The following is a 114,580-nucleotide window of genomic DNA, read 5'->3' on the forward strand; positions in this document are numbered from 1 at the left end:
ACCAATTGACTTGCTAACAGGGAATGTGCCACCCAAGTGTCGTAGTCGCTGCCAGCAATGAGCAGTTCGTTTTAGATCTTTAGATGAAATACGTCCGCTAGCTTAGCAATTTAGTTATGGTTTTATGGTGTTGTGTAGTAAAGGTGAAAATCGGGGAAACTATAACGTCTAGTCAGACCCTAAATAACTGCTTTTCACTCGCACAACTTTTTCGTAGGCAGTCCTAATATGTCTTTCTATTATTGCGATGTCAATCACCGTTTATGTCCACATTGCACCAATGTGTGTTCTGGGCTCACGTAAGGTGTTAACCATTGGTGTCCTTTCAGCCAAGTGCATGGCTGAAAGGACGCCAATGCGTTGGATGAAGAACTTTCATCCAATGCATGGTACACGGGCGTCCTGGCGTTTTAACTTCGTCGAAATGCGACCTCCGCAGCCGGGATTTGATCCCGTGACCTCGTGACCTCAGCACAGCAATGCCTATTTATGTTACGTGTTCAGCTAGTCCTCAGGATTATCACCATTTTCATTGTTAAATATTTGCTTCCGCGTTCGTGCAGGTCGATATTGTTTTTCCATTTTTTACCCAAGGAAACGTTCAGAAGTCGCGTGCCGTAAATCGCAGTTTTCTACACTATGGATATATCGTTCAAGAAGATGTACATAATTTACATAATAAAGTAGAATAAATAAAAAATAATAAGCAAAATGTTCTCTTTTTTATATAATGACATTACAAGCGCATGTTGCGTTCGATGAACTGGAGCTAGTGAGTTTTTTGGCCCGTACACTTTGATCGAAGCTTCGAATTAACACCACGGTAGAGTAATAAAACTTGTTGCTGTGCTAGTCGGTTCATGATATAGATTAGACCAGATGGTCGCTTAGCGCAAACAATGAAGGATGGACGGGGTCAAGGGGACCACCAAACTTTCGACTGTTTATTCATTTCTTTGTTAACAAATTATATATGCACTGACATGCTTACCATACAGGAAAAAAGAACATACGCGCATCGCTCAAATCACAACCATTTATCAAAAAATATTTTTTCCGCTTGCAAGAGAGAAACTGACGTATCACTTATACATGATGGCCCGCGTGTCTTAATATAAGAGGCCTGTCTAACAACTCATGTGCCGGCACGTGAGTTGTTAGTGCGGTTGAAATGTGGGTGCCGGCACGGGAGATGTGCCTGAACTTTTTTTACGCAGCTCTCCGACGACGGCAGGCAGACAATTCAGTTCGTTCTCGCGAAAACGACGGAAAGAGATTTCGCGCGAACACCCTCTAGTGCGTGCTGCCGAAAATGGAGGTCATATGGAGCCGCTCCACGAGCTTACGCTGTGACTGTGCTGCGTGTGCCACGCAGGCCTGTGACTTTTTCTGCCCAAGGGTAGATGCCCGGTCTGTCAAATCGGCGAGATTGTGTTTTTCGCCCCCAGGGAAGCGAGCGCTGGAGGAGGAAGGAGCCTGGAAGTTGAGATGAGAATCACCGCCTTCGCGTCCTTTCCGTTTGTGCTTCGACGCCGCGGTGCTCGCTCTGCATGTTCGCGGCGTCTATACTTCTGCGCGTAGCCCGCGTTCACCAAGCGAAACGTCCCCGTAACTTTTTTGACGCGCAAGCGTATATGGCCCGCCAGTGAAATCGGCGATGGGATGTTTCAAGCCCCGAAAGAAGCGGAGGAGGAAGGAGCCTGCATGTGAAGAAAATCGCGCGCAGAGGAAAGTACGAAGGAGCACGCTGAGCGCGTGCAAAGCAACGTCCCCTAATGAAAAAGTATTGGTGGCGTAGAGCAAAGCGGGTGTTGGAGGGACGTGACGGCGGCTGTACGAGCCGTGCCGTCGTCCCTGCTCAGAAGGTGAAGGCGGCTAGCGGAGCGGCGGCTGCGATGACCAGCGTGGCTGGCTTTTAGAACGACCCTGCGCGTGCCGAGCTTGCGCCCCGAGCACGCGCTGCGCTTCTTTATTTTTCACTTCGACAGCCGGCGCCAAGGCACCGGCTGAGAGCGCCGACCAAAGCGCTCCGCGCTGCGGCGTTGGTGGGCGCTACACGGGAAAGAGTTGCTACGCGTGCTGTGTGCTGTATGTAAAGAATTCATAGTACGTAAATGTATCCGCAATTTTAAACGTCAGAGTGCTGCCAAACGAGCATAAACAACTATGTGCCAACACCAGTTTCCTCGAACGCTACACCTATTCCGCACGTTATCTTCCCGGCATTTGCAGATTTTAACACAGCTAGAATGAACTCACTATAACAGACGTGACATCGTCTAAAGAGAAGCACAATTTTCTCCCAAAGCTGAAAAGTATAAAGGTCTTCTTCAATTTTCCACTGATTTCCTCGCTGATGCCTATAACGCAGGTGAGAAAAGTTCGTTTTTGGGGGTCATGGTGACACGAAGAGTCGTAACTACTACATATTGTCGTTTATTACTGTCAAATGGCTCGAAAATGTAGTCAGCTACAGGAGCTCACCCATTTTGGCTGAGCTCCTCTACATCATTCTGCCTACGTTAGTGGGCTTCAGCAGACGGGAAGCGCTCTTGAAGAGTCACAACATCTTGCTCAGCAGTTGCATTTGAAGCTTACTCACTCAAAAAATTTGGCGTGCCTGAACAATGAATATTCATTCATTTCCTCAGGGCTACGTGAGTTTTACCGCGCAAATAAAATCAATAGGGAAAGCGGTGCACCAAACGCGATATCAGTTCGTCGTAACAGAGCTTGTTCTGCCGACTCTGCAGAGTGCTGAATGCAAAACAATTATAAATATGGTGCTGGGAATGAATACTTATTTACCTTGTATTGTTTTATTGCGATAACAATTATATGGGCACTGCAAGGAGACTTCCGGCGTTCGCCATCGCCAATGGCGTCCCTATTGCCGTGAGGTACCACGCAAATTTCGGTATATGTCTATGCCACGCCATGCCATATGCTACGCAGGTTATATTGCCAAACAATTCTACTGACTAATTAATTATGGGGTTTTACGTGCCAAAACCACGATCTGATTATGAGGCACGCCGTAGTGGGAGACTCCGGAAGTTTGGACCACCTGGGATTCTTTAACGTGGACCTAAATCTAATACACGGGTGTTTTCGCATTTCGCCCCCATCGAAATGCGTCTGCCACGGCCGGGATTCGATCCCGCGAAACAATTCTATCACTAAAGTGCATGCCAGGCCTTACATTACTGGCAAAGTTGTTGCTCAGAATTCTGACAACGGCATTCCACAAACAAATTTCATGAAACAAAACAGCGACACTCTTCTCAGACATAAATATTGACATTACGATACAATAAAAGAAATAAACCTCAAATGATGTAATTTTATTGGAAGGGTTATGCAATACCTCCATGAGATCGGCACGCGAAATAGGTTTGAAGCATGTCAGATAAAGAAAAGTGATGGTAAAGTCGCTAAGGAAGACGCTGGCTTTATTCAATAAACAAAAACGAAATTGTCACCTAACACAACAGCTACAGCTATGTATCCCTAACAAAACAGCTACAGCTACGAGTATTACACTTCCTGTAATATTCTAACATGTTGAAAACACATTCGTTGCTTCGCCCCGTTGGCTAAACTTTAATGTTTCGAAATGTTTCTTTTACGAGTACCGCGCGTTTTTAGAGCGAAAGCTCTACTACGCCAAGACACGCTAGGTCATTCATCGCGTCGCAACAACCTTGAGCCGCTGGAGCGCGAGCCATCGGAGTGCAAGTGTGGCAGGTGTGACGTCACGCCACGTGATCCGCTCCGGAGAGGCGTCGCAGCTGTCATCGCTCGTAGCCTCGCCGCTGCGGTACTACGTGACTAGCCGAGTCTTTAGCGGCTGCTTCGCCGGCGTTGGGTCGCTCAGTCTCACCATGAATGGTGCGCCGGCTGGTCCGTCTGTGCGTGCGCCTCAGCGACAGGCTGAACCCAATCATTCAGTAGATATAGCTAGACGGCAGGCTGCGAAATGCCAAGCAAAGGCAAAGTTGGTTGCTGAAACAGCGGAGCTAAGGGAGGCCAGAATAGCACGTTACACAGAAGCACGGAAGCCTGCATTAGGGAAACAATGTGTGCATAATCTTTGCAAAACCAAGCCAAGCAGACTTTACACTCGTGATAACTAGTTCTAGAAGTTAAACCTTTGCAATTTTTTTTCGAACCTAGCTTTACTTACGTAGGAAAACTTTCATTCCTTTTTACATAAAAGCAACGCAACCGCAATAAAAATATTATTGGAAGGGGGGTTGTAATGCTGCTAAACTTGAGAAATACAATGTTAGAGGAAGGAGCGAGGCGGCACTGTGTGACAAAGCCGCTATACAAAAGCCTGAATTTAGTGCGACTGTACACGGTATGAACATGCTTGAATAAAGAGAAAAGAAAGCAGCGCAGAGACAATAAGATAGCGCGCTGCACTGGTGCCTATAGCAGGTGCTCGCTCATTGTCTCAAATGTTCCTTGCTGTATTCGATATATACGAAGGTTTAAAAGAGGAGCACTCCTTAAGTTGTTTTCACGATAACATTTTGGCTCGTTCTATGCAACTTCAGTCGAAGAAAAGTGAGCGACCTTCGTAATGTAAGAATAAGCTCCATTTTATTTAGTCCGTCACCTGATGTGCATTCCGTTCGTTCAAGAAAACTGTTCTAGAAATACAGCTATAAAACAGGGTACGATATTGCCTTCATAACTTGTTAATTCTTATTTCAAATAAGGCTAGTGTTAGGAACGTTGCTAGGCGAGCACAAGGACTCGCAATTGCAAGTAGCTGGAGGCATAAATGTTTCGCTTAACGTCTTGCAAATTCAAACTGGTGAAACTTGATAGAACTTCTGTACGTAACCATATTCTAAAAGTGGCCTAATCGCATTTAGTATCATTCTTAGGCAGTGATCATTATTGTCGTTTATCGCACAATATACCGTAGCTTTAGTTGCATGTGTATGCCCGTCAAAAAAGCAGTGATATTCAATACTGTTCGTTCCTCAACGCAACCATTTTATATTATTAAATTCTTTTTCCTCTCGTCAGCAATCAGAGTAGCTCTCAACCAAACTTATCGCCGGGATAAGCCAGTCGTGGCTTATCTCAAGCTTACATTACACCCACTCAAACTTTCATTCAAAAGGCGGTGAACAAGAGCCGCTACAACGCTTGAAAGCAAAGGAGGCGAAGGTATTTTTATTGTCTTTACTTCCAACACACATTGTTGTTCTCAAAAGTCTTATAACAAAAATTTCAAGGTTTCCTCCTAGTATATAAGGATCAGACGTATTGAAAGGTCCACATTGCAGTACCATTTACGAATTCCAAATTTATAGTTGACATAATATCTAAGACTGGAATTTTGACAGACATTGACAAGTCGAACAGTTTTCGATTTCTCATCAAATTGCATATTGAGTGCCGTCTTGCTGCCTCATGCTTTGCCGAATCACATCTTAAACCATCACGTTCTTCGCGCTAAAGGACTGGCTACATTGATGACATCCACTGCCATCACACAGAGGAGGCCTTTCCAAACTCTTTATTACAACTTCGCGCCATTATATAGCTCCTTTCATTTTCTGATGAGAAGGAAAGCATTAGCTCGATTTTGCAGTGATGGCTTTTGTTATTCAATTTCTTTACGCGCTTCTTCAGTGGTCAGAAAAACACTTAGCTTACTATATCAAAGGGATCAAGCGGCAGTGAATGCCGGATGATAACAGTGGCATAAAATTGACGGGAGAGCATCGCTACAACATCGCGGCCTAGTTTACATAGAGCTTAATGTCATTTTATTCGTTTAGTATATTGAAAGGTGGCGCTTCCGTACATTGCCTTTCAAGCGACACGTGAACACTGTACTTCACCTCATGCATTTGCTGCTATAAAAATGGCAGTAACTATCGCTGTTTTTTCGATGGCCGTAGACAAAATCCCTCTTAAAGTGCATCTTCCATATGCCTTTTTGGTATTATTGGCCTTAATACATAGGGTCCGTAGTTCCTTCAGCACAGCGAAAGTGACTCTTACTTCATGTAGTTTATCTATTTGGTACTGCTTCAACAATCAGTAAACATCTTTTGCACAGGTAAAGTTGCCGGTAAAATAGATAGCCGGAAGCGATAAGATGGTTTGGTTGCGCGCGCATACTTTATGCTTGTGAGCTTCCAATATCTATTGCAGATCTTTGGCGTACATAACCTGGCGCTTCTCTATTTAACGAACTTAGATTGAGAACATGCCAAACTCATATAATGCATGGACAGCCAAGCTTATGGCATAAATACCTGCAGATACAGTAAATTGAAATCTTCAGTTCAGAATATCGATAGTGTCTCCGGGGGACGAGCTGACCAGCAAAATGTAGCACACTTTCCGAGAACGAGCCGTATTTTCACCACAGCTTTGTCAAAAGTATAGGGATCGCTTATGCAGAAACTTAGATTATCAGAACGGATACATTACCAAAAATTTGCAGCGCATAAAAAGGTATGTATAACTGCATTGTAGGCACGTTAGACTATAAAATGTCAACTGTGGTTCAAAAACATTAATCAACAATATAAAAAGGAACCAAGGAGAGCAAGAAATAAATAAGAAACAGCACCAGGGGAACGTTGTGTCTAGAACGATAAGCTGTAATCAAGCATTATATTGTCAACAAGCATTTATGCAACAGATAACAGAGATCGCACAGTCTCCTAACTCCAGCATACCATAAGCAGCGGACTTGCCATAAAGACCCTTAAAGTGAGGGCCTGCCACAGATGCAGAAAGTTTGGCTAGTCAGAATTTTTTAAATTCTTTGCAGGGTTTTAATAGAGACGGGAGGTGAAACAAATTACAGGGCAGGAGAATTGATGAATTTCAGTGGAACATAATCTACTTGCATGTCAATGAGCGATGGTCATGTCAGTAGATGTTTCGCCACCAATAAATAAGCGTTCAGTTGCACAAAGAGCGCAAGCACATAAATGAGAAATCAGGGGCACTCAGAGGGACTAGACTGGGTTCACTGGTTGAAACAGTCAATAAGTGCATGATGTAGACCTATTTATATCCAGGGAGAAAATTTCTACGACGAAAGTTGTCTACAACGAAAGTGGAAGACGCAATTCACTTTTTTTTTTTTTTTTGCATGGCGCACCAACGTAAAATGGAGATTTGCGGCATCTATGTTGGTGGTTATCAACTTCCCAGAAAAAGGCAGTGCCATTGTCACGCATTGCTGTAACCACGCAAAAACTGCTTGTCTGGCTGCATGAACAAATCGAAACCGAAAGAACAATGCTACCTAAAATACCAAACTACTAGAATCGAGGTAACATTAGCTGTTGCTGAAGCACCTGTGGAAAAACATGTTTTTCTGAGATACGCTGCCTGTTGGACACTATGAGAAGCTATAGGTAAAATGAGAACAATGTCTTAACTGGGTAGTTTTTTTTTTTAATTATAGGACATCCTCACATGCCTTACACTATTCTCCCACGGATAATACAATGCATGAGTCAAGCGTAATTACTGAGTGTCACTCGCTGTGCCTTGCGACCACTTTAAAATCGGATGACTCCTCAAGCTATTTGCTCGGGGCTATAGTATATAAGCCTGGCAACGTTACACACACGAACCCTCTCGAGTGCGGCTAGCTTAGCAGGGCTGTTTAAGGAATTATCAGGCATTGCCTGGAATACGATTGACATATTATATTATTGGTTAAAAGAACTGGTGAGGCTTATTCAGTGCTGGCTAACTGCCACGTCCTCGACTGAGAAGGCCTACCAGATAAGAGACAATAGGTGGTAGGATTTCTAATCCGTAAGAAAATAGTGGCCACATTGATGAATTCCACAACATTATTCAGACGATAGCGGTCGTCATAAAAGTACTAGTACTACACTCCGTAGTAATAAGTACTAGCCTACGATCCAGCCTCCAGTAATGGAGGTTGGAGCGGAAAATGTTAACACTTCACGCGGAAGGTAGTTACCAAGTTATTAAAAGGGAGGTTACTGAGTTTTGGCATTTCATATCTGTTTTATCTGTTGACTTTTTCTCAAGCTCTGTTGAAAGAAATTGCTCACTTTTGAAATCGGAGATGTATAGGATTATCAACAAATATGTTCCAATGGTTCCCATAAAAGAACGTGCAACGTCACCCTGGTTTTGTCGCAATTTAAAGAGGCTCAAAAATAAAAAATAGGCATTTCCAGCAAGCGAAATTCTGTAGTGACTAGGGCGCGTGACAAAAATATTGCATTGCCAGCTACAGCATATGGCATTACTGTAGCCCAGACTAAACGCTTTTTCTTCATATTTACATCGCCCAAACTATCGCTTACTTAACCTAACAATTTTGGAAACTTATGAATACTAAACTAACTAAAACGTCTGTGTATCTCGAAGACAATATTGGTGACGCCAATCCCGATATCGCTGTACCGGAAACACTAAATTCTATGTTCTGTTTTTACCAAAGATACTCACAGTGGCCTCCCTCATATCCCAGTATTTGATCACCCAGTTATGCCAGACATCACATTTTGCGCCGAAGGTATTGCCAAAATAATTGATTCACTAAAGCTGACTTCGTCTGCAGGTCCCCACGCTATCAATTCGAAAATGTTGAAAAATACTAAATACATAAGAAGTGCTATAATGTCTCAGAGTTTTCAACAGTCATTGTCATGCAGCACCCTGCATCATGATTGGAAGTTGGGTAATATTGTTCCAGTTCCTAAGAAAGGACCCTCTAACTACCGCCCAATTTTTCTAGTTAGTGTCTGCTCGAAAACCACTGCAACACGTCTTTACACCCGCACAATAAACTTTCTAAATTCCGTTAAATTTTTCAATCCGAGTCAACATGGGTTTCGAAACTCTTTCTCGTGGGAAACTCAAGTGGCACTTTTTCTTCACGACATTAACAATAACATCGATCAAAACATACCCGTTGATTTCATCGATTTCGGAAAGGCATTTGACAAAGTCCCCATAAGCGTTTGCCATTAAAACTATCATGACTAAACGTACATTCCCTTATCCTAGACTGGATAAAAGATTTCCTTCCTAACCGACAACAATTCGTGCATGCAAATAATACTTTATCAAATTTGTCTCATGTTTTATCTGGCGAGCCACAAGGCACCGTGTTGGGTGCACTATTTTTCCTCATTTACATTAACGACCTGCCCTGTAACATTTCTTCAAAGTAACGCCTCTTCGCAGATGACTACGTCTTTTATCGCCTGATACGTGACATAACCGATAGCCAAACACTCCGAAGTCACTCACTAAAATTATATAACTGGTGTTATGACGGGATCAAGTATGTAAATACTAACAAAACGTCGTTGGTTTCCTTTCATAGGCGGAATGAATATCAAGTATTTAAATAATTTTTAACGGCAACATCAGTTCATAATCTAATGCAAAGTAGCAAGGCATTACTCTCTCCAACGACCTTACTTGTACAGCGCATATAACGAAGATTACAAACGACGCTAACCGTACCTTAGGTTACCTCATGCGAAATTTAATCATGCCTCCCCTTCTGTAAAACTACTAGCATACAAAACACTAATTCGACCAAAATTAGAATATGCTTGTGAATGAGCTCTAGCCGATCTCATTGAATCTATACAAAGCCGCGCCATTAGATTCGCGTATTCTGATAACTCTTACGCTACCAGCGTAAGTAACCTAAAAGAAAAATCATGTCTACCTAGTCTTCATGTTCGCCACAAAATCGCAAGGCTTTCACTGTCTCACATTTTTGTTTAATGGTTTGCCGCATTGCTCTCCCATCAATCTAGCTCTTCGCATCTCTCAACGCATTAAGCCATCTTAAAGCTCTATACCCCCCGCGTGACCTCACAGTCACGCACATTCAGTCCTTCTTGGTCAAGACAGCCATCGACTGGAACAATCTTCCCTGAAACATTGTCCTTCATGTCAACCCTGTTCAGTTCAAAGCCGCCGTTGAGTCACTCTTTGTAAATATCAACTTTTTTTCCGCCCACCCCTCATGTAAAACCCTGTGTACAGGGTCTTTGAGGCATTTTCAATAAACGAAAAGAAAGAATGATGAAAAAATAAAACAGTTTCTTGAAGATTTTGAATTAGTAGTTACAAAGGTAAAGCTCAGCATACTGTAGTGCTGGGCGACCTTAATGCAAAAGTGGGGAAAGTGCAGTCTGGGCAAGAAGCAATTCTCAATTACGGCAGGCTGGTGCTCGCAAACGAATATGCAGCTTTAGAACAGAAACATGACAGTAACATAGAGGTAATGAATGAAAGCGTAACTACGCTGATATCAGAAGCAGCAATTGAAGTGGGAGGTAAGGCACAAGACAACCAGTTGGTAAAGTCTCCCAAGTATCAAATTACCTAATAAAGAAACGACAAAGCATGAACGTGTCTAACTAAAGAAATGAGGTAGAATTCGCTGAACTGTCAAAACTGATCAACATGAACAAATTAAGGGATATTCGAAATGATGACGTGGCAAAGGTTGAGGAAGCAGTAAAAATGGCCGCAGCATGAAATGAGTGAGAATAAAACTTGGCATAGGACAAGGCAAGATGTATGCGCTGAAAGATAAGCAGAGTAATGTCGTCAGCAATTTCGATGATTTAGTAAAAGCAGCAGAAGAATTCTATACTGACCGGTACAGTATCCAGACCATCCCGGCTACCTTCATTAGCAGTAGTGGTCAACATGATACACAGGCTCCTTTCATATGTATCGATGAAGTCAGAATGGCCTTGCAAGGCATGTCATGGAGAAAAGTGGCAGGAGAATATGTAATAACAGTCAATTTAGTCAACAATGGAGGAGATGTTATGCTTTGAAAGATTACGGCGCTTTATACACAATGCCTCACGACTTCAAGTGTACCAGAGAGCGGGAAGATGCCAACCTTATACTAAGCCATAATAAAGGAGACGTTAAAGAATTGAAGAATTATAGGCTTAGTAAATTGGTTTCAGTATTCTATAATATATTTGCCAAAAAAGATAACTTCCAACAGAATGAGGGTAACACTTGACTTCAATAAACCAAGAGAACAACCTTGCTTTAGGAATGGATATGCAAGAATGGATCACATTCATATCATCACTCAGGTAATTGAGAAATCTGCGGAGTACAATCAACCTCTCTAAATAGCTTTTGAAGATTATGAAAAGGCATTTGATTCGGTAGCGTTACCAGCAGCCATGGATGCATTGCGCAATCAGAGTACAGGAGGAATACGTGAATTTCTCGGGAATATCTCCAAAGGTTACGCAGCTACCTTTGTTCTTTAAAAGAAAAGTAGGAAAATATTTATCGAGAATAGGGTAAGGCAAGCAGACACAATTTCTGCAATGCTATTCACTGCATGCGTAGAAAAATTACTCAGGCTATTAGACTGCGAAAGCTTAGGAGAGAGGATCAATAGTGAATATTTCAGCAACCTTCGATTTGCAGAAGACATTGTACTGTTCAGCTACACTGGCGATCAATTGAAACAAATGATTGATGACATTAACCGAGAAAGTGCAAGTGTGAGGTTAAAGATTAACATGCAGAAGACAAAGCTAAGGTTCCGTAGCCTGTTAAGGAAGCAAGAATTTATGAGCGCCAGTCAGCCTATGGAGTCTGTGCAGGAGTACGTTTCTCTCGGTCACTTACTCACAGAGGATCCTAACCATTTGAAGGAAATTTACCGAATAATAAAACTGTGTTGGAGTGCGTACGGCAGGCATTGCCAAATGCTGACGGGGAGCTTACCACTGTCGTTGAAAATAAAAGTGTACAATCATTGCCTTCTACCGGTGCTAACAAAGAAGCTCGAGATTACAAAGATTAACAAAGAAGCTCGAGAACAAGTTAAGGACCGCACAAAGAGCGATGGAAGGAAAAATGCTAGGCCTAACCTTAAGAGACAGGAAGTGAGCAGTGTAGGAAGTGACCGAATATTGTACTAAAACGCCACTAATGAGCGATGGATACACAATTCGGCGCTAGCAATGTAGAACTAACCACCAGCTTTACATATTTATGCCGCATGATACTTTTATCGCGGCGTTTCGAAGCTCTTTTTTGTGTACATTACATACCTCTTCTTAGAAAAGCAAGGCCTGAGCCCTGCAGGCACCCACTGCCCTCGAATTCAGGTACTGCCTGTATATTGACCGTATATGTGATGATAGCGAGGTAAGTGACCGAGTAAACCGCCAGAAGAAACTACTTGTGAGTGACACAGCAAACCCTATAACAAAGGTCGCCGTGCAGGTTCGCCAACAAAAACTGAGGGTGATTTGAAGAGTGTTCAGCAGAGTTAACTATTCGGGGAGGAGTGGCGCTTTGCTGCATCGGGTTAGGCAATGTTTCTGTTAATTCCTGGATCGCAGTTTTGACTTGGACGTGTTTGCAGTTGCGGCATATGCGAACAGATGCAATACAGACGCATTTCCACCATTCACTCAAGCAAATGCTTAGTGTAGCGTAATGGTATCGCCCCTCAATCAACCCGACGTGTCTAGGTGGCACGTCGAGAGGCGCCGAATGGAATGCGTTCGACTTTCTCTGAAAACGACAATATAGCTTCCGTTAGGCTACTGGCTCATTCTCGCAGGAAGCTACACCTACAACACCGCAAAGCTCAATGCTACACATACATTACTAGATGGAGCTCCATTTCTTTCGTTTTCTTTTTTTTCCAAATCACACTGCTGACCTAGCGTTTGAATTAGACTATGTGGCGCTAAGCATCGAAAAGTGTTGATGCAGCCGAGGTCTCTCTACACCGAACACAAGCAAATCGAGTAAGCCCTTCAATGGTTCTACAATTCAGAAACGCGCACGTTGTGTTTTTTTTTGTTTACCTTAGCATGCTTCATTAAAAGCAACAGGTTGTGGTCTCAGACAGAGGTATAAATGCTTCACATGGAGGCCGCAGAAGGAGGATTCCGTTGCTATACAAGACCCTCACTGTGCGTCGCCTTGAAACAGCGCATATGAAAATCTGATTTCAGCTCCACAAACTACTCGCTGCAAAGCAGTCTTCGTCCACTTTTCAACTTAATTACTCATGTTGAAATACTTTGCCACACAATATGATCTGATGCTGCAGGATTCATGAAGAACGCTACATGGCAGGCAAACTGGTATCAATTCGACAATTGTCACATTAAGCAGTCATCAATGTCATCGAAATGACATGCAAACAGGGCCTTTTCTTTCAGTGTCGAAGTGGTGCGGCTTTCAAGATGGCAAGTCACATGGTCATTTTCTTTGTTGTCGTAACCACTTGGATCGTCGCCGTGCACACTGAGGAAGCGAGTGCACCAACACCTCAATCTCAACCACTCGTGAATCTACCTGCGCAAGAGAAGCCCATCGACCAGGCTGAGGAAAAAGTGCGACAGCTGGAGCAATTACTACGCTTTATTAGAGGTGAGAGCAAACCGGGATAGCCAATATTCTAGTTGACATTAAGTGGAGAAAATGGAGCTGTGCAGGCCATGTAATGCGTAGGATGGATCAATGGTTGACCATTAGAGTTAAAGAGATGGATACCAAGAGAAGGGAAGCGCAGTTCGAGGACGGCATTAAACTAGGTGGAATGAAGAAGTTCGGAAATTTCTAGGGGCAAGTTGGAATCAGCTTACGCAAGACACGGGTAATTGGAGATCACAGACACAAGCCTTCGTCCTGCAGTGAACATAAATATAGGATGATAATGATGAGTAGAGGCAAGCGCAGTATTCTAATGGATGCTTTTATGTCCAGCTATTAAATGTATTTTACCGGCTTTAACTGCTCTAACTCTCTTTGCTAACGGAGGCGGCGCTCGTGTATGAGCTGCGAAGCGTTCTTCCGTTCAACTGGAGGCAGCTGTGTCATCTCCTTTAGTGCATATTGAAATTCAAGTTGCTTTGTATTGAAATTTTGGCATGAATCCTGCGCTATGGTGTTTCCTGTAACCTATATGCTTAGCGTTGTGAAGTTCATTGCTATACATTTACTTATTTAGTTATTATTTTGTAGAAGTGATTCAATGTCTAGAGTATCCCTATAAGAGCATCGGATTTATTTTACTTCAATGTCTCTAGAATGTTTCTGGAGTAAATATAAAGCATGGCCGCAATAAAATAATAAGGCAACGTTCAAAGGGGGAACGCAAGAATGAAATGGACGAATGTGATTAATTATGCTCGCTGTGTGGTCTTCGAACAGTGGTGCTGCACATGTTGTGTCCCGCTACGCTACATGTTAAAGTTACAGAAATCGTTACTTTTCAGCGTGCCTGGCAAAACGTCCGTGCGAGTGCAGGCTTCTCCCAAGCGAAATAAGCACTGTTTCTATTTTTGTTCCTAAGAACAGCATTAGTAGGCGGAAACACGATGAGCAGCTTGTTTATTATGCGAGCAGAAAACGCGGTGCCGTTACGTCACATGTGTTTTAAATTCGAGCCTTTCTTTTTGTTATACTTTTAACCTCTTCCAAGTCTTGGGCATACCTTCAGAAATTACAGAAGGAAAAACAATTTTCGCAGCAAGAAATCGCCCTCGGCAGTGCAGCGATCTTTTGCGAGCTGGTCAGCGGAATAATGGCGTGTACACAATATACCACAGCGCAGCTCATGAATCAGGACAGGACGTCTACTGCGACCTCACATCAGATGGTGGAGGCTGGACGGTGAGGACACTTTTTCTTGTAATGTGCTGTTTTTATGCATCGTTGAAAAGTAGCAATATAGCACGTACAACCGTTGTGTCGATTGGACATTCGCAAAGTCATATACTGAATGGCCAACTTCCAATGCAGTAGCAGGAACGTTCTGTTGTATTACGTGGAGAAATGCCGCACTGAAAGCAAAACATACAAAAAGAAAGCGGCAGGACATATTACCTCGCGGCCATCCTTTATTCCTTTATTTTCTGGCTGCGCTCTATAATGTCAGCACACGAATAGCCCGGCATTATTTCTCGCACTACTACCGCCACTGCCGTGCAGTGGCGGCGCATCGCACTTTCTGACGTTCATCTTATTCCCTTATTGAACTGTTATAAACTATTTCAGCGTCCACCTCGTCAACCTAATCTTGTCCGCCGATATTTCGCGCGCCAGTGAATGTTTGCTAATTCTTCCAAGAAAACCGTATCAAACTAGTGTCGTATCTCGCACAATCTTGAACAGCGAGGAGCATTTATCGCACGAAACCACCTGTTTGTCTGCTGATAACCTGATGAACAGATCAGGCTCAAAGTTCACCAATTCTGCCTCCGTATTTCATGCTCATCGTTTCATTGCACCTTTATTGCCTACTCCCTGATTTTCTTACTGACTCCTTCATGTCGTGGTGCTGTGTCCGTCATCTTATGCCGAAATTCTGGACTTGTACGCGGCAGCGTCAACTAGAGGCGACACGAAGGCAACTGTAAAAAAAATGCAGGTCAAAGTGCGAGGATAATCAATGAGGTGCTATGAATAGTAGTCTTGCAAGAGAGACGTTATTTGCTTCAGAGCATATACACCGTCGTTTTTTATAATTGACGCAGCTTTGCGGAACTGTTTCGAGGCCCCCCAATGGGACGAAACCATTGCAGTAGGTTACCTTAATGACAAAGCCAACTTGGTTGACACCCTGTGCATCATAGCTTTACAAGAATAAATTCCACAAGATGCCACTTAACTAGAATCAGAGCTTATCCTTTCGCCCCACTCTTCCCTATGGCAGACAGGAACGAGCTACAAAAGCTCTCAATTGCCCGGCGGCTCCGGTACAGCTGATATGGTAATTACGAGAAACGTGCACCCTAAAGGAGAAAGATTTACTGTGTGGTTGGAGTTGATAAATAATACTGAAACTAGATCTCCCTCGTCATCGCCATAATGACTTCTGGACTATTTGTAACCCCGCTACCCCCATTGAACAGCACGTCAAAAGCATCACATCACGCCCTAGTACCCACGTGCGACAGTTCCTTATTGATACAGGAGCTTGGCTCGGCCACCTATTTGAAGTGAATAAGTGCTAATAACCTCTATCAATGTTTCGTAGTTTGCTGCGTTATTGCAGGAACCAGTTAAATAATGGAGCAGCAACATAAGGCCTTCTCGAAAAGTTCACCCTCCTTACATATCCCCGAAAGTGCTTACCGTTGTTGTATACGTTAGTAGGTTCATTGCCTTGCTTGCAAGGAAGGACTTTATTAGTCCCGAGAGATGTATACGTGTAGCATTCGAAACGCAAAAAAATGGACATGTATGCATGCGTAAATGATTCGTCGGATATTGTTACGCGTAAAGACTTTTAATGAACGATGTCTTGTATACCCAGTATCGACCCTGTGAACTTTTCGGCTGCCTTTCAAGACTGTTCAATTTTCATGTTTCCAAGATAGGCGTTCGAATTTTCTAGAGCGCCATCAATAAAGCATTACATACCCCCCCCCCCCCCCCCCCCCTCAGCAGTTGTAGTAGTGGATTCGCAATAGCTTCGCCGGACATCCCCTTTCCCAGGCCCGGGATGGCAAGGCAATTTTTTTGCATTACATTTGTAAACGTGCCTCTTTGAGAACTACTCTTTGCACTTCATCTCACGCATTCTATTATGGGAATTTGGAACTCGAAAGGAGCTTCCAGAACCACTTCATAAACCAGCCTAATCAAGTTTTAAACCGTTATTCGATTTTCAGTGCTATTTTTTTCTTGGCAGGTAATCCAAAGGCGCGGACAATTCGGAAACAGGGTTTTCCACTTCTACCGAAACTGGAGTGAATACGCGCTAGGCTTCGGCAGCCCTGATAATGAGTACTGGATTGGTAAGTAGGCTGTACCCACGACTAAATATAAAAAAAACGAGGAGCTGTTGAACCAACTAATTATGGGTAAGACGGCAGTTGTTAAATGGCAACCCAAATACACCTTGGTTGACGATATTCCCTATCTCATCCATGCGCAACCCATAGAGTTCAATATTGCTCCCGGAGAGCCGTCTACTATTTTTCACGCGCAGACAGAGTGAGGTATAATGCAGGAAATGAACGGCCGGCTACCTTCAATTGTGATGTCTACACTTGAGATTATCTCTTTTTTTATATTTCATTTAGATGCGGTGTCTCCCACTACACATGAAGGAAGGCTTTTTTCATATTAGACATCCTCGTAGCCACATGATCGTAGGCACAGACATCCTCGTAACCTGCTGATGAAAGCATCGGGTGCTAGGTCATGTTCTAGCATTGACAATGAGTATAGCAGTATAGAGGTAATCAACCGCTATACTCATAGCTGTTGATTACCGGTACAAAAATTAGTACTGGGTCAATCCTGCACATCCTCCGGGACTACACTGTTTACGGTGCAGACACTTACACAGGCAGTAAAAAGAATGTTACTGATGTGCAAGGTAAAAATTTGTAACTTGAGCTCTCCCACGGTCGTTCTTCTCTATTAAAGTGAATTAGGCGTTCTGCGCCAGGTATATATATATATATATATATATATATATATATATATATATACGAAGCTTGTATCTACTCCCAATGCAATTGCCAGCAAATGGGGTTTACGTATACCATGTGCGTAAACCGCCTCAGTAATGCGAGTAAGCGCACTTCTGTTATCCCTATTAAAGTATTCTTATGTAATACCTGAAGACGTCACGTCGGTTCCTGTTTATCTTTAAATGACACTTACCTCCTAATTGAGACGCGCAATGTACAGCGGGTTCTAAGATAAACTTTTTCTTTCTAATATTTCTGCATTCGATATACGACATTGCGGTTTGTGCCTGTTCTTTGGTAACCCTCTACAATCGGTATCTGTAACTCTAGAAAGAGCATTGACAGTTCTGTCACCAGTAGTACAGAGGTAGTACGTATTTATATGTAACTGCCACTGGTGTACGAGGCATATAGAATTTGTGAAATTTTGCAGTGCATAAACATAAATGCTACAAGACATCATTCGTTTAAACAAGAAAGTAAACAGAGTTGCGCAAATAAGTGTTAGTTGTACAGCGTTTACTTCAAAGCTTCAATAAACCACCGATTTAGACAGTTGCCATAGCAATGGTCTCGCAGCTCGCCCACAAGAAAGCACTGCCGCAGATTCATTTGACTGTGTCTCCGCTATAGGCGTTTTGTCAATGACTTCTCTTCCATCAGCGCGCCTGTCATTCTTCTCACAAAAGCAGACGTCGAGTTCAACTGAGAAACACCATAGTTCAAAGCATTTCCGGTGAATAAACGCCACCTACATGCCTAAATCCGCAATGACGCAAGTAGCCCAGGCCTTGGTGCCATATTAGCCTAAAGAAAAGACGGCCTTGAAAGAGTCATAGCCTACGTTTGCTGATAGCTATAAAAAGGAGAAATTAATACTTCAACGAAGGTAAAAATGTGCCGTGCCATCATTTGAACTACTGCAAATTCCAGCCTTAAATATATGGCAGGCTCTTCAAAGTGGCGAGCGAACGTCACACTCTAAGGAGCGAAGCGACTGCGCGTCCCTCGGTTACGATTGCTCGGTGCGACTGCTTTAATGGAATCCCCAAGGTTTATCTACATAGGTCGCGAAGCTTCGGGCGGAAAGCGGTTCAGAACCAATTGTCACCGACATCAGCAAGGGCGGTTATGGGAGCAGCGATTGAAGCACGACTATGTTTGGAGGGAATAAACACTGGGAAATAAAAAACGCGGTTTTTAATTAAAGCGAGACGCAGCTAGATTCATTCAACGAAAATAAAATTCTTAATATATTTCATATACGCATGTCGAGAAAAGAAGATACAACTCTATTTTACTTGATCATTATCCATAAATACCTTTTCTCAGCGCCCACCGTGAGAGCACCCATCGATTGCGGCGGGCGCTGATGCCGCTATCACTTGCAATGCAACACAGCTCTTGGAGTGCGTCTAAAGGCGCGCTCGTAAAGTTCACCTGTTACAATACGCCCTCCTCACATTTTGTGTTGCTTTGCATGTCGACGTTTGTCTGAATTTGGTGACGCGGGTAGTTTTATTGTTTCTTAACCGGTGCAGTCAAAAGTAGTGAGTTGCGACCGTCAGATACTTGTTCACTGTAGTTTTTTTCGTGTGACAGCGCTGGCCGACGGTCTTGGCGTCCGCCGAAAGGACGAGCACCCTATACGCCATCTACTCCCAAAGCGTTCGTCGGCCTCCAAAGAAAGTATGTTCGGTGTAGCAATGTGATTCCGACACCCGTACGGCTGACCTTTTCCTGCATCGCTTTCCGCGCTGAAAGCTCGGAACGCTCATGAAGTCGAATGGCGGGGAATTCGAATATACACCTCTAATGGCAGGCCTCCGAAAACAAATTTCGCGCCGATGAGAACAAAATGACGGCACGTCTATTTTTAAGGGTTATGACGTCAAATTATTTTTTCTTCTGCCGGAAGTGTTCCCTCCTCACACAGATGGCGCTAAGCCCCATGAACCGCCGATAAGCCACGTTTTGAACTTATGGGCGTCTATGGAAGCTTCGCTACCAGGTGTATTTACCTTTATATCCCCTTTTCCGTGCCCACGCGCGTGGTGATGTCGCTCTTTTTAGTGGCACGATCATCGAGTGACACTCTTTGTTTTCTGCGCAGCGCTTCCGGTTCAACTCCTGAGAGGACCGGGGCCAAAATTCAATATAAATCAGAAAAAAATATTAAAAAGAATAGTACAGTGCAAAATCCATCGGTTTAATTATATATATGATATCAGAGCATAAGTTTAGTTACAAGTTGAGTGACTGAAGTCTCTGGAATAATTTGAATTAATTAGCTGAGACGAAAACAAAATAAATCAGAAAAAATAGAAAAACAATAGTACCGCACAAAATTCATGGGTTTCATTATAGATATGATATCAGAGCATAAGTTTAGTTACAAGTTTAGTTACTGAAGTGTCTGAAATGATTAGAACTATTTGCCGAGGTTCACCTCCTGAGACTATGGGGGATGAAATTCAAAATAAATGAGAAAAAATGGAAATAGAAAAAATAGTGCCACTAAGAGACACCTAAGTCAAAGATTAGGCTCACCTACCGTTTTCTATTCTTCCGTTCTTAACACATTGCCGCCCGCGAGAAACAGGCGAGATGAGTGATGCTGACAAGGCGTCACGTCGTATTCTAAACTCCTCCGGAGTCTCGCCTTTCTCGTTCGCGATGTTCTCCGGCTGGTGGCGGTTGATTTGCCTAAACTAGTAGCCACTCTCGTGGCAGCTTTCGTGTCAAAACCCTGCAGCGTTTGCGGCGACGGCGGTTGCTGCTGGCGTCCCACCAGGCTGGAACAGAAGCCCAGAATGCGCGTGACAGCACGCAGGTGACCAGAGGAGCCGTCAGAGGAGTCCCTTTTATTGTCTCCTTGGACCTTTTCGTGAAGACTAGGTCGTCCATGTTCCCATTGTTCTTGATGCAGGTGCCACGATGGGGCGTCGGCTGGTGTGTTGGCGCAGCGGTACGTGGTAGGTCAGGACATTACCGGTGTAGTTGCACGCTTTTCGTCGTTTTGGAGCGCAGCTATGTGGCTCCCATTTCTGCGGCGAGCGTCGGCGTCGGCGGTGTAACCAAGGAGAAGAGCACAAGGTGAAATGAAAGCGATCTCAAAACTCAGCCGGATATGAAAGAGGCGAGGAGGAAAGTGGAGAGGAGGGTGCAGTGGTGCCGTGAGGCGGAAAGCGGAGGAGGGTATGGCGAAAGCGTGGCAAGAAAAGCGTAGTGCGGCGACGATGGCTAGACGATGGCGCCAGAGTAGCGCGCGTCGTCTGGTAAAGGCCTGTCTGCGGCGGCTGCTGCAAATCGCACCCACGGGTCACCCACGCGCTGGCTCTGGCCATCTCCAGATTAGTGAGACAGTCGCGCCACGCTTCGCTCCGTCTGCAACGTGCCGCACAAAGGAGATTGTGCGCGCCATCCAATATATCCCGAAATAAAAACCCGTATAGAGCTGCACTCAAATTTCGCATTAGGGTGCATCGTAGTCGTCGGTGAATTTTTATAGCGAAGCTTTCTTTGTCTAGGCGAAATCGTATATGGCTAGGCGAAATCGCATGTGTACAGTTAACTATCATCAGCAGTGGCTCGAGCGTCGTCTTCTTCCGCAGCTGGCTCGTTGGTGCCCCTCGGGTTGCGCTCGTGGTCTGCACGCACTCGTGCCACGGCTCCCGCGTTCGTCGTCGTAGTCTGCTTCCACAGCTGGCTGCGTTGCCGCTAATTATTCCAGGGTAGAATTTCACTCCTCTTCTGTCGTCGTAATGGGCAGGCCGGGTTTACGGGGGTGTGAGCCATTGCGTAAGGGGGTATGAGATGTTCATTGCCTTACGTAACCGACAAATTTAACCTTGAAGCAATTTCATTTAAATCCATCCATAATAAACACGCTCGGGAAAGGGCTCGTCGTCCACGTGGCGATTCTAGCGTTAGGGCTTCTTAAGCCCAGTCGAACCGTCAGTGAAGAGCCGCGGACCCCGAGTTGAGGGACCGCGATGTTGAGGCCAATTACGTCAGCGAAAAGCCTCCGACTCCGAGTTGCGGGAGTGCGATGTTGAGGCCAAACATCAGTGACCTCTAGCCTTGCAGCAACCCGACAACAGTAGAGCATGCCTCGGTAACGCTAGCGCCAACTGCGCCGGTGTGACGGCCAGGTTTCAACGCGAGTTTCTCAACCGGAACTTCGGAGCCAGCTGCAGTGCGTGTGACCGGTTGTTGTTCCAGCACAACGTGGTACTCGTCATTGCAATTCGTTCGGAGGTACACCGAAAAAACACACGACAAGCTTTGTTTACCCCCATGAAATATCCTCGACAGGGGTAGGGCTAGTATTTTTTTTATGAAGTCAAACTTGTAGTCACCAGGCCTATCTGGTGGTGGCGGACTCTGTGGTGTAGTGGGCGTGAAATAGCTCTGCTGGTCGATGAAGGCGAGCCTTGTGGTCGAAGAAATCGGTTAAGTGGCATACGACGGACTAGTACCGCTCTCGTGGGCCTGTTCTAAACCGGAGTTGCTGCACGTAGCGCATTTTTTTTCAACGGTAATGTATTCATTCCTATGGCGGATATTGTGGAAGCTGTAGTATTTTTTGTCGCTGAAGACAAATGGTTTAGAAGACCTCGAAGATGTTGGTAAATTGTCCTCGGGGCTGAGGCTCCGAAAGCTGCTATGTCGGTCAGGGTCGGTCTCGACACTGCGGTGGCGGTCCTCAGAGTAGCAAGTTCGATGGCGATCTGTTTGTTTGTCTTGTATTTGACCTCCTTGCTCGAGGCTCTACAGCTTCCGCGTAATGGGGTCCTGTCCTTTGGGAGACTTCGTCAGGAGGTACAGTATGTATTTCTGCTTGTGCATTCGGTCGGGAGCGTTGGTGTCGGATGCTTCATGCTGACATTTGTACTGTCGTGTGACCTCTTTCTCGACCTCTCCAAGATTTTAACAGCGAAGTTGTCCTTAGTCGACCCTTCGCCGTCTGTACGGCGTCACGCAGGTCACCTGACCAGGGGAGGATGACAGCCGCGCCGGGGGAGGGCAACTAACGTACCAGCAGAGGAGGAGAGGCGTGCTAGTCGAGGAGGCGACCAATGAGAGGGTGTGCGCAGGGGGGAGGAGGCGACAGTTTTCATAGCATTTACCATAGCCAGAGCATAGTGTCCGTCGCTTACGGTTAATCGGTGCAACTGCATTAATGGAACCCCATTTTCCATGCCCGCACACATGACGATGTCTCGCTTCTTTTTCTTCTGTTTTTAATACACACTTTCTGTGGCTGGCACACATATAGGACCCTTGAAGCCGCCTCGGACGGTGGAGCCTCATATTGCAAGAATTCAACTTTACCTGTACGGACACACTCTGATTTTATTGTCTTGTCCGTGGCCAATATTTGCCGAGTACTGCAAGCGCAGAAATCCTCGCCGAACAGCACCGACCAGACCCGAAATTAAGAAGCGCTCCATTAGGCCTTAGACTGTAAAACAAGCTTTGTTTCTAGTTTGTTCAAGCAAGGATTACCGTCATTTTCCCAGAGCGACGGTGTTCTGGAAAAAAAGATTCTCCATAGTTTGCAAGAACTTCTTTTAGTGTCTTCAACACTGCTATCAGTAGTTCTGGCAGCCCTGCATGGCGATCCGACAGTTGGACATCTCTGGGTTTTTTTGTACACTCGCGAGGATACGGAAGTACTACTTACCGGACCAGGCCGTCAAAGTGATCCATTATATCAATACATCACCGATAAAACCTGCGGGACCCCTAACGCCTACCACACCCCTCTTACGCCTCCTCCAAAAGACTATATTTAGGTTGGACCTTCTGGTGTACCTTTCTACTTCCACAATAGAAAACACGTGCATTGTCATGGCAACTACTTCAGCCGCTTCTATGAAATTGAAGCAGAGACGCAAGGTGAAATAGAAGTTCTGACGAAAGTGTCATGTTTCCTCGTCGAGAACATCCTGCTAAAACATAATGTCACAGAGGTCCTCATCACATTTGATCTATCATCACAATGGAACTCAGCACGGCGAAACGTACTGAATCCATTTTGCATGGAAGCCAAATGACTGGAGATCAGTCGCAAATCCACCGTAGAAGAATGGTCTTGCGGAGTGCCTGAATAAATAACTTGCCACTATGTTAGTCATATAGGTGGACGTTGAGCACAAAATCCGAGATCCGATCATTTCGTACCCAGCCTTTGCTCACATAAAACACAGCAGTGCAAGAAACAACGCTAATGACTTCGTTCAAGCTGGTTTACGAAAGGAACCTGGTGAAAACAATGGACGACGCCATGTTGCTGAATATCAGCGCGTGGACAATTGCCCCGTCGCCAACGACCTCCAGTAGGTCAAAGAAATCAGACGGCACTTCTGGCAGCGTTTTAAAAACCAGAAAAATACCGGTAGTCGACACTAAAGTCTTCGGCGACGCAATGTGGGACACCAACCCGGCGGCCGTGCTTGGGCTTCCGCCCACATACGCCGACAGGGAATATTTCCGACTGTACAAGATAGTACGACGTCTTGTGCTCTGGAATATGAAGTGCCGCTATTTCGCATATTGCTTTTCGCCAGTGTTGGATGAATGCATCAACAGTGTCCTTTTTTCCTTCATGGTGGCTCTCCGACCTTCATAGCTCGAACTTAGAGGCTCCTTTTCAAGGCTCGTCCTGCTATCTTTAAAGGGCCCCTAAACCACCCAGAGGTCGAAATTTAGTTTCGAATTTTTCGAAATGGTGCCGTAATAGCGGAGTTCCACGCGTTTGATGATCGAAAAACGGCCCTCGCTCGTTTCGCTCTTTCCTTCGCTATTCTCATCGTCGGCTGGTCACTCCTCCTCGGCGAGTGCTGCTCCAAATGTCACGTGACATACGTCATCGCCAACGCGCTCCACAAGACACCTCCCACTTCCGGTTAAGGCACGTCCACGCTAGCGGCAAATATACCGACGGCGAACCGGCCTCCCTTGCCCTGGAACGTCTGCCCCGCGAGAGGTGTCCAAAGTAGACGGTAGTTCGGCCGGTGCACCGCCCGCAGCTCAATCAACGGGCCATTCGGCGACTCTGAAGCTGCGCGCCTCCACCACCGGCGACGAAAATATCAGCTGGAGCTTCTGTTCCAATCAAAATAATTCTTCCTAGATAATGTGATGCGTAAATTGTACATTTTATTAAGAACGATATCCACTGTCAAACGTTAAACATGAACTCGAGCGCTCCGACACTTTTCGAGCTCAGCTGCCGTGCACAGCTACCGACGGGAGACGACTGGCTCGGCTGTGCTCGCATCACAGCCGACAGCGCCGCTAATATAAGCGTGTTTTCTTCTTCGTGTACAATTATTGCGAAGGGCGATAACAACGGCAAGAAAAAATAGCGGCTTGTGAGCGTCGGCAATTCATTCCGAACCGCCGTCCGTTTTAGCTTTTAAGTGAACCGGAAAAAGGCCTAGCGACGATATCGACACGAACGATCGGCGGCGGTGGCGGACTGGCTACCGCACAAATGGGTCCTAGTCTCATCCTCTCTACGGCAAGGAAATCTCGCCGTTCGCGAGGAAAACCACCGTCGAACGGCGGCGCCAGAATGACAAACGGCATGCGACGAGTTACCGTGCCGGTAACAGGGACGTGGACTCAGCGCTTCTCGGCTATACCCGCTGTTGCTGCGGTGCCAGCCCGCGTTCATGCGAAGCGTGCCGCTATAGACCCTGTGTTGCGCGCTCGTCTAAAAATGTCAACACTGTCACCGTCTGTTCGCGTTGCGAACATACTGCGACAGTGTTGACCGCTGTGTTGACAGATTAGACCGCTAAGCACGACTGTGTTGGAACGCGAGCGATTTGGCACTTGCCTTGCGGGCTGTAATTACCGATTTAAAAGGGCACACAAGCGAGCAACACGACAAGGAAGAGCAGGGAGCGCACGTACTTGCCAGCAGACAAAGCGGAAGTCGTAGGTTCTTGTTCGGCCAATGGGCATCGTCGCAGACGCTGACATCACCAGATTCACCCTGCTGACATCGTGACGACCGCTGGGGATACCGAAAAGGCCAGGAGAGGAGGACGGCATTGTGTTTTTAAATGCGAAGCATTTCTTGCTGGCGGCTCTGTCCGTCCGTCCCGCGTCCCACATCGCCCCCTCCTCTCCTTCTCTCCCCCATTCTCTCCTCTAGAAATCATGTACGGAGCGGCGCTCGCGTGCCTCACCCCCACAGCGCATGCGCGTCCTCTCCCCCTCTCTCTCCTCTCCTACGCTCTCCCCTTTCTATCCTCTAGGAATCCTCTACGGAGCGGCGCCCGCCTGCCACACCACTCCCACTCTCTCTCCTCTCCTATGCTTCCCCTTTTCTCTCCTATAGGAATCCGGAGCGGGGCGCACGACAGGTGGTGTGAAAGCTGCATACTCCGCTGGGGGCGCCACGGTAGTTCCGCTGTATTAAAATGACGGAGCGCGCGCGCCTGAATCGCTCTCCTGTGCAGCGCCGCGATGAGCGCTCGGGCCGCTGCCGCGAAACCATCTCCCGCTCAAGCTAACTATCTCCCCCCGGCTTCGCATCCACACATGGTTCCCTTTAGCGGGAGATGGAGTAATAGTTTTTTTTTTCTGGCGCGCCCACGGCGCGTAGCGCTGCAGCGTTTGGCATCGTTATTCGTGACGGCATTCTGAACTGGATGCGCGTGTTTACTTGAAATGTTCTAAAGATATCTGAGGTGGTTTAGGGGCCCTTTAAATGACCTACTGCTCGGGCACATTTACGCATCGTGATACGCGAGATCAATCCTCTTATAAATATTTGCGTCTCTAGTTTCCTCTTGCACCAGACATTCTGCAACGACGCTTTGATGAAACAAGAGACTGCATGATGCCATTTGGTTGATCATTCTGGCAGCGAGATTACGCACCTTTTTGATGGCAATTAGCCATAATCATCACAGAAAAGACCTGCTCAAAAATGTTCGTTGCTTCATCAATGACCCAGTAGAAACTTTTTGACAGGTAAAATGCTTGTATAGACCGGGCTTTCACACGTTGGATGAAAATAGAGAGAGAGACAGAAGAAAGGGGAAAGGCATGGAGGTTAAACCACGGTGTAAGAATAAGGAGAGGTGCTGACACTCTCCCCCCAACGCGCGCGAAAGCGCCGCTCGCTCGCGTCCAGATTATGTTCGGCTTGGTTGCAGCTGGTTCGGCGCCGTCGTAGAGGGCGCTGCAGTATGCGGTCCCAGCCTCGGCGGCAAGGCGCGTGCTGCCGCTGCTTCGTCTGCCTGCTTGCATGTACGGTTGCGCTGTTTTGAAGGCACGATTTTTGTTCGCGTTCGTTTCATGAGCTTGTGCTTGGGTATTGTCGCCACGGGCCCTCGACGAAGGTGGCAGCGGCCTTCTGAGGGGCGTTTGAAATGGCTAGAAAGTGCTTCGTTCCGAACTGCAATTCTGGATACCTGACTTGTGCGGAGCGTGTGCCTTTATTCAAAGCGCCGTCCGACAGCGGTGTCTAGAGCAGTGGCGCCGTGCAAATCTGAGGGCAGACCGAACTCTAACGCCTACCGACCATGTCTGCACCAGCCATTTTTCAGAAGATACGATATCGATGGCATATTGTCACGACGTCGAAAGCTCGAGGGACAAACGAAACGCACTTGTCGGCAGAGGCAGTAACAAGAACGGATGGTTAATTTTAAAATGGCGCGCGCTAGTCACTGCTTCTTCTTCTTCTTGCTATGTTTTTCATAAGTGCCGATGTGTCTTATGCCGTCGTCATCACCGCGCTAGACACGTGGCAATATTACGCGGAGCGCTCGATAGAAGGATTCCCACCTTATTTCCAAACTGTCCAAAGAACCTCACACGGTCAAATAAACCTCGAAAGTCGCTGCGGAAGAGAGAACCTCCTGTGTGCCGCAGTAGTTTGTGCAAATTTTGCTGCATCTAAAAGATATATACTGGGTGGTTTACTATCATGCACCAAGATTGGAAAATATGTAAATGTCACGTAGCTGGGCAGAACCAAGGTAATGTTGTCTGCCGTCGCTTGGAGATACTCAGATTATTTTTTATTCCGCTTAATTACATAATTATTTTCATAATTGATTAATCAACTCTTTTAAAGCTATAATTGGATAAAAAAGTATGAACAAGAGAATTGTACAGCAGCGTGGCAAACTCCCAATATAACTTTCTGTTTCTCAATACGTGATAGATAAAAGTGTTTTCCGAGCGTGAACGAAACCCGCGAATACAGCAATATTGCCGCGCGACTGGCCGCTCGAGGCACTTAGCGTGTATTCGTGAGCTTCTTTCATGCTCGGAAAAACACTTCTACGTAGCGCGTATTGAGCAATACAAAGCTGTATCGGGAGTCTTTGATGCTGCTCTACAATTTTCTCATTGACACTTTTAATCTAATTATAATAATTGAGAAGTTGATCAATAAATACAACTAATTATCTAATTAGGCGAAATGTAAAAAATAACCGAGTATCTCCAAGGGACGGCAGCAACATTACTATGGTTCTATCCAGCTACGTGACATTTGCATATTTTGAAATATTTGTGCACCCTGTAATATACTGCTGTTTTCTGTGCAGATGTGTGCCTGATTTTCAAATTTGTTCCATCCTGGCTACTGAATTTTTTTTACAATGCGCGTGCGGTGTATATTACACGCTTGCATGTTTTTATTCAACATTTTTCCATTGTGGGAGTGTATGAGACCGCAAGCTTCTGGGATGGTTATCACCTATTAAAATTATCGAGCTGCTTCATGCACAAGTTTTTTCGTATTGTGTCTATGCAAAAAAAAAAAGGTCTATGGGATTATTGAGTGGTGGGTGTAAGTGTATTTGTGGACAGGCTGTAGCATGCATCGTCAAACACGCTTACATTGGCACATCCTCATATGCAATTTAAGAAAAAAGAAAGTTACCTCTTCTTTTTTTAGAACCCGCAAGAGTCACTCAGTCCTCAATGGACGAAAGCCCAATGAATAATATACACGGTCTATGTTAAGTGGAATTGGTATAAAAAAGGCATTTGCTCAGGTTTTCATCAGTAAACTGTGGTAGTGATGCTCTAATTCAAGATGGACACCTGCCCTCGTCCCGCCTAATAAATTCCCATTTGAAAGAGTTTTTACATAGCTGATGTGCATTCTCATCTTAAGTTCTAGCCATGAACAGCCACTTTGCTCTAGTGCATTGCATATCGGAAGCTTGCGCCGTTTCATTTCTTAATTTATATCGCGGCCACATTGAATTCACGCAACGATGATTGAACGGTTTTCTGAGTGTGAATGGAAGCAGCGATAAGCACGAAATACATTTTCTGGTGCGGTCACTATTTTCTTCTGATCGAGGGGTAGCACGTGGGCTAACACTTTCATTTTTAACACGAAAGTGTTTTATGCCGGGGTCCACCAAGACTTCACTGACGTATTTCCGTCACGGAAATACGTCATAGAACATAATGCAAAGAAAGAAACCAGAAGAAAAAGTTCCACAAACATGCAAAATTTGGGAATCGAACCCACGACCTCTCGGTTCGCGACGATAGATGGCCGAGCGTTTAACCCATTGCGCCACAAACGCATTTGCAGAGAGCTACACAGACGCGCCTTATATATCTAACACTCCTCCGTGTACCCGCGCTCTTGTTCGGGGCGGTGCCGCCGCCTACGAGCAGAAAAGAGAAGTACTGCATTATGACACTAACGCGCACCGACAGTGAACGCTTCGGTGGTCTCACCACTACGACGCCTCGATGCCAGCATTCGAAGGGACGCTGGCATCAAGAAGCACTACCAACGCCACCTAGGCGGCGTTGGTAGTGGCGTTCACCGTACTCAGCACAGCGGAGCGTGGCCTCCGCAATCAGCTCTGAAACTGTTTCTGAAGTTGATCGCGGAGGCTGCAATTACGACGCGCTGTACGCGCTGATTTGACTCGGTGACGATTCAGTTACGTGCTTTGTCTTGCGCGTTGTATTAGTGTGTCAGTTACGTGCTTCGTCTTTCGCGTTGTGCTAGCGTGTGCAGCGTAGTGCAGCTTCCATATGCACGACGGTTGCTCATGGTCATCGACGTTGGTAGTCGTGATGGAGGAGACGTGCCACCAGGCGTCAGCGTGGGTGCATCAACGCCTAAGGGCGCTTTAGCCACAAAACACCAATAGACATTATATATCAACGTGCAATAAACATTACACTACTTCTGTGAAGACACGTTTCACTTTCGTGTTCTATACCGATTCCTATATAAGAGGGATCAACCACATTTTTTTATGGTTGGATGAACGGCTAGACCGGATGAAACAAATTGCGCGCGCGAGGGTAACTTCAGTGGGCTTTGAGTGCTGCCCGATTGATCCGTGTTCACGTCATCCACGCCGTGCACAAGGAACCTTCATGTTAGCGAAGCCTGGTACACTTATCACTTTAATGTGAAATAACGATTTTTTTTTCGCGCTATGAGATTTACTCACTACACTACGAACGAAAATTTAGCGGAGGCAGAGGAATGCCAAGCCGCCGGCGCCGCTAAGCTGGGACCGCTGGCCGCGGCGCCCTCTATCTGCTCGCAGCAGAGCTACTCGGTGCGCCCGCGCGCGGCCGAACATAATCTGGACGCTCGCTCGCGCGCAGTGTCAACACCTAAATATTCTTCCACCGTGGGTTAAACAGAGGGGAAGATCCGGTTTGCTACTCTACGCCGGGAAGAGAGGGCAAAGCGAGATAAAGGGACAGGAAAGGGGGTGGAAAAACAGTTATTGAAAAAAAAAAGAACAGGTGTTGTGCTGGGAGGCGCCCTCAGTCCCGGGCTCCTGCGACTCTTGCTGTCTCCCGGGCCCGCCGCAGCAGTTGTTGATGGTAACGAGGGCCCGAGCTAGTCAAAATGGCCTCCCAATGGTAAGGTGTGAGGTTGGGTATTTGCGGGGCTACCTGTCTGTTGGGGAACGCCCATGTGGTGTGATATAGGGAAGCGTAGTGGTTACAAACGGGGCATTTCTACGAGTATATTGTAGGGTGTATTGCGTATAATCTGCATAAATAGTGGTATGTGTTGGTTTGGAATTGTCGCCATGGTACTGCGTATTCGCGTGAGAGCGTCTTGTGTGGGGGTGCGTATTGTCGTCTGTTCAATCTGTGGTTTTGAAAATATGGCACTGTATTGTAAAGATTGCTCCATAGATCCGGCTGTATCCCTCTCTTCTTGCGCTCGGGTGGCATCAACTCGGGCTACAGCGTGCGCACGCGGATTTCCACGGAGGGACTCGTGTCCTGGAGGCCATACTATTTCAACGTCCGGGAATTAGAATGCTTGTTTGAGGAGTCAGTGGGCGATGGAAGATAATCTACCTCTGGCATAGCAACGGCAAGCTGCTTGGGAATCGGTAATAACTGTGACGTGTTCTTTGGTTGGCTAGAGGTTATGGCTAAGGCTATGGCTGTCTCCGTTGCTTCGAGCGCGTTGGCAGTGCGGACCGTCATCGAGACCACCTCTTGAAGATTATGGTCGACAACGCTGGCCATCATGGCTGCGTTTCAGGGGTACTGCGCGGCATCTGTGCATGTATAGTGTCGTGAGGAGGTAGCCATATCTTGTCTGGAGGGTCCTTGCGCGAACTTGGCGACGACCGCCACGATGTTCCGGGTGCATGCTTCTGGGGATGGTGGCTACTTTGATATACTCGCGGATGTTGGGGCCACATAGATTCCTTGTTCGTGGCCTCGACCCTGCGGCGGGGGGGGGGGGGGGGGGGGGGTAGCCTAGGCGCTCTAGAACCTTTTTGCCTGTTGGTGTGAGGGCTAGGCGTTCTCGTTGGCGTGTGAGGAGGGTGTCTATGATTTCTCTTACTTTGTTATAGACTCCTAGGGCTTCGAGCTTGAGTGTGGCTGTTCCCGCTGGTAGGCCGAGCGCTTGCTTCTCTAGTTATCTTTCTCTTGGGTAGTGAGGGGCAGGTACGGGGCAGCGTAGGCGATGCGGCATGTTATCATGGCCTGGACGCGCTGGGTGATGTCTTCTTTCAGTCCGTATTGTTTGGTAGTGATGCGGCTGACCATTCGCATGACTTGGAAGGTGGTCTGCTTGAGACGTTGGATGGTGTTTGCGCCTCCGCCGTCCTGTTTTATGTGGATACCAATCTGCGGACGCGATTTACTGTGGGTATTTCTTTGCCGTCGGTGGTAAGTTTGATGTGGGGTACTTCATTGAGTTTTCTTCGGGATTTCTGCCGAACGACTAATAGTTAGAACTTCTCGGGGGAGCATAGGAGACCTCTGGCTTTTTCATATTGCTGGACGACGCCGGTCGCTTGTTGGAGTGCTAGAGAAAGAGATATAGAAATAAAGGGAGCACATATACGCAATCACACTCGGTCCCTGTCACCGCAGACTATCACCGCACAGCATAGTAGCACTTGTCGCACTGTAAACATTAGTTCAGACTACAGTCGCTTCTCCAAGTCTCTTTTTCTTAAAAACTGCAACAGAGCCCTAGTCGCCCACCGCATTATAAAATGCTTTCCTCTCTTCAAGTTCTTCAGTCAAATCCTGCTATGGCGATTCCAAGCGATTTAAATTTTATCGTAAATTTATCGTAAATTTTATCTCTGTAAGTTTATCGAGGACAGTGACAGGGGAGGATGTTGAAGAGACTCCTCGCGTCCACAGTCATCACGCGAGGCTACGTCGGCCCGTCCGTTTCGGAAAGCACACAACTTCGTAAAAGTAAAGTTGGGTGAAATTTTCTGGCAGGAAATGCAAGGGGGCGCGTTGAGTGTGAGCTGACGAGCGTATACCAAATGAAAAGAAAAACAAAGCAATTGGGCACAAATAATTCGGCCACAATTGTGTAAGGTAGACGAATGCTTCGTGGTATACGTATCCCTGGTGAAATGTTCAAATGCGTAGTGACAATTGCATAGCTTCGACAAAGACAAAACAACCATCGTGCTACAACGGCAGTACTACGAGGACTGAGTTGCTACAATGGTATGACGACAACGAAATGAAAACGACAGCATCGCGACGACGGAATGAGGACGAAGGTTTGATGGTGACGTAATGGCGATGATGGCACGATGACGACCTAAAGAAGCTGATAGAATAATGGCAACGGTGAGTACGATGGCACGACCATGACGGAGATGCCAATGACGTGACGACGAGGGCGGGGACGACGGGAGAGCGATGACTGCGTGACGTTGTTGCTCAGTTTCTCATGTTTGCCATACGCCAACCTGATTGTAGATATTGACAGCATGGAATGAGGTACACACGAAAGGAGATATGCTGCACACTTGGGAATAGAAGGCATTGATTCGATACGCACGGGCACTCCAAGGGTTCGACAAATTAGCGACGACTGGAGAGCTGGAAAGGGGTTCACGTAATGGCTGACTGCGGCTTAGAGATTTCAATATTTTGTGCCCTTAGATTAGCACGTGTCTTCCCAAAACTGGGCGCCAACAATGATAACTTGACATTCCAAAGACTGAGAAAAAAGCTACGGCACCAGCAGTGTAACAACTGCCGGCGAAATAATTGTTTGCTCGTACTGCACAGGGGCGGGAAGAGCTGAGTTTCACTTTTCCTAGGTGGAATAGACAGGACAATATGCAGATGACATTTCTAACCACAAATATTTATTTATTCATGCACGTATTTAGTTACTTATTCTCAGCCGTACTACCAGCTTCCGATAAGAGTCATTAGGTAGGAGTGGATGCAGGACATCTACACGAAATAACACAGTAGCAATACGTCGAATACAAGGTGAGATGCTGGACATAAAAGTAAATGGATATAAGGATTAAAACAAGACATGAAAGGCATGGTGCTTGCAAAGAAAGCATTTATAGCTGTGAGTAATCTGTTCGTGGCGCTCAGTTTGCGAAAAAAAAGCTGAATACCAGAAGAAATATTTGTATACAACATGTGCATACACGTGCCATGCAGCATTATCTCTTTAAGTTCCCGCAGTGAAATGGGTTTGTTTAAAAAGACGAATAATTGGAAGAGACATAAAAAAGCAGTTCCGCACGAAAGGCGAAGTATCGATTGTGATAGCAAATCGTTGGACAGCTATACGAAGTAAGGATAGTAATTTTATCGGCGGTATAAACTTGTAAACACGAGCATACTAACTAAATGATCAAGCGTGGCGCCACGCACGCACACGCAAATATCAACACATCTTGCTCCATGACCGCAGAAACTCGCTGTCGAAACGCTGAAGTGACGGAGCGCGGCAGGAGCAGCGCGCGAAGTGACCATCATAGTGCGTCTCGCTTCAACGCCAACTAAACCGCGAAAATAGCGCGTGGCGGACACTGTCCGCGTCGCAGATGGCTTTCATCATACAGCGGCCCGGGAGGGCGTGCGTGACCGCCTGGGCAGCTCGGAGTAGAACCCCCTTCCCCCTCCGCCCCCCCCCCCCTCCCACACCGGCGGCCGTCTTGTGTGCACAATATTGTGCCGCGAATTCCGGCTCACCCTCCCACGATTTCACTCGCACATACAGCATGCCGCGCTCAGGGATTTTATCGCTCTTGGACTTTATACGGAACCTGACGGCGACGCTGCCGGCGACGGCAGAAATGCGCCTTGAGTGTCCACATAACTGCTACCGCGATAAATATACATGCGTAGGGTCACGTGGAAAGAGAGGTTGAAAATTGAAGTCAGCGGCAACTTCGTCAATTTAACCCACACATATGTGTTATTATTGCGACAGCAATTATATGGACACTCAAAAGCAGATTTCTGCCGTCGGCGTGAGGTTTCGTATGACGTCAATGGAGATGAAATCGTCGCCGCGCGCCGAACGCTGTATGTGCGAGTGAAAGGTCGCGAGGGGCGCGCGCTTTCACGGGGAATGAACGCACGGCGGAGAACAAACGCGCGTTCTGCGCCGTGCTCCCTTTAGGGCTGCAGAAGTAGGCGTCTCTTTCCACCTTTACAATCACCATATGTGTAGAGCAAACGCACCTTCTTCCGACGCGCGAGAGGCCGTGGGGGAGGGGGGGGAGGGAAGGGAGGCGACGTTTTGCTGCGGCACCAAGTGCCTATTTATATCAGAGGCTCCGGCAACAGTCACCGACGCCGCACGCATTTTGAGCGAACGCGGGCAAAACGCTGACGGCGTCGACAACAGTTGTGCGTGCTGCCGGTGTTGCTGCATGTCCAAGTTTATACAGCTGATAAAGCTAATATCATTACTCCGTATAGCTCTCTACAAATTTGCTATCGCAATTGATGCTTCGCCTTTCAGGTGAAACTGCGACAACATTTTTTCTTAGGTAAAATGTAAAAAAAATTACTCGGCAGTGCCACGGGCAGCCGCCACGGCAGACAGTACATTCCATTCCCCAATAGCTCCAGGAAATAATTCCTATACGCTTCAATTTGGCAATGGCACTATGTGCGCTTTCTAGCGCAGCCGGACAGAGTGGATCGACAAGTGAAAGACTCGGTGTGGGTTTTCATACTAATGCCTACCTTTTGATGTGAAATGATATGCATGTACTTTTTGCCCACTTATATCGCGTTTTCTGTAGAGTATCTAATTCTGCTATTTGCAGCATCGCACTCAGTGATGCACATCGACTAAAGGAAATAAATACAAAGCTTATCGCCTATCTTATATTTTTTTAACACGAAAGTGTTTTATGCCGGGGTCCACCAAGACTTCACTGACGTATTTCCGTCACGGAAATACGTCAGCTTACAATGTACACGAACATAATACAAAGAAAGAAACCAGAAGAAAAAGTTCCACAAACATGCAAAATTTGGAAATCGAACCCACGACCTCTCGGTCCGCGACGATAGATCGCCGAGCGTTTAACCCATTGCGCCACAAACGCATTTGCAAAGAGCTACACAGACGCGCCTTATATATCTAACACTCCTCCGTGTACCCGCGCTCTTGCTCGGGGCGGTGCCGCCGCCTACGAGCAGAAAAGAGAAGTACTGCATTATGACAGAAACGCGCACCGACAGTGAACGCTTCGGTGGTCTCAGCACTACGACGCCTCGATGCCAGCATTCGAAGGGACGCTGGCATCAAGAAGCACTACCAACGCCACCTAGGTGGCGTTCACCGTACTCAGCACAGCAGAGCGTGGCCTGCGCAATAAGCTCTGAAAATGTTTCTGAAGTTGATCGCGGAGGCTGCAATTACTACGCGCTGTACGCGCTGATTTGACTCGGTGACGATTCAGTTACGTGCTTTGTCTTGCGCGTTGTATTAGTGTGTCATTTACGTGCTTCGTCTTTCGCGTTGTGCTAGCGTGTGCAGCGTAGTGCAGCTTCCATATGCACGACGGTTGCTCATGGTCATCGACGTTGGTAGTCGTGATGGAGGAGACGTGCCACCAGGCGTCAGCGTGGGTGCATCAACGCCTAAGGGCGCTTTAGCCACAAAACACCAATAGACATTATATATCAATGTGCAATAAACATTACACTACTTCTGTGAAGACACGTTTCACTTTCGTGTTCTATACCGATTCCTATATAAGAGGGATCAACCACATTTTTTTACACTATGTTATCATCATTATGTGTGTCACCGATGACCGACCCGTACTCAATAATCGAGCAGACTTATGTTGGGTGAGCTAGCTGCTCAATTTAGGACGGACTTAAGTTACGAAGCATGTGCCTGGAGTTGAGAAAACCGTGACGCTCTATCACAGTTATCACATGTTTAAAGGTAATGTGTTCAAGAACTTTAGGTGGGTCTATAAGGGTAAAACAATGATGCGTCTCCTGCTTTAGACGTGCGAATAAATTTATTTCGATAGCAATTACATGGATACTACAAGCGAATTTCTGCTGTCGCCGTGAGGTTCCGTATAAACTCTAAGAGCGATAAAATCGTTGCCGCGTGCTATATGCTGTATTTGCGAGTGAAAGTGCGCGAGGGACGCACGCTTTCACGGGGAGCGAAGGCACGGCGGCGAACAAACGCGATTTCTTCCGTCACAAGAAAGACCGTGGGGGGGTGGGAGGGAGGAATGGGGGTGGCGACGATGTGCTGCGACACCAACTGCGCATCTTGCGATAGGATGCCAAGGGAACTGGAGGCTTCATCCGGCACGCGAATGGAGGAAAACGGGTGGGAGAGGGTGCGGCTTCTACCCTGCCAGCAACTGCCTACATGTACTTTTCGTGGCTGCTGGGGGTCGCGCGGACAGTATCTTGATAGCGATCTGCACACGGCTCCAAAATTTGCGTGCGTTGTGCTTCAGCGGCTCAGTTTCTGGTGCAGCGACATACCGCACGAACCTTCGCTCACTGCTGCCACCGCGCTTGCTTACGCCAGCGTTTTGACAGCGGTTGTCTGCGGTCATCGAGTGTGATCTATTCAGGTTTGCTTGTGTGCGCTGACACCACGCATGTTATTTCAGTTGGTAAGTGAATGCGTCCAAGTCGCTAATGGCCGCAAAAACTACTATTCTTACTCCGTATAGCTCTTTACAAATTTGCTATCGCAAGTGATGCTTCGCCTTTCGGGCGAAACTGCAACTTTTTTTCGAAATTATCATTCCTTATAAGCAACACAGACTGGTGTAATGCCTTATTAAATAATTTGGAAGACGCTTAAGCGTCGCCTTTACGAGTGGAACGCGATAGCATTCACAATCCCTGGCTGCTTATCAGGCTTTTTTCTCCTATATTCAAAGTACAATCCAACGCTATCACGTCTGTTGGCTGTGGTTAAGTTGTACTTAAAGGTTTTTCTGACGGCTTCTACTTTGAGAAATTCAAATTTTCCTCACAAACGCCTTGCGCCACACCTAGGGCCTGCCCGGTCGGGGTGGTGCGGGATAATGTGGTTCGGCATGGTTATTTTCGCCAACGACGCCGGATTTTCTGCAACACGGGGCCCTTAACGCTATCGCGTTAAAATTACGCGCAAACATTTAGAGCACCACTCGGGATACTGGACAGGAAATGCATTGTATATGTCACCAACGCCAAAAGATATGTTAGTGTCACTGCTAACTAACAGTGATAGAACAACTTCTTCTGTTTTGTTAACATCACTGATTTCGAAAACAGTGATGTTATGAGTAGTGAAAGAGTGATAATGCTTTGTTTTTTGAAGAGTGCGCAAGGTTGAAAGCTTGCTGATGTTATCATCACAAGCGTACTGTCGGTGCCGCTTTCTATTCTTGGTGTTTCGATACAACTACACAATTTCTTTTGTTATTCACCGGGCGGGTCTTGCCGCCAACTATTACTTTTCTTGGTGCAAAGCGATTCACGCAATGCAACACAAGTCTTTAAAGAACTGTCAACCACCCTCCACATGCGAACTTGCACCTCACGTCTCATATACGCATAAACCGTGCGCACAACCTGAGAGGTGATTATCACCACTACCTCAGGATACCAGTTTTTCTTTCTTGTAGTTCTTTTTCCTTATGGTAAAGGCAAAAACCATCCAACATCAAACACGAACGCATTGTGAGCCAAAAAAAGATCTGTTAAACATTCACATTTGCTCTTTAATGAAAGCTGCTGTTCTTCATTGAACTGTATTTTCACTTGATGCAAAGACAAACTTTAATACAAATGTTTTTAAACATAAATGTCCATAAGTGGAGTTACAATGCCCCAATTTGAATATGCACAATATTTTAACACGAAAGTGTTTTATGCCGGGGTCCACCAAGACTTCACTGACGTATTTCCGTCACGGAAATACGTCAGCTTACAATGTACACGAACATAATACAAAGAAAGAAACCAGAAGAAAAAGTTCCACAAACATGCAAAATTTGGAAATCGAACCCACGACCTCTCGGTCCGCGACGATAGATCGCCGAGCGTTTAACCCATTGCGCCACAAACGCATTTGCAGAGAGCTACACAGACGCGCCTTATATATCTAACACTCCTCCGTGTACCCGCGCTCTTGCTCGGGGCGGTGCCGCCGCCTACGAGCAGAAAAGAGAAGTACTGCATTATGACACTAACGCGCACCGACAGTGAACGCTTCGGTGGTCTCAGCACTACGACGCCTCGATGCCAGCATTCGAAGGGACGCTGGCATCAAGAAGCACTACCAACGCCACCTAGGTGGCGTTCACCGTACTCAGCACAGCGGAGCGTGGCCTCCGCAATTAGCTCTGAAAATGTTTCTGAAGTTGATCGCGGAGGCTGCAATTACGACGCGCTGTACGCGCTGATTTGACTCGGTGACGATTCAGTTACGTGCTTTGTCTTGCGCGTTGTATTAGTGTGTCATTTACGTGCTTCGTCTTTCGCGTTGTGCTAGCGTGTGCAGCGTAGTGCAGCTTCCATATGCACGACGGTTGCTCATGGTCATCGACGTTGGTAGTCGTGATGGAGGAGACGTGCCACCAGGCGTCAGCGTGGGTGCATCAACGCCTAAGGGCGCTTTAGCCACAAAACACCAATAGACATTATATATCAATGTGCAATAAACATTACACTACTTCTGTGAAGACACGTTTCACTTTCGTGTTCTATACCGATCCTATATAAGAGGGATCAACCACATTTTTATCCATATAAACCTGCCGTATGGGTCAGAACGAACACTATGCAAGGCTAAATGTTGCAGGAACAAGGGCCAACCTGACTGAGGATAAAGAGATTTTGGCACTGTTTTCTGTAAAAGCTTCATTGACAAATGAATAGGCTTCGTTATCGCTTTTCGGCAAATATATTGAGTCAGTGTATCCACCCGTGCACACGGGTGGATACAGTTGGAGAGGCATCTACAAGCACGTGGTTACACGCTCTATAACATCTTTGGGCATGTAGTGCTTCAAATGATATCAATGATATCGTTATCTCTTCGTACGATAAGATACCACCAAGTCAGTTCCAACAGACAACCAGAGCTGTACTTGTTCTCTCTGCAGGAAACTACGCCCTCCACGCCCTGACGTCCGGCGCAGAAAACGTGACTCTTCGCGTAGTGCTGAAGAACTCCACGCAAGACAGCGCTTTTATCTACTACAACAATTTTCGTGTGGAGAATGAAGACAAATTGTTCCTTCTAAAAATGGGAGACTTGATTGGTCCTCAAGGTTGGTTCGTGCTTTAATGTGGCAAAAGCCTCTTCTACTTGAGACTTCTGTGTCAGCGCTATATCCTCAGAGAAATGTGATTGCGACCTCTCCTGCATTTGTGTCTTCATTAAACTGTAGGATGTATATAAAAATGCAAAAATTCTAAATTTGAAGTTTACGAATTATGAAAGCGTAACATAGAGTGTCGGATATCCTAATTACTTGAAATTTGCAACAATTAACATTCTTGCGTAGCATTACTAGATGCTCCCTGTGCGCATGTACAAAAATTGGTTCCGGTAACTGCTTTGCGGCTGAGCTAAGTAAGCTCCTAAGATGTTCATTAGACAAGAAGGCCGAGCGTCAGGTATACATTCATTTCATTTCGCACACTCTCCATATAAGATAGGAATATTTAGCAGGAAATGCGGGCGTTGTTTTCTTTCGTTATACAATGATCAATACAGGCTAGCTTCACGAACGAACAAATGGGTTTGCCAAACAAAAGTAACTTTCTCTATATAGTTCTAGTTTTATATGAACGCAAGCCTTTTAACCCATTCCTTTCGTACGTAAACATTTATCAATAAATCAATATGAACGGAAGTACAAGTGATGTGTGCGTGCCACGTAAATGGTACAATAGCACGGCGCACTAGCGACAAGAACAGTTTTATTGCTTAATATTGTTCATTACCAACGACAGCAGCTTCATTTTGACGAGAACCGAGATATTTTCAAACGAAAATGTCAACAACGATGACGCAGAAACTTGCTGCTGTCTACTTGCTCAAAACTAGAACAGATATTGGTTTCACTTCAAAGTGAATATCCCGAATACTGTGGCCTATCTGTGGACTTGTTTTTGTGGCAGGAACACGTTGTTCGTCTCATTAAGCGGCTTCACAAGACAGACACCTGGGGCGCTATAACGTAAAATGATTCCAAACTCTTTTGATTCCAATTTCTGCAATCAGCCTCAACAATTGGTCAAGACATTTTCGGGTCACTCCCAACTTCGCGTGTCTGTCACGCGACGTCACGAAAACCCCATCTGATATAACGTGTACACACTGATTATGCATGATTAAACTGCACAAAAGAAAAATAATCATTCCGGATTCGACGCCTTTACACCATTAGACCTCTGCTATTGGTCCAATGTTTTCAGGCTATATCCACTTCCCCTGTCTATCACACGACGTCACAAAACCGCGAAAACTCACACGTCAAAGTGACGTGTACGCGAAAAAAATGCATTAGTATGCCGAACAAAACTGAAATTTTTTTCTGAATAGCCACAGACTACCCCGGTTCGAAAGGAATAGAAGATGGCTGCCCGCCGATCGCTCAGGCCTTCGCTACTCACACCTGCCAGTGAGCATGTATTTATTTGCGCATGATAAACCTTTTTGCGTAGCAGTAAAACGTTATCGAGCCCTTTCGGCATGCATACGACATCGCTCTGCCAACTCTTCCTTGCTGAGGATCCGTTTTAGTGACATTCTTATCGTTACGTTGCACGCCGCTGCGATATTCGACCAGCCACCGCAAGCTAAGTAAGGCGAAGCGGACCAATCGGAGGAGCCGGCACCACCCTCTTCATGCGGTTATCTATTTTCACTGTGCTGGCTCGGCCCCATCGAAACCTTTTCCACTAGAGCGTGCTCCTCTGCGCTTGTCAGCCAATTAGATAAGAAAAACCGCTGATTGTAGACAACGTTATTGGTTTTGAAAGCGAAGAAAGGTTTGTTCCTATAAACGAGGAGAGTGTTTAATTCGGTTGTTCAGACAACGCTGCGTGTCACCGCCCGATGCTTGCGTCGGTGGTTACGTAAATTTGACGTGAGCAGTTTGGAATAAAAAAAGTTTGGAATCATTATACGTTGTAGCACCCCTGACACATGAAGACTTCTGTATGTTTCTTGTTCCGTTGTATGTTCCGTTCTTGTTCAGCAAGAACAAGAACGGAAAGCGAGAGTGGATGTGTTTTCTTAGTTCAAACAATGTGTACTGGTCAGGCAATGAAGTTAAGAAAACATAGGAACTTATTTGTGTTGTATTGGCCGAATCATTATGAACGTAGACCAAAAGATAACTTGACGCACTTGCGAGGCCGAACACACACCTTTCGCATTACGCGTGCGGTGCTCTGCAATTACGTTAATGTGAGGATCGTCCTTCTGTCAGAATTCTGAGGTATTTGTGTATGTGTGCAAAGTTAACCTTGGGAGTGTTAGCAAGTGCACCGCATGGCTTTGACTGCGGATGAAGGACACCGTTTTAACTGCAGGCTACACGTAGCACGTAAAATTAGGGGCAGGTGTTTTGTCCTAAGCTTTCCCTGTCATTATCGTCAAATGGGCTCTTGCGCAATAAAAATCTACTATTAACTATCGTCAAAGGGTTCAAACAAACAAAAAGTAATTATGCCGCCCAAAGCTGTTAGCTAAACTGGATAACACTCCCAGGACAAATACTGTACACACATCGAAACTTTTAAAAAGGGCGGCCCCCGCTTTCGGGTAACAGTAATCAAGCATAATGCACAAGATGCGAGCATGGCTCTTATACCAGCGGCAAATTGTCTCTCCACCGTTTTTTATTTATCTTTTGTTTACAATTTCAACGTTGCAATCAACCAGGAACAGGAAATATTTCCTTTATGTTCGTAGCTCCGTTTAGTAGTTTTATTTTATCTGAATAAACGACGAATTTCTTTTTCGCTCCTAAACCCACTATTTCTTCACAGGCTGGGACGCTATGAGGCATAGTGACGGTCAAAAGTTCTCCACTTTTGACCGCGACAACGATGCCGGGAATAACAACTGTGCAGCAGCATACCGAGGAGGATGGTGGTACGCCAACTGCCACGCATGCAATCCGAATGGTCTCAACCTTAACGGATTGCATGAGAGCTATGCCGATGGCATCGACTGGAGCGTGCGAAACAACGAAGGCCGCTTGTACCACTATTCATTCCCCGCTATGGAGATGATGATCAGGCCAGCTAGTTTGATGCAAGGCAAGGAGAGTGAGCTGCATTTTTTCCCGCCGTCGTAGTGTTGGGAAAAAAAGGTTACATGAAAATAAAGAAAATAAAGTACCGTAACATGTGGTCGCGGTTTGTTCGCGCGATTCTTCCCGGACCCATAGAAGTACAATTTATTATGTGATTTTTGAAAACGTTGAGAGAAACTTTTTACTAATAGTGTAGAAAGAAGCCTTGTAATTAGTAAGCCTTGTCGACAAGGTCTCTCGGAAAAGCCGCCGCAGGCTGACAAACTCACCTACTGTCAAACATACTGGACCCGCTACAAAAGCGCTAGTTACGTATAAAAATTCTGCAAACCGATAGTTATGCTAACAAATAAACGTCCCTTTTGACCCTCTTAAAGATAGTCGTGTTGCGCCGCATAATCGGGTATGCGCTGAACAGACGAGCAGCCCAATAAAAAAATATTTAATTTGTAAGGTGTAGCTGCTTGATACATAGACGCAAGAAAGAACACCAAGGCCAGCATTACCCACTGTGTCTATTGTATTAAAGGCCTAACTTTTCAAACCGTTCATCTTTGCCAACCTAATTACTTTTACTGGTCCTTCTAGGTTAAATGACGATATGCGCTACAGCTATTTTTCACCAGTGCTCGTCGCCTACAGAGTCCACTAGATACGTGCGATAAAACTAGCGAATTAGCACAATAATCTTTATATCTCAATTCTCATGCAGTTAGTGCACCCACATATGCAAGCTATTATGATATGTAGCTCGTTAGGTTTATTGTCAGCAAGATAGTTGTAGCTTAATTTAGTGGAACTAAACTGACACGAAAGGACGTCACAGGTATGCAGTGGAAATTTCTACCTCGTACAAGGCTGTCCAAGCACAACAGACGAGGATCCAGGACATTGTCAACGTAGGTTTCCCGTACTCCGAAAGGTAATTCAACACCGAGTACACGTATAACAATACGCAACCACGTCAAGACGCAGGTGTACAAGCGCTGCCCTTCCGAAAGCAACGCTGGCGCACAACGGTCCAGCGAAGACCAACACAAGCATAAACACACCTACTGCATAAATTCTACGTCGAGTCACAAGGGCATCTGCGATGTAAGGCCACTGCCGATGCAGCAACAAGTCGAACTGCGAATGACAAGCCATTATCACATACAATACGATGCCTAAGACATACCCTACAGCCGAAAGGGCTCGTATTTAGAACTCGCAGAACAAAGCCTACTACAGGCAACGTCAGGACCTGACGCTGGTCATTACCATTCTAGTCAACACAGACGTTGCTACTCAGATCATCACCTCGATCGATCATCAAGTTACCATCTGTATATCTGTACAGGTTGTCACTTGAATTGCTGCTGCCACCGGTTGAACTGCAGCTCAATGTGCTAGCTCAGCGATCCATGGCTGCCGTCCAGTGTTTGCACTTAGGCGTGCAATAATGTGCTTGCTACTTCTGCGCTCTGTACACGAGGCGACACCGGAGCTACCACCACGCTTCAAGTTGTAGACGTCATCCCAATGCACGGCGACGATTCGCCGCCTATCCTATGGAAACTGGCCCGGGTGACGGAAGCGCTTCCTGGTCGCGACAGCGTCGTTCTAGCGTGCTGCCTGAAGATGGCGTTCGGCTCCGTGATAAGGTAGGGTGCCTCGATGCCAGCGCCGCCGTTCAGGGTGGTGCCATCCTTTGACCGCCTCCGTGCCGCCGCTTTCTCGCTGCGACGCCATCCTGAATCACCGCGAGCGGTTCCGATTGCTTGGTGCCAGTGCTTAGTTCGAGGCACAGTGCGCGCGGATGCTTCACCGACGCTTCTACTTGCTGGACAGTGTTCAGCCGCATGACTGACAAGCTTGTCAAGTGCATCGAGTCGACATGACGGGCGGTTGTGTTCCCAAGTGCGCCGGATCAACACGTAAAGGGCTTCGTTGTTTTCGCTTCCCCTGGGACCCAGAGCGAAGGAAGAGATGAGAAGCCCAAGTAAAGCGGGATCACTGGAAGGCAACGGATAGCTCTTACATTTGCGAGGTAAGTGTCAAGAAAGTTTTGTCTACCGCACCGTGTTTTTCATTTAAATAACAAAGTATTCTCTGATCCTCGCTCACTTGCCTACGTTCGCTCACGAACTAAGCACTGCACATCGATGCTGTCTAAGTAGCGTACGGTTTGCAAGCACGCGTCGCATAGGTTTTTTGTTAGTCTTGATTGGCACAGTCTCTGCGAGTAGTACCCTGATTTTAAGGACTGACGAAGATGCTTAGCCGCGAAGTAGTCTTACATTAGCTACGAATCGTCACGTAGACGACCTATTTTACTTTTTAAAGGGAAGTACACATCGTGTGTGTCTCTTGTCTCTTGTTTTTTGTTTTGTTTTTTTTCGGTACTGGTTTTTTTGGGACTAAAGAACGCAGTGCTTCGTCTGGGGAGAGCGGCTGTTGTGTACGTGGCAAGCGAAGCATTGTAATTTTTTGTGATTTCTCAGCAGATATCTTACGTATCTACATTACATAGCTGATTTTTAGACTTGTAGCGTGGTGCTCGTAAGCCGATGATCATTCTTAATCATTCCCGATCGTAGTGGGTACTGTGATGGTCTTTAAATGACTGTGCACGGTATGCCCGGGGTGTAGTAGAGTTAGGGGACATCATAGGACCAAAATGTTTCGGCAATTTCTGGCGTGGTGTCTGTTGTAGCCCGTGCATTTCTTCGAAACGTGTGAGGCGAGATAATACCGCATTACTTCTGCGAAAATTTACTTTTAAGCACTCTATGGGGTTCTTTATCTACAAGGCATCTTTTCATATCAATTTAAAGGTCAATAATCACTTTTGTTGTTTTACTTGTACTTAGAAACACTTTGAAGAGAACCAGTAGGAGGGAAATCGACAGTGCACTGACCACCCAAGCGTAATGCGAAAATTGATCTGCCATTTTGTCGTCATGTGACTGCGTATCTACCTGCACTGGCTAAACGAGCCTGATGATTCAGACGATGGTTATGGCAGTAAGACTGTGGCTGGCGTCAACTTGCCGTAAAGTGACTTGCTTTGCAAGTGACACCACACTGTACATTATCGTCGCCATCAGCATGTTTGAGTCCACTGCAGGAGAAAGGCCTGTTGCATCTCTCTACATCATCGACTGTTTTCGAAGTGAAAAACATTGCTAATTTGTATTTGACTGTTTTAATTTCATTTACGGTTTTGTACGCGATATGAATGCAGTGTTGTTTATCTTTTCAATGTACTTAACATCAGTGTACTAATGGTTATTTAATAAAATGTTCTGTACTCGCCATCAATGTGTTTGGCTGATGTGATGTATTCGATGGTGGCTGCGGTATTCTGGCTGGATATCTTGATTAATATTACCCGCGGTTGTGTTTTCTTGTTAGTATTCTTGTTTTCTATTTATAGTGTCTGTAATAAGGTTGATGTACTCACTTGAAATGCCCCCCATGTAATGAATAAAAAAATCTCCCTATCCGGCATTGTGTGTGTCGGCCTACCTTGCGAATTTTTTTATCTCGTCTTTCAACATAACCTTCAGGCACCGCGCAGTACATACACTTTTCATTTACATATCTCTTTCATGATTGACTGTGCTATACATTAATAAATAAATGTATTTTGTGCATCGCTTGGTTTCTTGTGTGTACTATACGCAAGATTGACACTGACAAGTTATTTTACTTGTTTTCTACAGCACTAATTAACCTTATTTTCACATCGCAGTTATTTTACACCAGCTTAATCCTCTCAGCACACAGTTTTGTGGGCAAAAAAAGAAAACTGCACGTAGATATCGTCAAATAATTGAAACGAACGCAAAGAGCACGCGCAACGCAAGTGAAACTAACAGCCGTGTGCGAGTGGCTGACTATGGTAAAGGAGGTGTGACGTGTTAACCTAAATACAACAGCCAAAAATAAAAACAACTTCCATACAAGGGGGGTGGCAAACCTTATTTACCGAGCAACGAAGCGCTAAAAAAAGAGGCGTCTTTCAAGCATACACACAGCATATTAAATGTGATTGAATTAGGCAACTTGGGACATGTTCCCGGTGCCATACATTTATGTCTTCGACCCTCGAAGAGTTAACGGCTATTGGTTATGAGGATGTGCAGATGAGATACCGATAAAAAAAACACTCATCAAGGCAAAGCACTTGGAAGCGCGCCCCGGGTAACACTATTTATGAACGCAAACGTAGCTGAGTCTGAGCTCGTGTGATTCAATATGGCGGCGCCAGCGGGTTTGTCTCCACCCTGAACGGCGGCGCTGGCATCGAGGCACCCTATGATAAGGCGCCCCGTTCAACAAGTTTACTTTCTTGAAACCGGCAGCCCTTAGCAATTTTGTCGGCCGCGGGAGTGTGTTGCAAATAAAGAAGAAGAAGGTGCGCGGAGCCCGCGCAGCGGCGACGGGCGCTGCTCGTTCATTTTCTACCAGATGACGAACGAGTCAGACGTGCGGGTCCGGGTCTAGTCACCGTCGTTATTTTGCCACAATGCCTTTAAAAATAAGAACCCCAGTTTACTTACACTGACCGGTGACACGCTGACACGAAACAAGAAGTAGTGGTTCATTTAATCAAATGCTTTTGCCAAATCAACCTGAACTGTTTACCAGACCTGCACTTTCTGCTACGCACGCTAGCACAGACCACGCAACGTAATGAAATTTGTCTGGTTTGAACTTCCTGCAATTCCACATGTTTCACGGTCTCCCACCACCTCTGGAATTACGTTTTGAAAGCGACTAGCTAATATCTTCGCAAATATTTTATAAGTTACGTTGCATAGCGTTATGGGGGCGATATCCCTCAACTTTCTGTAATTAAGTTGCATCATTGCTTTCTGAGATAAGTACCGTATTTCCTTGATAGAGCGTGGCTGGTAGGTATCCAGTTCTGTAAGTTTCTTTATACACTTTAGGCAGAAAGGGAGCCAATATAGAGCAAAGCCACTGATAAAATTCTGCAATCACGCCGTCTGGCCCAGGATATTTGTCTTCAGCCTGCCCAACAATGGTTCCTTCAACTTCTGTGCTACATTAAGGCCCAAAATCAGGCCTCCCAAATCCTGGCAGTCCAGAGGGCCCGCGAGAGGGCCGTCAGCTTTGACCTGATGGTCCCCGACAGGGCCTAGCCAGGTGACGTCGAGTTTTCTCGCGTCTATCGTGGACCGAATAAAGTTCACTCACTCACATATGTCTCTTTCAATATCACATCTTCTTGACTGAGCTGTAGCAGCAACGGAACAAATTTTTCATTGCAGCTTCACTAATAATTACTTTATGATACTGAAAAATATTCTCATAATGCTCCGTCAATGCTTTCCTTATTCTAGCCTGGTCACTAACAATCGCTCCAGAATACTCTATCTCGAGAACTTGCTTCGACAGAGCGTGCCGACACTCATCCCCAATCGAACGACTTCAAGGCTGTTGCTCCAAATACCGACGAGTACGCGCTTGGACTAGGGCACCTCTGTATCTCTGCGTGTCCATTGTCAGTATTTGTGCCTAATGTTGAAAATGCCTTAAATGTGCTTGCCAGGATGAAGGCATTCAATTTCGTGTAGTATGTCTAGCAACTTGCACAACTCTTATTATTTACCGTTTCTTCTCGAAAGACAATAGGGAAGCTTCTTCAATGGCTATAATTTTACCTTCTTGAATATCTCCCACTACGCAAGGAGAGATAAAGAACGGCGGCTTGGCACTTCAATGAGAATTTCCGGGACGCGCTCGAGAAAAGGCTTATGTGAGAGTAACAGATTATTAATTTTCCATAAGTTCTAGCTCATCTATGAACTTTGAAATTGCCGGTTGCCAAAACAAACCAACACCAAACAATGATAATTGAAGAACAAAGAGTGTACATCGTAGCCATATCGTGCCGACTGGAAAGCCTTTTTACGTCTCAAAAACTGTTGTTCACATTCTATCTGCTGAAAAAATCAATGCTGAACAGCTTCACACTCTCCTCCGGAGTACCATAACTGTGTTTGTAAAGGTAACTCCATCAATCGCAGGACAATGTCTTTCTTTGGAGCATCATCAAAAGTCAGCAGCTCCTACCATCACGCATCAGATCTCACGTGTCCTCTTCTTTTGTTATTGACCCAGTTCACATGTTAAAATTTGTTCGGAGCTATTCAATCAACCAAAGCAGCTGTGGTACGTGCATGTTTTTTCCTTCAATTCTGGATCTGCACATAAACCCGAAAATTTTCACTGCATCGTTCAAGACCCTCCGTGATCTTCACCTAAAGGAACAAGATGAAGTTATCAAGGTTGCTCCAACGCTCTCAGTAAAAGCCTTCAACCCATCCAAGCTGAAGAGGCAAAATGTTAGGCTTGCACTTAAAGTGTTCTTCTCATCCACCATAGCTGCTCTAGAAGCAGTGGTCAGCTCTGTGACCGGCAACAGGCATCTGGGACTACAGAGTTCCTAACGATACGATTGCTGAAACCTGCTGCAGAATTGCTAATGTTAAGTCGCCCAGCAAAGGACGGCGGCTTCATGGTGTACTCAAGACTGCCATCGCACACACATTGTGCCCACAAGTGTAATTCCTTCAAAGCATGGTGAGGTGGCTTGACGTGTGGGAGCGTTTGAAATTTGATAATGGCATTCTCACACGAGAGACCCACAGTGCCTACAGAAACATTGGTTAAACTCGTCACCTATTGCCCCGAAGAGCTTGGATTTGACTATTTTCTCCCGGGTAAATTCCAAACAGACTGTTTGGAGGAAATCTTGCGAAAAGATATACAACTTTCCGGATCCCAGTACCATGTCTTCATTAGGCAGGCATTCGAGCAGTGGCGCGGGAATAGACCCCCAGGGGGGGGGGGGAGGGGGGGGTTCTGACCCCCCCCCCTGAGGCCAAATGAAACCCCTTTTGTTTGACCCCTTTTATTTCCGTGCGCCTTTGAGTACTGCCACTAAGATGTGAGACGCGCAACCGTCTGCACACTCGCAAACTTGCGCAAAAAGCGCATTTTTTGACAATTGCCTGTGACAAAATTTAAATTAGTGCTGTTTAGTTGGTATTGGCAAACTAAGGCAAATTGTCAACCCCCCCCCCCTCTCCCCTGGCAGAGATCCTGGGTGCGCTACTGCATTCGAGTCTCAACGCAAGCTTCGCCTTCAGAGTGCCCTGGTGCTTCCAGAGAGAGATGTAAATACACTTGCAATGCAAATTGACGAGGCCATTGCACACAGCTTCAGCACTGAAGGAAATGGCAAGGACTTCGAAATGAAGGCAACAAATTTTCCTGCCACAACATACGTTGCAGGCTGCTGTGCCCATGTGGCACTTAAGAAGCTCTCATGGTTTGCGTGCCAAGCAAACTTGGTGAAAGACTGAGACATTGTGCTTGAAAACCGTGAGATAAGAAAAAGCATGAAACGTGGAGGACTGAAGTTTCCCGAACCCACAGTAGTGAATACTGTCATGGCTGCCGAGATTTTATTGGACAAGCTTTAAAGTCAGAGGTATGCTGCTAGTTTTCGTGCTCTTTCAAAGCAAAGTCAAGTATTTTCTCATTGACAAGTGACCTGATGAAGGACTTCGACAGTTTGGAGGAATGTGAAAGTGGTCATAACCCACAGCTATTCATGCAACACGTACTCAGTGCAGCAACTAACTGTTTTCTGCAAAACTACTGCAAGGTTAGGAACGAAGGACTTTTGCGATGAAAGTGGCTCAAAAGCGGCAGCTGAGCACTCTTAAATTTTGACTATTCAGCGTTTTTCTTTGTTTCTGTAAAATCACTTGAATCTGATTGCCTGCAGTTTTTAATAGACAGTTCCCTTATAGCCAGCACAGCTAACTTGTACATTATTGAGTTAAAAGGCAAACCCTAAAGTGAAGAAGAAAGCACTTAGCTACGCATAGAGTTGTAGATCGTTTGTGAGAGCTATGAAGCTATGTAAAATTTTTAGGGCAGTAATTTTAAAACCACAGTGGAAAAAGAAGTATTAAAGGTTGTGCTGACATTTAATAACGTTATCAAGCCAAATTTTATTCACAGTGCATTACGAGCACTGCTACAATAAAGAGAGTATTCGAGTCTTTTGTAGAAAGTTATTCTCATTAGGTTCTGTACAAAAAAACCTTGAATCTCGTTTACAGTGAAATGTACCGTAGAGTCCGCACCTACAAGTAGTGAAATAAACTTTGACATTTGGCGTTCTAGCCAAATATATATATATATATATATATATATATATATATATATAGCCCACCGGCTGTAACCGGAAACGGCGACATATGCGTCCTGACCATTAAAGCAGGGTTCCAAAGAAGCATCACTGAATTGTTTGACATCGCGCTGTAAGTACACGAACGAGCGCGGAGCAATTCGCCTTCCTGAAGAACGCGTCTTCTGCGCATGTCGTAGTGTGATGACGTCACGGAGGAGCGGAGAGGCCTTAGCTAGTCTAGAGGGTGTTGGGCGACGAGGGCATGACCACAATGGTATGAGGGCGAGTGTGTAACGACTACGGCATGACGAGTGTTAGGTGGTGAAGATAGACTGATTACGATAGAACGATCGTGATGCCACCACTTCCACGGTATGATGGCAAATGTATGACGACGAAGCTATGACGCTGATGGCATGACAAAGACATGAGGGCAACCGGACGATGTCAAATGTATAACGACAATGAAGCAATGACGACGGCATGACCAGAGATGATTGACGAAGCTGGAATGATAATGTTTGCAAGGAATCATACTGCATCACCATCAAGAGCACATACCCAGTGGTCCAAGCTATTACATAACTTGGCCCACTGGGTCGGCACCACGCGACGACAGTCAAATGAGAAAGTCGAAATAACGACGATAGAACGACCATGACGGCATCACGACCGTGAGCACACACATAGTGGCCCAATCTGGTAGACAATTTGGGCCACCCGTTTGGCGACAGATAGGATATATAGACTCGAAATACGTGAACTATGCAAAGAATGGCACCCGCAATAATATGCTTGAAACGCTGTCGCTTGCGAACGCCTGTGTAATATTTATTGCTGTCCTAAAAGCATCTACAATACGGAAGTGCTTTCTGCGATTGTAAACGCCAAAGTGCTGCAAAATTAACATGAAAAAGTATGCTCCAGCACCTGGCTCTTAGCAAGCGACACCTATTCCCCACATTATCGCTCCAACATTTTCAGGTTTTGACACAGCTACATCAAACTCCCTCTAACAGACGTGCTATCAGCTAAAGAGAACCAAATGAAGTGTAATGTTGAAAATTATAATGGTCTTCAATATTCAGTTGATTTCTTCGCTGAAGGCTATACCGCAGGTGACAAAAGTTTTTTTTTTTTTTTTTTTTTTGGGGGGGGGGGGGCGTGGGGACATGAAGAGTCGTAGCTGCTGCAGTTGGCCTTTATTGTTGTCAAATGGTTTGCAAATGTAGTAATGAAGTACCCATTCTTGCTGAGCTCCAATACAACAGTATCTACGTCAGTGCGCTTTAGCAGACTGGGACTGTTCTTCGAGAGTCACAACACCTCACTAAGCAGACGCATTAAAACATTTTTTACTCAAAATAATTCGACGTACCTGAACAATGAATATCTATTTATTTCCTCAGATTTACGTGAGTTCTAGCGTGCAAATAAAATCACTATGAAAAACGGTGTGCTAAACCCAATATTGGTACATGCTAACCGATTGGGTTCGGCCGAGTTGCAAATGACCAAAGCTGTATGCTGTCTATTCAGAAATGCGGCGCTGGGAAGGTATATTTCTTTAGATTTACTGCTTTTCCAGTAAAGTCTTAAGTTGAATGTTTTTTGTGTACGTACCAGATGTCTTTTTTTGGCTACCCGGCGTCTAGTTACGTAGGAAGCCTTGCATTTCTTTTTACATAGCAGCCACGGTGCTTTCAACCGTACTAAAAATAATATTGAAACGAACGTTATAATGCTGCAGAAATGCTAGAGCGAAGAACGAGCCCACACTGCGTAACAAAGCCGCTATGCAAACAAAGCGGCACAGGACAATCAAGCAGCGTGCAAAAAACAAAGCGGCACAGGACAATCAAGCAGCGTGCTGCTTTGGTGCGTGTAGCAGGTGCTCGTTCATTGTCTCGGATCGCCCTTGTTGGACTCGATATACGCGAGGGTTTCGAATAGGAGCACATGTAAAGTTGTTTTCACGATAGTCTTTTGGCTCGGTCCATGCAAGTTCAGTACAAGAAAACTGAGCGATTTTAGTAATGTAAGAATATGTCCATTGTAATTAGACTTTGCCTTATGTGCATTTTGTTTGTTCAAAATCTATTCCAGATATACAGTCGTAATAACAGTGCATTTCGCTGCTGTATTAACCTAGTAATTCTTGTTTAAAATAAGGCTAGTCCTAACTGAACTCTGCTTGGGGAGCACAAGAACTCGCAATAACGAGTAGCTGAACGTCGTCGATTCCAAATTGGTAACAAACGAACTTCAGTATGTAAGCAAATGCGGAGTATACCGTACGTTTAGTGGTACGTGTACGCCCGTCAAACCAGCAAATATATTCACTACTATTGGAAGCTCAACGTAACCGTTTTATTTTAAATATAGGCTTTTTTTCTCTTCGTCAGCAATCAGAGTGATCCTTAACAAAACTTATCACCGGCATGACCAGCCCTGGATGTTGAATGATAAGAAATCAATAGAATCGAACGAGAGAAATCCTTACAGTACACCCACTCAAACTTACATCAAATGCGGTGACAAAGAGCCGCTACAGCTTTGGAAAGCAGAAGAGCTGAAAAAGGAGGTTGCGCAGGGATGTCCTCATCCAGTTTCTTGACGCCCACATTTCCGGGAACTTAGGCATCTCCAGAACTTCAGATCGCCTACGACGACGTATTTTTTTTTCTGGAAGGGCATTTGTTGTTCCGTTCGCCACTACGTAACATCTTGTGACCTGTGAAAGCGTCACACGAAACCTGCGACTCAACCTGCTGGTCTCTTTCGGCCAATTGACGTTCCAAGCCAACCGTTTTATCGTATGGGCCTGGACTAGCTGGGTCTCTTTCCAATTTCCACGAAAGGGAACAAATGGATTGCAGTCGCTGCAGATTATACCACTCGATATGCAATTACTCGAGCGTTGCCAACCGACTGCGCCGCAGACGTAGCCGACTTCCTACTGTACGACGTCATCCTCCAACATGGTGCTCCACGTCACCAACTCAAAGATTGCGGTCGCTGCTGCCTGTCTCGGGTGGTTCATGATCTACTTCGAGCATTTGCTACTTTTCACACCTTCACCTCATATCACCCTCAAACCAATGGACTCACCGAATGCCTCAACCGTACACTTACCGACATGCTTTCCATGTACGTTTCCGATGACCACCACAATTGAAACGTTGCCCTTCCGTTCGTCCCATTTGCATACAACGCAGTGCGTCATGAAACTGCCGGCTACTCACTCTTCTATCTTTTTTTTTGAACGCCATCCCTTATTACCATTTGACACCTGGCTCCCTTCTGATCCGGCCTCCACATCCACGACTTCCTTTGCGAAAATCGCGCGCGCAGTATCCCGCACTCGGCTGTAGTCATCGCAGACCGCAAAAAAAGTCCATTTACGATCGTCGACACGGAGATACTGATTTTTCACCGGGCTCTCGCGTCCTTCTCTCACTCCCATCTCATCCTGTCGGCCTCTTTGAAAAGTTAATGTCGTGGTATGTCGGGCCCTACCACGTGCTGTGCCAGGTGACTCCAGTCACCTATCAGACAACTTCAATGATATCCACCTCATCGACTGCCACACCACAAAGTGACATCGTACATGTTTGCCGCCTCAAACGTTACAACTGTGATAACCCGTTTTGATCACAACAAGCATAGAGACGGCGCTTCACCTGCCGGGGATAATGTCACGAGAAAAGGTCAAGACAGAGACGTAGCAGAGTTAGTTCACAGGCTCTCCAATCGGACTCAAAACCAGTTGAAACCTGTGCAACCTGTGCAGTGTTGACTAGACAAGTGCTAGCCGTTTACTGTTAGGTAATATACTCTCCGTAACATCTGTTATAGACTAAACTTCCAACATACTTTTTTATTCTCAATATTATTATCACAAGAATATTCAAGGTTCCTTCCTTTATATAAAATTAAGACGCATTGAATGGTTCGCATTGCAATACCATTTGCGAACTCCAAATTTCTAGCTGACACAAAATCTAAGATAGAATTTTGTCAGCAATTGACAGGCCGAAGAGGTTTTGCTTTGCGATCAGCTTCCATATTCAGTGCCTTCTTACTGCCTCGTGCTTTGCACAGTCACGTCTTGAACCACAACGTTCATCGCGCTAAAGGATTGGCTACATTGATTATATTCACTGCAGCCGCACCTATGTGGACTTTGCAAAGTCTTTTTTTACAACTACGTGCATTTAAAGTTTTAGGTATTTTTCGAAGAGGAAAGCATGATGGCTATTGTGATTCTGTCCTTTTTCTCGTTTCGTCAGTGGTCAGAGGGATGCTTGGCCCACTTTATCAAAGCGATCAGGCGGCCATGAACGGCGGATGATACGGGCGGCATAAAATCGAGCGGAAAGCATCACTACAACTTCGCGGCCCAGTTCACATACAGCCCAATGCAATGTTTGTTTAAGTATATTCAAAGGTATCGTTTTCGTCCATTGCCTTTCAAAAGGCGCATTAAGACTGTACTGCGCTTCATGCCTTTGCAGCTATAAAACATGCCTGAAACTATCGCTGTTCTTGTGAGGGTGGTGGACAAAATGCGTCTTATAGTGCATCTGCCATATATCTTTTGCAATATTTGCCTTAACGTATGTACTTGCTTCCGCACAGTGAAAGTGACACATCAGATGGTTTACCTATATGCTGCTGTTCTTAAAAAGGCACAGTACAATTATTATTGTAGGCTTTGCATTACGTCTTCCTATAATGTTTTGTTCTAACACTCAGTAAGCATCTCATGCACAGGTGAAGTTGCCGGTAAAATGGATAGCCGGAAACGAAGACGTGGGTTGGTTGAGCGCCCATACTTTTGTGCTTGTAAGCTTGCAGTATTTATTGGAGATCCTAGGCGTACGTAACCTGGCGCTTTCTTATTTAACGAATTTAGATTGAGGACATCGCAAACATGGAAAATTGCATAAATATAGCCACATACCATAAATTGAAATTTCAACTTCAGGACACTGATAGCGATTGTAATTGAGGAGCTGAAGTGAAAAATGTAGCACACTTTCCGAACACGAGATAGATTTGCCTCACAGCTTTGTCAAAAGCAGAGTGATCGCTTGTGGAGAAACTTAGGTTAGCTAGAAGGTTGCCATTACGGAAAACGTGCAGCGAAAACGACAAAGATCCATGGAACTACACTAGAGGAACGTTATACTGTCACGGGACCATTACCGAAGCGCGCGCACGTGGACGCAGCGAACAGAATACGAGGAAGGCGCGCCTTGGCGCCTGTGTGAATTTCGTCATTTTGGCTGTTGTACGCCTATACATATAGGCTCCTGTAAATGAATATTTTACCTCTCGCTTTCCTTGTTACATTTTGGTGGAGGTGCAGGGTGCGGGGTAACCCCACGACAACATGAAACTCCCCAGTGGACTCCTCATGCGACTGAAGGCAATGGCGACGCAGACTGGACTAGCGGATAGTCAACGTGAGTCATCTGCAGTTGCCTCCCCGTCTGCAGCACCATGGGTCATTGTAGGGCAAGTTTGTGACCCTGGTACGTTTACCGGAAGTGTCAATGTCGTCGTAGACGACTGGTTGAACTGGTACGAACGCGTCAGTGCCTCCAATCGTTGGGACCCGACGTTAATGCTGGCAAACCTTGTATTCTACCTGCAAGGCACAGCTCACGTGTCGTACGACACGCACGAAGCCGAGCTCACAAGCTGGGACCTTTGCAAGCAGAAGCTTCGGGACCTTTTCGGTCAGCCAGATGGTCGTCAGCACACCGCGGAACAAGAACTCGCCTCTCGAGTACAGACCACTACCGAATCCTACATCGCCTACATTCAGGATATTTTGGCCCTTTGTCGGAAGGTCGATGACATGATGTCGGAATCGTACAAGGTTCGCCACATATTGAAAGCAATCGCTGACGACGCTTTTAATTTACTTGTCTTCGGGAACTGCACCACAGTGGCTGACGTTACTGCAGAGTGTCGGCGGTTGGAGTAAGCGAAGAGTCGTCGCATCCTGTCCCGGTTCGTCCGGTTGCCTAACAGCGCCACTTCTTCTTCCAGGAACCCCCCGCTGCCTCGCCAAGCACCTCCAACAGAAGACGTGGTGCGCATCATTCGATGCGAGATAGAGGCCGTTTCACCTACTGCTTTCGCAGCCGCAACCACGAACCTGGACTAAACATTGCGCTAATTCAAGCTGTTGTGCGCCAGGAGCTGGAGCACGCTGGTGTTAGGCCTGTTTGTGCATTCAGTTGTGCGGCCATGGACCCGTCTCCCATTCAATCCCGTGAGCCCACTTTTCGCCGATATGATGACCCAGCAGAGTGGCGTACACAAGATGACAGGCCTATCTGCTCCAACTGCAGAGGGATTGGCCACATTGCTCGCCACTGCCGCAATCGGAGGTATCGACCGTATCGGCCCTTCCTGCCCAACAGCCACCCGGATTCCAGATACCCAACATTTGGGGACGGCTCTCAAGTGCATCATAATGACGCAACTTTGCCCGAACGCAGATCTGCCCGTTCCCCGTCACCACGTAATCGTCGGTCACGCTCCGCACTACTTCGTCGGTCCCCATCGCCCAATTCCGCTGAACGCTTCTCGGAAAACTAAATGATGCAGTGCCCGGAAGTGCCGCTGCATCACTTGCCCGACCTGAAAATCCCCTTTTGACCGTGCCCGCAACTGGAAACCTCTTGGAGGTTGAAGTAAATGGTGTGAAAGTGTCGGCGCTAATTGACACAGGCACACATATATCAGTAATGAGTTCGCACCTATGTGATTGTCTCCGCAAAGTGCTCACGCCTGATACTTCGATCGCCGTACGAGTCGCCGACGGCAGTGCAGCTCCCGTCGTTGGAATGTGCACCACCCACGTGAGCATCGCTGGACACAATGCCACAGTTCTGTTTGCCGTCCTGGGCCAGTGCCCCCACTAAATATTCCTTTGCAATGATTTCCTGCCATCCCACTCAGCCCTGATCGATTTTGCCGCCGATCTACTTCAGTGGGAACTCCCTCTGCCCCAAGATGCTGCCGATAAACCACTCGCGCACTCGTGCTCCGTCGAATTTGTTCGGCTGATGCCCAAAGCCTCTACTTACGTCCCTGACGGCGACTACGTGCTATCATCGACGCTACACGTGATCGTTACGCGCAACGTAGCCGTACCGCATGCAGTTGTGACGGTTACTGACAACCGCACGTACGTTCTTCTTTTGAACTTCGGCACCATTTCCCAAATCTTATCGCAAGGCATCATACTGGCGAGTGTATCAGCCCTTAAAGAACACTATTGATCCTGGTCCCGCCTTGCCGTCTTCTTGCCCCAAGACATAGTCCAAGATACCCGACAACATCAATAAAATGATAGCACATGACCTTTCTACGTCCTACTTTCAGGAGCTGCGCCGCTTGCTAACGTCAAAGCCGGACATATTTCATTTTGACGGCGGGCCGTTGGGCCAAATGTCTAAAGTAGCACACCGGATCAACACTGGTGATGCTCCCCCAATTCATCGGCGTCCTTATCGAGTGTCCACGACTGAACGTCACGTCATTCAGGAAGAAGTCGACAAGATGCTCGAAAAGGAGATGATTGAGTCATCTTGCAGCCCTTGGCCTTCCCCTGTTGTCCTCGTAAAGAAGAAAGATTACAGTTGGCGTTTCTGCGTCCACTATCGTCATCTAAACAACGTCACTAAAAACAATGTTTATCCATTGACGTGAATTGACGACCTGCTTGACTGTCTTCACGGAGCCAGGTATTTTTCCTCGATCGACCTCCGTTGGAGCTATTGGCAAATTGCCGTGGACGACATTGATTGGGAAAAGACCGCGTTTATAACACCAGACGATATTTAAGGGAGTCCATCATGCACGCATGATGGACTCCCTTCTTCAGGGCTTGAAATGGTCCACTTGCCTATGCTACCTCGACATGTCGTCGTGTTTTCATCTACTTCTTCAAGTCACTTGCAGCATCTGTCTGTGGTTCTCGATGTCTTCAAGGCAGCTGGTTTGCAGTTGAATTCCTCCGAATTCAATTTCGGTCGCCGTGAAATTAAAGTCCTTGGGCACCTTGTCAATGCTGCAGGTATCAGGCCAGACCCCGACAAGGGTCGCGCAGGGGTCGATTTCCTCGTACCACGTTCTATCCATGACGTTCGCAGCTTTGGTGGCCTCTGCTCGTATTTTTGTCGCTTTTTGACAGATATTGTAACTATCAATCACCCAGCCAATTACCGAACTTCTTAAGAAAGACGTGCATTTCTCCTGGGGTCCTTCACAAGCTTCAGCCTTCAGCTCACGACACCCCCCTATTCTGGCTCACTTTGATGACTCGGCCCCTACGGAGGTCAGCACCGATGCAAGCGGTCATGGCATAGGCGCTGTTTAAGCACAACAGCCGTATGGACACGACGGAGTGATAGCTTACGCCAGACGACTTCATTCGAGATGCGAGCAGAACTACTCCATCACCGAGAGGGAATGTCTAGCTCCTGTCTGGGCCGTCACAAAATTTCGTCCCTTCCTCTACGGCCCACATTCCTCTGTTGTCCCTGACAACCGTGCACTATGTTGGCCTTCAGCCCTGAAAGATCGAACTGGCCGCCTCGGTCGCTGGGCTTTGCGGCTGCAGGAGTACTCCTATTCCGTCATCTACAAGTGTGGTCGATTACATCAGGATGCAGACGGTCTATCCCGTCATCCGGTGAACCCACCCGACTGTGACTCCGGCGACAAAACAACAGCCTGTGTCATGCATATCTCGAACCTCACTCTTATTGGAGATGAACAAAGGCGTGATGTACCACTATAACAACTTATTGCACGGCTAGAATGTTCGCCTTCAGGGCCGACTCCGGGACGGAATACTGTACCGTCGCAGTGTGTTCCCTGACGGCAGCGAGCTTCTGCTTGTTATTACGGAACAGCTGTGGCCAACCGTCGTTGCTCAACTTCTTCACGTACCCGTGGCAGGCCACTTCGCCGTTGCTCGTACATACAACCGCTCGCGCCACCGATTTTGCTGGCCCAGAATTTATCGGTCAGTGCGCCAGTACGTCGCTTCGTGCGAGCTCTGCCAATGCCGAAAAAAGCCCACCATTTCTCCTAGTGGTCCCCTTCAACCCCTGGACATCCGGTAGGCACCTTTCTTCTGCGTTGGTGTCGGGATGCTTGGCCCTTTTCCAGTGTCTTACTTAGGTAACAAATGGATCACCTCCGCCATAGATTGCACCACACGGTACGCGATCACGCGCGCCCTCCCTACAAGCTGTGTAACTGACGTCGCCGACTTTTTGTTGCGCGATGTTGTACATCGTCACGGTGCCCCTAAACAACTTCTTACGAACAGAGGACCACAGTTACTCTCAAAAGTACACGCCGACATTCTTCCATCGTGTGCAATACGGCAGAAGCTCACCACCGCTTATTATCCCCAGACTAATGGCCTCACAGAACGCTTAAATTGCACGCTCACGCACATGTTGTCGATGTACGTGTCCTCGGATCACCACGATTGGGACGTTAAACCTTCCATTCGTGACTTTCGCCTAGAATTCACCACGCCACGATGTCACCGGTTCCTCTCTATTTTATTTGCTCTTCGGGCGTGATCCAGTTTTACCCATGGATACCCTGCTACCTTCTGATACGTCTACCACCACTGAGTATGCCCACGACGGCTTTGCTCGAGCTCATGACGCCCGTCAGCTTGCTCGCCAGCGACTAGCCACATCGCAAGCAAGGCAGAAAGCTTTACGACAGGTATCGCCGACTCAACCATTTTCCGCCATGTTCTCTCGTTCTCCTCTGGACTCCAACGGGCCGAGTCGGACTCTCAAAAAAAAACTTCTGTCGCCTTACACAGGCCCTTACCGTGTTCTTGGACAAGTCACCGACCTCACCTATGAAATTGCGAATTGCACCCCTCCAAACCCCAACATCATGGACTCGCCGCCCACAATGTGAAATTCTGCACGTTGTATGGCTCAAACCGTACTATGTCCGCGAACTTTATCCGTCATCCCCTTGTTACTTGCCTGTTGTGTCCTTGAAGAGCACCGAGTCAGTGCTCCTGCTTCCGGGGGGTTGTGTCACGGGACCGTTACCCAAGCGCGCACAAGAGGACGCAGCGAAAGGAAAACGATGAAGGCGTGCCTCGGCTCGTGTGTGGATTTCGCCATATTGACCGTTGTACGCGTATATATATATATATATATATATATATATATATATATATATATATGTGTGTGTGTGTGTGTGTGCTAGATATATATATAGGCTCCTGTATATACATATTTTACCTCTTGCTTTCCTAGTTACAATACGACAGCGGCACAGCTGTGGTTCAAAATTACAGATCGGCAATGAAAAATGAAACACAGAGAGCAAGTCATAAATACATAAAAAATAGCACCAGAGGAACGTTGCATTTCGAACGGAAGGCTGCAATCTCACATTAAATTGTCAGCAAGTATTTCTGCAACAGATAACAGAGAACACAGTGTCCTAACGCACGCATGTCGTAAGCAGCAGATATGCCAAAAAGACACTTGTACCTGTCACAGATGCAGAAAGTTAGGCTGTTCAGAATTTCCTATTATATTTTTGCTACATTTCAATAGATCCGAAACAAATTACATGGCAGGAGGAACAATGAACTAAAGCGATATATAATCAACTTGCATGGCTGTGCACGATCGCCCTGTCATTGGATGTTTGCAAGCTTTTAAATCAGCGTTAATTGCAGAAAGCACAGAGGCCTGCAACGGTGAAGGCAGGCGAACCCAGAGGGACTGGACTTGGTTCGCATGTTGAATTAATCAATTAGCCCATCGTACATGGCACTTAACATCGAAGGCGGTGAAAGTCGGGAACAACGAAAATGAAAGATGCATTTTTTCTTGGGGGGGGGGGGGGAGGGTGTAAAATATCAGTGTAAAATATAGGTTTGTGGCATCTACGTTGCTGGTTATCAGCTTTTTAGAAAAATGAACTGCCGTTGTCACGCATTGGTGTAGGCATGGAAAAACTGCTTACCTGGCTTCAACAACAAATCGAAACCGAACGCGCAATGCTGCCTAAACTACCAAACTACCAACAGCGATATAAATTTACCTGTTGCTGAATTACCTGTGCAAAAAGTTCGCCATCCCGGCTTTGCGAAAGATGATGTGCAGCAACGCTTTTCAAAACCACCACTACAACTGCTAAGGGGTGTATGCAATGCTTCATTGCTTTCGAGTAATTGTACTAGTGCTATTTCTGAGTAATGGTAGAAATGGCAGTAATGGTAATTTTGACAACACGCCGCCGCCCATAGCGGTGCTGCCACAACATTGAAATCAGTTGCTAGGCTGGTTATTTTACATACGAAAGGATATGGACGGCACATTTCATGTCGAAAACTGGCGTCGCCACTGTCGCTTGCGCAACAGTAATGTTTAACGGAAAATGTGTTCGGGGAGAGGTACATGCTTCGCATTGCTATCACGAGCACCTTATCATCAATTATTTGGTTCCAATGCTTGTTTTGAGCTTATTCTTTATTGAAACGTATGCTGTTCTGCATGTTGTATGGTCGATTCCAAAGAATGTATCCACCAGCTCGCTTCACTTTGCTGTGTGCTTGTGGCCTCTGCCTTACGGGACTATGAGCCGTTGCAGCTTTTATTTGCTTACGGGGGTATGACCATTCATGATGATAGTTTTCTGTCGACAGACGCGCAAAACATCCTGGGACCATAGCCATAGGGAGCTTCGCTGTAAAACTTGTTTCTGAACCTCATTCGGAAAATGAAGGGAAAACTTGAACAGCGGCTAGATGGTATCGTTTTTTACCTAATTATAGGGCATCCTCACATGTCGTACAATATCGTGTCATAGTTAAACTAATACTCCAGTCAAGCCAAATTACTGAGTGGCATTCAATGTGTCTCGCGCGCACTTTATTATCAGATGAGTTCCTAAACTATTTGCTCGGGGTTATATTATTTAAACTAAAGTTATGGCAGCTATAAACCCAAATCACCCCAATTTGCTCATTTTCTCTTCATGCATGCTTTACTTTCAATCTAAATATACGATTAAACTATTCATTCAAGCACGTTATTCCATAAGCAAATTACAAGACGACATAATATAGTCTTCCTTCGCTCATCATACCTTAAGACTCGGCGAATTCAAGTTAAATTTTTTCGTATGGTGTAAATTGCGAAAGGGTGACAATGAGCTGCAAAAAAATAAAAAAAGAAATTTTCGGGAGGTTTAGTTCAGGCGCTTTTTGTTTTTATGAGCTCCTGATTTAAAAAATTAACACTTATGAGCATGTAGACCTTTTGCATGAACACGTAGTTCCAGCGTTTCACAGCTGTTCTGGAAGATACGCCTTCATTGTGGCTCTACGTTGGTGGCTATTTTGCTATTCCATTACAATGTACTGAGTCATTCCCGGAAATTGGCTGTAGCAGACAAATGCCACATCTTGCTTCGAATAAATTATCCGGCATGTTTTCGTCCTTAGGTTGCGCGCTCGAGCTTAAAAAAGCAGTCTGCTGCCCCTTTTGCAATTGTACACATTTTGCATAGGAATTTTTTGCTTACCCTATTTTAAAATTTCCATGGACGTTCCTGTTTTCATATTTTGCATCCAACCTACCTTCATCGTGTTTATCTCTTTTAAATGTCTCCAGTTGGTTTTTTCGCACTTTAATTTACGGTGCACTTGGTTGCCAACTTACTTATCCACTTTCTTCATTATGTGTCAACATTCTTGAGCTACACAGACCAGTGTAATTTACCTGCCCATTTTTTCTTCCTCTACGTTCTAGTAATTTTCGTCTTATGTCACCTGGCCTAGCTTACGTCACCTTGCACTGCCTCATTTTGGAGGCTAAGGAGGCTTGTGCACAGCAATGGGTCCGCAACCATAGCGGATAGCGTACTTATTGTATTGATAAGGCCTGCCGCAGCACGATAACACGGCCACAAAATGAAGAGCGCGTTTTATGAGCGCTACGGAACTGATTAGACGGCACGGGAACCTATTAAGTAAAGAATATAATTGCTGAATAATTTGTTTTCAGGCTGACATATTTTCTAATAGTGCTTAGTATGTGTCGCTGTGAGTAGTACACCCCATCGAAATTTTTGCTTGTAAAAGATAGACGTACCTGAACAATGAACACTGCCTCCTTTCCTCAGAGCTACGCGAGTTCCTGCGCGCAAATAATATAAAAGGAAAAACGGTGCACCTAACTCGAGGTCGATACGCAGTAACCGAGTACGTTTTGCTAAGTTCCAAGTTATAAGAGCCGTATGCAATACAGGTAGAAATACGACGCTAGGAATATATATTTGACTGGTTTTATTTTTTATTGACAAAGCAATTATATGGACACTCCTAGCGAGTTTCTCCCGTTGGTGTATTTGGCAGTTTCCGTATATATTTAGCCATGTGCGTGCTAAATGCCACGCCATGCTATATTACATGTGGTTTAGGCGCATTATATGTATTGACATGCCATTCTATCATTAGAGTTGATCGTACCAGGTCTTACATTCCTGACAAAATTATTCCTCACATTTTTGAGAATGGTAGCCCACAAGCAGGAGCACAAACATGTGGAACTTGAGAAGCGCATGCCTTGCATCTGAAATCTTCTGAGACATAAATATTAGAAGTGCGGCGAAATCGCAGAGCTTAAACTGTGAAATTGCGTAATTTCATTTGCCCGGCTGTGTAATACTTCCGGAATTGGCCCAGGAAACAGGCATGAAACATACCTGATTTAGAAAAGTGGCGGTAAAGTCGCTAAGAAACACGTTAGCCTTAAATAATGAAATAAATGAAACTATCCGATGGCAGGATGCCCACAGAGGACCGCTGGCGCAACAGTTCGTTTGCAATTAATCGCCTTACGTGTAGTTCAATCCAAACTGCCACTACAGTTTCGAGTCTTACACTTCGTGTTATATTCCAACATGTTGCTATTGCATTCATTGCTTCGCCTTGATGGCGGAACTGTGTTTTTTTTAGTAATATCTAAGGCTGAGGGTTGCCTTTTTTATAAGCACCGCGATTTATTTTTCGAACCCGGCTTTTCCTTAGGTAGGAATTCTTGCATTCTGTTTTACATAAAAGCAACAGTACTTTCAACCGCACTAAAAATAATATTGAAAGAAAGCTCAATGCAACGGAAATCGAGACATAAAATGCTAGCAGGAGGAACGAGGACACACTATGTGGCAAAACCACGATACAAAAGCCTGCATTAAGAACGACTGCACACGGCGTGAACATGCCGGAATAAAGAGAAAAGAAAGAGGCGCAGGGACAATCAGGTGCCGCGCTGCACGGTTGCCTATTGCAGGTGCTCGCTCATTGTCTCAAATCGTTCTCGCTGTATTCCATATATACGAAGGTTTAAAAGAGGAGCACTCGTTAAGTTGTTTTCACGATAGTCTCTTGTGTCGGTCTATGCAAGCTCAGCGGAAGAAAAGTGAGCGACCTCCGTAATGTAAGAATTATTATAGTTTATTTACTCGACGATTTATGTGCATTTCGTTCATTCAAAAACTATTATATAAAAACATCCATAATGACAGGGCATGTTGTTGCTGCAATACCTTGGTAATTGTTATTTTAAATATGGTTAGCGTTATCAACTCTGCTGGGCGAGCAAAATGAGTAGCAATTACAAGTAGCTGAAGGCAGTTGCCTTCAAATTGAATTTGGTCTAACTTGAAATAACTTCTCTCTGTAACCGTATTCTAGAAGTAGCACAATCTCATTTCAATATTCTTCTTTAAGAGCCGCATAATAACGCTTAATATACCGTAGGTTTAGTTGCACGCATATGCCCGTCCAAATAGCTATCATTTTCAATACGGTAGGATCCTCTAAGCGGCTGTTTTACAGTATTAAATTTTTGTCCTCTGTGTGAGCAATCAGAGCGGCCCCTCAAACAAACTTATCACCGGATAGGCCAGCCGTGGAGGGTGGATGATAAGAAAGCAATCGAATAAAACGAAATTAATCCTTACATTACACCTATCCAAACTTGCATATAAATCCAGTGACAATAAGCCACTACAACGCTGCACAGCAATGAAGGCGAAGTTATTTTTATCGGCTGAACTTCGAAATAATATTTTTGCTCTCCAAATTTTTATCTCAAAAAGTGTTCAAAGTTCCTTCCTATATATAACCTTAAGACGTATTGAGTGATCCCCATTGCAATATCATTTACCAATTCCAAATTTCTAGCTGACATAAAATATAAAATAGAATTTTCCCAGCAATTGACCGGCAGAAAAGTTTTCTATTTGTCAGCAACTTGCACATTCAGTGCCTTCTTGCTGCCTTGTGCTTTGTCCAATTTCAGGTTAAACTTTCTCGTTCATGCTGGTAAAGGACTGGCTACACTAATGTTATTCACTGCCATCACACAGATATTGTCTTTCCAAACTCTTTCTTTAGAACATCGCGAATTTATATCACCTTTTTTATGTTGCGACAAGGAGAAAAGCATGGGCGCGACTTTTCAGTCATATCTTTCTTGATTCTATTCATTGAGTTGTCAGTTGTCATACAGACGCTTAGCCCGGTTTATCAAAGCGATGAAGCGGCCGTGAACGGCTGATGATAAGAGTGGCATAGAATCGAGCCGAATCATCGCTGCAACATCTCGGCACAGTTTACATACAGCTCTACGCGATGTTCTTTAAGTATATGAAAGGTATCGTTTCCGCACATTGCCTTTCAACGTACGCATGAACACGGTATTGCACTTAATACCTTTGCACCTATAAAAAATGCCTACAGCTACCACTGTTCTTGCGAGGACCATTGACAAAATTCCTCTTAGTGTTCATCTCCCGTACATCTTTCGCATTAATGGCCTTCATGTACAGGGTCCATAGTTTTCTCGGCGCAATGAAAGCGACAATTACTTCAGATGGTTTTGAAAATAGCCTGTTCCTAAAAATTGCGCAGTACAATTTTTTTCGCACTTTGCAGTAATTCATCCTATAATGTTTTGCTGCAACACTCCGTAACCATCTTTTGCGCAGGCAAAGTAGCCATTAAAGTGGATACCCAGGAACTATGAGATGGGTGGGTTAGCGCGCATACCTTTTAGCGAAGCTTTATAGGCTCACAAGTCTCGGCGGTGGTGATAGTGTGACGGCAAAGAATGAGCCGATCCTGGTGATAGTGCAAAAACGGTCGAAGCTCAATGACACATATCCTTGTCATGTGGGCCGGTCCTGGTGAGAGTGCAGAAAGGGTCCAAGCTCAATGGCACATACCCCTGTGGGCTCGGGGACCTGTAAGGTGCCCTTGAACTACCATTTTCCCACGTGCGACCCACAGAGACAAAATCAATAGCCCTACTGTCGAGAAAATGGGGTAAGCGCCGCTTGTCGTCTTATTCTAGCGTGAAGCCTTCCGAAGCCCAGGCGAAAAGTCAGCGAAGAGCCGGGGCCCTGAGTTTACCACAATTGAAGCGGAACGCCTGCGAAAGGGTTATCTTGCTACACAGTTTGCATACCTCCATGTGCTTTTCCCCCTTTTGAGCTTGTAATATCTAATGCAAATCTTAGACGTACGTAACCTGGCGCTTGCCTTTTTTAGCGGGTTTAGAATGAGAACATTGCAAACATTGACAATGAATCGGCAGCCAAGCTTATAGCATAACCCCATACATATACATCAAATTCAAATATTGAGTTCAGATCATCGCTAGTGTCTCCAATTGATGAGATGACGAGAAAAATGTAACACACTTTCCGACAAGGAGCTAAATTTGCACCACGACTTTGTCAAAAGCAGCGGGATCGCTTGCGTAGAAACTTAGATTAGCTAGATGGCTGATATTACCAAAAATTTGCTGTGCATAACACAGAGGTGTATATATTTGCACTGGAGGAACGTTAGACTATGGAGAGACAGCGGTGGTTGAAGAACAAGAACGAGCAATATAAAGTGCGAAATTTGAGCGCAACTGTATACATGTTTTTGTTTCGCGATATATTGTCTCGCCCGGACAATTTATCTCGTGTGACACGTTGCAGATGGAAAGAAGGGTGGTGCGACTGCCTCGCTAATTTCGAGACGCGACAGGCAGAGCGTGGGTGACAAGTGGGCGCGATTCACAGCAGCCGCCACAGACAGACTTCCCAAACGACGCGCGTTAGTCTGGTGCTATCTCATAGTCATCGTCGCCGCACTACGGCTTTGTTCTCGCGCGTACGCCGCACCCTCCTCCTCTCCGCCTTGTGGTTCGGCTACACCCTCTCCTTTCGCTTCCTTCGTCGTGTCATTCGTCCTCCGCTTGATGCGAAATAGAGCGGCGCTCAATTTCGCATCAATTTTCGCATCGGAGAGAGATATGAATGCTTAACATGGAAGCTGCTCACGCAGTATTCCGTTCTTACGCAAGACGACCATTGGACGCCACCTCGAAACAATGTATACATGAAAATCAGCTGTTCGCTCCGGAAACTTCTCGCTGCAAAGCGGTGTACTCCCACTTTTCAAACTAATTACTCATGTAGATATACTTTCCCGCACAATATGATCTGGTGCTGCCATTTTCACAAAGGCACACTGGTATCCATTCGACAACTGCCACATTAAACAGTTATAAACGTCGTCGAAGTAGCATGCAAACAGCGGCTTTTCTTTCAGTGTCGAAGTGGTGCGGCGTTTAACATGGCAAGCCACTTGGTCATTTTCTATGTTGTCGCAACGACTTCGATCGTAGCCGTGCACTCTCAGGGACCGGAATCTCAACCACTCGTGGATCTAAGTGCGCAAGACAAGCCCATCGACCAGGCAGAGGCAAAAGTGCGACAGCTGGAGCAATTACTACGCTTTATTAGAGGTGAGCGTAGTACTCTACTGCGTGCTTTTATGTCCAGCAAATAAATGTGTTTCAGCGGTTTTAACTGCTCTAACTCTCCTTGCCAACAGCAGCGGCGTTCGTGTTTGAGTTGCGATAGCCTTCTCCCGTTTAAACTGGCGGCAGCTGCCTCATCCCTACGTGTATACTTAAACGCATGTTGCTTTGCATTTTGAGATGTATCCTACACTGTGGTGCTTCCTGTAACATATACTTAGCCTTACGATGTACATTGCTATCCATTTACTAATTTAAATAATTTCTTTTTTGCGTACAAGCAAATCGATGGCTATGGTATCTCAAGAGCCGGATCACATTTATATTAAATGAAGATCATTGGAATGTTTCTGGAGCAATTAATAAAGCATGACCACAATAAAAGACGACGAATGCAGTGTTAAATGGGGGAACGCAAGAATGAAATGCGAGATGCGATGAATGATGCCGGCTGTGCGCCAGTTGAGCAGTGGTGCTGCACATGCTGTGTGCGGCTACGCCGGTTGTCGAGCTTAAAAATGATCATTACTTTTTGCCGTGCTTCGCAAATACTCCGTGCGAGTGCAGACTTCTAAAAAGAAAATTAGCACTGTTACCTTTTTTCCCCTAAGAACAGCATTACTATGTGGAAACACGATCAGTAGTTATAGTTTATTATGCGAGCTGAAAGCGGGGTGCCATTACGTCGCGTGTGTTTTACATTTATGCCTTACTATTTCGTTGTACTTATTACCTCTTCCAAGCCTTCGGCATACCATCGGAAAATACAGTCGACAAAAACTTAATTTCCGCAGGAAAAAATCGCCCTCGGCAGTGCAGCGATCTCTTGCGAGCTGGTCAGCGGAATGATGGCGTCTACACAATTTACCACGGGGCAGCTCTTGAATCAGGACAGAACGTCTACTGCGACCTCACATCAGATGGAGGAGGCTGGACGGTGAGAACGCTTTTTATCGTTATGTGCTTTTTTAAGCAGCGTTGAAAATCCGCGATAAAGCAGGTGCAATTTTGGCGTCGATGGGACGTTCGCAAAGTCATATGCTGAATGGCCAACTGCCAATGAAGTAGCAGGAACGCTCGGGCGTATTACGTGGAGAAATGTCACACTGAAAGCAAAACATGAAAAAGAAAGCGGCAGGACACATTGACCCATGGTTATCCTCTATTCCTTCATTTTTTGGCTGTGCTTCTTAATGTCAGCACACAAATAGCCCGGCATTATTTCTCGCATAATTGCCATAGTATATAGTGACGTGGGGGCGCATCGCACTTTCTGAGATTCATCTCATTCCGGTTTTGAACTGTTTTAAACTATTACGCAGTTCACCGTCTGAACGTAATCGTGTACGACGATTTTTCGCACACCAGTGAAGTTTTGCTAATTCTTTCAAGGGAATCGTGACACTTAAGTGTCGTATCTAACAGCAGCACTCATGAAACTTTCGACAGCCAGGAGGATTTATGGCAACTGCCACCTGTATGTCTTGTGTTGTCCCGATGCTATAGAGCATTGTCCCGTGTCTCTAGAATCGGGACAATTCAAATAGCATTATCCCGATGCTTGAGGCACGAGCGCATGAAACTAAAGCACATGCATGAAGATAAATAACAAACAAACAAACAAACAAAGAAGCATAGCCCAGAGTTAGTTAACGCTGGTAGAAAGGCTTAAGGCGCACAACGTGAATTATTTTAGGTCGTGAGAGGCGCCTCAGGGATTGCGAAATGCCTTCTGGCACGACCTCATAATCCAGTGCGCCATTAGGTCCGATTATCTATAGGGTCCCAAATAGCGTCGCAAAATTTTCTCACTGCGTCCCCATCGGCGTATCGGGGACCCAAACCCGATCGCCGGGCTGGTATTCCACGTAGCGTCGTCGAAGTTTGTAGTGCCGGTTATAGGTCCTCTGCTCGTTCTGGATGCGCAGGCGCACGAGCTGTCGAGCTTCCTGGGCGCACTGGAGATAGGCGGTAACGTCGACATTGTCTTTGCCGGTGACGTGCGGCAGCATGGCGTCGAGAGTCGTCGTCGAGTTGTTTCCGTAAAAAAGTTTTAACTGAGTGATCTGTGTTGTTTCTTGCACTGCCGTGTAGTAAGCAATGGTTACATACGGACGGAGGGCATCCCACGTCTTGTGTTCGACGTCGACGTATATCGTTAACACCTCGGCGTGCGTCTTGTCAAGACGTTCGGTTAGGCCATTCGTCTGTGGGTAGTAGGCAGTGGTCCTACAATGACTTGCCTGGCTATAATGTAGGTTGGTTTGAGTAAGCTGAGCTGTAAAAGCCGTTCCTCTATCAGTAATGAGGACTTCTGGCGTAACATGTCGCAGCAGGATAGCAGGATGTTCTCGCGGAAAAATATGGCTACATCTGCTGCACTACTTTTGGACAAGGCATTGTTGCGGCGTAGGGGGTAAGGTAGTAGGTGGGCACGACGATCTACTATTTACACATGATGCCGTCGGAAAGTGTCCCAACAAATCCATCCCGATCTGCTGAAACGGTCGGAAAGGAGGCTCGATCTGCTGTAGTAACCCCGATGGCCTTATCGGTGGGGTCTTGGGTCGTTGGGTTCACGGTATGTCTTGACATAGCGGGAAACGTCGGCGGTCAGGCGCGGCTAATAGCCATCATCATCATCAGCCTCCATTTATGTCCACTTGTGACCTCCAATTACCCCTGTCTTGCGCTAGCTGATTCCAAGTTGCGCCTGCAAATTTCCTAACTTCATGCCCCTACGCAGTAAATGTTTTTACACCCAAAAGGGTGTAAGTGGCGCCTATTTTACAAGGTGCCTTCCTGGAACACTCTACAACAAGGGTGCCTATGTAAAGAAACTCTAGGGTGTTGTGAAAACACCCTAGCCAAGGGGTGGCACCTACACCCTTCATTTATTTTTCCTTATTTAACACCCACTGTGAAGGATGACAAGGTGGGTGCACAGCCCCTGTACCAGGTGTCAAATAGCTTCAACGGAACTTTAAAGTGGAACACTTTATAGATGAATGAGACCTATGGCATATTGCTTACAGTTGTCTGAACCTAAATGTTTTTTGAAGTTAAATTATAGTTAAACAATATATATGTACATATGCATGTGGAAATTTTACATATTGTAACGGATACGAAAGGCAGGCACAATAAGAGAGAAGAGGAGACTAAGAGAACGAAGAGCTCGAGAGGCCGGACTGCGCTACGATCACGCTCCGACCATCGCCCATCTCCTGTAAAATAAAACCATTTCTTCACAACTCTTTGTAACAGTTGTGGTGGAGGTGCTGGGTATCGATCCCCGTACCATCCTGGTGCCTGATGCCCGTTCGTGTTTTGGCAAATACTGTTGACGCTGATTGTGTTGACCTTGTAGTTAGGCCTCTCCGCATAAACTGTGCTAAAAAGTATACTTGTGCCCTACTCTGTGGTGTGCATGACGAAAGGAGTCGCCACATTGTGGGCGCTGAACTGTTCATCCACGCCGGTTGTCCTCCCTCGTGGTATGAAAATCGCTCTATTCGATGAAGCCGCATGTAGCTCAATAGCGCCACTAACGGCGGACGTCTCTACAGCTTGCTTTCCTTGCGATTATCGCCATTCTGAAGAGTTATATAATGCTTGGCATGATCAGCAAGGCTCTCTGTACATCGGAACGGCAAGCACTGGTACAGGTCCTTGCCAGGCATGAGGCTGCATTCGACTTCACGCATGGAGATGCACCCCTTCATTTACCGTCGTCCCGCGCTCGTCACCGAATAGATACCGGCTCAGCACACCCCATCCGCCAAAAGCCCTACCGAGTGTCATCCTCTGAGCGCAAAATTATTGCAGAGCAAGTCAAGGAGATGATGACCAAAGGTCACGTTCAAGAGTCGTCTAGCCCATGGGCAGCCCCAGTAATCCTGGTCAGGAAAAAAGATGGCTCCTGGAGATTCTGCGTAGTTTACAGACGTCTAAACGCAGTGACAAAGAAGGATGCCTATCCGCTACCACGAATCGATGATGTCATTGATTGCTTGCACGCTGCTTCGTACTTCTCAACACTTGATTTGCGATCGGGGTATTGGCAAATACCTATGGACCCTGCCGACAAGGAAAAGACCGCTTTCGTGACTCCAGATGGCCTATTCTAATTTAATGTTATGCCTTTCGGCCTTTGCAATGCTCCTTCCACCTTCGAAAGATTCATGGACACAGTACTACGTGGTCTAAAGTGGGAGATATGCATGTGTTACCTCGATGGTGTTGTAATATTTGGCCGCACGTTTGAAGAAAACAACGAACGCCTCAGCCTTGTTCTCGACTGCATCGAAAAAGCTGGACTGGTTCTGAACTCCAAATAATGTACGTTTGGCGAACGCCAAACACTGGTCCTGGGACACTTAGTCGACAAGGATGGCGTCAGACCCGATCCTCGTAAGATTGAAGCGGTGAGCGCCTTCAAGCCACCACAGACAGCCCGAGAACTTCGCTTTCATTGGCCTATGTTCGCATTTCCGTCGTGTTGTTCCCCGGTTTGCCGACATCGTTTACCCATTGACAAGTATTTTGCGACAAGATACGGTCTTCAATTGTTGACCAGAGTGTGACGCTTCATTCTCTCCATTGAAGTTTATAGTAACGTCAGCACCCCTCTTGCGTCACTTCGATCCATCTTGCCTGAATGAAGTTCACACTGATGATAGTGGAATCGGTATAGGAGCGGTGCTTGTACAACGTCACAGTGGCGCCGAACATGTCGCATATGCCAGCCGTTGCCTGAGCAAATCTGAACGCAATTATACGGTTACGGAACAAGAATTCCTGGCACCTGTTTTCGCTGTACAAAAGTTTCGGTGTTAACTTTACGGTAGAGCGTTCAAGATTATCACCGACCATCATTCTTTATGCTGGCTGGTCGGTTTGCGTGATCCCTCTGGTGGCTTCGCACGTTGGGCGCTGCGCCTCCAGGAATGCGACTTTGTAGTATCGTACAAGAGTGGCCGTCGTCACGCTGACGCAGACTGCCTCTCTCGGATTCCTCTTGCAACTACCGACTGCGATGCTGAGAATTTTGACGACTGTCTCGCTGCTGTTACTTTTACGTTCCCTGACGCGGCCGACTTTCAGCGAGAACAAGGGAATGATCTTACCCTCGATCCGCATTTTGTTGCCGCCCGTACTTCTCAAGGCAGCGGTCGCTTTACTGTCCGTGATGAGTTGCTCTACAAAACTAATTACTCCGGGCATGGAGCACATTTTCTGCTTGTAGTCCCCGAGAGTCTCCGCTCCGACGTTCTACGCGCCATGCATGACGATGCGACATCCGGACATTTCGGCTTCGTACGAACGCTACACCGCACGCAGGAGCGCTTTACAGGCCCAAGATGTACGAAACAACCAAGCGCTATGTCGCTAGTTGTGAAACGTGCCAACGTCACAAGCGACCGACCACCGCAGCCCCGGGTCCCTTCGTCCATTGACAGCGCCTAGTTCGCCGTTTGAGCAAGTAGGCATTGACCTTTTGCGTCCATTCCTTCTATCCAACAACAAGAACCGTTGGATAATTGTCTGCGTAGACCATCTTACACGGTATGCAGAAACTGCAGCCATACTGCAGCCAAACTGCAGCCATACTTCAACTGCTGCTTGCGTGGCGCTCTTCCTGCTGCGTTCCGTGGTCCTTCGTCACGGCCCACCACGTGTCATCATCAGTGACCGCGGTCGCCAGTTCACTGCTGATGCCATTGAAGAGTTACTTCGTTTGTGCACTTCACAGTTCCGGCATTCCACGCCTTATCATGCACAGACCAATGACCTCGTTGAAAGGACAAACAGAACGCTGACCAACATGCTTGCCATGTACGTCTCCTCCAATCACAAGAACGGGGACGACGTGCTTCTCTTCATCACTTACGCCTATAACACGGCAAAACACGAAACCACGAACTATAGCCCATTTTATCTCCTGTATTCAAGGTTACCGCGAAGCCCTCTGGACACTTTCTTACCCTTCGTTGTGCACAATGACGATTCTGTATCGAATTCTTTGTGTCTCGCCGAAGAACCCCGTTGAATAGCTCGTCTTCGTACTCTGGCCTCGCAAAGTCGTTCGAAAGAGCGATACGACGACCGTCACGTACAAGTATCGTTCGAAAAAGGTGACTTGGTCCTTCTTTGGACAGCGCAACGCAAGCGCGGATTGTCCCAGAAGCTCTTGTCACAATATTCAGGCGCATTTGAGTTGTGGACCGCCTAAGCGAACTCACTTACGTAATGGCTCGCCTCCTGTGCAATGGTCGGCGATCAAGCAGAACTCAGCTGACTCACATTGTTCGCCTGAAGCCTTTTTGCCCTGCTTGTCCATCCTAACTCGCCCAACGGGCTTCGTCTGCTTGCGGGGAAATGTAACGGATACGAAAGGCAGGCACAAAAAGAGAGAAGAGAAGACGAAGAGAACGAAGAGCTCGAGAGGCCGGACTGCGCTACGATCACGCTCCGATCATCGCCCATCTCCTGAAAAATAAAACCATTTCTGCACAACTCTTCGTAACAATATTATTCCGTGAGCCATGCTTTGAAAAGTGCATATTGTCTCATGCAGGAGTTCAACAAAATGCATCATGGTCTCAGTCATCTGAGGTGTATCACTGTTATTAAAATCTCGTTCAAGTTATACAACTCAAACACAAGTTACGTACACATGCACTATACACACACAAGAACATCACATTTAGAATGTCTTAAATCTGTGGCTAATATGTATTCTGGTTCACTCCATGGGCATCCAAAAGAAGTCGCTGCTGCAATTGTACAAAAATGCAAAGCATAACTAAATGGTGAAGGATATATATGAGACCTATATGTTACAATTTGAAAGCAAAATGTGAATAAACCTAATGGTATTTCATACAGGGAGCAATAAAATATAAACCTCATTTGTAAACTATCACTGCAGTTAACAGTATAGATTTGAACTGATCAGAGCAATTCACATGAATCACAGTATATCTGTGGTATAATATACGCGTATACTAAGTACGAGTGAGTAAAAGCAGAGCAGTCATTTGCAAAAAAAAACTGTGGTGGCCTTCACACAAGAAAATTATAGTACATTAACAGAGGTAACACCACGCATATGTTTGCTCTTCGTCATCTGTGCATGTTTCACCTCAGTACACAATAACATTTGTTCAACAGTAATATCACACAGCTCTATAAAGGTGTTTCTCCAAATACTTTAGCTGATATACAAAAACAGCCGTTCTGAAATCAAAGAACGGTTCCTTCGAAGGCATGCCGTCAGCAGTGTCGACCATGAGGTGACGGGTGACACATGCTAATTAGTTGCTAATTAACAAATATAAAATACACTTTACTTTTAGTTTGAGTGGACTCATCATCGTCAAGACATGTAGACTTTAGAATCTGCCAAAAAATGCAATTACCCGCACAACTGTGGCACGATGAACTTCGGCTATCACAGCACGCGAAACTACCCGAGGCTGCAGTAAGCACACACTTTCGAGGCGACGATCTTCGAGGCGACGTTCTTCTCCCATCACCCAACAGTGGGCAGCAATGGGGCTCTGTGCAGCGCGCTGGTTGCCCGCTGCTGGGCGACGTAAGGAGAATGTTGCCTGGAGTTTCGGCAGCATCCCAGTTTCAGTTTCGTGTGCTCTGATGGTTAAATATCATCACGCCACAGTTCCACGGGTAATCGCATTTTTCCCAATCGAAAACTTGACATGTCTTGTGCAGATAACTTGCTTTAATTTTCCAGTTACAGTGAGTCCTCTGAAACTAAAAGTAAAATATATTTGATTTTTGTTAATTAGCAACTAATTACCACATATCACCGATACACCCATGGTCGGCACCGCTGACAGCATGCTGTCTTCTAAAGAGCCGTCCTAATGCTTCAGAACGGCTATTTTAAATATTACGTAAATTATTTGTAGAAACACCAGTATATATAGTATATAAAGAGACTAGCTTTCACTCGGATGAGGTACTTGGCAACAAATGTACGAAAAATAAGCGAGCTAAATATACTGCAGCCTGCCAGCAGATTCACAAAGGTTAAGCAAAGGCTGCCGGCATTTATGACAATATAACAGTACTTCAGCCTAATGAATGTTCCACGCAATATTTTTAACCCAAAACTTGTAACACCTTGTAAAAACTGGATATTCTGTTAAGTTTTGACTAGTATGTCAGCTCTCAGCTGCTAAATGAAGTTATACACAATAAACATAAAACTTTGTTCATAAAAAGACAGTCAAACCACAAAAACTTTCACTTCTATTGGGCAGGTTGCACTATGCCACAAATGCGCAAAATATGAAATATTAAGCAAGCAGCATGTTACAAAATGTTAAGCACTGGCTGCCAGTGTTCATGTGCCCTATAAGTGAATACAAATGTGACAGTTGTTCTATGCACTAATTTTAAGCTGGGACATTGTTCCCTGGCTCCTGGCTGGCAAAGAAGTTTCATAAACAAACTATGTTTAGGAAGAGCAAGCAAGCTGTAATCTTTGTACAAGACTGCTGACAATTGTTTCACTTACGTTATTGTTAAGAAAGACCTAATAAGAATGGGACGTATTGTACTCTACTTTTCAGTACATAGCAACACCCAGCAACGTTCCTGATAAATCCGTGCAGACTACCGTACACCACGTTTCTTTTTTGCTGACCTACACCTGGACACTATTACATTGTCTGCCAAGTCATAAAACAGGAAAGAGGTGCAGTCTATTGATAATGTGGTTGGCACAGAGGCAGCGGAAAAAAAGTTACTGGATCATGCTATTATCGTGATCAAAAAGAAAGAAAATGTTATATTAAAAATTGCACAAAACTATTGCTCAAGCTATTGCACAAAATTGTCAGGCTAGCATTCATTTGTTAATGTACATGAACCTCGGCGTCACATTGCCTGCACAACTCTGCTCACAAACTTCGTAACAACCACAATTGGCGTTGTTACATTCAAACCAAAGAAAGCAATCGTGCCAGAACTGAACTGGTGTTGAAGGATTTAGGCCGATATATTATGCACTCATGATGCACTCATAATACAAACAATGCACTCATGATTGCGACGACCCCTTCCTCGGCATTTTTGATCATGAACAGCTGCTCCTTATTGACACAAAGATGGAGAAACTCTGCCTGTTCCAGGATGTGGCCAGAATACACCACACAGGGGGTGAGCGGAACCCTCTCGCCCTGCAATGACAAAACAGAAAGCTTACTGATTATGAAAGTATATCCATGCTTTTGTATAAGCACAATATAAAAGGGTTGTTATACTTAAGCAAGCAAGTATAATGTAGTCATGTAGCCTTAAGTGCAAACAATTTAGGCTGTAGAGAAGCTTACCACAACTTAGCATTATTCCAATAACCTGAGTAATCCAAGCAAGGTAATTTTTTCAGTATAGATGCTCCTCACATTGAGTGCAAGAGCAATTCAAGATTGTTAGTTTGTTCATCCTTACCTTTTGTATATTGATTTACGATTTATTGGCTGTTTTTTATTATTTCTATATGTATAATTGTTCTTCGTAATATGTATAGCGTTTATTAATGATTCTATCGTCCCCCCCCTATGTAATACCCTCCCCGTGAGGGCCTTTAGGGGTAACATGAATAAATAAAAATGAATAAATAGGTGGTTAAACTAAGTAGGACCTCAGTTCACATTAAAAACAAAAAAAAAGATCTGTATCTTTATACAGTTGCCAAACTGTTTCCGCGATTGAAGCCGTTTGAGGAATTACGGCATTGTTTAGAACCGATTTCAAAACAAACATGTGAAAAAACTTACGTCCTCATGCACAAATAGAGCTGGCACTGCTGTTTTTTCCTTCACATTTGAAGTAGTTATCCTCAGAGTTGAAACAGCAAGAAGGTCTGTAAAAAGATGACAATTCGTGTTAGCTTGAATGAATTCAGACCGACATGTGCAATACAAGTGCAGAAGTTCTTTCTTGCTGTGCTCTGTTTTCCTTTGATTCAACAATATCTTTGTTTTCTGAAATTGTTGAAAATCACAATCACAAAACCAAGAGGTTATAATCGTCCCATGAAAAATTTCGATCGCAATCGAGCTGACCGCACTAAAATGTAGATCATCATCATCATCGCCAGCCTATTTTATGTCCACTACCGGACGAAGGTCTCTCCCTGTGATCTCCAATTACCCCTGTCGTGCGCTAGCGTATTCCAACTTGCGCCTGAAAATTTCCTAACTTCATCATCCCATCTGGTTTTCTGCCGACTTCGATTGCGCTTCCCTTCTCTTGGTATCCATTCTGTAACCCTAATAGTCCACCGGTTATCCATCCTACGCATTACATGGCCTGCCCAGCGCCATTTCATCCGCCTAATGTCAACTAGAATATCAGCTATCCCCGTTTGTTCTCTGATCCACACCGCTCTCTTCGTGCCTCTTAACGTTACTCCTAAGATTTTTCGTTCCATCGCTCTTTGTGCGGTCCTTAACTTGTTCTCGAGCTTCTTTGTTAACCTCCAAGTTTCTGCCCCATATGTTAGCACCGGTAGAATGCAATGATTGTACACTTTTCTTTTCAAGGAGAGTGGTAAGCTCCCAGTTAGGATTTGGCAATGCCTTCCGTATGCACTCCAATCCAATTTTATTCTTCTGTAAATTTCTTTCTCGCGATCTGGGTCCCCTGTGAGTAATTGACCTAGATAAACGTACTCCTTTACAGACTCTAGAGGCTGACTGGCGATCCTGAATTCTTGTTCCCTTGCCAGGCTATTGAACATTATCTTTGTCTTCTGCATATTAATCTTCAACCCCACTCTTACACTTTTTCGGTTAAGGTCCTCAATCATTTGCTGTAATTCGTCTCCATTGTTGCTGAATAGGACAATGCCATCAGCAAATTGGAGGTTGCTGAGATATTCACCGTTGATCCTCACTCCTAAGCTTTCCCAGTCTAAGAGCTTGAATACTTCTTCTAGGCATGCAGTGAATAGCATTGGAGAGATTGTGTCTCCTTGCCTGACCCCTTTCTTGATAGGTAACTTTCTACTTTTCTTGTGGAGAACTAAGGTAGCTGTGGAATCCTTGTAGATGTTTGCTAGGATATTCACGTATGCTTCTTGTACTCCTTGATTACGCAATGCCTCTATGACTGCTGGTATCTCTACTGAATCAAATGCCTTTTCATAATCTATGAAAGCCATATAGAGAGGTTGATTGTATTCCGCAGATTTCTCGATTACCTGATTGATGACATGGATATGATCCATCGTTGAATATCCCTTCCTGAAGCCAGCCTGTTCTCTTGGTTGGCTGAAGTCAAGTGTTGCCCTGATTCTATTAGAAATTATCTTGGTGAATATTTTACACAATACTGAAAGCAAGCTAATGGGTCTATAATTCTTCAATTCTTTAATGTCTCCCTTCTTATGGATTAGTATAATTTTGGCGTTCTTCCAGCTCTCTGGTACACTTGAAGTTGTCAGGCATTGCGTATAAAGGGCCGCAAGCTTTTCAATTATGATATATCCTCCATCCTTGATTAAATCGACTGTTATTCCATCTCTCCAGCAGCTTTTTTCCTGGACATGTCTTTCACGGCCCTTCTAACTTCATCGCTTGTTATAGAAGGAGCCTCTGTATCCGGTTCATCACTATTTCGAATGAAAGTAGTTTGGCTGTTTTGGGTACTGTATAGGTCAGTATAGAATTCTTCCGCTGCTTTTACTATGTCATCGAAATTGTTGATGATATTACCATGCTTATCTTTCAGTGCATACATCTTGCCTTGTCCTATGCCAAGCTTTCATCTTACTGATTTAATGCTGCGTCCATATTTTACGGCTTCCTCAATCTTCCCCACGTTATAATTTCGAATATCCCTTACTTTCTTCTTGTTGATCAGTTTTGACAGTTCAGCGAATTCTATCTGATCTCTTGAGCTGGACATTTTCATGTTTTGTTGTTTCTTTATTAGGTCCTTTGTTTCTTGGGAGAGATTACCTACTGGTTGCCTTGGTGCCTTACCTCCCACGTCAATTGCTGCTTCTGAGATCAACCTAGTTACGGTTCCATACATTACCTCTATGTTGTCTTTATCTTCCTGTTCTAAAGCTGCATATTTGTTTGCGAGCACCAGCCTGAATTGGTCTGCTTTTACCCTTACTGCCTCTAGGTTGGCCTGTTTCCTCTTGACTAATTTTACTCTTTCTCTCTTCAAATTGAGAGAAATCCTGGACCTCACTAACCTATGATCACTGCACTTTACCTTACCTAACATTTCTACATCCTGCACTATGCTTGCATCGGCAGAGAGTATGAAATTTATTTCATTCTTTGTTTCTCCATTAGGGCTTTTCCAGGTCCACTTCCTGTTGCTGCGCTTCCTGTAGAAGGTATTCATTATTCGGAGCCTATTCCTTTCCGCGAATTCTACTAACAACTCTCCTCTTGCATTCCTAGAATCGATGCCGTAGTTGCCAATTGCTTGCTCACCAACTTGCTTTTTCCCCACTTTTGCATTGAAGTCGCCCATGACTACAGTATACTGAGTTTGCACCTTTCTCATTGCTAATTCAACATCTTCAGAAAACTGTTCTATTTCTTCATCATCGTGACTAGAGGTTGGGGCGTAGGCTTGTACAACCTTCATTTTGTACCTCCTATTGAGCTTTATTACGACGACTGCTACGCTCTCATTAATGCTGTACAGTTCATCAATCTTGCCCGCTATGTTGTTATGGACTAGAAATCCTACCCCGGATTCTCTCTTATCTGAAAGGCTCTTATCTGGAGCAAGTTAAGAGCGCGTAGACTGTTGAACAGCCGTTGAGGCGGTAGCGCTGTGTTCAGCGCTACCGTTTAAGGGAGGCTATCCGCATCCAAGCACATACGTGCACCTCAACACACGACTTGATCGATGCCATTGCGTGCAGAGTGTTGTAGACGAAGTGAAACACATTCAGCACACATATCCCTGCGCTATGACTGCACATCACAAGCGCACATCACACAGCAACAAATTCGGAACTTTACCAATTTGAACATGCCGAGAGTCAAGCTGCGTAACCATCCATTGCTTCTGTTCTCCGCTCCCGATGCGTCAATCTCTGTTCCTTGGGGCCTTACCCCACTCTTGAGTATAAAGACATATTTACAGTGAACTAACAATTTGCACTACATAAAACGATAAAAGCCGGCTGACTACACAATTGCAGCTGCATCAACCGCTTGTTAGATCCTTCGAGATCGGAAGCGCAGTGCACGGTGCCACCTGGTGCCGCGCTCCGTGAGCACTGAGAATCGGTTTCGTTTTCCAGTTTATGCTGTAGTCGCTGGAACAGTAAAATTATTGCTCGACAAATAATTTAACTCTGAAAGAGGATAACGCTTCCTTTTCGACAAGGTAGTGTATTTTGTACAAAGAGATAGAGAAAGCAAAGAGAGGAAAGGCAGGCAGGTCAACCAGACAAGCGTCCGATTTCCTACTGGGGACGGCAAACCCCATTGCCTCAGTGTTGCAATGCAGTGCACGGCAATGCGTCTAGTTTAGTGCTAATTTGGGTTGGTTTGTGCATGTAATGAACGGGTAAATAATGAGTTGTGCCATAATTTTTCTCAATGCTAGAATAAAGCTCATGGAAGAAATGGTGTTGCACGTTGGGTAAAAAAAGAAATAAAGGTTGAATCGCTACGCCAACACGGCATTGAGCATTTTTTTTCATTTTATTACCCACAATACTAGGTCCCTCATCTTCGGTCACCATCGCGTAGTCGGCAAACGGTGCATATTGATGCATGTTCGCGAAGTTATGGCAGATCATATATGCCGAGGGGGATGCAGCCTTGTCCTTAATGTTCCAGATGACAGCTTGCCTGAGTTTGTGCATGTTTGTGGACTGTTTTATGTGGACAAAGTACTTTTGACCATGCTAAGCTACTGGAGACTATTCGTTTTAATGAACGCTTCCATGTGTTTTTGTGAGCACAAATGACAAGGACAGAGTTATAACCTCATTTTCTGAATTTGCAACAGAGCCACTGCACATGGGGCACCCTGTTATAAGCGCGCGCCATTCCTTGTTATAAATATATATTCACAGCGTTTGGCTTACTAATTGTCATTTCTTCATGTCAAATGGCAAGCTTAGTTTTTCTCACCCAGAACTATTTTAAAGTTGCATGGTTGTAGTACGATGTGTCTTTTCCGTGGGATTACTGGTGGTTTCTGCAAATGTTTTGTAATTGTCTATCTATTTTATATGATCAAATGATACTGGTGAAAACAAATTTTCTATTGTAGTGCATTCTCCAATAATTTGTTGTTCATGGTTCGCAATGTACTCAAGTACGTAAAGAGTGAAAAAGGAATACAAATGTATTCAAGTTACTGGTAATTTGCATGGTTCTGTGGCTAAAACCTAGAATGGCTGGTAGGCTCTTGTAGAGGCATGTTCAGTTGGTTAACACGATTTTTAAAAGGGGAAAGCTGTCGAATTTAGTCTGTATATACCAGGAATTTCACCAGTGAATTAAAGAAGAAAAAAACATCACCCTGAAGATAACGAGGTGATAGAGTTTATGGTCGTGCCAATAATTATTCATGGTCGCGGCATTAAACGTATATTTTTGGAGGACTGGTATCTATAAAACTACTAATTTTTCATTAACATTTTGATAGGGCACATTGTTATTTCAAAATTGAAGCCAGAAAATATGTGAAGTTTAGCCATCTGGCAGAAATGCTGTCAGCGGCACCAGCCTCATAAAACATACACCTGAATAGTGTGGCATAATGCATTAGTGTTCCAGATATATGCATCAGAAAGTTTGTCTCGAAAAATAGAAAGGAGAACCTCATGCAAGCTCTTTTAGAAGGAATGTCTTAAAAACTTGTGTCGCTCACCAAGTTCACACTTACAGGGTACATTTTACGTACAGGCTGACTTGAATTTTGTAATTACCGCATGCTCTTTAAGTTGAAAATGAAAGCTAGCCGATTGCAATAAGTACATAGAGAGTTTAATACTATATATAGGATAGATACACTTGACATGAATTGCCTTGAATACTGTATTACAGAATAAAGCGCATTTATTATCACCAGTGCTCTGGGAATGTTATATATGTTATATATAGCATGCGTACACATATGTGTCCGTATACATATTTGTGTGTCACTTACACCCTTCTTGAGCTAAGTAAACACCCTTGGTGCCAATCGGAGGCTGCTAAAGATGTACGCATCCTCTATATAGGGTGTAGTATTGTACAACAATGACAGAAGGGTGTTAAAGGGTGTAATCAAGGGTGTATAATCAGAATACACCCTTTGTACACCCTTTTGGGTGCAAGAACATTTACTGTGTACTTAGCTACTGTGTACCTAGGTTAGTGACCAACTTCATCGAAATGCAAAATAATGTATTTTACTCGTAAACACTCAATATCCAATTTTCCTTATCACATAAATATTAACCTGATTTTTCTAGCTACTTCATACAAATATTTAGGCACTAAACTGGCACCAAGCCTTTGCTGGACCTATCACGTTACTACCATATATGCCGCTGCTTCAATATCACTGGGGTACCTACGCCGAAGCCTACGTAATTCACATTCCAACATGCGGAAGCAAGCGTGTGATAAATTTGTTAGCCCACAGTTCAAATTTGCCTCTCCTAATTGGTTACCCTATCATAACCTAATGAGCTTGTTAGAATCTGTGCAAAAAGGGCCGCCAGCTTTATCTCGCGTAACTATACCGGCAATTCGAGCATCTCATAAACAAAATTTTATATTTCACTCCCACCCTTAAGTACTCCTCGTGATTTTGCACTCCTATCATTACTTCACAAGTACATTCATGCGAGTAGAAAATTTTCTTTACCGCTTGAGGTTGCACCTTACACAACACGCAGATTAAGTAAACACCTCAGCTTCACGCGCATCTACGGGAACACTAATGCATTCAATTGGTCGACGCTTCCTCGTGCTGTTAAGTTATGGAATAATCTTCCAGAGTTATTCGTCTGCGAATATAATCTTGATAAATTCCACCAGCTCATAAGTTCAGATTCGACAAAATGCATGATGTCATTTCCTTTGTTTTCCAGTTATGCACGTTCTGTACACTGTGTTTCTTTTACTCATGAGTTCATTAAATTGGTTTTTATTGTAGTATTTTTTATCTTATGATATTGGAATGACTACTTTAGTACATTGTTAATTTGTTTTCTGAATCAACGGAATCATTTGCCCTTTTTCTATTATGTTCTCACCTTCTCCAAATATAATTTGTTATATGTCCATTACAAATACTTATTTAGTCCTTATGTGACGGCCCCCATACCCAATGCCTCATACGAGGTCAGCGAGATTTTAGATAAATAAATATATAAATATGTAAATCTGCCTAATAATTCATTTTCTTCACGACTCCTTTATGTCTCACGTTGTGTCAGTCATCTCACGACAGGCAAAAGCAAGACTCAAACACCTTTGAAAATCCACATGAAAATGTGCGGGTACTCAATGAAGTGCAATTCTTGGCATTCATGTCAGGAAGACGTTATTTGCTACAGAGCACATAATAACAAATAATGACGCCCTAATACAAAGACGTGCGTGTCAACACCCTTTGTATCATAATTTTAGAAGAATAAGCTCCCCAAGATGCCAATTTATTAGAATAATAACTCACCTTTTGGCCCCGTCCTTTCGTATCTCGAACAAGAACCAACTTCAAACGCAGGCAATACCTGCGGCTCTGGTAAAGCTGATATCCTGGGAATTACGAGAACGTTGCTCCCTCAAGGAGAAAGATTTACCATATAGTTTGAGATTATAAATACAGCTAAAACTAGATCTCCTTCATCATCGCAAATGCTGCCCTCTAGACTGTTGTGTAGCCCCACTGCCCCTATTTAAAAGCACGCGAAAAGCGTAACATCGCGCACTTAGTACCCACGTGCAGCAGTTCCTATATTGCTACAGGAGCTTCGGTCGCCTGTTGAAGTTGATAGGTGCTAATAACCTTTATGAAGCTTTCCCAGTTGACCATGATACTGCTGGAACCAATTATATGATGGAGCTGCAACGTAAGAGCTTACCGAAAAGTTCACCATCCTTAGATATCCTCGAAAGTGCTTACAGCTGTCATCAACCTTAGTGGATTCACTGCGTTGTTTGTCATAAAGGAATGAATTAGGCATGAAAGAAACGTTAAGTAGCATTCGTAAAAGCCTTTGAAACGTAAAATAGGGATAGGTAGTCATGGGTAACTATTCGCTCAATATTGCCTCCGATAAAGAGCTTGTATTTTAAAGAAGCATACCTTGAAAACCTAGTATCGATCCTGTCACATTGTCAATGCAGCCGTTAAAGGCCTTCAATTTTCAAGATTTTCCAAGGCAGGCTTTTGAATTTTCTCATTCTTATGTCGAAGCAAGCGCTGCTGCGTTCTATTGGCTTTCCTGGTGAACATACTCCAGCCGTCAGTTCAGCTTTCGTCCGGTCTTTTCAGTTTCCGTTACGCATTTTCTGTCAACTTTTATGCGGCGTCCATCTCCGTCTAAGTGAACGCTGCGCGAATGGCATCACTGTCGGTACGTATTATCACGCTATTTATTAAGAACGCACGAAATAACTCGCGTAACCGCATTATACAGCCTTGATAAATTATTGGAATTGATGTGCGATCTCAATCTTTCCAGAATCGGTAAAACATCGGTGTGTCCACTGTTGCACGGGGTACAAAAAAACGCGTAATCTCGTCTGATTAGAATGCGCGACTGTCACATGAGTCGCGACTGTCACATACCTCATGTTTCTTCACAGGTAATCCAAAGGCGCAAGCAGAACGGAAACCGCGTTTTCCACTTCTACCGAAATTGGAGCGAATACACGGAAGGCTTCGGCAATCCACATGAGGAGTACTGGATTGGTAAGTTGGCTCTACACACGACTAATTCAAAGAAAACGAGGAGCTGTTCAACCAAGAATTATGTGTAAGATGGCAGTTGCGAAATGGCAGCCCAAATACCATTGGTCGATAATAACCATCTCGTCCTTCCGCATCATTATTAGGATTCGCATTCAACAGAGTTGAGCTCGGCAGCTCTTTTCGAAAAAGAATGCTGCACCGACAAACCTGCAACGATGAGATTCCATTCATGCCCCAGCGTCTTTCCAAGGCCAGGGAGCTGGCGACTCGATCAGCGTCACCTGAGACTAATGGACAAGCAGTTATGTTTCGTATTTTCGGGTCTTCGACCCCTCAAAGCTGATAGCCGAGACAAATTCTGAGTTATCGGTCTGGCGCGTCGTTAAACGGTAATGTCATTCTTTTCTCTCACGTTATGGACTGTGACAGTCAAACAAAAGAGCTTACAATGAAACGACGACAAAGCGGTCGTTCGTCGAAACGATATTTACCGCGAAGGCCCGTGTCCTCGCTCGGTCAAGCATATCGTCATCGAAAGCCTCCTAATTCATGCAAGAGGCCAACGTCAACAATTTCCGTGATAACGGGTCCAAGTTGAGGTTCCCAAAGTGCCACGCGTTTGCCCCGTATGCGGTCGCGCAACCTCAGAGGCAGAAGCTGGCCGAACGTTGCAGTGAGATTTTGCGAACAGTTTGACGATTGTCATTGGTCGAGAACAACAGGGAATTCCGCCGACTAATGAAAAGGAGACAATGAAGTGCTTGAAAAGTGGACCTTCAGTGCTATGGAGGTGTGCTCGTTTGTGATCGTTCGTAGAAACTCTGAAAATGTAAATGTTTGAAATAAACCATTATTTTTGCCCGTCTTGGACGTCGCCCCAGACGTCGTGATCTCCCGGCACCTGGCACATCACCAGCCACGTAAATTCGTAATGACCGCTCGGACACGAGTCGCAATAACTGGTGGTTGACTGCAGCGGGACGGAACCTGCTGTCAACGCAAGTCCTGACAATGCTTAGAATTGCATTATTGCACCAGGACACTCATCGTCTATTTTTTTTATTATTTGATTGATACAGGTTCTCACAGCACCCTTGTGGGCATTAGTGTAGGGGGAAGGTGTGAAGCATGGACTATAGGGGTGCGATAACGTAAAGCCCTTCCAATCTTTTCTATTCTAATTCTGCAATCAGCCCTCCAAGATTGGTCAAAACATTTTCGGGCCACTCCCAACTTTGCCTGTCTGTCACGCGACGTCATGGAACCACGATAGCTTCCCATCTGATGTAACGTGTACGCAGTGATTATGCATGATTAAACGGAACAAAAAAATACTCTTCCTGATTCGACGCCATTTCTTCATTACCCCTCTGCTATTGGTTCAACGTTCTCGGACTGCGCCCACTTTGCCTGTCTATCACGCGACGTCACAAAACCGCGAAATCTCACTGCGTCATATTGACGTGCAGGCGTAAAGGACTAATTAATATGCCGAACAAAAGTGTTTTTTTTTTCTGAATAGCCAGCAACTGCCCCGTTCCGAGAAGAATAGATTAAGACGGCTGCCCTCCGATCGCTTAGGCACTCGCTGCTCACACCTGCCGGATAGCATGGATTTATTTGCGTATAATAAACGTTATTGCGTGACAGTAAAACATTATCCAGCCCTTTCGGCGCATATACGACATCGCTTTGCCAACTCTTCCTTGCAGAGGATCCGTTTTACCACAATTCTTAACTTCCCGTTGCACGCCGCCGTGATGTTCGGCCAGCCACCGCAAGCTAAGTAAAGCGAAAGCGGATCAGTCGGAGACGCCGGCACCACCCTTTTAAACCGGTTATCTATTTACACTGCGCTGGCTAGGCCCCATATAAGCCCTCTCCACTTGAGCATCACCCCCGCCTTGTCAGCCAATAAGGTAAGAAAAACCGCTCAGTGTAGGCAATGTTATTCGTTTTGAAAGCGCAAAAAGGTGACCTCCTAATAACGAGTAGAGAATTTGATAGGGCTGTTCCGTCAACGCTGTGGGTTACCGCCAGATGCTTGCGTCGGTACTTGCATAAGTTTGAAGTTAAGATTTTGGAATAAAAACAGATTGGAATAGTTTTACATTCTAGGGCCCGAGAGATGCAGTTATTTTTATATAACATATATACAAAATACATCTATAATGCAATGAAACATAGACAATGCAACAGTTCCATGATAACATTATGATGGACAGACAACAATACACAAATGCAACATCCACAATAAAACTGGCAAACAATGCGACAATTCGGTTATGTAAAGGATGTAAAGACTGCGTGATGCAACAATGTGAAAAATAATAGAATAGGTACAGTAACAATTAGATCTGGCAAACAGTCGGAACGGAAACGTTGTGCGTCAAAAGGACACTGGTAGACGGAGTAACCACACAATCACCATACGGTACACTGGGGCAAGGTACACCTACAATACAGGTGAGTGCTAGGGTCGGCAAATGAACACACTCGGCACAAGCGAGCTGACTCTGGACTGTGTCGGGAACGTCTCGTGAAGCGGGAAAGTTAAGTTCAAGGACACCGGCCGAGCAGTCAATTAGAGCGGAATGATCAGTCAACAAATCACGTCCAAGGATGACGTCATGGGGCCGTGGCGAAGAACATGAAGCAACACGGAATATTGACAGCTAGCCACGCTCACGCGTGCGTTGCACATTCCGAGCACTGCCATAGTTCCGCCGTCAGGGACACGTAGAACGCGGTACTCGGGAGGTGTTACCACTTTGTTTAGCCGTTCACGGAGATCACAGCTCATGACACAAATATGTGCGCCGGTGTCGATAAGGGCCGTCACGGGTAGGCCATCAACTTCTACGGCAAGTAGGTTCTCGTGCGTCGCCAAGGTTAAAATATCATTTGCAGGTCGTGGGTCTAATGCAGCGTCACCTCCGGGAGCTGCATTGCTCAGTTTTCCTGAGAGGAGCGGCCAGTGGGGTGCAGCGATGAATAGCGGCGGGGGAGAAGTGACCGAGAACAACGATCGTGCGCGGAAAGGGAACGGCTGGAGGTGCGGGTTGGCGCAGAAGCGTCCCGGAGCGGTGACCGTTACGAGCGGGCAACTGCAGCGACCAATTGTCGTCGCGGCGAATCTAAAATAATGAGCGAGAGGAAGGGGGGTGATACCGCCCTATTGCAAAACCCAGTGTCCAGTGCCCAGTGTCATGCCTGATTATGGGCCCAGTGTCGCGCGCTGGATGCCGGGGCGCTGGCATGGCACGGCATACTGTGAGGCGCTAGGCTTGGGGTACTGGGGCGAAATGCCGCTCTAGAGCGAGAAATGCGTGGTGCCTGGCTACCTTATATATTTTTTCGAACACAGAAAGAAACACAGAGCGTTGTAATGCAATAAAAAAAACAAAAAAATCTAGGATTCGAACCTTCGACCTACAGACCCAGTTTCTTATCACTACGCCACGCCGATTCTGTTTTTTTTAAATTTATTGCCGGTCTTTGACTTGACAGAAACAAACTAATGTGCACACATTCAAATATCCCATTTGGAAGCAATTATACAGGACGCAAGAAAAAAAGGAATGGAAAAACATACAACGCCGGTCCGTGGTGGACCGGCGTTGTCGCATCAAAATTCCTTCATGGCTGTCAAAGGTTCTACCCTTGACAGCCAATCCGGCACACACTCTTGCATTTTCTGTGCTTCAATAAATATTGCAATACATTCTTTGAAATAAATACGTGCGGGCCTAGCGTCTGGATCACAGTGGTACTCCGCCATTCGTGCACGCCATAAACAGTGGAGCGCATTCAACATGATAAAGTCGTAGGGCACCCCGTCGTCATCCTTAATTGCTAGAAATATTATCCCGTGGGGGTCTAGCGGCAACTCTTTCTTGAGTGTTCCCTGTAACATATCTCAGAAGTAAACCCCCTCCAAACAATGCAAAAAGACATGATCAATGGTTTCGGGCTGCTTGCAGATCAAGCAGAGCGATCCCCATGGTACAGTACAACCCCGTTCTTTCTTAAAAGTTTTCACGGAGAGCGTTCCGGTGTGAAGCTTAAAGAAAAAGGTTTTTGCCCCTGGTGGTACCTTCATGCGTTTCACCCGTTTGAGTACACTCTGTCCTGGCCCTCCACTGTATATAGCTCAGTATAATGGCACTGGGAAAAGCACATCACAAAGATCTCTGTACAGTGTTTTCCTTTTTACTTCACTGAGATAATCATTCGAAAAACGCACAGACAGAAAGCGTACACTATCCACCACTTCCTTGAAATACCCACGCCGTGTTCCGGTCATGCTTTCCGTACTAACTACATGTTCCGGCAATGCGTCGCTCAACCTCAACTGGCACACAGTGCGCAGAAAGGGGTCACGCACATCGCGAAAACACCTAGATACCGTGTCGGAGCTTTAAACCAGTTCACGTTCGCGAAGTGGTCCGGTGCAGACGGCCACTCCCCGTGCCACAGCCCGAGGGATTTGCCCCAATTTACTGTGCTGCTGGCATCACCACAGAATTCTTTCACTACATTAATTGTTTCGGTTATACTTGATTTGTCTGCACAACACACAGCAATGTCATCTGCGTACGCGAGCAGCTTCACTTCTGTCGCTGCTAGTCTAAAACCTCGCATTTTCTCATTTTGAGTAATTGGCAGACACATTGCTTCGATATAAATCGCAAACAGAAGCAGATTGAGGGGGCAGCCCTGGCGGACTGAACGCAAGATGTTAATGGGGGCCCCCAGCGACTTATTAACAATTAATCTTGTTTTGCAATTCTGGTACGCCAAGGCCACACGCTCAGTGATGATGGAACCGACGTTAACGTGAACCAAGATGGCAAATAAAATACCATCAGCGACACAATTGAAAGCTTTCTCGAGATCGACCTGGGGGACTGCAACACCACCATAGGTGACGTCACAGCACTCGAGAACACACCGCATCTTATGGATGTTCGCAAAAATGGATCGCCCCTTGATGCCGCAAGTTTGGCGGTCAGCGACTATTTCCTCGATGACACCTTGGAGTCTGGTGGCTATAACCTTCCTAAATATTTTATAATCAATGCTTGTTAATGATATGGGCCTGTAGTATGAGACGAGTTTGAGTTTATCTATTTCATCGCTCTTCAGTATAAATATTGTGTGAGCTTTCCCAAAAGAAGGTGGCAAGGTTTTCTGGTCACACGGTCACACGCAGAGGGACCAGTTCTCTTTTCAACACCTTATACCACCCAGCGCTGATACCATCAGGTCCGGCTGACTTGCCCAGGTTCAAATTGTCTATTGCTTTCTCGACTTCTTTTTCGGTTATTTTACTTTCTAATCCCTCTTTGGTGTCATCATCCAATCGCGGCATACGATGAAGAAAGTCAGCTTTAAACCCCTCTTCATTGGCTGCCTGAAATGCAAAGAGTGACTGGTAGTACTCGAAGAAGGCGTGGCCTATGCTCTCGTTGTCGTCAACAACAGTGCCGTTCACTAAAATCTCATCGACGTTGTTTCGTCGTCCGTATGCCTTCTCTAGACCGAGCGCCCTTTTTATGGGCATCTCCCTCACCGCTAGTGCATCGGCACGTGCTCCCACAATGGCCCCTTGATACCGCTCCTTGTCGAACAGTTCGAGTTTATCTTTGACGTTGCGCACGTCGTCTTTATACGCCACGCCGATTCGTGATTACCGATTCATATTTTGCCACGACAACGCGCAGACACAGTTTCAGCTTTGCGCAGACGTCTCGCACAGACAAGGTAGATGCGATATCGCCTTCAACTAAAACTTAAACCTCTATCAGAACGAAAAGTTGTTGTCCGCATTGCATAGTATGCCTGGAAGTGCTGCAACACTGATTTGCTTTTGCGATTGGTATACTGACTATGAAACATGTGGTTGATCCCTCTTATATAGGAATCGGTATAGAACACGAAAGTGAAACGTGTCTTCACAGAAGTAGTGTAATGTTTATTGCACATTGATATATAATGTCTATTGGTGTTTTGTGGCTAAAGCGCCCTTAGGCGTTGATGCACCCACGCTGACGCCTGGTGGAACGTCTCCTCCATCACGACTACCAACGTCGATGACCATGAGCAACCGTCGTGCATATGGAAGCTGCACTACGCTGCACACGCTAGCACAACGCGAAAGACGAAGCACGTAACTGACACACTAATACAACGCGCAAGACAAAGCACGTAACTTAATCGTCACCGAGTCAAATCAGCGCGTACAGCGCGTCGTAATTGCAGCCTCCGCGATCAACTTCAGAAACATTTTCAGAGCTAATTGCGGAGGCCACGCTCCGCTGTGCTGAGTACGGTGAACGCCACCTAGGTGGCGTTGGTAGTGCTTCTTGATGCCAGCGTCCCTTCGAATGCTGGCATCGAGGCGTCGTAGTGGTGAGACCACCGAAGCGTTCACTGTCGGTGCGCGTTAGTGTCATAATGCAGTACTTCTCTTTTCTGCTCGTAGGCGGCGGCACCGCCCCGAGCAAGAGCGCGGGTACACGGAGCAGTGTTAGATATATAAGGCGCGTCTGTGTAGCTCTCTGCAAATGCGTTTGTGGCGCAATGGGTTAAACGCTCGGCGATCTATCGTCGCGGACCGAGAGGTCGTGGGTTCGATTTCCAAATTTTGCATGTTTGTGGAACTTTTTCTTCTGGTTTCTTTCTTTGTATTATGTTCGTGTATGTTCGTGTGACGTATTTCCGTGACGGAAATACGTCAGTGAAGTCTTGGTGGACCCCGGCATAAAACACTTTCGTGTTAAAAAAAGCCTTAAATGAACCGCAGACCCGAGATGTTGTACGGGCTGTTACTGTCGATTTTGACAGCCGTTTCTTATTCTTCGCGCAAAGATAATACAACATTTTCATAGCTCGACAATGCTTTTCAATCGGCACGTATGTTTAGTCACATATTTCTGTCAGGGAAGCGGTCGGTTAATGCGGCTGGCAGCCTTCGGCGACAGCACATATAGGTATGTTTATAACGCGTCATATCGGCGCTCATCGCTTGTTGTGTTGACACTGTATACACGAAAGAATGGTCTGTTTAAAACCACCGACGGGAAAACTGAACTACAGAGTGATTTATCCTCGTTAGACTTGTTGATTCCTCAGCCTAGCCGGGCCGATAGAGTGCACGGATGGACTCGGTGGATATGGTAGGCCTAATATTCGGTGGAAGCGAACGATCTCGGTGTCGGTGCCAGGCGAACGCGAAAATGTTTGCATTTGAGCTTCAGAACCTTTTAACTATTATTTTTAGTACACCAGAGAAAGTGGAAGCGCACGAATCGCCACAGTTTTGTTGTCGGTGCGATAATATCAATCAGCGGCAGGCTTCCTGAGGTCCGTTCGAACGCGTCTGAACGGCTCCTGGGTTTCGTGTCGACTGTACAACACTGAGAAAACTCGCAGGCATCGGTTGCGTACAAACTACTAGAAAAGTAGGCGTTATCTTCATTAGCGTAATTACGTTCACGAATACAGCTATCCGCACAGTCAAAGCGGAAATGTACAAAGCGAAAGTGATCTGAAGTGTCGCATATGCATGGACTAGCTCAAGCATCTTTATTCCAAGCTGCAACATCACCGACACGAGACAGACATTTATGATTCCAAATTATAGCGCTATTTAGGACAGGAGTCTGTTTTTTGGACAGGAGATGCCCATAAAATTGTATCAAGCATTAAATATTCAACAGAGCCTGTACTCCGGCAGTTCGGCACAAACGAAACCAGCGCAGCGTCCAGTGCGAGCCAGCGAGCTCCAGCGACAACCAGCGCGTGTACAGCGCACACCAGTGCGCCCCAGCGTCATAGCACTGAGACCAGCGTCTCGTCCAGTGTGACCCAGCTCTTATCCAGCGATTGCACCAGTGTCGCAGTGACTCCCAGTGACTCCCAGCGTACATTCGATTGCCCAGTACTTCGAGGAAAGAATGAATGTATGCACGCTTCAGTTTTGCAGTGGTACTCTTTAAGCATTCTAGCGCGCCTGGACTGGGTGGATCGACAAGTGAGAGGCTTAGTGTGCGTTTTCGTATTTATGCCTAGCATTAGATGTGAACTGGAATGCAAGTACTTCATCCGATCTTTATATCGCCTTTTATGACGGGTATCTGATGCATCTATTTCCAGAATCGCACTCGGTGATGCATACCGGCTAAAGGAACTAAATAGAAATGTCATCCCCTTTCTGTACATTTTTTATACAATCTTTACGTTATCATCCCTACGTGCATACAACACGAGCGATGCGTACTCAAGAATCAAGCGGACAAATTTTTTGTAAGAGACCTCCTTAATTAAACGCGGTGTATCTCGTATTCATCGCCTCAAGTGACCAAGGTCCTGTACTGCTTTCTTTCCTACGCACGGTACGTGCTCATTCTACGTTAGGTCCGAGGTGATCGAGGCGCCCAAATATTTGCAACTTGTCACCAAATCTAAGGTTTGCCTACCGACTTAATACTTATGATATAAAAGATGCCATTCCCGCGTCCCGGTCATTTCAGCAGTATCTCTCACATTGAGTTTCATTTGCCCTGTCGCGGCACATTAAATGTAAGGTAGATCGAGAGAAATGTAAAATTGCCAGGTCATTAGTACTACGGATTTCTTTATATAGAACGCAATTGTGAGTAAATCATTTTAACTGACAGTTTCTGCTGAATATAATTATAAAAATAAGAAAGACACGTTTCCTAGCACTCATACATGAGAAGTTCTGGATAGCGCTGGTTTTGAACGCGAATATTGAACGAAGTTTAGAACGCACCTATTTTTGCATTTTATTGTTTTGTGGAAAGGTAGCCTTGAATCTAAATTTAAAAAAAAAGAAATCACTTTTTATGATCGGGCTATGTTTTATCAGGATTCGGGTTTCTGATACCCCGTCAGAGGATTTCTCAATATATAAGAAACTTTATTATTTTCCCTTGCCCATCCGCAACAGCCATAAAATCATAACTCGCTTATTTTGGTTCCGTAGTGGTAGAAAGCACTTGGTGAAAACGTTGCGGCCTCGGATCGAGAATACCGTGAAGCTATAGTAAAGGTGTTACATGTTTAAAGGTTCAAGGCTAAAGGATAATGGTTCAAGGTTCAAGGAATTTAGATGATTCTATAAGGTTAAATGTTCAAGAACTTTTGCTGGGTCTATAAGAATATAGCAATCATGCTCTCCTGCTTTAGGCGTGGGGACACTAGTGTGCAATTTCTATTCATTGGGCAACACCGATAGGTGTAAAGCCTCATTAAAAATTACGCCCAAAAATTACGAGCACCACTGGGCATGACAGGGCATACCGTGGATACGCCATCAATGCCAGAATATGTCTTGGTATCGGTGGTAAGTAAAACCGGTAGGACACCTTGCTCTGTTTTGTTAACCTCACTGATCAAGAACACACTATTCAGGGCACAAACAGTGGGATTTTCACCGTTCTCATCTTTTAACACTGGACAGAAACAGTCGGTAAACAATTATGCAAATTATGCTTTACGAGATACTCTTTCAATAGTAATACAAAGGCCCGGCATGGCACTTGCATTAGAAAAGGAATGCCGCAAATATTTCGCCTTGGACGAAAGGAGAAGTCCTTTCATAGTGGCACCGTGATAGTAGTCTTTTGCTTTTCTAATGCTTTGATTAAGATGAGTGCACAGCGTTCAAAGCTTGCGCATATGATCATCACAAAGGTACTACCGATGCCGCTTTCTATTATTGTTTCTCTTTCGTTACAAGCACACAATTTTGTTTTTATTCACCGGCTGGGTGTTGCCGACAACTATTACTTTCCTTGGTGCAAAGTGATTCACACAATGCAACACGTGTTTTTTTTAAACCACTACCAGACATCGTTGTCTGAGCATGAAGCCGACTGTGAAAGCAAACCAATGTCAGAATAGGTTAAGCCGAGTACCTTGCTTCTCGCTCCGATAAGCGAACTTGCGTCTCAGGTCATGTGTATACATAAAACGGGCACACAAACTGACGGTCATTATCAGCATTACCTCAGGATAGTAGGTTTTTTGTTTTAGTAGTTTTTTTCAGCATGGTAAATTAAAAATTACTCAACTGCAAGGAGGAACACCATTATGAGCCAGCAACACATGTATTATATATTGACCATTGCTCTTTACTGAAAACTGCGTTTCTTCTATGAATTCTGTTCTCACTTGACGCAAATGCAAAACTATTCGTGATTTCCGTATCTACAGTGAATGCTCTGCAACTACCAATGCCTGATTTTAAACTACTATTTTGCATTTCACATAATGACTTGCGTTGCCGAAATATATTTTAGCTTTCAACATGAAATTTTTGTATCTGTTGCTTTTATTACGTGTGACATGGTACAAGCTTGAATTGCACTTAGTTACTCAGTAAAAAGTGCGCAACATTTTGTAACATTTATGCTGCAACCGCATGTGCTGGAACTACCGATGGGAGGCGGGGCCTTTGTCAGGTGTTGCAAAACATCTTTAGCCCGATGTTTCACGTTCTGCAGTGTATAATGTGAACCGAAATAAAAAGTTTTATTATTGTTGTTGTAATTTAGAGGTTTAAACAAAAATGTCAATGAGTAGAGTTACAATGCCCCAATTTCAATGTGCACAATATTTATCGAAATAAACCTGTCATATGGGTCAGAACGTAATCTATGCAAGGCAAAATGTTGGAGGAACACGGGCAAATGTGACTGCGGGTAGATATTTGCGACTATTTGTATTAATAACTTCATTGAAAACCCAATGGCTTTATCGCTTATCAGAATACATATCGAATTAGTGTATATGCGTCGCGCACACACGGGAGCATACAATTTCAGACGCATCCACGAGCACATGCATGCACGCTCTATAACATCTCAGGTATATAGGGCTTCAAATGATATCAATGATATTGTTATCTCTTTTTACACGTATAAGTATGTCTTTTTACACGTGAAATAAGTAGAAGTGTTGGCTGTCTCTACAAAATAGCTAATCTGGTACCTGTGTGGTTAAGACTGCAGATTATGCACTTATATACTCTAAGTTAACCTACTGTGTTCTAGTATGGGGAACCACTACTTCTACTAACTATCAGAAACTACTAATACTTCAGAAGAGAGCCCTGCGGTACATCCGTGGTTACTATGGCAGACCAAAAGATTTGTCCACGTTGCCGTTATTTTGCAGGTATGATCTGCTTAACGTGAATCAGGTCTACCCGTTTCGTCTGCTGCAACATATCAAAAATAGTAAATTACACATACAAAACTATCCTATGTCTATTGACGCATACTATTTTCGTACACAAATCGACCAGGTTCCTAAAACACGTAATATGGCAAACAAAAATTAAATTTTCAGGTAATTTCAACTCTTAATAAGGTGTCAACAAATGTTAATTTTGGTCTTTCTTTGAGCGTATTTAAAAAACAAACCAAACAATATTTATTTGATTCTGACTTGTGTTTTGTATAGCGCCACTTTATTGATGTCTGCTTGTTATTTGCTTCTTTGTAATAACTGTATGTTCATCTGAGATTCCGTGTTTACATTGTTACATTTTCAGTTATGCGTTATATGATGTCAAACTGCACAAGGGAGCCGAGGCCTTCGTCAGGCCTTCCAGCTTTTAGCCCCGGCTTGCTCCTTTGTAAGAAGGAAAAATAAACTTCACTTCACACACAACCACGCAGTTTCAACAGATAAACACAACTGCATTTGTCGTTCTCTGTGCAGGAAACAAGGCCCTGCACGCCCTGACGTCCGGCAATGAAAACGTGACTCTTCGCGTAGTGCTGTGGAACTCTACACAAGACAAAGCGTTCATCTACTACAACAACTTTCGTGTGGAGAATGAAGCGAATTTGTTCAAGCTTAAAATGGGAGACTTGATAGGCCCTCCAGGTTGGTTTGTGATTTAATATGGCAAAAGCCTCGTCGACTCTTCCACTTGAGACTTCTATGGAAGCGCCATATCCTCTGAAAAATATGAGTGCGACCTCTCCCGCACTAGTATCCTCACTAAATTGGAGGATGAGCACATTTATTCAAAAATTTTAAAATGGGAAGTTTACGAATCATGTAAGCGTGAAATAGAACATCCGATATCCGAATTACTCGAAATGTGTAACGACGAACATCGTCGCGTAGCATTACTACAAGCTTCTTGCACGCATGTAAAAAATTAATTCTGACTACTTCTTTGGCGGTGAGGTAAGACAGTTATTAAGTTGTTTATTACACACGAACACCGAGCTTCAGTTATGCATTCATTTAATTTAGTACACTCTCCATACAAAATAGGAAATTTAGCAGGAAATGCGGGAATTATATTTTTTCGTTAAATAATGATCAATACAGGCTTGCTACACGGACGAACAAATATGTTTGCCAAACAGAAGTAACTTTCTCTATATAGTACTAATCTTATATGAACTGAAGCCTCTTGAGCCACTCCTTTTCTACGTAAACATTTTTCAATGAATCCATATGAACGGAAGCACAAGTGATCTCTATGTGCTACGGAAATTGAAAAATAACACGCCGCACACGTGCCAAGAACAGCTTTATTACCTCAATAATGTTCATTACCTTGGACAGAAGTTTTATTTTGACAATTACCGACAGGTCTGCATACGAAAAAGTGAACTTCAATGTTACAAACGTCTTGCTGCTGTGCATTGACGAAAAACCGCCAGTTATTCGGTTTTGTTGCGAACTCAATATCATGAGTACCGTGACCTACACGTGGACTCCGTTTTGCGACAAGAACGCGTTATTCTTCCCATGGCGCGGCTTCACAGGACAGAGACCTGCCATATAACGACATTTCTATTCTTAGTTCAGCAAGAACAAGAACGGGAAGCGACAGACTCGATTTGTTCTCTTAGTTGGAACCGTGTGTGCTGATAAGACAATCAAGTTAAGAAAACATAGGAAATCATTTTAATTGTACAGCAGAAATAAAAATGGAAGTGCACCAAAGGATAACTTCATGCACTTGGGAAGCCATTTTGACACCTTTCGCGATTAGCTTGCGCTGCACTGCATTTGTTGTAATGCAGCGGCCGTCCTTCCCCCAAAATTCTCGGGTATTTGGGTATGTGTGCAGAATTAGCCTTGGGAGTGTTGGCCAGTGTCCCGCACCGTTTTGACTGTGGATGACGGACACCGTTTTAACCGCAGGCTTCGCGTAGTACGTAAATTTAGGAGCACATGATTTCTCTTACGCTCTCACTGCCGGAGGGTTCTAATAAAAAAGTCAATCCCAAGAGAGAAAGAGAGAAGAAAGTGGTAAGGCAGGGAGGTTAACCAGAGCGGAAGATAGGGTTTGCTACCCTATGCTGGAGAGAAAGGGAAGGGTAGTTAAAGCCACAGGAAAGTAGAGAGCGAGAGAGAAAGAAAGGCAACACAAATACACATTTACAGTCGGTTCCGGTAACCACATACATTCGTCGCACAGCACAGTAGCACTTGCAGGGCAATGACTATCAGTACAGGCTACAGCGGCTTCTCCAAGTCTGTTGTGCTTAAGGAATGCAACAGTGCTCTCGTCGACCTCCGCTGCGATAACTGCTGAAGTGGGCATTCTAAAATTGTTTCCGTACTTAAAGGTCTTGGTAAAAGCACGCTATCGCAATTACGAGGGCTCACCTCTATAAATTGTAGCGAGGAGCGTCACAGAGAAGATGTAGAATAGTCTCCTCGTTACCACAGTGATCACACGAGGCGTCGACGGCCCATCCGTTTCGGTATGCAAAAGACTTCGTAAGGCCCCTTCTAGCCATATTCGACAAAGCCGTGTAGCTTCGCGTCGGCAGAGTCCAGGTGGGATGCGAAGGCGGAGAGAAGAGTCTATGTGGTGCAGCCGGTTGATTCCAAAACTTGGTGTGTTTTACATGAAGAAAGTAATATCCTGGGAGAGCATTCAAAGTTCTCTAGTGGCATCTACCCTTGATAAAGGTATCGCCTCCTCTTCGTCGCCTTGAAGGCCCGACCGAGCAGCGTTCTCGGCGTGTTAGTTACCTGTGACGCCGCAGTGACTTGGAAGCCACTGTTATAGTCAATCCCCCGGGTTCGCATTATACATATTCAAAGGAAGTATGACAACTGCATAGACCTTGAAAAGCACATAAAAAACTTGCAAATTGAGAGGCCCCCGCTTTGGGTTAACAATAATCGCGCGTAATTTACAAGATGCAGGCATGGCTCCTATACCAGCCGTAAGTTGTCTTTCCGTCGCGTTTGATCTATTTTTGCTCATAGTTTCTGCATTTCAATCAGCGAGGAACACGTAACATTTCCAATTATGTTCGTAGCTTCATTTCGTATTTTTTATTTAATTGTTCTTTTGCTCCTAAATGCATGATTTCTTCACAGGCTGGGACGCAATGAGGCACCACGACGGTCAAAAATTCTCTACCTTTGACCGCGATAATGATGCCGGGAATAACAACTGCGCAGAAGCATACCGAGGAGGATGGTGGTACTACAACTGCCATGCATGCAACCCGAATGGTCTCAACCTCAACGGATTTCATGAGAGCTACGCCGATGGCATTGACTGGAGCGTGCGAAACAATGGAGGCCAATTGTACCACTATTCGTTCCCCGCTGTGGAGATGATGATCAGGCCAGCTAGTCTGATGCAGGGCAAGGAGAGTGAACTGCATTTCTTCCCACCGTCGTAGTGCTCGAAAAATTTGCCAAAACAAAATTACGAAGGAATAAAACACCATAACATGTGGTCGGGGTTGATTCGTTGCGGTTCTTCCCGGAAATATAAATGTGCACTTTGACTTATTATTCTTGAAAAGACTGGCGAGACACGTTCTGCTAATGCTAATGATGCAGAGACGAGCCCACTGATAAGCCTGGCAAACAAGTTGTCCCGGAATGGGCGCTGCAGGCTGACCGACGCAACAATTGTGAAAGATACGTGCTGTGTCATAAAAGCGCTGATTTCGCATGAACATTCTGCAAAGCCCCCGAAACTTGTTTTAACACTTAAACATCCCTTTTGACTCTGTGAAAGGTAGTTCTATAGCGCCGCATAATCTGTAATACGCTGAGTAGACGAGCTGCCTAGAAAGTGTAGATGCTTTACACACGGACGCAAAAAGAAAGAAAACGCAAAGTCCAACCGTGTCGATTGTATTTAGGCTTAACTTTTGAAACCATGGATCTTTGTCAACTTAATCCCTGCTTCCTGTCGTTCTATGTTAAATGAAAGCTATGTACGAAAGCTATTTTTTGCCTGCGCAGCTGTTCGAGTGGGTCCACCAGCTGCCTGTGACAAAACAGGCGAATGAGTTGCGACAATATACTTTATATCTGTATTCTCATGCACTTAGTGCACCCACAGATGCAGGATATTATGTGTACCTCCTTAGGTTGATAGAAAGATAGTCCTAGCTTAATTTGGAGGAACTAAACTGTCACGACAGGTAGTCACAGATGGGCCGGGGACGGTTATGCACTCATAACCATCCAACTGTACGCGAGGAGCGGTCATTTACCGCGGAAATTGAATTGTACAAGAAAGGCCAACAGACATGATGCTGTACGCCTAGAATAATGCTTGTTCCTTCCTGTCAGTGGCAGCTATTTTCAATGTAAATGCCGATTGCTTTCAACTTCCATTGCGCTTGTGGACCTCCATGCCCTGAGCGCGATGGTCGATAAACGCAGTGGGACTTGGTCAGAAACTAAAAATTAAATGAGCACTCCTGACCCAGAGCGGAAACGTTGTTGGATACAAATAGGTGGTCAGTTAGATACGGAAAACTTGAAGAAACACATTTCCTGCACACAAATAAACTTGCTATGCTCTTTAACCTCGCAGAACATACTCAAATAGGATCCGATTGTCTTGTCAGAAAGAAAACTTAGCAGAAGACGAGCAGTTTGTTACTGCGGTAACGGTGTAATGTCAAATAACCAGGGGGTTTACCACATATCTGTTTTTCGGTGACTGTGCGAGAGGGGATACAATGAAACGAAAATCGAGGGTGTGAATCACCCCCCCCCCCCCAAAAAAAATGTTTTGGTTTGCGAACTAAATTACCTAGTTTCCTTGACAATCATCTAAATAGGAATGCTTGCTCTAGCCGACCTTTTTCTCCTATTCTTTGAAGCAACTCTGAAACTCCTGAAAATTATTGCTGCAGGGTATACCCTGCGAAGCTGTTTTCACTTGTGCAATGTAGCAGATCCCTTCCTTTGCCTAATTATCATCATTAAAAGTAAAGAAAAGGAAAGACATTGGGCACGGGCTGATGAATGACTGCACCAGAGTTTGTTGCCCAAGATATTGCTCAAAAGAACGTCTGAGTCTCATCAATCGTTTTTGAAATCCTGACGTAAAATTAAGCCAGCATTCTTTGTTAATGTCATTCGCCTTCCTAGGCTATTTCATGCACTTTTCGGGGTCTTTTTGTCTGACCACGAGCCTGGTGCGCTGCTGTCCAGATGCCCGGATGTTGTCTTCCCAGGACACCTGGCTCTAGCTCGGGGAGCATACCACGGCATAGCTTGGTCGTCCTTCCACCTGGCTATGACGGCCCGCCACAACCTCGTTATCGCAAACTCGGGTGACCAGATACGTGTCACTGGATCATCATCATCATCAGCCTATATTTATGTCCACTGTAGGAGGAACGTCTCTCCCTGCGATCTCCAATTACCCTTGTCTTGCGCTGGATATGTGCGGCTTTTTAATGAACCTCTCCTACGTCGACTTGGGTCATTCTGTGCAGCAGTATATGTGCCGCATTTCGGTGGCAACTAGGGTCAGCGGCTATGAGTAAAGGGGTATGTGCCGCTCTTCGATGAGAAATAAATATATATATATATATCCTTTACTAGGCTATATTTATATATATTTCCTTTACGCTGGGCTGTCCAGCAGGCCCGCGAGGCGGCGCTGAGACAAGATCTCGACGTCCACGTCGTGGGAGACCTGAGCCCGGGTCGTCAAAACAGCAGGACAACTCAATAAAGTTATTACCATCCATTACTAGAAGGAATCGAACCCACGTCAGAGATATTCAGACAGTCTTGTCTAAGTTACGGACCAATCCATACGTACGTGAACGCGATGCTTGGCAGAGGGGCGAAATAACCTAAGCCAAACATCCTTCGCTTACATCTCGCCTCCATCACAATTCGCACACGCCTCCCGCTGGCCAGGATGGCGCAGCCTGCGCATTGTGAAGTGCAAGAAGCGGTTGCATACCCGCCGCATACATGACGCCATTTGGTGGTGGCAATACGGTGTTTCTCTACGTTGCTTCAATGTTGATCGTAACAACGTGGACTTTCATCGTGGGACAAGTGCTTGTGGAAATTTCGTGTTGTCCTCTTTTTGAGCAGGCAGGGAGCAACCTTTGCGCCAAAGAGTCCCACGCCCAAACTCATGTTCGAAATGTTCGGGAACGAGCTCCATCTCACTCCAGCAACTTCTGAGATGCTGTCAATGCTGTTTCTATGGCTGTCGTTTTTTTTTGCGATGCTGTTACAAACATCTCGTAGATATGAGTAGTTCCGTTTCGGTCGAAATGATTGTGGTCCATAAATTTTATTTCGCTCGTGAAACCACTCAAGTTAACCCAAACCTACTGCATACGGCTGGATACCTTCTTAAGTTCTATCTGAAATACTGCTATCGCGTGTAGTTCTGTTTTCGCGGAGGAATCAATATCGTAAGGATATACGGTGTCGTTGCGAACACGCGTCCGGATCTCGCACAAGATAACAATTTACACACAGTTACACAAACACTCAAAATATTCTACGTGATCCGCTCCTTGGATACTGACATGTGTGTGTCAGCCTACACAGACTTAGTGAGAGAACAGCGGATTACATATAGGAAGAATTTCAACAATATCGTTTTTTTCCGGAGGGGGGCGGGTTACTTCGTATTTAGTTGTCATATGCGTATTGGCCTGCTCATGCGACATTTGATACACTAATAAATAATTGCTTATGTGTGTGTTTGTAGTAATATTTCGATGGATAGCAATAAGAATGTACTACGAGAATTCATGCAGTTCATTGGGCAGTACCAATCGCAGCAAAATATAGTTGTTCAATTCAACCCGCGCGGCGTCATGCGCCAAAATACACACATCAACAACCATCAACTGGATTCACTCCCTGACCACCAGCACTGGCAATCAAAAAGCTGGGGTGACCATCGGCGCCAGCTGCGGAGAGAGTGCATGTTCGTTCCAAACCAACACTCCGTGATGCCACTGATTTTAACAGAAGACTAATGGTTTGGTTAGTTGCTAGTTAATCATACGGCCAACACAGTGCTATAAGGGTGATACAGGAACAAGGGCTCATACAAGCGCTCAGCTACAAATGACGTTTTACAGCCGATAAATATTCTTTGCTTCCTTCAAGCTCGGCTTGGCGGTCCCTACGTGGGACTAGCCGGGTGGCGCGGGGTCTCCCCTGCGTCTTCTCTGGACCTCAATAAAGTTATTTCACTCACTCACTTCCTTGTCGATATTCAGAACATAGTCCTTGGTGGATCAGAAACAGCTTAATCGGCAGTTAAACATGATAATAAATAAAGTTGGCAAGATGTTGGAGCAACAATTGGCAAGTGGGTGTAAACGCCACAAAACCGTTTTCATGTTGACGTCGGGGCCGTCGGGTATAAATCAACCGCATGCATTTTGTCATGGCATATAACGAGAAAGCCCGAAACTGTGTACCTGAATTTGATCATGTTGGCCGCCAAGTTACCGACAGCCTAAACTGGACTCGGCATGTTGATTTGTGATAGCTCACGAAAGTAATTGTGGATACTGCGACAAAAAACTAAGCAATGCAACAGCAGAGTTCAAACTCCTGGCCTACAAAACAGTTGTGATGCCACTGATGGAGTGTGCAAACCTCGTGTTACAGCCATATACACAGCGAAATACCACGAATTAATAGAAAATCTACAAGGCAGCTGAAATATTTTGAACGCCCCACCGCGGAGAGCAGTCGGTACAAAATGTAAGAGGCAAGGCCGGAATTCAGGCTGCACGAAAAAGGATGCAGATTATTAACTTAACGTTATTATTGCGATAGCAATTATATGGACACTCAAAAGCAGATTTCTGCCGTCGGCGTCGCCGTCGCCGTGAGGTTCCGTATGACGTCATTTGGAGATGAAATCGTCGCCGCGCGCCGAACGCTGTATGTGCGAGTGAAAGGGCGCGAGGGGCGCGTCTTTCACGGGGAGTGAACGCGCGGCGGAGAACAAACGCGCGTTCTGCGCCGTGCTCGCTTAAGGGCTGCAGAAGTAGGCGTCTCTTTTCTCCTTTACAATCACCATATATGTAGAGCAAACGCGCCTTCTTCAGACGCGCGAGAGGCCGTGGGGGAGGGGGAGGGAAGGGAGGCGACGTTTAGCTGCGGCACCAAGTGCCTCTATGGCGCTGAGCCGTGCTCCCTCAAGGGCTGCAGAAGATAGCGCCAACCCTTTCCCTTTCCCTCAAGAACCACTTATCATCATTATCAAGTGCCTCCCTTCTTTCGCTCCCACTTACCCCTCCCCGTTGGCGCTGAGCCGTGCTCCCTCAAGGGCTGCAGAAGATAGCGCCAACCTTTCCCTTTCCCTCAAGAACCACTTATCATCATCAAGTGCCTATTTATATCAGAGGCTCCAGCAACAGTCACCAACGCCGCACGCATTTTGAGCTAACGCGGGCAAAACGCCGATGGCGTCGACAACAGTTCTGCGTGTTGTTGCTACCAAAGCCGCTCACCTTACTTCGTATGACATTGCTGTGTTGCTATCGCATTTATTGCTTCGCCCTTAGGGCGAAACTGTCACATTTTTTTTCTAATTTATCCCATGGCGATTTCAAAGTGCACCTTTCATGTTATTTAACATTGGATACATCACTGCCACGTATCAAGCACACCATTCACATCACCCGTTTAAAAGTTAAAGCAGGATGCTTTATAGCTTTTTATTGCGATAGCAATTATATGGACACTCCAAAGCAGATTTCTGCCGTCGGCGTCGCCGTCGCCGTCGCCGTGAGGTTCCGTATGACGTCAATGGAGATGAAATCGCCGCCGCGCGCCGCCGAACGCTGTATGTGCGAGTGAAAGGGCGCGAGGGACGCGTGCTTTCACGGGGAGTGAACGCACGGCGGAGAACAAACGTGCGTTCTGTGCCGTGCACCCTTAAGGGCTGCAGAAGTAGGCGTCTCTTTCCTTCTTTATAATCACCATATATGTAGAGCAAACGCGCCTTTTTCTGACGCACGAAAGACCGTGGGGGGGGGAGGGGGAGGGAAGGGAGGCGACGTTTAGCTGTGGCACCAAGCGCCTATTTATATCAGGCGCTCCGGCAACACTCACCAAGAGAGAGAGAAGAACTTTATTTATTTCCGGCAGATTGCTGGGCTTGGCGCTGAGCCGTGCTCCCTCAAGGGCTGCAGAAGATAGCGCCAACCTTTCCCTTTCCCTCAAGAACAACTTATCATCATCATCATTGCTGGGCTGGGTTCCCACCTAGGAGCCAGCGGAGAGACCGTGTCTCCCGGCAGCTTCCTCGGCCTGCTGGATAGCCCAGAGTTGCTGGTCCAGGCCTGAACTGAGCAGCGCAGTCCCCCAACGCGCCCGAAGGCCCTCATTGGAGGCCGCGACCCCAGTATTGCTGATTAATGCTGGACATGCCCATAGGATGTGATCTAGTGTGGCTCTGGTGTTACAATACTGGCATAGATTGGTTGTATATAATTCGGGGTATATATGGTTCATGATGACAGGGTTCGTGTATGTTCGTGTTTGTAGCTGCCGCCATTGAACGGACTGGGCCCTATTGAGCTTGGGGTGAGGTGGTGGATACTCACGCCTTTGCATTCGATAATGTTGAGTAATGTCACAGAATTTAGTGAGCCGATCGTCCCATTCCCACACCACCGCGGAGGTGTCCGTTCGAGTGGCTGCTTCTTCGAACCCGGCTCGGAACGTGAGACCTCGAACCACGTTGTGCGCCACCTCGTTTGGACTGAACTCCGGCTGATCAAGAGATGTATGGGCTGGGATCCAGAGGATTTGTACGCATTTGTCTGCCTCATAAGTTTTGCCTGTATTAAGGATCCGCAATGCCTCAGGGGAGATTCTGCCGTTGGCGTAGTTTCGCACGGCCGTTTGAGAGTCGCTGATGATGTACGAGGCATTGGTGTGAGCTATCGCCAGCGCGATAGCCACTTCCTCCGCCGTTTCTACGTGTCTTGTGGCGATTGATGCGCTTGCTTTGCATTGATGTGTGTGGTCTACGACCGCAGCTACGAAGCGGTGACGGTCCCGATAGCGTGCTGCATCGACAAAGACCGCTTCCTCGTTGTGACCAAAAATCTTAGTCATAGCTTTGGCTCTACTGACGCGTCTGCCCTCGTTGTGTTCGGGGTGCATGTTCTTGGGTATCGGTGGAACTGTGAGTTTAGTTCGGATATCGCGCGGTATGTCATGTTTGTCGCCGTGTTGGGTGTGGTAAGAGATGCCGAGATTCTCGAGTATCTGGCGGCCTGACTTAGTCTTGGCCAATCGCTCGTATTGTGATATTTGTTGCGCCTCGATAAGCTCCTCGAGGGTATTGTGTAATCCCAGTTTAAGAAAGAGGTCTGTGCTGGCGTGTTGCGGCAATCCTAGTGCTTGTTTATGTATTCGCCTAATGAGGCTGTTGAGTTTTGCTTTTTCTGCGACGAACCATCGGTGATAGGCTGCCGCGTACGTGATCTGGCTGACTACGAATGATTGGATGAGGCGGAGGATGCTAGACTCTCTCATGCCTTTGTGTTTATTGCTGATGCGTTTAATAAGGCGCATCGTGTTCGATACTTTTGCGTCAATGTTGCGAACTGTCTCGCCGTTTGTGCCCTTACTCTCGATTATCAGTCCTAACACCTTAATTTTATCCACGGTTGGTATGATGTGACCGTCGCTTGTCGTGAGTGTTATATCGGCGTGTGTCTGTGCTTGGTGATGTTTGGGTGGTCGGCCCTTGAGTGTAGGGCGATATAGCAGTAGCTCGGATTTCTCCGCCGAACAGGATAGTCCTGTCCCTTGCAGATACCGTTCTACTGTGTCAATAGCCTCCTGTAATATTTGTTCTATGGATCCATCACTGCCCTCGCATACCCAGAGGGTGATATCGTCGGCATAAAGAGTGTGATGGAGTCCGGGGATTGTCTGAAGTTGCGACGGAAGGCCTAGGAGGGCGAGGTACACTCACCAACGCCGCACGCATTTTGTGCGAACGCGAGCAAAACGCCGACGGCGTCGGCAACAGTTCTGCGTGCTGCCGGTGCTGCTGCATGTCCAAGTTTATACAGCTGATAAAGCTACTATCATTACTCCGTATAGCTCTCTACAAATTTGCTATCGCAATTGATGCTTCGCCTTTCAGGTGAAACTGCGACAACTTTTTTTTTTCTGTTTACAACTGTGGATGGGTAAATAAACTACCAAGTGATGTCGTAATGCCGTAATAGTGTAACAAAATTCTAAATGTCACTCTTTACTGTATTATTGTAAAATTATACTGAGTGAATCCGTTGGTGTAAAAATCCATTTAACACGCCCTATTGCAGTAACTTCCCTGTCCGTGAATCTAGAGGCATGCTCTATTGCAATTACTTGATTTGAACATTCTGTGCGCGCATAACTCTATGCTGTTGTATCAAAGCTTAATGTACGCAACAATTTTTTCTAATTTTCTACAGAAATAGCCTGATTTATGTAATTTAATCTATGTAATTACTCCTTGTGCCCAACAACATCCACCCCTATTTTGGCGTGTGTACTGAAAATATGAAATAATTGAAAAAAATTGTAATTTCATTGAAACTGAAGCTGACACAATATTTTACATGCAGGAAGTCTTCCGCTGTTTTGCGTTGTATTACTTGAGGTAAAACTTCGCAAATGCGTCAGAACAATTTGCTTTCGATAAAAGGACAAGGAAGCAGAAAAATGTGTGTATTGTCGGCTTAAGTCCATGTTGTCTTCCTTGGTGAAGTTGGCGCTTACCGGTTGTAGCGGGGCTGGTGGCAAAAATGCTGTATTTTTTCTACAAGGGTTGGACCTCCTCTCTTGCTTGTTACTATTTGGGGAGGATGGGAAGCGGGACGGGGTTATTGGAGGGGTGTAGGTAAAGGGACACAAGCAGCTGTGCTTTTGTACCTTTACTTGTGCGGACATAATGGAAAGATGCGCTTTTAATGCGAACCATTCTTTGTGAACTTCAGGTGTCTGAGGCTATATATGTACCTAACCTCCTACGTCATCATGGCATTGTAATGGCATGACGACGTAGGAAGTTATGCCCCTTATGTAATATCCCTATCAAGGGGTGCTTAAGGTAATCAAGGAAAGTTAAAAAGTGAACGTTTCTTCAACTGCACATGTATTAGAATAGGCATGGGGAGGCATGACCTACATGCATGCATAAAAGAATAACATGTCATGACATGCTTGTCATGGCCAGTATATTATGACATAATGTTCAATATATATCAGGGCGTGAAAGAAATGCATGCATGTCCTGACATCGATCACATGATATTAATGTCATCACAAGAATAACATCCGTGTCCTATACGAATGAATAGATTTCATGACATATCATATACGTGACGATATAAATGATAAGGCATACACGCATGCTATCTCAAGACATCAATGGCATCACCTTGCCCGGAGCTGTAAGTCATAGCATTAATCGTATGAATGATATGATGCTGCCGTCTGTTCACCACCATATAAATCTGGATGTAAATCTGGATGACAAGGCATGCGTGAATGAAACATCATGAATGGCATGGCATAAATGTCATCGCATGAATTATATGCGCCTCAGGGGAAGAATGCCATAAAGTGCATTGCAGTACTGACGATACATGCATGGGAATGTCATTCCCTGTGATTCCTGTACATGTCATGCACGCATGTGTCGCCATACTTAGGCTATACATTTCCAGGCCAATAAATGACCACGACGCCATCGCTTCATGTCATTTATGCCATTCATGACAATCATGCCATGACATGCGTGTCAAGTTATTTCATTTCTGTCATGGATATTCTGAAATATAACTTGTTCAAAAATGTAACGGATATCAACAAACATTTTTTCATGAGATGAATGACACGCTAATACATGAATGTCATAAATTAGATGTTCTGCATTTCTTTACCTGGATATATCCAGGATATGCATTTCTCTACATGCATATGTGACATTTGGGCCATGTAAAGCCATGCGTGTCATAAAATGATTGGTGTAAATGCTTATAGTTTGTGTCAAGCTTTCCCATTATTCCCACGATTGTCACGACACGAATGCATGCACGCACGACATTAGATTACCACGACAAGAACTGATGCGGGCACAGTGATCCAAGTTGTCTGCTTCCTTGGGCCGATGACTATGATCGTGTTGGTGAGGCCGTGATGGTCGCTGCCTCGTGATTCCAGCTTGCAAATATCAGTCTCGCCTTTAATTGCCGCATGCCATCTATCCAGAAAGAATCAATTGAAAGCACGTTTCCCAGGAGCGTTGATTTCCGAGCGCCAGACAGCAACACGGCGCCTTCTCTGTCCTCACAAAGCTCGTAGCCAACTTTGTTGGCCCATTTCGTCGTTACCACACCAACTAATCAAATATCGAGACCTTCGTTTTCTTTGTGCATAGTATCCGAGTACGACAACGCGGATTCGAACCCCACTGTGGAAGCGTCAGCCAAGGCAATTGCACCTCGCCACTCATCCGAATTGCTATAAAAAGGCATGATCTTCCGTGTGGACATGTTGAACCCTGAAGAGTATCGCCGTGAAATCACCCGTTTATGTCCCCTCAGGGATATCACGTGCTGGCGGCATTTACTTTCTGCGGTTCTGACCCATTTCGCCCCTCCATGCCACACATTCACATTAATTCGGCCGTTCGTAAAATCATGCTATCGTCGTTACCTTCGTTTTCGTCGTGAAGCGTTGGTTGCAGTTCACTGTACTCGTGTCACACATAACAATACTGGATTTGTGGAAACAGAATGGTCAGCCTGGTAACACTTTGCAGAACCCCTAACAATGCGGCACAGCCAGACGCCTGCAAAATGCTTCGCATAACGACGATTCCCACAGTGTGTGGGATCTGCATATTTTTTCAAGCCTTGTATACGCTAGCCAGTGCGGGCGACGTAACGCTTAAAAAAACAGCTGCTCTCAGAGCTGCACATGTAGGTGTCTCGTTCTCGGCACGCGCTCGTGCCACTGACCCCGCGTTCGTCGTCGTTTTCTGTTTCCACAGCAGGCTGAGTTGACGCTAATCATCAGCGTAGAATTTCACTTTTCTGTCGTCGTAATGGGGAAGCCGCGTTTACGGGGGTATGAGCCATTGCTTAAGGGGATATGAGTCATTCATTGTATTACGTAACGGACAGATTTAATTTTGAATCTGCATTTAATTTTTATTTAGTATTGCTCCTGTTTGAAGACTGGAAAGTGCAGGTGGAAGTTTACCTCTGATGCTTCCCCACACGCTGCTACCTATACAAGAAAAAATGTGAAGTGTGTGTCCCCTGCGGAAAACTTGGATACCGGGCGGACGTTTACCCGAACCAAGACGACGTCAGATGTCGGGGATGCGGAGCCGAAAACTCGGAACCAAATTACAGCTGCGAGCCTCGATGCTTGCTATGCAAGACAGCTCACCTCATAGGCGATAAGTGCCGGGAGATACATGGCATGCTGTGCGTCATCAAGAAAAAAATATGGGAGTAAAAAATGGAACAAGAGAAACTTCAGGCGCAAGCCCCGACTCAAGGCAAGCCGCAGGCCACCACCTCGGCACCTATAGAGGGGCACCGAAACAGAGCAATGCATGCTACCAGATACCTGGTGGGCAGCAGTCGAGAGCGAGATCTAGTTCGAGACCCGGAAGGAGGTCTAGTTCATGGGCCGGAGGGGGCCGCCAGCAGATTCCAGCCAAGGGGCCTGCTGACCAATGCCGAGGACCTGCGAAACAGGGCCGGTGACCCGGCCTGCCGCCCAAGGACCCAAAGGACCCGTGGGGGAAAATAAAAAAGAAAATATCCAGTTGGTAAGCTTTGGTAGCTAGGGCTCCCAGGCTGAGAAAGATGAGATTAGCTTACTTAAGAAAGAAATAGAGGAGCGGAAGAAAGCAAACATGAGGTTAGAACAATTGCTGAGGGAAACCCAAAATCAGCTGATCGCACTAAAACAGAGAAGGGCCCCACAGAGGCTCCTAAAAATGCAATACCCAAGTCACTCCTCCTGCTCCTATACCAGCTACATCTGGACCGGAGGAAGAGGTCATGAATACCGACCCGCCAGTGAGCTGTCAGAATAAAATTGCAACGTGGATGATGAAAATGGACAAGGAGAACGAAACTATGAAAGCAGAACAGCTACAGAATGGAGAAGCAATTGCGCCATTTTTGGCGCAAGTGAACCAAAAGTGTTGCTAGATAGATGCCCTATAAGCGGATCGATAGATAACTTAGGCACGACAATAGGTAGGCTGTGCAAAAAAATCGGGGCAATAGATGCGATTTTTAATGGAAATGGATAAACGTGCGGATAAGAAAAATGCCTCCACATTCTGGCAGTAGAATTGTAGCGGGTACCAAAGGAAAATAGCGTTACTGCAACAATACTTCGAGCTACAACAGGAAGCACCCGTAGCCATAGTCATGCAGGAAACGGTAGGGCCCCTGTTAGATTATTTTGTTAACAAAGCTTTGACAGTGGCAAGGGGGATAAATGCCGAGTCGCCACCTTCGTAAAGCCAAATATTCCAACCATAGTCAATGATGTCTCCCCAAGCGAGGCAAAGGCTGTTCTCCTTGAGATTATCACAGGAAAGAAAAAGAGAGATATGAAGAGGATATGGGTGAGGATGAATCGTTTACTTTGGTCACGTACAAGAAAAAACGAGCAGAAGGCATCCCAATTGTCTTTCGCCCAACAAACGAAGGTACTACTTTTTGGCAGGTGAACCCTAACCGAGTGTCTGCTGAAATAGTTTCCGCTGCCAAAGAAAAAGTTGCAGTCCTTCCGGACGACCAGAGATGGAAGTTTCAGTGTCAGCGTTGCTTCCATAGCATCCGCAAAACGCCTTATGATTCTCTCAAGTGTAGGCGGCCTAGATGTCAAAACCTTCATCCCCAGAGAAATGGATACAACCTCACCACAATCAATGAGTTAGACGGATACGCTGCGCATGTCACGGGGATCTTTACGAGAGTTGCACTCAAAGGCAGGAGCCTTAAAGAGAACAGCCTCCTCAGACTGCATGGTGCAAGCCTTTATTACCAGCCGAATAGCGTATGCCACACCATATCTTGTGTTTAAACAAGAAGAAAAAGAGAAAATAGATGCGATCATTAGGAAGAGCATTAAGAGAGCCCTAGGGCTCCTAGACTCGACCTAGACAGACCTCCTTCTCAAATGGGAATTCTCAACACGATAGTTGAGCTCACCGAGGCAGTACGAGTGCCTCAGTTGGAAAGATTAGGCTAGTCCAAAACAGAGAGAAAAATCATGGAACGGGTAGGAATCCAATGTGACAGGGGTGCCCCGACTGGCGAGAGGGACAATCCGTTGGACGTGCGTAAACGCTCCCGAATGGCCCCGCTACCTAAAAATGTGCATCCTATCTAGAACAAAGAGAGGAGAGCTCACATGGCTAAGGCTCTAGGAAAGAAACTTTAAAACACACCGGCGCATAAAGTAGCGTACTTGGACGCCGCTTGTGGCAGAGACGGTGCTGCGGTATCGACGGTGGTAGATGGCGACGGGTGCGTTAAGGTAGCGTGCTCCACGTGCACGAGGGACGCCTGTACAGCCGAGCAGGTTGCAGTAGCGCTCGCT

General features: G+C 45.5%; 1 protein-coding gene across 6 annotated transcripts; it reads left to right on the forward strand.

Moving 5' to 3' along the window:
- The first annotated feature begins 4,430 nt into the window (after positions 1 to 4,430).
- On the forward strand, positions 4,431 to 101,382 carry LOC119445700 (techylectin-5A). Of its 6 annotated transcripts, none has more exons than XM_037709981.2 (6): positions 4,431 to 4,590; positions 68,494 to 68,689; positions 69,499 to 69,641; positions 86,539 to 86,644; positions 98,402 to 98,569; positions 101,045 to 101,382. In XM_037709981.2, exons 2-6 carry the CDS (start codon positions 68,518 to 68,520, stop codon positions 101,353 to 101,355), a joined length of 900 nt encoding a protein of 299 aa, XP_037565909.1. In that variant the 5' UTR covers positions 4,431 to 4,590; positions 68,494 to 68,517; the 3' UTR covers positions 101,356 to 101,382. The 6 variants fall into 6 exon arrangements, with proteins under 6 accessions (XP_037565909.1, XP_049519497.1, XP_049519496.1 ...); XM_049663540.1 differs by lacking the exon at positions 68,494 to 68,689 and adding an exon at positions 13,230 to 13,440 and having other exon boundaries at positions 4,441 to 4,590; XM_049663539.1 differs by lacking the exons at positions 68,494 to 68,689; positions 69,499 to 69,641 and adding exons at positions 13,230 to 13,440; positions 14,543 to 14,685 and having other exon boundaries at positions 4,442 to 4,590.
- Positions 101,383 to 114,580: the final 13,198 nt, after the last annotated feature.

Source organism: Dermacentor silvarum, chromosome 3 (assembly GCF_013339745.2).
Source record: "Dermacentor silvarum isolate Dsil-2018 chromosome 3, BIME_Dsil_1.4, whole genome shotgun sequence".
Taxonomy (NCBI): Eukaryota; Metazoa; Arthropoda; class Arachnida; order Ixodida; family Ixodidae; genus Dermacentor; species Dermacentor silvarum.

Coding starts and splice junctions, on each gene's coding strand:
- LOC119445700 (XM_049663540.1), top strand. CDS start 13,254: ATGGCAAGTCACATGGTCATTTTCTTTGTTGTCGTAACCACTTGGATC. Junction 13,441..69,498: donor ATTACTACGCTTTATTAGAG/GTGAGAGCAAAC, acceptor TAATTTCCGCAG/GAAAAAATCGCCCTCGGCAG. Junction 98,570..101,044: donor AGACTTGATAGGCCCTCCAG/GTTGGTTTGTGA, acceptor ATTTCTTCACAG/GCTGGGACGCAATGAGGCAC.